The sequence below is a fragment of the Phaseolus vulgaris genome, chromosome 9 (assembly GCF_000499845.2).
Source record: "Phaseolus vulgaris cultivar G19833 chromosome 9, P. vulgaris v2.0, whole genome shotgun sequence".
In the NCBI taxonomy this organism is placed as follows: Eukaryota; Viridiplantae; Streptophyta; class Magnoliopsida; order Fabales; family Fabaceae; genus Phaseolus; species Phaseolus vulgaris.
The window spans coordinates 7,361,860-7,480,344 of NC_023751.2; the positions used below are offsets into that span (position 1 = coordinate 7,361,860).

General features: G+C 30.1%; 8 protein-coding genes and 1 long non-coding RNA gene across 13 annotated transcripts; 2 read left to right on the forward strand and 7 right to left on the reverse strand.

Annotated features, from left to right (window-relative positions):
* The first annotated feature begins 3,851 nt into the window (after window positions 1-3,851).
* On the forward strand, window positions 3,852-6,299 carry LOC137820469 (14-3-3-like protein). Of its 2 annotated transcripts, XM_068624582.1 has the most exons (5): window positions 4,171-4,836; window positions 5,148-5,270; window positions 5,804-5,920; window positions 6,014-6,063; window positions 6,120-6,299. In XM_068624582.1, the coding sequence occupies exons 1-5, from the start codon at window positions 4,351-4,353 to the stop codon at window positions 6,292-6,294; spliced, it is 951 nt and encodes a 316-aa protein (XP_068480683.1). In that variant the 5' UTR covers window positions 4,171-4,350; the 3' UTR covers window positions 6,295-6,299. The 2 variants fall into 2 exon arrangements, with proteins under 2 accessions (XP_068480682.1, XP_068480683.1); XM_068624581.1 differs by having other exon boundaries at window positions 3,852-4,836; window positions 6,014-6,299.
* Window positions 6,300-16,952: 10,653 nt separating this feature from the next.
* Window positions 16,953-18,319, reverse strand: LOC137820472 (uncharacterized). The gene is made up of 3 exons (XR_011082635.1): window positions 18,181-18,319; window positions 17,247-17,368; window positions 16,953-17,086 (listed from the first exon to the last, which is right to left on the reverse strand). It is a non-coding gene; the product is annotated as an uncharacterized lncRNA (long non-coding RNA).
* A 177-nt stretch (window positions 18,320-18,496) lies between these two features.
* On the reverse strand, window positions 18,497-20,169 carry LOC137820471 (VQ motif-containing protein 9). The gene has a single exon (XM_068624583.1). The coding sequence runs from the start codon at window positions 19,757-19,759 to the stop codon at window positions 18,827-18,829; it is 933 nt and encodes a 310-aa protein (XP_068480684.1). The 5' UTR covers window positions 19,760-20,169; the 3' UTR covers window positions 18,497-18,826.
* A 20,430-nt stretch (window positions 20,170-40,599) lies between these two features.
* On the forward strand, window positions 40,600-45,313 carry LOC137820473 (serine--tRNA ligase, chloroplastic/mitochondrial). 2 transcript variants are annotated; one of them, XM_068624584.1, is made up of 10 exons: window positions 40,600-40,902; window positions 40,975-41,123; window positions 42,092-42,185; window positions 42,260-42,408; window positions 42,534-42,626; window positions 43,088-43,267; window positions 43,647-43,813; window positions 44,070-44,204; window positions 44,305-44,398; window positions 44,781-45,313. In XM_068624584.1, exons 1-10 carry the CDS (start codon window positions 40,704-40,706, stop codon window positions 45,057-45,059), a joined length of 1,539 nt encoding a protein of 512 aa, XP_068480685.1. In that variant the 5' UTR covers window positions 40,600-40,703; the 3' UTR covers window positions 45,060-45,313. The 2 variants fall into 2 exon arrangements, with proteins under 2 accessions (XP_068480685.1, XP_068480686.1); XM_068624585.1 differs by having other exon boundaries at window positions 40,629-40,902; window positions 42,085-42,185.
* A 719-nt stretch (window positions 45,314-46,032) lies between these two features.
* On the reverse strand, window positions 46,033-51,097 carry LOC137820474 (O-fucosyltransferase 7-like). Of its 2 annotated transcripts, XM_068624587.1 has the most exons (13): window positions 50,966-51,097; window positions 50,681-50,847; window positions 50,228-50,302; window positions 49,655-49,754; window positions 49,505-49,572; window positions 49,113-49,201; window positions 48,834-49,014; window positions 48,594-48,722; window positions 48,358-48,491; window positions 48,049-48,262; window positions 47,276-47,460; window positions 47,109-47,204; window positions 46,033-46,561 (listed from the first exon to the last, which is right to left on the reverse strand). In XM_068624587.1, exons 1-13 carry the CDS (start codon window positions 50,994-50,996, stop codon window positions 46,402-46,404), a joined length of 1,629 nt encoding a protein of 542 aa, XP_068480688.1. In that variant the 5' UTR covers window positions 50,997-51,097; the 3' UTR covers window positions 46,033-46,401. The 2 variants fall into 2 exon arrangements, with proteins under 2 accessions (XP_068480688.1, XP_068480689.1); XM_068624588.1 differs by lacking the exon at window positions 48,594-48,722.
* Window positions 51,098-73,918: 22,821 nt separating this feature from the next.
* LOC137822694 (uncharacterized) lies at window positions 73,919-74,776 on the reverse strand. Its single transcript, XM_068627639.1, has one exon. The coding sequence runs from the start codon at window positions 74,647-74,649 to the stop codon at window positions 74,107-74,109; it is 543 nt and encodes a 180-aa protein (XP_068483740.1). The 5' UTR covers window positions 74,650-74,776; the 3' UTR covers window positions 73,919-74,106.
* A 2,468-nt stretch (window positions 74,777-77,244) lies between these two features.
* Window positions 77,245-80,662, reverse strand: LOC137822519 (uncharacterized). The gene is made up of 4 exons (XM_068627414.1): window positions 80,523-80,662; window positions 79,029-79,179; window positions 78,014-78,078; window positions 77,245-77,556 (listed from the first exon to the last, which is right to left on the reverse strand). The coding sequence occupies exons 2-4, from the start codon at window positions 79,171-79,173 to the stop codon at window positions 77,488-77,490; spliced, it is 279 nt and encodes a 92-aa protein (XP_068483515.1). The 5' UTR covers window positions 79,174-79,179; window positions 80,523-80,662; the 3' UTR covers window positions 77,245-77,487.
* Window positions 80,663-83,070: 2,408 nt separating this feature from the next.
* Window positions 83,071-93,123, reverse strand: LOC137820475 (uncharacterized). 2 transcript variants are annotated; one of them, XM_068624590.1, is made up of 16 exons: window positions 92,751-93,123; window positions 92,626-92,669; window positions 92,243-92,336; window positions 91,436-91,614; window positions 91,095-91,145; window positions 89,901-89,957; window positions 89,051-89,171; window positions 88,196-88,262; window positions 88,038-88,079; window positions 87,089-87,194; window positions 86,887-86,997; window positions 86,478-86,549; window positions 86,292-86,393; window positions 86,148-86,194; window positions 85,990-86,017; window positions 83,071-83,471 (listed from the first exon to the last, which is right to left on the reverse strand). In XM_068624590.1, exons 2-16 carry the CDS (start codon window positions 92,641-92,643, stop codon window positions 83,328-83,330), a joined length of 1,239 nt encoding a protein of 412 aa, XP_068480691.1. In that variant the 5' UTR covers window positions 92,644-92,669; window positions 92,751-93,123; the 3' UTR covers window positions 83,071-83,327. The 2 variants fall into 2 exon arrangements, with proteins under 2 accessions (XP_068480691.1, XP_068480690.1); XM_068624589.1 differs by having other exon boundaries at window positions 92,881-93,109.
* Window positions 93,124-105,923: 12,800 nt separating this feature from the next.
* Window positions 105,924-106,394, reverse strand: LOC137822180 (uncharacterized). Its single transcript, XM_068627081.1, has one exon. It carries the CDS (start codon window positions 106,392-106,394, stop codon window positions 105,924-105,926), a length of 471 nt encoding a protein of 156 aa, XP_068483182.1.
* Between the last annotated feature and the right edge of the window lie 12,091 nt (window positions 106,395-118,485).

Consider the following 118,485-nt stretch of genomic DNA (forward strand, 5'->3'; position numbering starts at 1 on the left):
AATAGTCTATTTGGTACAGTGGTTTTTAAAAAATTCAATTTGGTCCCTAAATTTTTTAAAATGTATTTAAAATGATCATTCCTGTTAAATATCAACAAACGACGTTAAGTGGTGCTTATGTGGCAGACATGTGTTTACATTACTTTGGTGAATATTGAATTATGGTTTAGGTTATTCAAATTAGGGATTTTGAATTTCTGATTTAGGGTTTCTGATACGAGGATTGCTCCCCTGGTTGGATTCTGTGGTGCACTTCCATGTTTCGATTCCATTCGGAGGTGTGCTCCTCTCATTCGATTTTGTGGTGCGATCGTGAGTTACGATGGTGAGCTGCGTTCCCATGGTCGATTTGGAGGAGCGATTATGTGATGCGGTCCAGATGTGGTGAAGGGGCAGCGATTGCGAATGAGGGGAGCACACCTCCGAATGGAATCGAAGCAGGGAAGCGCATGATAAATGTCTAATTTCAGTAATATTTCATATTAAAATATAAGCACTTAATTTACATATAAAATAATCCCTAATTTATGAATAAGAGTATTTTATTCCCAAATTTGGTGTTAACTGCAGATTTCTAAGGAAGATTGGAGATTTGGATTAAAGATAAATGATTTGAACTAAAAAAATAAAGATAGAAGGTCTCATAATGGAAAAAGATGCAAAGAAAGATTGGGCCTTTTTTTTATGTTTTATCATTTAGCCCATTAGCGTGACACAATAAACAACCTAACCCTAGAAAACTAGGATAAATATAGGGCTAGAGGCTCAACCTTAGTGTGCCAGATTGAGAGGAAAACACCATAGAGTGAATTGTAACCCAATTGGGAATGGAAGGTGCTAGAAGTATGCATGGCTAATTCTACCCTTTGGGATTAGTTGTTTTTATAATTATGCGAGGGATGGATAGTTAGGGGACATTCTTAGGGATTTTATATGTGAGGAATCGATATAAATGCTTTTTAAACGGGCATCAATTTTAATCAAAGAACTTAATATTGACATACTAATAAAAATACTTGAGAGTGAAAAAGATCAAACTAATCCTTATTTTTCCAATTGAAACAACTAATTCTTTGTTTGTTTTCTTATTGATTAGTGCCAACACAATTAATTCAAAACACTCTTTTAATTGTTTTGTTTTTTATATTTAGCGATTATTGTACTAGATAATTTACTGTTCCTTAGGGACAATTATTACTTCTGACAAACACGGTGCACTTGCTGTAACACAGAATCCAACCAGGGGAGCAATCCTCGTATTAGAAACCCTAAATCAGAAATTCGAAATCCCCAATTTGAATAACCTAAACCCTAATTCAGTATTCACTAAAGTAATGTAAGTACCATTCACGTAACTTACACGTGTCTGTCACATAAGCACCACTTAACGCTGTTTGGTGATATTTAACATAAATGACTATTTAGAATACATTTTAAAAAACTTAGGGACCAAATTGAAAAAACCACCGTACCAAATTGACTATTGACTATAAATATAGGGACGAAAAGATAATTAAACCAATTAATTTTTATTTAATGATTTCTAAGAGAGATGTTTAAATAAATCTTATTAAACTATTTATGAATTCAAAATATCAAATTGCCGGCATCATCTCTTAACAAAACATCCAAAGAGAAAAAAAATAAATCAAGTTGAATCTTTAATAGGAAAAAAATACTTAACCGAATAAATTTTTTGATCAACTTAACCTAACCATTCTATTACTACCTTCTTAGGATTACATTTCAGCACAACAATACTTTAATTATCTTCAAACCTTAAAGAAAATTAAGAGAAAAATAGAATTTAGAAATATAAAATTTCTAATAAATATAAAGAATAACATTTATAACTTTTCTATAAATTATCTATTACTTTCTATTTAAACTTTTTATCTCTACTAAAATTTTAACTCTTATCTAGGTTTTTGCTATAAAAAATCAAGATTATCTCTGAATTATATTATACCATAAAAATACTATTTGTATTATTACATCTCTCAGCTGATAACAAAAATTACATCTCTCAAAATATATAATTTTATATATTTATATTTAAAAAAATCCTAATCAAACGTTTAAAACTAATATTATTATAATGTTAAGTTATAAAAAAAAACTAGTAAGTTCTACCAGGTGAAGGATAATTTATAAAAGAAAAAAAATGTTTTGTTGCCTCATTAGCTTTAAGTCGTAACTTGTTCTCAGACCATAATTTTTTTAGGGAAGTTTATCTAATACTTGTTAGAATAATTCTTGAAAGCGACCAACAGTTTTCAAAGGATAACATGCTTGTGGTTTCTAAATATTTTGTAAAGTTCATTATAGTTATAGTGACATTTTCTAAAAAAAAAATTATTATAAAAATTGAGTTGCAAAACGGATAATTGATAGTCATATAACTTAACAACACTATCTCAATGGAAAGTGATTGAAACAAAACATATATATATATATAATATATATATATATATATATAACAACATTAATAATAGTAGTAAAAATAAATAATGGATGGTTTCTTTTCCTCTTTCTTAGAATAGAAATCACGTCTTTTTTTTTTATGTAAACTTATATTATGTTATTGAAATAGATTTTTTACAATATAATTTCGCTCTTGGTATCGATACATGTTTTAGTCTATTGTAAATATTGTGCCCCAAAAAAACATGTTTATTTGTTTTATAATAATATAAGATTTACCGATTATTTTGAAAAATATCTATAATTTTTAAAAAATTTCAAGCATTATTATAAATTAAATATAATATATTTTGTATTGTGGAGTGACAAATGAGTTTTCGATATATTGATTATTTGGTAAAAAAAGACAACTGACAAGTAACTAATCACTCCCTACACAGAATTAGGGATGATTGGACTTTTATGGATTTGACACAAACTTGTAAGAAAATTATAAATAGAAGACGATAGAAAAAAAGGTATTAATTCTATAATTATTGGACATACTCATTGTTGACTTCAGCGTCTAGTATTTTTATAGGTGTTATTACATATTTATAATTTAAAAATAATTTGTAAAGTTTTTAAATTTTATTTTTCATGTTACTCGTTATACTGTCTTAAATTTATTTTACCAATATCGAAATATTACTCGAACAAAATATTAAAGTTCTAAAATATATATAACTATATTATAACTTTAATAATTATTAAAAATAAGGATATTGCAAGTTATTTTGAAGTGAGCGTTGTCCGTGAATTGGGCACTTGATTGAGTTTTTAAGGTGGAGTGATCTACAATAATTGGCTTACTCAAGAAACATGTTTTATTTATGTATCAGAAGTTTTACTGATTGGGCTTTGACATCAAGCTTAAAATATAAGGATCCTTTCTTACTGAACCTCCCTTCAAAAGGTTTATTGGTCAACATCTGTTGGGTGGAAAAGTATAAATAAATAGTTTTAGCAGTTGACTTTTCTGACGGTACTTATGGATTAACTTCTCATTGGGTCCAACAGTTCAAAATCCCTAATAAAGTAAGAAAATCCTATAATATAATTTATTTAATTATTTTTATGATTGATTTGAAAGAGGTTAGTGTAGTGTTTAAAGTAAAGTTATTATATTAACTTCAAAGTAGGGTGACATAATGTTTGATATGGAAAATGTGTTGGAGGTTGGGCAGAGTAGAGCGTAGTGGCTATTGTGACCTACTACTACTTTGTTGATTCTTAATTAAGGAGGACCGAGGAAATAAAAAGAAGAAGAAAAGTTACAGTGAAAAGCACTTTTAAGGGCCTAGTCGAATCCAATATTGAAATGGGCCCATTACCAACTAACCCAGCCCATTCCTTTTCCTTTCCCTATTAGCCATAATTGAATTTTTGAATGGGAAACCTTTTTTGGTTCAATTCATTCAAAGTTGAAACTTTTGAAACCAACGAAAAGGAATATTATTCCCGGTCATAAATTAAATTAAAAGAAGAGAGATTCGTAAATGCCAGAGTGTGAGAGAGAGGGACTCACCAACCTTTCCGCCACACAACAACAGCACAGAGTATCAAAACCCCGTGTCAATGACAGCTGTCTCTTTTTCTTAGTTTGAAATTTAAATTTTAAATTAAAATAACAACAACTTCCAATTTTCAGATATTAAAATTATTTCCAAATAAAAGTTCCTCATCCAACGGTTCATATTCGATCGCCAAAACAACCCACCCACGCTTCTCAAAACGCAATTATCGGACGCCATACCCTCAAAACCACCCTTTCCCTTTCGTCGATCTCCGTCTCCCTCATCGCTTCCTCCCTCTCTCTGTCTCTCTCAGTCTCTCTCTCGCTCTCTAATCCCTAACCAGATCTCGCTCTCTCTCCAGGATTCAACAATGGCGGCCGCTCCCACGCCTCGCGAAGAGAACGTGTACATGGCGAAGCTCGCCGAGCAGGCCGAGCGCTACGAAGAGATGGTGGAGTTCATGGAGAAAGTGTCCGCTGCCGCTGATAACGAGGAACTCACCGTCGAGGAGAGGAACCTCCTCTCCGTAGCCTACAAGAACGTGATCGGAGCGCGTCGCGCCTCGTGGCGTATAATCTCCTCGATCGAGCAGAAGGAGGAGAGCCGCGGCAACGAGGATCACGTCGCCGTCATCCGCGACTACCGATCCAAGATAGAGTCCGAGCTCTCCAACATCTGCGACGGTATTCTTAAGCTCCTTGACTCTCGCCTCATTCCCTCGGCTTCCTCCGGCGATTCCAAGGTCTTCTACCTCAAGATGAAGGGCGATTACCACAGGTACCTTGCCGAGTTCAAGACCGGCGCAGAGCGCAAGGAGGCTGCCGAGAGCACTCTCGCTGCATACAAATCCGCTCAGGTTCGCCTTTTTTTTCCCTACTTTCCATTTCTTATTTTTACGATTTCGTGATTCAGATCTGTTCGACTTATTATCCAGAATTGCGATAGTGAGTTGTAATTTTACTATTTTTTTATCCTGTCTGTGAAATCTGTATGATTGTGGAGCGGTTAGCTAATGTGAATTTGAACTGCTAATTGTCCAACTGCACACGAAATATCCGTGCGTTTATATTCTGTAAAATTGGAATTGAACGATTTTCGTTGTAGTGTTTTTTATTCTATCTTTTCATTTATTGTTTGGAAGTATTAAAGTGTTTCGTTGTTTTGCAGGACATTGCCAATGCCGAACTGCCTCCAACTCATCCAATTAGGCTTGGCCTTGCTCTTAACTTCTCTGTATTTTACTATGAAATCCTTAACTCTCCCGATCGTGCCTGCAACCTTGCAAAACAGGTTAGATTTAGAGAGAGTGAATATTATGGCCTTTGTTTTCATATGTATATCTGTGGTTACTATATTTTGAGCAGACTTTTTTATGTTTTCCGGGGAAAAGGATGGAATTGGGCCCTCTGCAGTTATTATTGTCCATTAATAACTTTATGTCAACTCCAAATTGCATCTCGTTAATGTTGATGCAACAATGATGTTACTTGTTGGATTCTAGCGTCTAAATATGGAACGTTACAGTTGTTGATACCTGTAGCTAGAATGAGTTGTCAAATGTTTATTGGATTTCACAATGAATTTTGGAAGTCTGATAATTGTAGCTAGCATACAACAATCTATCAACATTTGACGACTTAATCTGGGTATTGTATAGAAGGGGCACCTCACCTGAGTATTACCGTGGACTATATTATTTTTAGTCTCTGACTTGAAAGTTTTCTGATACAAGTTGCAAGAGCATAATTTTTAGTATCGAATGCTCTGTTTTGATGGCTTATTTCGTACTCATCAAGAATCTTTTTCCTTTTCATACGCACTAGGCTTTTGATGAAGCGATTGCTGAATTGGATACACTGGGAGAGGAGTCATACAAGGATAGCACTTTGATCATGCAACTGCTTCGTGATAACCTCACCCTTTGGACCTCTGACATGCAGGTATTGATTTTAGTTTGCCACAGCTTGTCCAACACGATCTTTTCGTTTTCTTATCATTAACTTATTGATGATATTGGTTTACTGTGGCTTCAGGACGATGGTGCAGATGAAATTAAAGAAGCAGCACCGAAACAGGATGATCAGTAAAGATGTTTTACTGCTAATTAGAATTGAACTTCTCCTCTATATCTTTTTGAAGGGAGGTGTTTGTCGCTAATATCTTTGGTGCTGGGATTTTAGGCATTCATGTCTGTTATGAATTGTGGATGTACTGGGCCGTTTTAGTTTGTCCTTCCATTTTCAAGTGTTTTTCCAAATTGCCTATTTTATTAAGGACACTTTTAAGTTTTTATTTTATGGAATTGGAATTTTAAGATTCTCTTCTATCTAGTCAACTTGATGTCACCATCTTTTTTATTGTGAGGATTAGCAAGATCTGTGTTCACTTTGAAACCTCTAAATTGGAATTGGTTTTGGTTTTGGTTTTGGTATTGTACGTTTTAAATATTCTGAGGGTTGTACATTTCATTCTGATAAAGCGTGAAGAACTTCTGCTCCTATTTTCTAGGCGTAACACCTTCGGCGTTGAAATCCTGATTGTTGATTTATTTATTTTTAACAATTCTAGCAATGTATTCTATACTATTTAAATATATCTTTTTAAAAGTTTATGAAATATTACAAAAGACGGGTATGAGTATATACGAGTTGTAAATAAATGTAAAGTATTAAATAAATAAGAGTAGTAAATAAGCTTAGTATTAAGTAAATGAGAGTAGTAAATAAACAAGTATTAAGTAAATGAGAAAGGCTCCAAGAGATTATATTTATAGACGTAAGGGTCTATAACGTCTACCAGTTTTAGTCATAAGGAGTGATGTTGATCTTTACGATTCAGTTATAAGAAGTGATGTTGATTTTTACATGATGATTATTTTCTAAATAAGGAGTGATCTCGATCTTTACAGTTATAGAGGATGATTATTTTCTAAATAAGAAATGATGTTAATCTTTACACTTATAGAGGATGATTATTTTCTAGAGAGATACACGGATAACTGCTCCATGTTTATGTTTATAGGACTAGTACACTACTTCTCCAAGTTTGAAAATCTGACTTTAAAGAGGTCGAGCTTGAGCTTTTAGTTATTATATAAATAGTCTTATAGACCAACCATTTATAACTCAATCAATGATAGGAGCAAAGTGTGATAAATACCATAATTGTTGTTAATTTATGATAAATAATAGTTATAATAAAACAAATCTTACATGTATTAATCAAAAGATTTTAAACTTAATGATTAGATATACATTTTCGAGGAGTTGTGTCAATGTAACGGTTGACGTTTCATTTAAAGTTGTGATCAAATAGTACATTGTGTAATTGAATAATTCGTTTATTTTTTTGGATGAAAGGACACGTTGTCTAAAATGTGTACATTGAACTTCGAAAAACTTTTTTGAACTTCTTTTCGCACTTATAGTGGTTTTTTGGAAACAATTTGTTTATTTATGTAAATATTTTTTTCCCTTTTTATTTGACCTTTCACTTTGCTTCTCTGAAATTTATGACGCTTGTGGTGTTGTCCTTTCGTTTGTGTATTATGTTCCACTTTGTCTTCGTGTAGTTCTTTTTTCTCAAGGTACGTCTCAATGTCTTCCTCCTCTTCATCTTTTGATTTTTTTTTTCTTTTAGTAGAGATAGCCCTCTAGTGAATAGGGATGTTGATCCTATAGGTTGAGGCTCTTCGTCGACTCGTTCTCTGTTCAAGGTGATTCCTTGGAAGTTGAGTCTTCTCTAGTGACTTTGGTTGAAATTGCGCCGCCTGCTAGTGTTGTCGTAGCCTTTGTTGTTACTCCACTTGGGTTACCCAAGCATAAAGCTTATACCTTAAACACTATTAAAATCCATGAAACCATTATAGTAAAAAGGAATAGCAAAGGCAAGTTTTCCACAATCTCTAATCCTGAGTACTCTTGGGTACTCGACGAAGTAAACAACTATGTTTCAATTTTTACTTCTAAAGTGAAGGTTGGAGAGTTTATCTCCTCCTTCGATATTTGTTCATATTCTTTGTTCGACTTCGTTTCGGCCAAACATTGTTCTTCATTTGACCGAGTCTTCATGAAACCTCTCCTTAATGAGATGATTTCACTTTTGTATATGAATACTTATTCAAATAACTTGATATTTCTTTCCCCTTATCTGCTCTTGAGTGTTGTATGCTCACAACGATGAATGTGGCTCCTAGCCAACTTCATTTGACATTAGGGCTTTTCTAAAGGCCTTTCAAGTTTTGTGCCATCATCTCCACATCAAACCAGCCACAAACACTTTCATGTGTTTCAACCGGCTAAAGCATGGTGAAGAAGTTTTTCGGATATCTCTCAACAGGGCTCAAATTGGGTCTTTGTTTACCATCTATGACATTGACAAGGCTTGTAAATGGCAAAGGTCTCCTTACTGTTCCTCGGGCAGAGGATCCAATGACCATTTTCATATGTAATGTTTTTGTAAAGTGTTATTTTAATATTTTATTGATTATTCTTGTTTCTTTTTGCAGAGATTATGGGGAAAGAATTTCATTTGAAGAAAATGTTGGCTATGGAGCGGGAGCTTCAAAGGATTCTAAGGTGGACGACTTCACAAAAGATGGTTTGCAAAACCCAAGCAAGAGTCTAAGGGTTGATGTTGCTAAAGTTGATTTTTCGACTTCTAAGAAAACGGAAGTAACGCCCAAGGACGTGTTGGTGCGAGTAACAAATATTGCTGGGAATATTAATCAGGCTCGAGTGGCCACTCAACAAAGTACTCCTTAATCACATCGATAAATATACCTATTTCCTCTTAGTCACATTCTTCAATGTATTAGGGTAATTTTCTACGGAAAGAGGGGTCAAGTGTCTTGGCTTAAACACATCTCGACAACTGCTTCTAGCTCCAAATCATTGTGGCATGTGGGAATGTAAGCAAATGAAGTGTGATTCAGCGAAGGGTTCTTAATCCCTATGATGTTAGGTTGATTAATTTTGTTGCCCTATGAATAACTTGGATGGAGTTGAGGTGATGTTGGTGAGGTGTATGACTGTGGTGCATCATTACAAAGAGATGATTGGAAAAAGCCTAGAGGGGGAAGCTCGGCTGCGAGCGCTCGAGGAAAAAAACAAAAAGTTGTTAAAAAATAAGGTTGAATTGAATTTTGCTTCCAAAACTCAAATGTTAGAGGTTGTACAGAGCGCACTCAAATCAAATCTTTGGAAAAGGAGATCTAGCTTATATAGGCTACTTTAGAAAGCGTAAAGGAGATTTCCAAGAAATCATAAGAGTTGTTTAAAGATAAATTAAAGGAAGCTCAAGTCTGAATAAGCCAATATGAGGTGAGAAGGAAGAGGCCGAAACTTGAATTGTTATTTTATTTTATTCATAAGAAATACAAATTATTTTCTTCTACACCAAATGAAGTCTACATTTTCCTGCCACACTGTCATCTATTCACGTGAACTTTTTTTAGTGGTACTAGTTTACAAATAAAAGTGTTATCACCACTCGTGAATCAAATTAAAGATGGATAGGGACGTGTGTTGTGTTTGGATGTGTTGTATAATATTCATGTTTAGAACAACTAATTAATGAAGAATTACATACTAAGAAAGGTGAGGATGGAAAGAAGGTGCACATGAGAAGAAATGAGAGCAATTGGAATGTGAAGTTAGGGAGCTTACACTTTGCCTTTACATAGAAGGTTAATCACGTTGTGCATAAATATGTATGTGTAGAATAAGTCTCATAACCGATTATGGTTCCTTGCATAATCAGTTATGGAAGTGAGACATTGTGTGACAAAAAATTCAAATATGCATTTTCTTTATTTAGACATGATAATTACATTTTTTTAATTGTAGTGAATATTTTTTACAAAAATACACACATTTATTTATCAAACAAAACTTAATAATATATTAATCTTAACAATTTCAAGATAAGAATATTTGTAAATAAATAAATTATACAATTAAATTTAATTTATTTTTCAGTCACATCAGTCAAATTTGTTGAATTAAGGGGAAGCTAAGTTCAAGAGGGAATGAATTGTACTCAGTAAGATTTTTGCAATAAATGGTTTATAATAATTATGACAGAATTATTTCAATAGATTGTTGACAACAGATTGATCTTATAGAGAAGTACACTAATTAAGAAAATTAATTTGTTTTATTAAAAAATGATTAAATTCTTTAACACACAAATGTTAAAACAAAATCTTGTAAATCATAAACACAGTTCGAAAAGATTTAAATTTGTTTTAAGAAATAAATTTCTGAATAGATTTGACTCCAAGAACACTAAAAGAATCTTTATCTTGGTCCCAAACAAATATAGAATTATAAAACAATAGGTAAGAGAACAAAAACACCTTGACTATGAACCAAGAAATACAACAGACCTCCCAAATCACAGCAGAAATCTTTGACCTCTATCTAGATGATGAGGATTTGACTCCAAGAATACTTAAAGATCTTTCAAAGACTAATTCTTCCAAAAACTTTCTCACTAAGGTTCTCACATATGTAAAAGTGTAAGTTGTATGAGTAACTTACTTTTTTTCTGAAGTAATGCAGTCCCTTTTATAGAGAAATAACATAAACGATTTTTAAACAAAATGGTGCAGTTAAGTAAAATCAACCTCTTAAAAAATCGAAACAATTTGTTGATTTCACTTAAAAACTATAATGCATGTAAAGTGATTTTTCTCAATGAGAATATACTCAAATTGAAAATTTTCTTATTTTACATATTAAAATGTGGTTTTCAGTATATAAAACATATTGCAAAAAACTCTAAAAACATTTCAGTATTTTCAATAAATTGATTTACAAGATAACAGATTAAAAAATTATAACTTTTCAATAAACAAAATTAATCAGTTGAAAAACAATCTAACAAGTTGAAAAACATTCTATTCTTGGATCAATCATCATTCATAAAGGTAGACACATAAGGCAACAAGTCTTTAAACAAGATTTCATCAAACACTGAAGTTGAGATCTTTGAGATGTCTAACAAAATTAACTATAAATTTTTCATATATATATATTCAAATAACCTCATTTTTTTTTCTTTTTTCATACATATTTTTAGATGAATATATTTAAATATTTTATAATTATTTATAATCAAATTTTATTTAATTTTATAAAAAAGTAACAATTTTGTATCTACCATATTGTCTGATAATTTATATGTTTTCAACGGTTTTTGAAATAATATTTTAATTCGTACATTTTCCTGCACAAATAAATAATTTAATTTAATTTTTAATTAATTTCAATGACAAAAATATATTTGTAATCTTATTTTTTTATTTAAAAAATATTTTATTATCAAAACTAATTATATTATTCACAAATTTTTATTATTTTTTTATTTTTTTAAATTCAAATCATCTTTCTTTTCCGTCCCTTCTCTTTAGAATCCAACTTTTTTCTCTCTTCTAAATCTATTCTTCAATCCAAAGAAAGAACTAAATTACAACAAATATTGGCTAAAATCCTTAGGAATTCACTTCTTCCTCTTTTTCCTTTTCACAATTTCCCTCTCCACTTTTCTCTTTTTATAATTTTCCTCTCCAATTCAAACACCTGTTATATTTTTATTCTTCTAATTAAAACACAATACCTCCGATCTGCATTCTGATTTTAGAGTTAAAAATTAACAAATCAATAGAGAAAATTGTTTGAAAGAAATATTTTGTTAATTAGAAAAGTAAAACGGAAAACGTTAGAAAAGGTAAGAAAAAAAGATAACGAAAGGGTAAGATAGTATATTACTTTGCTCCAGGCTATGCCATATTTCATGTGAACAAGAAACATGACTGAAATTGCATTCCTATATTTTTAAAATATTTTTCATTGTTGTTTTCATAACACTTATACTGTTACATTTAAAGATACTTAACATTCCATTATATAAATCATACAATAATAATATTTTAACAAAGTTATCATTTATAAAGTTGGTTTTTCAACAGTTTCGTTCCTATCATTTATACTATTATTATTAATTTGTATTTTCATTGTTTTATGGTTGAAAAAAGGAGAGTGTATAATGGAACTCTATTGATTTCTTGGAAGTTATAAAAGCTACAAATATGAATTATTCAAAATGGTTTGAAAATTTTGAAGCAGTTATTGATGAATTGTTAATTATAAAACATTTAAAAGAAATGTTTTGAAATCAAATATGTGTAAAAAATATATTAACATTGATGACATCTTTTCAGTTCATTTTTAATTAAATGTGTGATGTAAATTTTTAAATATTTGATTTACCCTTTAAATCATTAAATGTTAAACCATTTATTAATTACTTAATTTAAAAATATTTATTTGAATTTGACAATAAGACATACTTATTTTTATTTACAATGAAAAATCAATGTTATACCTAGTTATTTGTAAAATAGTTTTGTTATAATTTTTTTTATTTGGATTGAATGAGAATTAACTTTACTCTTACCTATCTCCATTCTTAATGGAAAATCAGAATTGTGTAATTTTTTTTTTGTATAAATTTCTTTCTTTTATCAAATATTTCTTATTTTTAATTAATTTCTTTATAGTTTACATGTCATAAAAATAAGATATACATGATATCTTTAGCATGTAGATTATTACACGGATTTTATTATATCTTAATTACTTCTAAATAATCAAATACAAGATTACTTGTGTGGTTATTCATATGTAATTTTTTAAATAGTTAAATATTAAATATAAGATAACACGGTTGTACATGTATTTAAACAATTAATATTTTTTATGTATTTTTATCCAAATAACTTTAAATGATGAAATACTAAACATAAAATAATGAGTATATATATATATATATATATATATATATATATAACACAACGTTTTCATATATAAAGATAATGTAAAATAAAATAGTATAAACTATTTAATATAGTTTTTTAAAAATGTTATTTCTAAAATTATGAATTAAATAATAAAATTGTGGTTTATAAAATATGATCTAAAATTGTGGTTTATAACTATTGTAATTGGAACTTTTGAATCACTCTATAGCACACTCCTGATTGTTGTGTTTAAGCTAATTTTGTGACATAGACTTTAAAAAAAATAAAAAACATTAAAATTTATAGTTTAAAATAATAAAAAACAAGACATTTAATTATGAGTATTTTAAATTATATTTAATTAAAGTTATTTTTAATATAGGTAACGATTATTAAAATATGATTTCTTTATCCACATTTATAAATAAAAATTCAAATCAAACCTTCTTTCTAAAATTAAGATACAAATTATTTTTATTATTGTTATTGATAATATTATTAATTGATCTTACCAATCTTATTTTTTTCTTTTGAATTTGTCGACTTCTCAGTTTTTTATCTCGAGTTTAAACTTTTGATTTTATTATTCATTAATTTGGACTTGAGCTTGGATATAAGTCATGAATTCTCACTCAATGGGCTGGATCAACTGGAACTCTCGGTCTATGGTCTCGATATATGCTCTCGGGTAGGTATATGTACCTATAAGGGGCTCCGATGATAAAGTCATAATTGATTTTAATTAATTATTAGATAAAATTTACTATACTTAACTCTTGAGTTGATCACCTATTTATAATACTTTCTTATTGGGTCTTAAACCCAATTAGGTTTTTACTCTTTCTACCTAATATTCATTAAACATACTACTCGGATTTAGACCTATTTAATCGCTTTGCTACAATATTTTACTATTTAATTATTTATTAATTTCTGTTTAATTTTTAGTCTTATTGTCGGCTTTTTAACCTTTCAACCTTTCGGTCATTCGACCTACACAGTATATTATTATTATTATTATTTATTAATAGTATTAACAATAATAATATTAATAATAAAAATATAATAATAATAATAAAATTATCATAATAATAATAATTATAATCATAATATTATTATTATTATTAACCATCCTGATATGATAATAAAAGTTATCTATTCTCTACAACAACATATTACTAATAATAAAAATATAATACAACTACATTCGAGAATACCACAAAAAAAATAACAAACACAACAAGACAACCAAATTGAGCACAATCCAACCCTTATATTTCATATTTAGAATGCATAAATGAAAATCATTACATAGTAAAAACATTACTTAGTTAGTATCATATATCACAAGGTGAAAACAAATGAGATGGTGATTAAGAGAACAAATATATTTTAGCTTAAACTAGGTAGCAAGAGATAAATATTTCCATTATTTTACATAAAAAATAAAAAGACATGGTCACATATCATTTTCAAAAATATTTATTCCAAAAGCAAAATTTGATACTTATTACACATATGATGCTAATTTTTTTTGCCGGTATCATCTTTTAAAGTTTTCAATTTAGCAAAACTTTAATTAATTTTTTTAAAGACTTGTATCACTATTGTTCTTACAAGGCTTGTTTTAATATAACATTTTTCTTGTATTTGTTCACCAAAACTCTTCAGTTACTCGACTTTTCAGTATTTTGGCATATTTCAATTGTGATCACGAATTCATGATGTCATGGGTGAAAGAACTTGCAAAAAGCTCTATGATGATTAAGTTAGTTTCAATTTTAAATATATCATACTCTTGGATATTAGGTTTTATTAGTTTTATTGGACCAGTTTATAGTATTTATATTACTAGGTCCAAGTTTTGTCCTTATTAATTTATCATTAATTAACAAGTAATCTAGGTCAACATTATGAAGGATGTCTTGATCAACATTCGAAAGGTGGTCAAGACAAGATGTTACGTGTTTTTTTTAATCAGCAAAGACAAAATGTTATGTTAAAGTGAATTAATGACTAGAAGACCGAGAATCAATTTAAACATTGAAAACTGGTTGATTCAACTATATGATCATGTCATAGAACTTACACAATAGATGAATATTTCAAAGGTGTGTATTGATTCATTAAAATCAATCATCATTTATATTTATTTACTCTATCAACTAATTTGTTAAAAGAATGTTCTCTTATATCTATTCTTAAGTCCTTCGAGTAACCAAAAAAGCTTTAACCACTACACAAATCTTTTGTCATATTATAATTTTTATTATACTTATTATTATTATTAATATTATTAATAATATAAATATTATTACTATAATTTATATTATTAATATTATTCATAATATAAATATTATTAATATTATTAATAATAATATAAATATTATTACTATAATTTATATTATTAATATTATTCATAATATAACTATTATTAATATTATTAATATCATTTATATTATTAATATTAGTCATAATATAACTATTATTAATATTATAAATATTATTAATTTTCACTTTTTATTATTTTTTAATTAAATTTGAAATAAAGTTTTTTTTAATTAAAATTTTAATACATTACATTCAGATATAATCTTTATGTAACACTTTTTATTATTTTTTTAATTAAACTTAAAATAATGTAACAATTTTTTTTAATTAAATTTTTAAATATCTTGCATACGGATGATATCTGTATGTAATAACTTTTGTTCTTTGAATTAAATTTTAAATATCTTACATATGAATTATATCATGTTATTATCCACGCTTCATGAAAAGTTGCAGAAAAAATTTGTATGTAATGTTTATTTACATACTTAATAGAGTCTGTATGTAAATATTCATATGTAACGTTTCCTTTTCATACCGAATCGATATGTAATTTCAGATTGTTTTTCTATGATAAGTAAGTTTTTAATAATAATCTTCTCTTTTTCAGATATTCTGCATCTCCAACTAATCCTGACAGTAGTATGTTACAAAATTTCTCCTTAGAAATTTGAGACAACTTATGCATACTTACAAAATGATGGTTCCTACTTGTAAGAATATAAAATCTCTGGAGTTACGACTCACTTTACATTATTTCCCACAACAGGTAGGTGTTAGCAAAGGTGTGAGAATACCAATGAAAATAACACACTCCAATTATCGCTCTCACAATAATACTTAAGGAGATTATAGATGTATAAAGTATATTGGTGCAAGAGTAAATTGTAGCAGATTGAATTGTACAGTACCACGAGTTTATTATAAGCTGTATGGTACTCTATAAATACACTTATCTAACCATATTTTAAATTCATAATACAAATAATTTTCCTTTAATACAATATTTCATCTGAAAGAGACTCACCTGATGTATAAAATGGTTGAGTAAAGTATGAACATAACCCTTGTATTCCCAGCACACATACTTTGAAGTAATTAGAATATCAGCTTTTATTAATTTTATATTTATTCTTTTTTGCTATTGTGATTTGTGTTCTTAGTTTTATTAATGGTTTTGTTCTACTGGATTTTAAAAGCTTTTAGCGAAATAAAAATAACTTGATTTAAACTAAAAATATACAAAACCACTAATTTTTTACTTCTAAAGATTTGGAAGGAAATTGACTGATAGTTTTTGAGCAATCTATTCATTTACTTGAAGAATTTTATATTTTCATTAGCTTTTTCTTTCTTTTAACTTCTCCTTTATCCTTATATTTATCCCAAAAGAATGTAAATATTCTAGTATTATTTTAGTATGAAGAGGGACAACAAAATTGACTTCATTTTAGTATTATTTTGAAAAAAATGTTTGAGTTCAAGCATATCATGACCCTTGCATGATGCGTTTTACAACTATGAATGCTTACAACTTAGCTATTTATGGCTACACAAGGCTGAAATGCTACACAAGGCTGACATAGCACAAAGAATTGTCCTCCTTTATAATACGAAGGAAACAAGACCGGTTTGTGGTTTGAACTTTATGTTCCAAAGTATAAATCAATTTATTAAATGAAAAAGATACTATCACTCTTTATTGCTGTAATACTATGATTTGCAAATATTCATTCCCCTGCAAAAAAGGATTCGTCCATCTCCAGCACAGAAGACCCACCATGTGTTTTTATCAGTAAAAGAATCAATCTCTACACAGAAAAAGCTGTGTAAACAAATGTGATGTGTCTCTTGACAAATTGCAAAACAAATAACAACCTTCAGGTACTTGCCGGACTGGAAAAAGAAAATTAGAATTGACTTACTGAGTCCACACTGATTGCATACCATTATTTTCTCTAGTTGTCAACCTCTGTCACCAAAATTCAGTCATTAATCCAACCATGAATGCAGGAATCACACTCTAACACTAACCGAATAGAGATTCCTTGTGCCAAAAGTCATAGTTCAACATTGCGAATCTGAACACAACTGAGAGAAACACTTTCAAAACTAAGGGAATCAATACTTACCATCAATCACTTCAGAAAACTACCAGATAATTAGTGAATTTTGCCAGATTCAGGAAAGCAATGCACTCTAGCTTCTTCTGTCACAGCTGGAAGAAAAAAATTCTGGGACCATGTATATAAGCCTAGTGAAAAAGAAAACAGATCAATTTACTCTCTCTTTCGTTTAAATTAAAAACCCCTTCTTTCTAAGACTTTAGCTATAACTTGTTTCTCAGTTCTTTATCTATTTTCCCCTTCTGTGCGAAAGATTTGAGAAGGGGAGGAAGGATATGAAACATGACTTCCTCTACAAGAAATATTCATGATATAAACTAGATAGTTAATTCCTGATCTTTCAACTTGTTACAAGATAATACCATTTTACTTGCTACCCAAATATAAAACCACTTATTCCATAGAAATTATAGTAGTGCTGAATAATCAAATTCCTTATACTTTTACATAATCTAGTTAAGAATGCTTCAACATGTAACCAAAAAGACTACTTCTTTTAAAGTTTAAAGAACCACGACAATCTTCAATCGAGAAACTTCAATCTAGAATATAAATGATGAGAAAGAATCGCAATCAATCTCGTATGAGGTCTCAAAATGCAAATCAAGAGCACAAAATTGACAAACTTCAATCTAAAATATAAATGATGAAAGAATTAATCTCCTAATCGTATGAGCACAAAATTGTGAAGCATTAGCCAATAATAAAAATACACAGCAGAATAAATACACAGCAGAATGCATTTGAAAACATATTCAAAAGCCTAAGCTAGATTTCAAAAGCTTAAACTAGATTTTATTACATTAAAAAATCGAATGTGATCATTCTAAAGAAGATGAACTAATATAAAGTTGCAGAGTAAAAAAGAAAAATAATCAGATGTAAATGCAGGCAAAATTACTAGCCCGTTTTATAAAAGGTTGAGTAGAATGATTTCAACCTTTGTCTAACTGAATGGAATGTTGCCATTAGCAGAAACATGAACCCTGTGTTACAGAACCAAATTCGTCCACCTAAACCTCAGGAAATGCCTCAAAAGCACTCACTTATAATTCCTTCAAGCTGTCAAATAATTCTTTTAATTCCCCTGATAAGGCCTTGGAAGGCCTCAAAATGGACGTGGTCAACCACAAATTCTCAGGAAAGATAGGGAAGATGGCGATAAAAAGATTTTTGCTACAATCAGAAGAGAAATAAATGACAAAATCTACATGGTAAGGACATATACAATAATTAACCAAAGATAAAAACAATAGTGAAAGCAATAAAGATTTTAATTATATTAAAAAAACAGCATGATAATAATCCTAATAATCCAACTATAATTGTATAACATCTAATTTGCTTTTGCATCCCCCAAAACACCAATGCAAAATTGTCCCTTTTTGATGTCTTTGATATCCCATTTACAGAATAAACTATGCAGCAGCGGACCAGTTAAAGTCCAACAACCACAAATTGAATAAATCCCCATTCCCACCATCTAGCACCAGCACCATGTACAGCTAACACAACAACCACCCACAAAAAAAATCCTAAAAGCTGAGCTAACTCAACATGGCTGTGATCAATCATACCTCACCCTCTCAAGTCCCTTTCCATCGAGGGCTCGGAACAGGCACAGTGGGTGAAAGAGGAAGCGGCGGAAACGCTAACTGTCCCGAAGTTGGGGAAAACAGTAGCCCCGGCGAGAGCAGAGGGTATGACGCCAGCTGCGAATTCAAGCACCCAAACGGCACGGGAGAAGACGGCATCTGAAAGGAAGCTTGCAAAGGAACCATTGCTTGGTGCTGCGATTGTTGCTGTTGTTGCTGTTGCTGCTCTTGCTGAGGGTGAAACTGGGGCGGCAAGGGGGAGAAGCCAGAGAAGTGTTTGGGGTTTGAACCGACAAGATTCTGCAGATCGCGCATGTAGGCGGAGATGGGGGACTCGGCGGCAGCGTGGACGGTGGGGAACGGTGGGAGAGGGGATAACGGTGCGGGGTGTCTAGCGAAGACGGGAAAGTTGTTGAAGGAGACGGCGTTAGAGCTAACGTTGGGGAGTTGAGGGCGGGGGAGGGTGGTGGGATTGAGGAGCGGGGGTGGGCGGTTGGTAATTTGCGGCAAGGGAGGAGGGCGAATCCGCTGGAGGCGCGAGCTTGGAGGCTTGGGCTGTTGAATTGGAGGGGGTGTTGAGATGCGGTCGTGCGCAGGTGAGCCCGTCAGTCTCTGAACCACATCCCTGAATTCGTTCTTGTTGATGTTGTATACCGGTGGCTGATGCTGCAAGTTCTGCTGGGGTTGCGCCTGCGGGTTTTGGTTTTGGTTTTGGTTTGGGTTTTGAGGTTGGGCCTGAGACTGAGGCTGAGGCTGGGGATGATCAAAGGTGGGTTTTTTAATGATGGGTTTGGAGATCTTTTGGGAAAGCTTGTTGAGGTGCCTCAGGTATTGATCCCTGCTGTTGCTGTTGCTGTTGCTACCAGAAGTTGTGTTTATACTAGTATTAGTAGAGTCTGCAGAAGGATGACAGCTTTTATCCATTACAGAACTCTCTCTCTCTCTCTCACACACACACTCTCTCACTCACTCTCACTTTGTTTTTGTGTTTTGAGCAGAGCTGTGTTGGTGAGTTTATTTGTGTGGTGGTAGACTTCCTCTTATCGCAGAAGCCGAGTAGGGACAGAGGAGACTATATACTATACACCACTACACACAACACACAACTTTTTTTTTTCTAGGGCTTCAAACATGTGCTCACTCACTGCTCACAATTCTCCCAACCTCCGCCAAAATAAATAGTCTCTATCTATTTTTTTCACTTCCAATCACTAACCAATGACCAAGACACTTTCAAGCCTCACAAACAAAAAAATAAATATTCAGACAAATTTTAAGAAAATAAAAAACTGTCTCTTTTTTGTGTGTAGGTTCTTTTGTGCCCTCTTTCCCCTTTCGCTGCTTTTTATATGTTTTATAGGGCTTAAAAGAAGAGAACAGACAACAGTAGCAAAAGAAGGGAAGTCATTTTATTAGCAAATGTGTTTTGTTTTTTCTTCTCTTCTTTACTAATTATATTATATTAACTGAATAAATATGATTTTATATTTTAATCTTTTAATCCGTCAGGTCAGGTCCTAATGCTCACGCAAGATGTAAGGGAGATACTGGAAACCTCTTACAACAAATTAAAAATAAAATTGAAACTCATGTTTTTGGACTCACGTGTTTTTAAAAACTAAATTTTGTGCTGGTAACGGCTAAAATAATGGTTAGTTAATGAATTTTAATGGCATATGATTTGGGTGGGACTATTTTTTTTGGAGAATCTAACTGGATATTTATTCAAAATGGTTCATTAATTCAAACCCGTAAATGAAATTTAAGAAAATATTTAAAATAATCTGTTTCATTATGGCACATGATTCATCATAAAAAATATAATTAGAATTACTTTTATAATTGTTTTTAACTATCTGAATTTAATTATTCTAAGTTTAAATTAAAAAATAGAGGGGCATTCACGTGATAAGTTTGAAATGAGTCATCTCACTTAGGGTGGTCAAACCTGTTGTTACCAAATTGGCCATGACACAGAATCTTAAGTCATGTATGTCCAAGGTGAATGATGATGAAGCCATAAATAGAAAAACCACAAAAAAAGTGGTACACAGAACAAAACAAGAGTAGATGAATTTGAAATGTTCTCTTTCAAGACAAGTATTTCAGTCACCAAGGTACTGTACAGCCAATTGTGTGCTCAATCTTTACCTTCAAATACTTTGCATGTAATATAATCAATAAAAACTTATAAAATTAAAATTATCAAAACATTAATTAGCTTCCATTTATACAAAATTAATTTACTGTCTCAATTTAGTATTATTGTTATTATTTTGGAAGAAAATTAATAATAAAATTATTATTTTGAAAAAAATTAATTTTATCATTATTATTATGAAAGAATTTTAACATTATTATTATTATTATGAAAGATAATAAATATTATTATCACCATTATAAAAACATTAAATTATTGTATAAAATTAATAATATTAATTCATTTATCATTTCAAATTATAAAAAAGTTATTAATCAATTAATCTGGTTGATAAAAAATATTTATGATTAAATTTGAATTTTCTTATTTGGTAATATTGTAACTAAGTTAGTCAATAATATTAATTTCAAAGAATATATTTAATTTTTAATATAGCCAAGAATTAAATGAATAAGTATCATTATTTTACTTTTACATCAAATAATATTGAATTTAATGCCAAATTTATTCTTTACTTATTTAGAAGATAACTTTTTTGTTTCCTAATAAATTATTGTTAATTTTTGTTATAATTTAATTATATTTTAATTAATTATCATACTTTCATTATATTAATTTATGCAATGATTAAAAGATAGGGTAATATAGAAAATCATTATCTATTAATATTGATATTTTAAAGTTTAATCTTAAAAAAATAAAACAAATATTATAATGAACATAATAGTTTAAATTTTTATTAAATGTAAAATAATTAATTATTCTTTATTAATATCAACGTGTATGTAATAAAAAAAATATTCAAATTATATTTAAACTAATAAAATTCTACAAGTGAAATAATATATATAGTAAAAAAATATTATAAATAAAAATTATTACAAGAAAAATATAATAAACATTTTAAAAGTAAATAAATCTAAATATATAAGAAGTAAAAATCATCTCTTTATAAAATGTTCGGTTAGGTAATAGCTTAAGAGATCTTACTCATGAATGTGATAGAGACATGTTACATACTAATAAAAAAAATAGTAAAAACTTTGTTTAATAAGATTAAGACATAATTTGAAATAAAATGGAAAGAATTTGTTGAATATTCTCATTTGAAAACATGACATTAATTTACAAATAGAAATAAATAAATAGTTAAAATGTTAATTATTTTATACATTAATTTTATTTTTTTATGATATTTTATAAATATTATTTTATTTAATAGTCATAAAATTATTAGTTTTTGAAAATAATTAATATTTTGATTAGACTACTTTAGATGCATGAGTATTATTGTCTTAATACAATGTAAAAAAAGTAACACCATTATGGTTCAAAATAGTAACCAAGGGGCATATATAAGTGTTACATATTATATGAAGAATAATAATAAAAAATAAAAGGGGATAAAGAATAGTTGATTTGAAGTAATATGTAGTAGAAGTGCATATGGACCGTAGGATTGGTTATTTTTGATGTGGTGGTTGTGAGCATTAGCATTTGAAGCATTTGAAGCATGTAATTAATGGGTTTACTATTTCCAAAAGCTTCTTCAAAACTTCCTATTCTGGTCAAAAGTCCGTTACTGTGTACTGTGCTAGTCAGTGATTCTACGGAACCATTTTCCGAACTTCCAAAGCTCTTTTGACCATATCCCATCATAATTACCCCTAATTCTCTTTTCTCACCACCACTTAGAAGAGAACTCAATAGTTTTTTCTTTATTTTTAAAAATAATAATATAAATAAAGCTGCAAAAAGCTGATATTATCTGTAACATGCTATCATTCGTTCAATACAACTTTTAGGGGGAATCGATGTGTTTATCATCAGCCTAATTTTTTAACTTCATCAAATTCTTAAATTTTACAGTTCTATAGACTTCAATATTTAATTTATGTATATTAAATTATTCATTTTAATATTTATATGTATCATTTTTTACATTTATTAATAAAAAGAAACACATGTTTATTGTTATAGTTGTATCACTTTTATTTTATATTTTGGTAAAAAAAGAGTTAAAAAAATAAAATAGTAAACTATTTTCTTTTATAACTGAGGATATGCTTGATAGTGTACAAAATTGATGAAATTAAAGTAAATTAAAAAAAAGAGAACAGTGTAACAAAATAATCAATAATAGTTATATCTATAATCTTTATGTTCAAATAATGTGCATGCCCATATTTGAGAGATCAATTATATATACACAAGAATAAAAATATAATAATATGTTATGAACAACATAGTTAATAATGAAAAAACATAAAGACCATGTTCTAATGTCATAGAGTAATTATATATAAAAAAAAATTATATTGTAGGTTATAGAAATATAATGCACTACTGCAAATATAATTGATTATTATTAACTATAGTGTTCTTCTATTGGTTTGTACACAAATTACAAAAATAAAAAAATATATATTTAACTAAACAAAACAATATTTGTGTTTCTCATATTTTTGGTCTTTCTTTCCATTTTTTTCTTCAATTGTATGTCATCAAAGAATGCCTACAAAGTGTACAAGAGAACTATATTATTAGTCCATCAAAATTAGTTTTTAAAATAAAATTTTAAAATTGAATCTCTTTGTATAAATTTCTAAATTTAATAGTTTAGTATTATCTTGTTTTCTAAATATATATTATCCTCGTGTATTTTTAAAATATGTTTATTTGCTATTAACTGTCATTTTGTTTAATATAAAATATTGAACTAATTTATTTTTTTAATTTGAATTTTTCATCATTTTAATCATACTATTTTAGATGTTTTATAAACTTAGCATACATATTAAATAAATGAAAAATAATAATAAAACCCTAAACCAACATATTATAAAATTACAAAATATACGATATTCTGAAATAAACGAAAATATAAAAAAAATATATATACCATTTTTAGTCAACAAAAGTTACATAGGAGTCTATTTGTAGCATGACATTTCATTTGTTAACGCAAGTTACCGATGCTGTGGAAATATGACACTTTAATAACATTGTTTTTCAAAAAATAAAAAATAATTATTTTATAAAAATGTTTGAAAGAATTATGCAGAAAAATAAGAAATGTAATGGTCATTTTTAGTAAAAAATATTATGCATAATTTTAGTAAAAAAATTGTGCCACTACTCTTTTTTATTTTTATCAATAAAATTATTTGTTTTGTGAAAAATAAAATAATTTAATTAAAAAAATTACAAGTTATAAAAGTATATAATCTTATAAATAGTTTAAATTTAAATAATTGATTACATTTTGTCCTTTTAATCAAGTATATATAATTAAAAGAATAGTCAATTCAATAAAATTAAATCAAATTCTTTTTTTTTCAAATATAAATGTCATATCTTATAAAATTCATGAAATTTAATCAAATTTTTATTATTATCTTTTCATTCTTTTCTTTTTTTTATAAAAAGTTTTCATCTTAAGTATTACTATGCATTTCCATTCTTTTCCTTTCCTTTATTTTTTTACTTTTATTTTAATCCAAACAAAATATAAATTTCTTACTTCTAAACTTAAGTATTTTATATCTTAAATTCATAAAATATTTTAATAGAAAATGACAATTTAAAAAGTTACAGTGAAATAAGTGGAATGAAGACCAAATTTATGTAATGAAAATAAGAGAGAAAATTAATTAATTAAAAAAATTAACAAACTCATATTTAAAATAAAGAATCAACAAATTACTCAATTTTGTATTTTTATTAAAATATTTTATAATATTCAATATTATGTCCTATATACTTAATTTTATAGTTAATAATAATTAAAATTTAAAGTACTTTTACATATTCTAAGAAGAAGAATAAATATAAATCACTTTTTGGAAACAGTTTTATTGAAATAGTCAAACTATATAGAAAAATATATTAATTTATATCAATAAGACGAATAATTAATTTTGAAAAAGTTTAAAAAAATTGTTTCATTTAAAATATCAGTTTATTTTTATTTTAAAAAAATACTATTATTATGGGATGAATTATAAAAATAAATTGGTATATTTCTGTTAGAAATATTAGAAATATTATAAGAATTTACATAAATGACTACAGTATAGGTAAATATAAAATATTTTTAAAATAATTTCATTGAAATTGTAAGTACTGAAATTAAAATTGTCTATGAAATAAAAGTGATTTAATGAGACAAAGTTTAAATATTTTATCAGATAAGTTAAGAAAATAAAAAATAAAATAATTATTCAAATTTATTTTTTAAATGGTTTTTTTTATCTCTTTTACTATTTAAACTCTTTCTAGTGACATTGGTCAAAAGGAGAACATAACATATCAATTAAATTTGTATTTAAAATAATTTTTTTACTCATTTTTTTTTGGTCACTCATATGTTACATTGTATAAAGATACGTGCTACCATATGTAATTTGATGAGTAAAGGTTAATTTAAGTTAACATAGGATTGTACTTTTAATTTGAAGAGTTAATATGTTTAAGTTTCTTATATTAAATAAAGACTTGTTGGATCTAAACTTCATGATAAATATAATGAATTTTTGTGGGAGAATAATGTAATAATGTTAATGTGTTAGATTGTTGAAGTGGAGTGAAGATATGCATTGGTTTGGTGGAAACAATTAGCAGTTTTAAAATAAATATAAAACTTAAAAATGAAAAACCTTACCAATGTTTGAATTTAATTTTGTTATATGTTATGTATATTTTGAATAGGATGTAAAATGTAGTAAGTTTAAATCAATTTGATCTTTATTAAGTTCAAAAAAAACTATTAGGTCTCAATGCATTTGTCACTTAAGTAATATTTTGATCGCTTAAGCAAAAATGTATCAATGAAGGGGATTCAATTTGAGGTGATTTTCACTCAAACAAAAATATCCTAAATGAAAGATGTTTGGAACAATTCATTTTTACTTAAGCGAGGTTTTAGGTTTACTTTGTTCAAGGGTAATTCTCGCTATAGCGAAGAAAATTATACTCAAACAAAAATCCTAACAAAATAAACAACTTTAAAAGAATGTGATGTTGTAATTAAATAAGTATGATTATTATATATATTTGTATAGAAAATATTGAATGATATGATTAATTGATTTGTTGGATTTTATTAGATGAATGATGTGTAGAAAATGTAGTTGTAAAACATTAATTAATATAATTTAAGGTTGATGATGGTGTTTTTCAATAAAGTAGCATTATACGTTATGTAGTGAATGTATTGAATTTGAATATGTCAATAAAGGAATGATCATGACTCTACTGTTTATCAGGTTCACGTAGTACAAAATAAGAGTTGAAAGAGGTTCATATACATGTGATGTGAACAATAACTTTATCTAGTAAGTCATAGAAATTTACTCTATCACATGAGTAAATAGTATTCCTTAACTTTGATTTAGTGTCGAAAAGAAAAATAGTAGGACGAGAGACTCATTCTAAATTCAATTCACAAAGTAGCTAGTATGATAGGTGTCGAGAGATCTTGTGGGACGTAACAAGTGATACTAATGAACTTTTACATAAAATAAATAAATATTTAAGTTGATTATATATTGATTAAAAAGTAATTGATGTTAATATTAAGAATATGAAATGTGAATAGAATAATATAACTTGTTATTATTTTTTAACTTGAAAGTTATTAACTATTTTTTATGATAATTACACTAATAATGATGAAAGTGAGTAACTTATGCAAAGATAAACTTTTATTTTAAACAATATTTATTATTACATACTTTTATTATCTTATATCTAATATTACAAAATAGAATAGATATGAACAAAATAGTAAACTGAAGACAAAGTATATGAGAATGAATATATCTTCTTTCCTGTTATTCCAATCAAAACAAATGTTATGAATATATACAAGTAATACATTCATCCTAGGTTTAACTAAAGAGGAAACGAATCAATAATTAAATACTAGAATCATAACACATAACACACAAGACAAAATAAATGTTATTCACCTACTCATAATTAGAAAAGACATCCAATTATTCTTCTTTATAAAGAAAAACAACGGATAATTAGAAAAGACACCCTTAATATTAAGATCCTTCTATAACTCTGGTATCCGTATCATTTAATATCTAAATTTTTACGAAGAAAATACCAAATTATTTAAAGTTGGAATATACACATTAAATTAAAAAAACTTAATTCAAACAAATTCTAATTAGATAATCTACAAATGTTTATATGGATGTATATGAAAAATAAACTTTTGAATAATATTATTGTGAATCATCTTGCTAGTAATTGCATAAAGTTGTATTTTATTTGATGTGAAGTATATATCAGTCTTATGAATTAAAACTAAAAAGAATATCCTGTTCATAGTTGTTTATTTTGAGATAAAAATGTTTTTATAAAGTTTTTTGTCTGAATAATCTTTGGTTGGCAGAGACAGAACAGACAGGAGTGTAGTGTTTAATCTTTATGGTATGTGACCCACATCATGGATTGATTTCATTTGAGTAGGCAAATGATTAATAAACTTAGGTTGGGAAAATATCAGTGGGTAACTTTTTCCAGCCTTATGTCATGGTAGTGTTTTTTCATCTTTTATGAACTTGGCTTCTGGAGACTTTTGACTGAGAACAAAAAAGCAAAACTTTTGTATATATTTCTTGTTTGTTTCTGCTTGCTTGTTAGAGGGGTGGAGCATTGGAATCTCAAACATGTCACTGATTAATTAGCTTCTCCTCTCTCTTCCTTTTTATATTCATTCTTATATGTCACTATTTCTTTTGAATGTTTTGACAATGACGTTGGGTTTGCTCGTCGCTTTCAAATAAATGTTTGTTCAAAAACTTCATTTGTTATTCCGTTTCTATTGTTTAGTCTTTTATTATCATGTGAATGGGTTTAGATTTAAAAAGACATTACTAGTTAATTCACAAATATTCAGAGATAATTCCATGTATTGAATTCATAAATATTAGAGATTAGCTCATAATCATATTGGGACATTGATTAACAAAATCTAACCACCAATTTGTAAGAAAAGTTGTACGTTAGAGTAAATTGTCTTTTTTATTGAGTAATAAAATTTCTGGAAGTTTTATTTTTCACTCTATTAAAGAGTTAATAACATAAAAAAATAGTACTACATATAGTAAAAAATATATGAAGAAGTGAAAATAAAGAAATTAAAAAAAGAAAGACGTTATTACTGTTCTATCGAAATTTACAATAGTTTCAATTATCATAATTTTATTAGAGTTTGAATGTGTTAAAAATTGATTCACACTTTACTTTATACTTTATATGCAGAATGATGTAATCATTCAAGATAGACAAATTTTATGAAAACCTATTAAAAAAATACATAATTATTAGATACTTACTATGCAAAACTTCTTATGTTTACTAAAAACCAATTTCAAAAAAGATAATTATATATATTTATATTAAAATAAAATATTAAAAGAAAAAGGTAAATTTCCATCTACTCCATTATGGAGTTCTTCGATCCGCAACATCATATGCTCTCGTGTAACAGATGATCACCACAAATTTTAAAACAAAAACAAAAAAATAGGGTAAGTTAGAGATTTTTAGATTTTTAAAATTACAATCACAAACATATGAATCATCACACTTCATTAATTACAATGTACTAAATAATCAAGTATCTACAAATAACCCGTATTTTGTGTTACTCGTGTCAGAAATTCACTCACATACATACATACATAGACATTTGACTCTATTTTTGAAATATTCGTGTATTATTTTAGATTCAAAGATATGCATGTGTATCATATTATCCTCATTGTGACATCTATGTATAAACATGATGAATTAAGTCACCCCATGTGAACTTCCTTGGCACAACATTATAATATACTTTTATATAATTTCAATATCCCAGTAGGGTGTACAATACCTCATTCTAGACAAATCCATAATTCACACACATCCTAACAATCTCAAGACGATATTTTATTTTCTTAAAATATTATGTTTCGATTATATTTCTACATGGTTCATATTACCCATCAATATATCATTCAATCGCGCAAATTTTTTAGATATTTTTAAAACAATTCAAAAATATAAAAAACAATTCAAAAATATAAAAAAAATCAAACAAACACATAAAATTAATGTTTCGAATACATATAATTAAAATTTACATATAATTTAATTAAAACGATAAGCAACCATCAAACAACCTCTTAAAAACAATTTTTTTAGTTTTAGAGAAAATAATTTTGCTTGAGAGTGAATAGAGCAAAATAATTCGATCAAATTCTCTATTAACACTACAAGAAAATTATGAAATAGAAACCAATTTTAGAGATTAAAAATAATTAGTTGTTATAGTGACTAAATTAGAGACCATTTTAGAGACTAAAAAAATTTTGGTTTCTAAATTAGTTTGTATTATTGTTAAATGGTTTTTAAATTGATATCTAATTAGCAACCAGGTTTTTGCTACCAAATTTAAAATCTAAATAATTGGTAGTTAAAACCTTGGTAGCTAATTATATACCAATTTAGAAACTATTTAAAAATAATAGAAACTAATTTATAAACCAATTTTTTTTTAGTTTCTAAAATGATCTCTAATTTAGTCACTATAGCAACTAATTATTTTTTGTTTCTAAAATTAGTTTATATTTCATGATTTTCTTGTAGTATAAAGTAAGTTCAATCACTACAAGAAAATCACTAAATAGAAACTAATTTTAGAGACTAAAATAGTTAGTTACTATTTAACTAAATTAGAAACTATTTTATAAACTAAAAAATTTATTGGTATCTAAAGTTGTTTATATTATTAAGAAAAATTTATAAAATACTTTTTAAATTGATATTTTATCATTAGATATCAATGTTTTAGCTACTTACTACTTTATAATCTAAATTAATCTCTATTAGTCTTTTAAAGACTAATCTATAATCTAAAATATTAGTAGCTAAAACCTTAATATATAATGAGAAATTAGTTCAAAAGAAACCAAATTAGTTTGTTTGTCACCCTTAATAGTGTCATCTTGAATTAAAAGTGTTTTATAAAATTATTTGTTAAAATCATTAATAAATATAAAAGAATGGAAATCAACCTCTTTAAATGGTTTTCATAATTAAAATTAATTTATTTTTATTAATAAAAATATGATTAAGATATTTATAAATTAGTTTTTTAATTAATTTTGAACTTTTATAATACTTCATTTCTATTATTTTAATCATATTATCTAGTTTCAATTATTATATTTTTTATATTATATATTTTACTATGAAATATTAAAATCTTTTTAATTAGGTTTAAGATAAAGGGTGTCTTTGTTTGTGCTTAGTTTTTTCTTATAAAAGTTCTAATTTAATAAAATAAGCAAATTTATTTTTTAATGTTTCTGATAATTTGATCATTTTAAAATAGATATCTTCTACTTATTTTAATAAGACAATTCTATTTATTTTTAAAAATAAGTGATTATTTTAAAAATTACTTAATTAAAAAACAAACCAGTCCAAAATAATACACTTAACTAAACATCGTATAAAAAGAAATTTCAATATATATGTGTGTGTGTGGTAAAAATTCTAATTAATAAAAAAACTGACTGAAATGTCTTAGAAACATAAAATATTTATAGATTCAAGTCTAAATTCCGCTTAAAATTCAAGAGGATTCATGACATATAACTAAACTACGATCTAAGAATAAATAGTTGTGGTTGTTTAAACTTGGAATATTAATATGCACAAAATTTTACCTTATTTGCAGCAGTTATATATTGCAGGTATTCTTTATTTCTGCCATTTAGTTCTGGTAATGATTGGGTTACTTCCATAAAAAAAATGATATGTTTTTTATTTTTTTGAATTAAATGATACATTGAGTTTAATTGAGTTTAGTTAAAGGGTTAGCAATTATAATATATAATTTAGGATGAGGACATAAACCACAATCTAAAAAGAAGAAAACTAGGGAGATAAGTGGAAAATAAAGTTAGGAGAGTACTGCTGATAGCACACTTCTAAGACGGAAAGAAACCTAAAAGTAAAATCCAAGGATAATTAGTCTTAGAGGTTTTCTATTTGCCAACATGGCACGTGTTAGAGGTTAATTAGTCTTCATAATGCAATAATTATGTATTGACAACGATCTTAGATACTAAATGCAAATTCTTTCTTTCCATCCTAATAAATCTAATATACCTAGTATATATTATAAATATAATCAACATAAGCATGCATAATATTATAAATATAATTAACATATACATTCTTAATAAATTAAAAATATAGTTAATTACAAAATATTGAAACAATTTTTTTTACAAACTATATATATGTACATAAATATTTAAAAATTTCATAATATCTTAATTTGAAATAATCACCTAATATCTAATATTGTAGGTTATCCCACTAACTACAATTATCGCATTCATAATAAATCACAAGCACGGTAAGTTAATATAATCTAATTAAAAAAATTATTCATGTTTCAAATTCATATTTATTATATATCTTTTATACAACCACAATTTTGTCTATCATTCATATTAAATTTACAAAATAATTTACAAATAATAGGTGTTTCAAAAGAGAATTTGTTAGGAAATTCAATAACAATGAGACACAAGTCAAAGTCACATAATAATTGACATTATCTCCAACTCAAAACCTTAAGACAATAAGTTTGTGAATTTTATTTTTCTTATATATTACTCGATTTCGTCATTTATATCAAATGTAAAACTTAGACTCACAATTTAGGTCAATCACCACCTAGCCAATCATATTCAATAAAATCTAACACACAATTATAAATTAAATACCATAATATATTTTTTATCTATACATTTATATAAATCTAGCCACAAAGAAAGTATTAGAATATTTCTAAACATGTATTAACTACAAGGGAATTGTTGTCACTACTCATAATTATTATGATTACATTTTTATGATATTGCATATTCAAGTGTCTTAAAGTGATTAAATGTAAAACTATAATCAATCTCTAAGATAATCTTGAACAAATTTACATTTAACACTATTTTTTTCTTTTCTTGAACATAATAATAATCAATTATTTAAAATAATAATTGAATTGTAAAAAATTATGTAAAAAAACTTAACGATTTTTAAATAATTGCGTAATATAGAAAACTATGAAAACAATAAATATAGAAAACTTTTTTTGCAAATATTATTTGATTGATAATACTCAACGATGATTGTAATGTGTTATGCTTGCTTGAAACCTTGCTTCTACACTATTTTGAATGTTTAAGTCATTGTCTCGTTGTTTATTGATGATCTTAAGAGTGAAAAAAATTGTTTGTTGGAGTGAAAATACAAGTTTCCTCTTTGGGAACATTTGGCATCAGACCTATTTTCGCTGAAGCAAAAAGATGGTAATGTTGAGATGCCCGAAATGATTCAATTTTTGCTCAAGTGAATCATTTTTGCTCAAGTGAAAAATGTTTTGAAAAAATAGCTCAAACAAAAATAATCCAATAGAAAGATAATCAATTCGGGTAAATTTTTGCTCAAACGACCAAATTCTCGCTCAAGTGAAAATCAACCATAATTATTGCACGTTTTTTGTTCTATCAAAGTGAAACTGAAATATTATTGGATAGTTATGTGTTTGTACTTCGAGGTAAGTGATGTAAGATCGAGTAAAGACAGAGTTTGGTGCCCATACACTTTGTTATTGCTTGTGTGTGAGAGACCGAATAGAGCTAAGGATTGATGTCCATAATCTATTAAAATTTGTTAATGAGATGTATGGTATCCGAGGAGGTATAATCTTGCGGTGATTCCAAGTTTCACTAGTGTCCTGATCATGTAGACTAAGGTACTAGATGGTAATGAGTCAATGGAGGGATACTGGAGGCATGCTCTGAGGCTACAATGACTAGGGTAGGCTCAACACTAGTCCTACCGTGTGGGTAGGATGGTAGGATAGTTGGGGTACTGACAAAGTGGTTCACTACAATGTGACTCATGGGTGCTAGTCTCTGAGTTCAAGCATAGTAGTTGTGTCTTTCAAAAGATGTTTTTATTGCATGTTATTTATTATATATGATGTGATGTATATGCATTAAAATGATGTGATTATGTGTACATTATATTTTTAAATTGTTAGTTTATTCTATGTTTGTCAATTGTTTGGCCTGATTGTGTTATGTTACAATGAGCAAATGTTTTGACAACTGAAAGGGATGCTTTATAATTCCAAGGATAAATTAGTAAAGGAAATAGTTTTATAGTACGTATAAATATAAATAGTGTATCTTGTAATACAATCTCATATTAATAAACATTTATTTTATAGTTTATATACTTTTTATATGTTATGCATACTCTTATCTTATCAATGAATATATATAGTGTATTTGTTAGGAAAATCAGAACTAATTCTCCCTCTTTGTTGTAGATATAAAATGGACACTTGCAGAAGCAATAAACAAACCAAAGAAAATAGAACAAAATAAAAATAACACCGATAATTTTTAACATAGAAAAACCTCCTCAGCTTGGAAAGTAAAACTCATGGGACTTAATCCAAAAAAAGTCTCCACTATGAAAGTGAGATTACAATATTTGTTTATTTCACTCTATGGAATACAAAGTCTCTCTAGCATCTCACTAACATTTTTAATCTCACACTATGGGGGATATTTATTCTCTCCTTTTCTTTCTATATTGCTCTTCTCAATTGCTTGCATTTCTCTTCACAAGTTCCCTTTTATATAGATAAGGAGATGAAGACTTTTTCATAAAGAGATAATGGATAATTAATGTTTATCACATTTTCAAGATACCTTGACAATATCATCTACAACTTTCTAGGTTGAACTTCATAGTTTCTAAGAGAGATGTAATTTCAAGATTTTGGAATGATCATCATTGAAAGATTCATTAGTCATGATACTCATTAAATTAACGAGGGATTCCCAACACTATTATGTATGATAATAATTGTATTAATTTTGTATTGTGTAAGATAATAATTGCATTGTTTTTGTGTATGATAATTATCTAGAAATCTCGTTACATCTATTCTTTGAAAAATAAAGTTATATACTCATTTCAAAAAACCATATACATTTTCTTGAAAACCTTTAAAAAAGTTATTATGTAAAAACCTATTACACTTTAACACGAAACCTACATATTACAGGATAATATGAAAGAAAAACATCGGAATGATATCAATTCTAATGTGAAAAAATTCTAAAATATCAAGTACAAAGATTTTTTTTTAGATAAAACATATTAAGATTACCTTGAAGCTATTTAATAATATTTCTCTTCAAAATCTTGGAATAATCTTAAAACTCTTCTTTAAAGTAATAATGTAATTAATTATTTTAAAATTTATTATTAATGTATTTGATTGAAAAAAACTTTGCTTATGTACTTCCACAAATAAAGTTAATAAACTTTTTAAGTAATAACAAATTATATTATTCTCAAGTAAATATGAAAATCTATCATAAACCACTTAATTGATAGTTTCAAATAATAATAAATTATCTTTGCAAGTTAAATACTAAACAATCCTCAAACAACCATTTATATCTTATTATATAACTGAAAGTCAATTATAAAAAAATATAACTAATTATCTCTAAAGTTATGCCAATTCTTAAAGTTGAGCATCTTAAAAAGTAATTAATATAGTCTTATTCAGTTTTAAACTATTTTTCAAAATATATTTAAAATTTTTGAAACAAAATATTAATAAGTTAGTCATGGTAGAGTAACTAGAAATACTTAAACTGTGGACATGATTCATAAACACCCGTGATAAAATCGTTAACACCCAATAATATATGTTATCTCAAAGTAATCCTATATTAAGTTTTCAAGATCAATAATTATTTTAAAAGGAAATTGTTAGTTAAGTTTATAGGAATATAAAGTTATTTTTTTATGCTTAGTCTGATAGAATTTTCGCGTTATTAATAAATACTTTTATGGCACATTTGTTTAAACGTCCATCACGTATACGTTAAAATTTTAAAGTAAAAAAATTGATAAGACGTAGAAGTTATATTTCTCAATTTTGATTTGACGTGAATTTTTCAGAAAAAGAAAATACTGAATCAAACATTCAATTAGTTGAATTATTAAAAATAATAATATAATATTCTGACAATATAAAGAAAATGTATTAAAAAATATGAAGCCTATGCAGTATCAATACCGACAATTCGAGTATTCTATAAAATGTACTTTCTTAGTTATTTAATGTATTTGAGAAAAAAACCACATATTATAGAAACTATTGATAACTTTAAATCGAAATAAATCTACTATTATATTAAAAATGACTTTTTTTTCTTCTATATGCCAGTAAAAAAATAAAATTATTCAATTAAAACTATATTCTTAAAAAAAAATGCAGAAGTTAAAGTTTTTAATTTTATCTTCAAATTAATAAAATACAATAGACCTTACAACAGTTACACATAATATGAATAACCAATTACATGTTAACATTTTAAGTTTAATTATTGATAAGAGTAATACTTATTATGAACAACAGATATGAAGTGCAGTACAACATCGTCTTCATCATTGATTTAACTGCAAAGAGTTATTTAAAAAAATCAAATTAAAAACATTCAAAAGTCTATTTAATGGGTTTCACAAGGTTATTTTTTTCCCACCAACATTAGTATTGCAAAACTCATAGCAGAAAACAAGAAGAATGCAACGTAGTGCATGGTTGTTTTCAGAACTTTAGTTGACACTAATTTATCAATAGACATATATCTTTTCGTTTGAGTGCACTAGTACTAGTGAAACTTCTGAATCAAACAGAGTTTTAGTGTGTAGTCAAATTTTAGTTAAAAAATCAATTTGGATTGAACTTAATTAAAAAATGAATTTATAAACTTAGCTTTCATTTATAAACTTGATTATCCAAATAGGTGAGTTTGTATTGCGTGTTACGTTTTAGAATTGAGGTATGAAATGAAGACGATGGATGATCCGATTTCAGGTTTTGCCAACTTATTCAAGTTGTGATATCACCATCCATCCTATCCTATCCAAAACCTACCATTATCCTATCATAAACTAAATTCATCATGGTGGGCCAATTCCAATGGAAAAAAAAAATGACCCAGTAAATAAATAAATAAATAAATAAATAAAGGAGTCTATTTTACATTTATTTGGCAGAAAAAATTAAAGTCAAAGATAAGCTTTGACCATGGGAGTAATGATAGCAAACAATTATGGCTTCTTCTTCCTGCACCACTACAATTTTCTTCTTGCACCCCACAATTTTCTAAATCCCGAAACTAGCCTTAATCTTTAATTTGAAAAAGGACACCGTGATTACTGGAAATAGGGATTTGGGAATGTGTTACGGATTCATCAATCCAGAATGAGTATTTTTTTTTTCCGATGAGGGGTGTTCCAGAAGCAATTTTTGCATAAATTATTGATTTTCAGATTGCTGAATCTGGAAGCCTAATTCTGTTACGGATTCATGGATCCAGAATATTTTTTTTGAATTACGGATTTCTGAATCCGGAATGCATATTTCTGTTACGGATTGGTAGATCCAGAATGCATTTTTTGAGTGATGGATTTTTGAATGTGAAATGCACATTTTGAATTACGGATTGGTGGATCCGAAATTTTAACAGAAGTGTTAATCCAAAATTTTTTTGGATTTCATAATCCATAATGCAAAAAAATAAATACAGTTTAAGTGCATTTTAGGGTTTTTATAAAATAATAGAGAAATTTTGGTCTTTGCATAACATTGTAGGAGTGCAGGAAGAATAATGTAGGGGTGCAGGAAGAAACTGCCAACAATTATAGGAACCAACCCAAACACACTATCCTGTAGTTGGGGTGTTTGTTCTTGCACACCAACATTCTACTAAATATCCATATTACCTTTAATAGTTTTTGATAATTCCAAAATAAGGATGTTGTGTAAGCAAAAGATATTTCCAAAATAGGAAATCTTCAAAGACAAAAAAATCATTCTGAAATATATTTTTTGGAATACATTTGTTTGACTTTCATAATGATAAATATGAAATTTATAAAATGTTATTCGGAAAGTATGTTCTTGAAACATTCTGAAAAAATTAATCTGGAAATCATTTTTAAAAGAGGTAAAATAGTATTTTCTGGAAATGATGGGGTGTAAGAGAAAAGTTTTGGAGTGCAGTAAGAAATACCTTGTAGTGGGCTTCTCCATCTATTTGTTGACGATTCATGGATTAACATTTCGGATTTTTTGCTTCCTGCACCTCCATGATTACTATCCACTCCTACATTAATAGCAAAAAGACAAAACACTCTCGCACCCTGCACACTTCGCTCCCACCACTATAGCGATTATCTCCTTTGTGTCTTCTTCTTCCCTGCACCTCCATGATTACTATACCTCCATTTTCTAGTGTTCTATTTGACAGAAAAAAAGAGAGAGAATAAAATGTTGGATCTAATGAAAAATTTGTTCCAGAAAACTCATTTCAAACAATATTTCATATATATTTTAGAAAGTTTATTTCAAAATTCATATTCTAAAAATCATCTTATATATTTTAAAATATTTGTTATAAAAACTTATTTTGGAAGCTCGTTCCAAAAGAAGTATTCTATTTAAGTTCTTTCCGGAAATCACTTCATATACTTCAGAAATTGAAAAGTATGTCATACTTTTTGGAATGGAAAGTTTGTTCCAATTTTTGTATGAAATAAATAATTCAGAAGTCACTATTATATATATATGATTCTTTTAAAAAGTATGGAGATATAGGAGGCAAAATCCAACATTTTGTATGCCTATAAAAGTTTATGTCGTGGAGTAATGAGGGTGAGAAATGATAATGAATAATGATAAATTGTGTTTGTTGTATGTTGCATTTATACATTTTTTTATTCATTTGATATTATTTAGTATTTAATGTACTTTTTTTATCACTTCTATTTTTTCATTTTTTAATATATTTGTTTTTTTACAATTTTAATTTTAAATTGCCCAATTAAAAATTATAAAATCAGATCCAAATTTAACAGTTAAATACAGATAAAAATAAACAAGTCAACTACGTCCAAATAATATATTTAAATTGCAGTAGAAGATAATAATATAGGTTGCTAACAGTCTTTGGGCTAATAGAAGTTATAATTTTAAACAATCCAATCGTACCTAACTCAAGGTCAACCTTTTACGTCCCGTACCTCTATAATTACTAACTACACTTCTAAAATGACCATTGTACCTTTCGTAATAGTGACTTTTACATTATCTGTTCTGAAAATCTCTAGAAACAAGTTTTTTAGAATTTCCAGAAAATTTTATAGAACAAAATTTTCAAAACAAGAGTTCTCGAATAAGATTTTTAGAACATATGAAATTCTTTCCATGATAAGTTTTTTAAAATATATGAGATGGTTTCTAAAACAAGTTTTTCAGAGTCCTTTTATATTAGTATGGGATGCAGAAAGCAAAACAAAACCCTCAACATTAAAAAACTATTAAAAAATATAATTTTTTTTGCTTGAATAAAGAAAAATATCAAAATACCCCTAATGAAATGAAAATTATGATTTTTTAAAATGTGCACCCAACCCACACCCAACCCACACCCAACCCACACCCAACCCAGTAGCATTGCACCATTTTTTTTGTGATTACTGCGAGGAGGCAGCGCGCGGAGAAGACTGTGAGACAGCACGCGGAGAAGGATTGAAGCCGACGGAGAAGGATTTAGTCATGGGGGAAGGATTGAAGCTACCGGAGAAAGAGACAAATCGCAGAAAGTGAGTGCAGATACTTGACACGAATAGTATGTGAAAAAGGATAGGAATAGAAGTTCTTTGACAGACTCCTTGTATTCATGCCACAACAAAATGTTTGATTAATGCATGAAAACATTTTTTCCACCATTTCCGTATCCTTAGTAACTGGGTGGAAACAAAACTTGGAGACTAAAATCCAGCAAAGTGATCACAGAAAAAAGGGTGCAATACTGGATTGGATGAGTTGGATGTGGGTTGGATGCACATTTTAGAAAACTCTAATTTTCATTTCATTAAAGATATTTTGGTCTTTTTCTTTATGTATATTGGGTGCAGTCCAAAATGAGACCAACTACAACCTATTAATGCAAAAATATGTTAGCCCATATTAGCAGTAGCAAAAATGGGACATTTTAGAAATGTTGGTTGAGAGATGTGTTTATTTTCACTGAAGTAAACAATTTTCTTTATAATAAAATTAAATCCAGAAAGGTTTTGTGATAAAATCTTTTTTTTTTTTCGTTTTACTTCATTTTATGTTTTTTTTTGGTTACTTCATAATCCCTCCCCAAAAGAGAATGCTGCTTAGCCAATCTCACAACAACACTTTTGAGATGCAGAGAGTGTTTTTTGGACTTATCATATCTGCCCACTTCAACACAGTTTGGGCTTTAAGTTTTTCTTTTAAGATCATTAAAATTTTATAATCCCGTTAGACATCTCATTAACCCCAATAAATTCAACAATATTTATTATATATACTGTAATTTGTTTATGCAAATTTCGGCTTAAATATGATTTAAATAATGTAGAATGGTTGTGTTCTGATTTTGGTTTTATAAGTTTTTGTTTTAATTTTAAATAAAAATACTTTTTAATTCTTATGAACAAATTCAAATTTAATTTGCCTGTAAATGTTTGGTTTAATAATTTTTCTTCTTATAATTATGATGATTATTTTAATTCCATTGAATTGTTTATAATGTTTTCAATTTGGTCTATTCTCTTAAAGAATTAGTTAATATACTTTTTTTTTATCAAATTGATGGTAACAACCTTATTATAATCCCATATAAACAAATGACATATCCATTAATTAAAGTTAATTTATTGACAAGGGTGACGGCATAACAGAACAATAAATATAATGGTGCCCTTATAATAACATTGCCCCAATTATACTAAGTTATTTTTTTAAAAAGTATGAAAAAACTGAAATTCTACAAAGCAATTTATTTTAAAATAGGTAAATAATATTTATGGTAAATGTTGAAGGAAAAATTACATATTATATTTATATTGTTGATTGATCTGCAACCTGACTTTGGTGTGTATGATTCATCCTCTTCCTTTTCCCACCCCCAAAAGCTTTATTTCTTTGAATTTCACCCCACACTCATTCCTAAGTACTTAGATGAAATATTTATTATGTGACAATTTAATATGTTCAAAAACATTCCCAATTCAGTGATTTTTACTATTAATAAATAGTTGGTTTGAATAATCCTCGTCCTAAACAAATAGATGCTTCTTAATTCTTAGTTTAAAAAGACATTTTTCAGATACATGTATGTATAATTAAAAAATAAATAAAGATATTCGTATCCAACATAATAATAGTAATGATATTTTTTTATACTCAAATGGCAAAATCATTTATTTTTCTTTTCACCTAAAAACCTTACAATTTACATATGATTTTTCATTTTCATGTTTTTTCAGGAAAAACTTAAATATAACATTTTTCTATGGTAATTTTTTTTTGCAATTAAACATTTATTTCAGTAACTGTTGTGATGAGAAATTACATTAAGGAGTGGGAATTTAATTTGAACTCAAATACAAATTTAGATTTTGGTTTGTTTTGTTTAGATGAATAGATGAATTGAGGATAAATGGAAAGTTAGGCTCTGCCACAGACTCTGGAAAGCAGAGAAGAAGATGATGACGGGTTTACACGGTTGTTCTTGTTCGAACCATACAACTCTGAAACTCGCTTCAATTCCCACTTTCTCTTCCCCACTTTTCCCTTTTAAAAATCCAACCTTTTCTTTCCACAAATCTCCATTGCCACGCCCCATCAACGCTCTCTCTTCTGCCATCGTTCAAACAACTACCACTAAGGCCCCTCAAGACCAGGGTCAGTGTCAGAGTTTCTTCTCTTTCACTTTACCAGTGGAACTGAATAATAAAATCCAATTTGGTCTTGCAGGTGTGAAGCCTCAATGGAAGGCCACGATAGACTTCAAGTGGATAAAGGACAACAAGGAAGCTGTTGCTGCCAACTTAAGGAACCGTAACTCTGACGCTGATTTGGATCTTGTTCTCCACCTTTATGACAAAATGTTTACTCTTCAGAAGGTTATGTCATGTTACGTTTCTCTTCGATCTTTTTCCTCTTCTTTTAACAACCAATTCTGAATAGATTGAAATATAGTAATATGCAGTCCATACAATGTCTTGTTCTTCATTGATGAATACCTGCTGTTTCTCAGTCACGTAGAGCAAGGATAACGGGTGAATTTGTTGAGCTTATTTCGTGGCTTGTATTTGTTTAAAGTTCTCTTATTATGCTTACACGAGGAATAAACCATGAATTTTGTCCTCCAACTATTACTCTCTTTATTGAGTGGTTCATAAAGGAATAAATTTGTTTAAGTAATCACTTGAAATATTGAATATTTGTTCCTTTAGTTCGTCGTACGTTAAGGGACTAACTTAAGGATTTTTTACTAGTTACATAAAGCCTCTTTGGACAAGTTTGTCCATAAGTACTTTTAGGAGAAAAAACTAATGTATGAGCTAAATTTAGGTTATGGAGAAGTTTGTCTCATTTTTTCCTATCTACTATGAGTGTTTTATATAAAAGTTTGTCCATAAAGGCCCTTAATACGATTTCAAACACTTCCCAAAGTTAGATAGTTTGTTCTACTTTAGACTATATAGACGAGAGTAATAATAGTCTAGGGGTGAAATTGATGGTTCACTCTTAAAAAAACAAGAAGGAAAAATAAATTGAGTTTCTTTTATAAACTAATATCAATTTATGCTCTTAACTTTTATAGCTCTTTCGTCCAACTTCACCAAAAATTGAGGTACATAAGATGGTTTTAGCTCATGAGAGAAATTCAACTCATTTCACCTTCAGAGTTTTTTTTCTCTTACAAATGTTTATAGAGAAGTTTATTCATTTGAAACAAAAAAATTTAAGATTATGTTAAATATAAGCAACCAACCGTAGATTAAATGCTTGAAAGATGGATATTGGTGTAATGTCTTCAGCTCTTTGTTCTCAATGGCTTGGCTAATTTGTTTCTTACAGATAGCAGGAAGTTGAGAGGGTTCGTGGAGAAAGAAATGCAGTTGCTAACAGAATGAAAGGAAAATTAGATCCCTCTGAGCGTCAAAGGTTGATCGAGGAAGGTACTTTTGGTGCTATTTTTCACTCAACTGGCATTTTGGGTAAACTTCTTAAAACTGACGCTTTTTGTATGCAGGGAAGAATTTGAAGGAGGGACTTGCTGCTTTGGAAGACGACCTAGTGGAGCTTAATGATGAGCTTCAGCAGGAAGCACAGTGTATACCAAACATGACACATCCTGATGTTCCTATAGGAGGGGAGGATTGTTCCACCATAAGGAAAATGGTATTTCAGTTATTACAAATTTCTTCCTTTTTTCTTCTGGAAGAAATAAGTTGGTTGTTGATGATGTTCAGGCATTAATTTATTTTCCTCAAAATATTAATTATTGTGAATGTGTAACATTTTAGGTTGGCAGTTCTCCAAATTTCAGCTTTCCGGTCAAGGATCATCTCCAACTGGGGAAGGAGCTTGATCTATTTGATTTTGATGCAGCTGCAGAGGTATACTTAGATTAATTTAAGGCATTAAAGCATCATTTATTTGGCGCTTGGCAAAGTCCGGTGTCATTTTGAGTTGTATGGTTATATGTGAAATGCTGCACTATGAACATGAAATGGTATTGGAATATATTAAATTAGTAGCACCTCTTATTATTTTCCAGGAAATGAATGCATGCGTTGAGGTAGCAGATTCTCTTATGTGAATGTAGCCAAGAATGGTTTTGTATATGACCTGAAATTGACGAGGTCTTGAACTTTTCTAAAGTTAAATGCTTCATCTCTATCACTGTTCTTGTATACAATATTAAGACCTCATTTTAAGTTCTAACTTTGATGGTAATTTATTCCTTACTTTTTATTTTAATCTTGATGAAGTTTAGATCATCAGAAGAAGAACTAGGATATAAGTTGCAGTTGACTTCAGTTTGTCTTGGATGTATATCTAACATGATGCTTCACAGGTCAGTGGGTCAAAGTTCTACTACCTGAAAAATGAAGCAGTTTTGTTAGAGATGGCTCTTCTAAATTGGACACTCTCTGAAGTGATGAAGAGAGGCTTTACTCCATTAACAACCCCTGAAATTGTGCGATCCTCTGTTGTTGAAAAATGCGGATTCCAACCGCGTGCAAATAATACCCAGGTTTGTGAGTGTGTATCTCTTAGCAATGCTCTCTTTCTCAACATCTGCTATTAAACTGTTCTTGAGCTTCATGATCATGGATATAAGAGTCAGCTCCTGACAAGCATTTTTTCCAACCATCTTGACAGACTATTGTACCTCTGTTAAAAGAATGTGTTCATTTAGTCCTTCCGTCTCCATCTTGTTTTATATTTTACTAGAGTTAAGGACTGCAAAGGTCGTACAATGATAATCACAACACGGCTTCCAACCTAGTCTCATGATGCAAGATATTGGCATAATCATTTAATTTTTCCTAAAATTTCCTTCTGTTTCCTGTTTTTAATTAGATGATTGAAGTTCATAGCGTCTGTTGACGTTCTTGCCAATCATTGAACAGATTTATTCCATCGATAACAGTGACCAATGCCTCATCGGCACTGCAGAGATTCCTGTTGGTGGCCTTCATATGGATTCTATACTCTCTGACTCATTCTTACCTTTAAAATATGTGGCATTTTCTCATTGCTTCCGTACCGAGGCTGGTGCTGCTGGCACTGCAACAAGGTTCGAACATTTTCGTTTCCTAGCTATTGATTTGAGCATGAATTTGAACCCCCTTAATAATTATCAATATTTTTTAAAATATAAGGGAATATAAACCATTGAATACTTTCTTTTGTTGCATGTATTAGATTGAACTTTACTAAGTTTATTTAACCAGTTGAAATTCCTATTCTGAATGTCTTATAGTGCACACTAATGTCAATGTCTTTAAATATTTGGTTTTCTACCTTTTCTGATCATAATTGCTACTGAGCAGGGGTCTTTATCGAGTTCACCAGTTCAGCAAGGTTGAGATGTTTATTTTCTGCCGCCCCGAAGAGAGTGAACATTACCACCAAGAGCTGATTAAAATCGAAGAAGACCTCTTCTCATCCCTAGGATTGCACTTTAAGTGAGTGCAACTACTTTTCACTTTTCATTATTACACTCTTTCTCATTGTTTAACATGATTCCATTATTGTATTTATTCTAATAACTAAGCTTCTATGCAGAACTTTGGATATGGCCTCTGCAGATTTAGGTGCACCTGCTTATCGGAAATTTGATGTGGAGGCATGGATGCCTGGTTTAGAACGATTTGGTGAGGTACTGTAACAGCTCTTTCCTTTTCGATCTTGCAATACACATCTCTACACTTTTTATGGCCCTTGGGCTGAGATTCTTGCTTGAATTGAGTGCAGTGCCTGGAAGCATGGCTAATCAAATTAAAAAGTTCAAGAAAATATTAAAATAATTTCAGCACAGACCTTATTATAAATATAATATATATCTGGAGTTTTTAATTTGTTTTAACTGTTGATATGATCTCTGTCACCTGTAGATACTGTTATTGTTGCTTGCAGTAAGAGAATACTGCATTTTGTTTTCTTACATATTTGTTAGCAATGATTAGCGACTTCATCATATTCCCTAATACAAAAATCATGTGGTTTTCAATATAACTTGTTAAGCCTTCTTATTGTGATAGATCTCAAGCGCCTCAAATTGCACAGATTATCAGAGTCGTCGTTTGGGAATAAGGTATCGTCCTGTATCAGAAGCACAGGTGACAAGTGCCAAAAAATCTAAAGGCAATCTTGCTCCACCACAGTTTGTTCACACATTAAATGCAACAGCTTGTGCAGTACCACGGATGATTATATGTTTGCTTGAGAATTACCAACAAGAAGATGGATCTGTCCTTATCCCTGAGCCCTTGAGGCCTTTCATGGGTGGACTTAGTGTCATCGCCAGAAAATCATTATAATTGATCACAGTATTTGTTTCCATTTGGAGGATGTTGTTGCGGCAGAGTATTCTATGGTGGTAGATGAGTTGAAGCAATTTTCACGAGGATGATATTTTTACAAATGATCTATTTTTTATCCTTACAAACTAGAGATTTTGTACTTATTTCCCTTTTTCTTTTGGAATGTAGCCATACAAATTTGATAATCAAACGTCTATCTATAATATTTTTAGTAAGAATGATAATGGGAGGGACATTATTGTTTGGTGATATTTTGCTATGGCCTGCACTTAAAAATAGTGAGTTGCCATGGTAAAGAAAGAACGCAGCGATGGCATGCCAAAAGAATCCAAAGTAGAAAAAAAATCACTACTCAATTTGTAAAAGAAAAAAGAGGATTGAGAGTAAGTTTGGAGATACAAATATCTTCCGTTGTTAAAATTATATAATTGAATATAAATGAGCTAAGATAATTGACGGACCATATCGATAACCCATTGTCAACAAAACAATAATGTATTGAGAACTTTTAAATATAATAAAACAATTTAAATCAATTAAAAGTTAACTAGATTAAAAAATTTACGTCTGCGAATCCATTTTATTTGACATCTAAAACTATGAAGGACGGTGTATAGGCATTTTCACGATAAGAATATTTCCAAGTTGAGGCATGTCAAACACAAATGAAAATATAGAAAGTTAAAAGAAATATATATTATTATGGGTTAAAAGAAATTCCGCAAACTTATAGAGCAAACTCATTTATTTTCCACATGTTAAACGGGCCAATTGTATAGGACCTAACTTTCTGTATTCAATAAATCTTTCATCAATCAATTAATTTCGTAATGCAGATTTTAATATATAATTTTTACAGCTCTAAATTTAAAAGGAGATAATTTAAAATTTTCATAAAAAATAGAATTTTTTTTTCAAATATATATATCGCGTTTCCAAGCAAGGAATGGTCTGAGCATCGAACATAAGATGGAAAAAAAATTGCTTCAATTCAGGACTAACAATACGGAAGTATCAATTATGTTGGATTAATTAAAAATTTGAATTCCAATAATGAATTTCACAAAAAAGAAATATTTGCAGTGCGTGATTTGAGTCCCTGGCCAAATCTAAAATGCTTTACATAATCAAGTAATGCTCACTGAATGAATCAAAGAATCATGGCTTCCAAAAGACCCAATCACACTCAAGAATCTAACGTTCTCTTCTTCACCTTTGTATATCAAATCCTCCATCTTTCTTCTTTTTTTCCCCCTCCCCACCTCCTTTTCTTTTCTACTCTATTTTTTTGTTAACAATATATACACTATGCCATCCATTAACGGAAAAATATTTTGCTTTATCTGGCCAACCTATACTGAGAAGCGTTTATAGAGAGTGATTCTGTCCGACATAAACAACCAGGTAAAGGGTTTGCATAAAATGTTTCTTCTGAGCGAAACCTGTCCAAGCCCTTTGTTCCAGAAATGGGTCCTTTCCTCTTTTTGAAGAAGCCAAGCCTGCTCAACTCATGATAAACACCAAGTCATAACCAAATGTCCTTTTTTATCACCATTTTATCAAAATTCATAACACCTCATATTTTGATCAAATGCAATGAAGTGAAGGCAACAAACAAACAAATCGACACTATATTCTGTCAAGCTAATGACCACAACTATCCTTGGTACAAACCTGCTGCTGGCATTGGTGTTTGGCCAATATTAGTTGACCAATACAGCTTGAGGCAGATACAAATTACAGTTAACCTAGGCTGTGAAGCTAGTAAGGAATCAGTTCATTCAACAAAAATGAAAAACCATGATCACTAAGAGCATAAATAAGCAGATACTGAATAATACTTATAGTAAATGTATGTTAAAAAATAATAGTGCTGCCTATCATAGTGTAAAAATGATGGGAGATGTAGAAATGTCAATTTCAAGATCACTCAAGGAATTTCAAACTATCTAACTGGAAGAAAAAAAACCAGAAGCATAAATTAATACCTGTCTAACAATCATGAACTTGCTTAAGAAATACATTAATGCATCTCCTATCACTTACCGTTTTTTGTGGAGATCGATAATTTTATTAGAGAATGTTTTCCCCTCGGTCATTGATCCATTTTCCAGTTTATCAAACAAACGAACAAGCGCTTTCCTGATAACAGAAGTTGGGTCATGCAAAACACCTTTGTAATGATGTACAACTTTTGAGAGAGAGTCTCTCACCTGTCAGGACATATTGTTCTTCCTCTCATGAGAACACGGCGATGGCCTTCAACAGCCTTTGCCATGTTTCCAGGGAAAGAGTGAACAAACACATTACTTTCAACTGATACAATATAGTCCAGAGCAGCCATTTGAGACCCATGACTAGAAAAGGGTTGAAGCTCCTCAATGGATGCCAGCTTTTCCTGAAATTAGTTATAGGTAGGGTATCAAAATGATATAAATGCATTACCATTACTACTATTACTCATAATTTAGACATCCTGCCTTAAACTCAGTACTTGTCATAGGTAGAAAAGTATGGCTGCACCTAAATGATTTAACAAAATAAAACTTTGATAGAAAATATGGTTGCACTTAAATGATTTAACTAAAACAAGAGCTGGACCAAAGCAAAATGTGATTAATTAATAGAGAATCTGGCGTGTGATGTAAAGCTCATCATGCATTAAAATAATAGAGGCAGCTTGTCTCTGTTTTCATTTAGCATAGGTTTTTTTGTTATCAATCACATAACCCTTTGGACATAGCTTTGTTTTCATTTTAGTGGGATGAGATAATGTAGACCTTTCCTATCAAAACCTCATTTTATTGTTTATTTGTTACTCGATGAGAAAATATATTAACTATTTACTAAATGAAAATGTTAGGCCAATCTTGAAGAGAGTTTGAAAATACTAAGACTTTATCAAACTTCATTAACTAAAATCTGTTCATAAAATGCTTTGTCAAACTTTGCCAACATAAAGCAACAATATATTGTAATTTCCTACCTTGCTCATTAACAGTGGATAGCGGGATCGCAGGTCAGTCATATGGAACTCAGCCCCATATATCTCCCCAGCAGCAATATATATTGGAGTCTTTGATGGGTATCCAAGAGCAGTAAGAAATATTCCAACCTCCTTTGGAGTTAAGGGACAAAACCCTTTGGACCTCTCTTCTATGGGATTTATGTATTTTCTTTTCCAATAAGTAGTGTTCTCTCTACAAATTTGGAGCACGACGATAAATTATCGAAACATCAGATGTCAGGTAAAGACAAAAAATTTTAACTAATCATTTTGAAGCATCATCAATACCTGATAAGCCGTAGCTCTTCAGACTCAACTGCAGATAATTCATGTGTGCACCCACTAAATGCAAGCATGTCCTTCTCATAACGTAAATGCAATGCAATATAGGGGCCAAATGACCTCATCCTCTCCACCAATATCTAAAAGGATCCAAAAGGAATTTGAAAATGAAAAAGAAAATTCTAAAATAGAGGACAGAGTATGAGAAAGCAATAATAAGATTTAAATATCAAATTATATACTTTTCCCATTTTTTCAATACGTGGAGAGAAACGAAGAGCTTCATAACAAGCACGGCAGCGAAGCTTCTGAATATCTGGAGGTAGATTGTTATTTGCTAACCGAGAATCAGATTTGGAAGCTCGAATTATCTTTAGAGGATTTTAAAAATAAGATGGGCATACCGTGTTAGAAATTAAAGTAAATATATGGATAAAAACATAGCTGAGAACACACCAATAGATTTCAATAAGATTACATACTTTGAATTTTTTCCACAAGGCAGCAATCTCATTCTCATAGTAATCCATACCAGACCAGCTTTTGAATTGCATGACGATTTTAGTTGCATTAACCAGTTCCTTGGGAAGCTTCTTAATGATCTTTATATCATTAGCTAGAGAACTAATAAACCACTCATCATCAAAGATATCAGAGAAATTGCTGCAGATCAAATAAAAGACTATAAAATAAATTATGTAAAATCCAAAATAGAGAACTATAATAGAAAGATAAAAACACAAACGGAGTTCAAAACTTACCTATTATCATGCCAAAATGACTTTTTATCAAGTTCTGGAATCACTAGAGTAGCATTTATGATACGAGCTATAGCTACCATATCACATATCTGTAGTAGAGGAAACAAACTTTCAGATTCTAGCAATACAATGATAAAGAACACCCAAAAGAGACAAATGTACTAGTTTATGTTCTCTAAATTCAAGCTTTTGCAGTCAATTATCCACTTTAGCAAATTACTGTCTTGAAGTGAAGTGGAAGTAAAACTTCTCAGCAACTAATCTCGTAGAGAACTTTCAAACATCCAACAACAATCAAATAAGAAGATGAAAATTCAACGTGGAATAAGCTGAGTGGCTGACACTAAAACTAAGTTTCATAAGAGATTTATTTAGAGAGAGAGAACTCATACCCCAGTACGCATTTGGTTTAGCCCCCCATTTGTATGAACTGAAAGGTAACCACGTGACCTTGTAGGAGCTGGATAAACAGTCAACACTTGAATTAAGGACTGAAAAACAAATCACACTCGCAAATTGCTACAAATGTGAAAGTTGCTTACTTGTGTAGTTAGGAGTAGGCTTCGTGCAGGGTATAATCCCGTGATATGGTGGAGGCTTCCACAAATTCTCGTAGTCTGATTCCTTTCTTGAATCCTTCAACTACAAAACCAAAGGAGTGAAAACAAAGAAAAAGTGCATGCATAATTGATTTGCAGAATTTAAAATATATCTGACACCCCCAACATAGCTGACAAGCACTAAAGCTAAACAGGGCAAGTCATTTCACCGTACAACTTGATGAGATCAATAAATATTAGCGCTTAGCAGTGAATGAACCAAAAGAACTGCAATTAACAGAGAAGAAAGTCCCCTACTGGCATGAAAATAATTTATTTTTATAAAATTCTGCATTAGGATGGTTTTCCAACAATTAGCACCTTAATAAATAATAAGCAAATGAAAATAGTACATTTATGATTGATCTCTCACTTATAATACATAACTTTTTGAAAAAAAAATATACAGTATTACTACCCAGTGGATTTCATTTCATAGTCACATTCAGAGCATCCACAAAACAGAGAGATCAGCAAATAAATTCTTAAAGAATATAATGATTGAAAATACAAAACCTTGGGAACAGAGAGTGGAGTCTTGAATAGATAGGGCGGAACGAGTTCACGAGTCCAGCTTTGCGGGTCATAAAACTGTCAAATTTATAATTCGACAAAAAAAAAAGATAGAAACAAGAAAAATGGAACTTTAATCAGTAAACCATATAGAGTGAGAACTGAAACACCAAAATCTTCAAAAAATGAAAAACCCGAAAGCCAAACTCCCACACTTTCCGCATTTGTAGGCGCTAATGGCAATCTAGTTAAGTCAACAATTACTGAAAACCGATTCTTTTCAAAGAGAGCCGCGTAAAATATATTCATTGTGATTGAATTAATAGAAAACAGAATCTGTTAGAGGCGAAAAACAGTTAGAGAAGATGAAAGAATTATGCAGAGCCCTAAAAAGGTTTTTTTTTTTTTTTTTTTCTGGGAAAAAAAAGAACAGAAAAACAGGGAGAAGAGGCAGACCGAGGGGATCTTGTCACTGAAGTTGTGATGAGTGGGAGAAGGAGAAACGTGAACGTGAACAAAGAAGAAAGAAGTGACAACTATGGAGAATATTGACGCGGCGAGAAACCTTCTGAGCATGCCCAGTGGAACCGTTCGACGCTTCTGCTGCATTGGTCCTCTACATTCTACACTCTCCCAGGAAAAGCGGAAACACGTTATTAGTATTGAATCAGTGAATGAATATAATAAAAGGTAGAAGAAACAGAAGGTTGTGACAGTTATGTTAAGAAGAATAAGATGAACCTCGGAGTGTGGTGTTCTTCGTCTTCTTCATGGTTTGGTTTGCACTGAGAAATAAAAAAGCGGTGCTCTGTTGCTGTTCCGTTTTAGCTTTTTTTCTCAACGTCTTGCCACCTCGCACTCCTCGCTTTTCCCTATTTCTCCTTCTTTATATCATCTAATTATTATTATTATTATTATTATTATTAAAATATTTTTTGTTTTAAAAATATTAGATAGTCTGTGAAAATTAAAATTGTTCGTGCTTCATGGTGGTTTCAGTTACAGATATCCTTCGCCACCACGGGATGAAAACACTCAAATCTAAAGTCGTGGGAAATCAATTTTGTATTTCTGAAAATGTTTCAGTCATTCTATGATATAATATGTATTTCTTTATATTGGTATTTTTTATATGCTTACTTTTATTTTATAATTATTTTTTAAAATTAATTAATGAAAACAATAAATAAAGAATATTAACTACAACAGAAGAAAGGCTTTTTATTACTGCCAAAAACATACCACCTAAGTTTTCTATATTAATAGTATTCTAGTTCATATATTCATTTTGTTACAATATTTTAGTATTTTTTTGTTTTTTTACATCCCCATGATAAATATTTGTCTTTATGACATGAAATTTATGATAAATAAATATTTATAATTAAAATAAAATTCATAATAAATAAATCACTTCAAATATTAAAAACTATTTAAATTATTTATCCCAAGTTTTAAATATAATTTAAATATTAAAAATATCTATTTATCATGAATTTTAATTATTATATCATTTATAGATTACAAAATATCCATCTATCGTGAATTTTATTTTAAAGAATAAATAGTTATTCTATGCAATATGCAAATTAAAATAATACTAATACATAAATATATTTTATGAGCTACATAAATTTCTAAAAATAAAATAAAAAATATATTGATTAAGAATGACCAATGAAAGGTAGATTATTTAATTTTTAATTATTCCAAGATTTCTAATTGATAATATCCAAAACTTGAACCAATTACATGTTTACCAAAAACATATATAAAAAGGTTGAAGTTTTTCTTAAATAAATTTTAGATTTAATTTGTGTATGTGGAATGAATAGTATGGTTGTAGCCGTTAGTTAAGTTATAGAGAAAAATGAATGTAACGAATAGGCGTTATTAGTTTTAATATATTTTGGTAGGTTACTAGTTTAAATCTAAAAACGAGGTTTAAACTTTAAATATTACAACTCACTAATCAGTAGGTATGATACATATTTGCTTATTCTTTAAATATCTTAAGCACTTTTTGTCGTACAATCCATCCTATTCGTTTGGAACTCACCATAATTACTCACTCACTTTGTCAGTAAAAATTTCTATATGCACTCCAAGAGAAACAAAATAAAAGTAAAATACTATTTAACACAAATGTATATTTACTGTGTGAAATTAAAATGCTTCATTAAGTAAAAATGACTGACTTGTTATAACTAACTATAATAATAATTTGTTTAACCTATAAGTTATATTAGAATTTAAATTTATCATAAATAAATATTTTAAACATATATTAGTGCAGTATTTATATTTATGTTTATGCATTTAAGTTTTTATTTTTACTATTATTACGTGTATATTTATATTATTTAAATAAAATATAAATTTATGTTTATTTATATGCATATAAATTTATGTGTATTTATATTCATATAGACACATAAAACATGAGAGAGAATCATGTTAAAATGGTAATCCATATATAGATATATGTGTAAAAATAAACAGTTTTTTTTTCTTTGAATAGTATTAAATTTAACAAAAGAATAAAATTAAGCAAATATTTGTCTTCTTCCTTGAATGCATCAAAATACTATTATATTAACTAAAGTCAATTCAAAACTTAAGAGCTTAATATAGAATAAATTAATTTTGAGATGAAAAAATAATAAATATAATTGAGATTAAACTATTTTTTTTTTAAATAATATATATATACGTGGGAGAGAAGAAAATTTAAAATATATTATTGTAATTTTTTTAGAAATTATACTGATATCTTTTAACTAGATTATATTTTTTTCAAAATTTACTCTTAGGTAAAAAATTCCTTTCACATAGATCATATTTACAAAAAAATAGGTTAATGTAAAATTATTTTATATGTCATTCAAAATTGATAAAAAAATAAATATATATATATATATATAAAATAGAGAGAGAACTAATATTCAATTATTTGATATCTCATCTATCATCAAAATTAATCTAATATTTTTTAAAATATACTAAAATATAATTATTTGTTATTTTATTATTGTTACTAATTTTAATAAAAGTTAACATGAATAATTATGGTAATACGAACATATAATTTAATAGTTAAAGTTATTGATTATGTAATATTCAACATAATTTAGTTTCTCCTATATTTTATATTATATTATATATATATATATATATATATGTGTGATTATAAAGGAAAAATACAGATAATATATATATATATATATATATATATTTGGTTTTTCAATGTTTAGAGATTTTTATTTTTAATCTCTAAAAAGATGTTTGATTAATCTTAATTTCTAAACTTTCATTTATTGATATCTTTAGTTGCTGCTGTAGTTAAGTGATGATGTAAAAGTTATGTGGATTGTATTGTATTAATTGTCACACAACTTGTCAGGTGAAATATTAGTTTCAAACTACATGTAGTTTTGTTTTTTCTATTTTTGTCTTTTTTTTAAACAAATAATTTAGTCCCTCAGTATTTTGTTGACTGGTTTTAGTCCTTCATCAATATTTTTATCAATCATCGTCTATGTAAAAAATAAAAAAACACAAAATATTAAATTGTTTTTTAAACACATTTATAAAAAAATTATAAATATCGTCTGATGAGAAATATTTTAATGATAATATTATTAGGTTATAGCTCTTGCGTCTAATATATCACAACAGATGTAATTTGAAAACTCAACTGGCTTGAATAAGATGTTTTTAATACATATCTTCAGAATAACTCTCATCCTCAAGTTAGTATTGAGAATAATAAAATGTAATGTAAAGGAGACTGAAAAGACAAAAATACATACAACATTTTATATTGATTCATCTATTGCAACATATTACATCAAATTCTCAATCAACAGATTGAGTCCCACTAAACAGACTAATGTTGCAAAGTACACTTTGAGTATTTTTTGGCCTTGAAGCTATTTTTGGCTAATCCATTGAGTATTGTTTGGTTTACAGTCACTCATGACTAATCTTTTGAATATTCTTTTCACAAGTCACTTTGGTTTAACGAGTATTCTTTTCCAAGCCACTCTTGCTTCATCCAAGTATTATTTCTCAAGCTACTTCTTGTTCAACAAAGTATTCTTTTTTAAGTAACTTTTAACTCGACTAGTATTATTTCTCAAACCACTCCTAGATTAACTAGTATTCTTTCCCAACAACCACTCATGACTGAGATGTAAACTTTATGTGAATGTGTGATTGTCAAATCACGAGTCTTACTCTCTAATAGGGATTGTGTCTTTCAACAAATAAAAGATAAAGTACTTTATCCAAAAAATATATTCATTGAGAAATCATTTATGGGTGTTAGGTAGTTTCCACTCTTTTGAAAGCCCTTCATACGTCTAACAAGCTTCATATGGATGTTTCATTAAATACACTGTATGCAACTTTAATTAACCTTCTTATGTACGCGACATGCTTGATCACTCACAATACTCATCTCCCTAGGTAGCATAACTTTTTGCATTCATATGGTAAAAGTGCACACCGACAGATGTCTGATCCAAAGTTGAGATGTTCCTTATGTCAGGAAGTTGTTGAAGAAAAACATAATTACCACAAATATAAAATAAGCATAAGCAAACACAATAAACTAGTGTAAAAAATAAATCATATAAAATTATGTCAAATTGTTCAACAACTATATAGAGCATGGATGAACATAATTTTATTCCCACTTATTAACTTTAATAATAAATTATTGGAATGTAATAATAAATAAATTCACTGTTTTAATTAAGATTCATATATTTAGGTTTATTTGAGCCTTAATTATTATTTTTGATAATTTTGTATGTTTAACCCAAGTTGCTTCTTTTGAATCAAAACAAGAAACAAAATATGGCATAAAAAATTAGAGAATTAAATATGCAAGTATCTCACAAAAGAAATTGAATATAAATTTCTACAATGATATTCTCTCAAAATCCTGCAATTAAAATTCCTCTGCAAAATCCTTCAAAAGTAAAGAAAATATACTTTAAAGATATTATTCAATAAAATATTCTCCAATATCTCTCACAACAGTGTTGAAATCAATTACAATTAATGCACAAAATTCTCATGTAGTATATGCATTGAATAAAGTGGGTATTGATTAACCTAATAGACACATTCTTTACTGGTGAGTTGTTTTAAGTTGAATCAAATTGACGCATGTTCAATGTTTAGCTTTGTTTGAGGATTGAGAAATGAATAATCTTTAGAGAACCTATGAGAAATTCATTGGTGGAAGAACTTGGGAGTCAACTTGCATTCTTTACTATTTGAAATCATCATTTATATTTTCTTGCTTAACAATCACAACCCTTTTTGCTATACTGTAATTTCTAATTCTCATTGCTTGTAGATAAGTTTTCAATTTTGTTCACTAGACTCATTCTTGGATTCGTTGGAAGACGACTTGGGGTCATTTGACCACTTCTACACTATCATTTAGCTGACGTTAGGTAGTCTATCATTGCGTTAGACGAACCATGTTGTAATCTATTTAATTTGACTGCTAAATGATAACTATCAAACATCACAAAATGCTAAACATATTACTTACCTCACAGAAGGCACCAAGAAACCAATCAAAATAATTTTAAGACTCGATAGTTTCTAAAAGATTGAATTGAGTTCGAACATTTGAGACCAAGTACATATCATATGTTTTACAAAAAACTTGGTTATCGAATTATCCCATAATCTGACCCATCGAACATCCACATATATTAAAGTCTTCTTCTCACATTCATCAAATCTTAATGAATCTTCAACTCTGAATAAATAGTAAGAACATTCATCGATTTTTACCACCTGATACATTTATCTATATGATTTAGGTAATTAGTAATGTTTGGACATCTCATCTCTAAAATATTCCTAACTTAGTACTTATACTATATTCTTACAAATATCATCTATTCTATTTTCAAATATATGTACATCATAAACATTATATTGAGATATAGATAATTAAACATTTAAGAATCAACATTATGCATATGCTTATTTTTCATATATAATTATATCACTTAAAGTATTAAAATAATATATCACATGAAACATCATTTGACCAAGGTTTTCTTGCTTAAGGTCTCGTTTGCTTTTGGACGAGGAAAATAGCATGTTTAATGTGTCAAAGGAAAATACTAAAAGATAAAAAAATTACAAAATCCGAGAATGTTGATTGATTAAAAATTTTATTGGCAAATTTGGAGAGAATTGCAAAGAAAATACTGTGTATATATAATTAATTATTTAGATTTTCCTTTATTATAAATTTAAATTATTATTATATTTATTTAAAATAGGATTATAATTCAAACATATAAAGTATAATTAAAATTATAAAAATATATTTTTATAAAATAATATAATTAATCATATTATCTATAGTAAATTATAAATATAAATAAAAATAAATATATTTTTTAATAATAAAAAATAAAGATAAAAATAATAATATTATTTAATTTATAAATAAATCAATCCAAGTATGTTTTAATAATTTATAAATTTAAAAATAAATTTATAAATTTATATTTTTATCAATTAAAAAAAATATAATTTCAATTATTACAAAGTGGACTTTAAGCCTAACTCAACCCCATAAAACCAGCTCATAAGGTTGAGGTTTGCACCCACTATATACAATGAAAGGTTTTAATCTCTAGTCGATGTGGGATCTCCAACATCAATCACATTCATCTCACCATTCACAAACTTTTATAAACTTTCCCACACTTTCTACTCTATTTACTTTAATCCAAAAAAACTTCACTTTCTTCACACTTTCTTTTCAAATCATCTCGAATCCAAACAAAACCTAAGTTATTTTCTTAAATAAAACATTATTTGTTCTTTGGAGTTATCTTGCTCAAACAATGAGTGTTTATTTGAACAAGGTACTTATTTATTGAAATAAGATACTTTCTCATTAACAAGATTCAACTGCTTGACCAAGTAGTTCTAAAGACAATTTTATTTTTAATCTTTATATTGTTTGAATAAAATATGTAACAAATTTAAAATGAAAAAAAAAACATATTACTTCACTTCACGTCAAATATCATTATTCTATTCATTTAATTCATTCAGAACAAAAACTCATTTTTACTCGTCAAAATAGAAATTCATTAATATCACTCAAAATTTACATTAAGGAAGTATAAATAACACATAACAATTTATAAATAATTATTTAAAATTTGCTAAAGTATTTGGACAACAAATATTTGAAGTTATCAAAATCACCAACAACTCAAAATTTATATGTACATCTCCTCAAATCAAAACTTTATACACATAATTTTTGTAAAAATATAAGGAACTAAAAACTAAATTTACCAAAGAAAAAAGTACACGTGATTGTGTCACGTTAGATTCTTAGTCCACACAATAAGTCGTATGAAAAATCCTTTCATTAATTATCAATGACAAGACTAATAATTAACAAATGAAATTTTAGAAACAAAAATGGATGAAACATTTATTTATAAATTAAAGATATGAAATTTCTAAAAGTTGGTATACTCAAATCATAATTTGTACAAAACCCAAAAATAATTGGATAACTCCTCTTAGTTAATGATATAACTTACATTAGTTACAAAGCATTCGATAACTTTTATATAAAATATATATTTTTTAATCTAACAAATTAATTATAATTATATACGTGCAGAGTTATAAAAAACGAACCTGATCATACATTTTAAAACAAATATATATTTTAAAATTATTTTAAATCCAGTTATGTTATTTTAAAAACATTCAATTTTTAATATTATAGTTTAAAATAAAAAATATTAAAGTAATATATCTATCTAACTACGGTAATAAACGAAACCTTGAAAAACATTAGTATTCATAAAAATTTGAAGATTGCAGTTGAAATTGGATCTAATAAAAATCAACGAGCCTTATTATAACTAGTAAAGAATTTAAGTTATAGACCTGGTGGTAGGTATTAGTGTATGAGAATGTGTTTTCTGCATATGTTTTGATGTGGAACTGAAATTGTTGCATCAATTGCAAAAGTATTAACTAGGTTAGTAGCATTTTGGTGGATAATCAAATGATGGATCAACACGAGTTGGAATTGGAGAACAGTGTGAAAGTAATGCGCACGATGAATAGATGGAATATCATTATCCTGCGGAATACAATACTTCATCATCATGGCAACCTTGGAATTCAAAAATCACCTTCAACCTCTCAAATTTACCTTCGCCATATTTTTTTTTAAAGATCAGATAATTAAAATATTTTATAATATATAAATGAATTTAATCTTATAAATCAATTTTATAAATATACTATGCATAGCAATTGAAAAAAAATATAATTAAGAGAGAAAAGCTTATTAAAGTGATTCATTTTTTTTTTACACAATTTAAGGATTGACAAGATTTATGAAAACTTTGTACCTATAATATAATAATGAAAGTTAATGTATTTGTACTTTAAAAAATATATATTATAAATACACAAAAATGCTTTTTGTGTATATTAAATAATTATAAAATCGATATTTTTATTTGCATGGAAAATTATATTTGAATAAATTTTAATCAAATTATAATATGAAAATAGAAGTTTTTACCTTAACTGTGTGCCAATTTTTTTTTTTAAATGACATTAGAATTAAAAAAAGTTACGAGAAAATGATTACCAGAAACGATTTGGGCAAGGCAAGAACCTAATTCATCTTTTCTTCCATGTGCTACTGACACAAAAGTGTTTTAAAAAAATAAGAACGTGATATAAAATAGTTCATTGGTAGTTTCAGAATCAATTAATGAGAAAACCTTTAGAATAAATTATATTTTAATAAAGTCGAAACTTTATTCTTTGGAGCATATCTCATTTGCTGTTGCACCAGCCATTCAACCTAGTTAGTTTTCACCAAGTACATTTGTTGTCCCTTTATTCTATTTGATAAGTCCAAAATAAAAAATAAAAATAGAGGGAAAATAGAAAGAACAAAAATAGAATTAAATTTAAGATGAAGTTTGTATTGTATGTTTGGTGGAATTAAGAAAAAAAAAGAAAACAATTTCTTCCTATTAGTTTGATTATTTTGAAAATAGGTAACTTTTTTAAAAGAAATGACAAATTATTCTCAATTGAATTAAGTGTAAAAAAGTTTTTTTTTTTTCCAATTAGATACGATAAAAAAACGTGGACATCAAAGAGAGGGTTCTTACATTTTTTTAAAACTTTTGTAGGATGTGTACTAAATCATTATGATACCATTAAAGAATTGAATTTTAAATTTAATTTAATTTTTAAAGTTATTCATAAATAAGGTTTATCCCATTACATATTATAAAATACTACATATAATTTAAATTAGGAAACAACTGAAAAATAATTAAATAACTATAATAATTCACTAGATTTCTTCAGCTAAAGTGTCATTTAACAAAAATTGAGAATTGACAAAATGTCGTCACAAAAGGTTGTTCCAGCTAAACTGTCCCATTTTGAAAAAAGAGAATTGATAACTTATCTTAGTTAAATATAAAATAATATAACACTGATAAAATAAATTACCAAGCGATTAATTCTAACTGATAAACTGTCCCTTTGTTGAAAGAGAAACTTGACAAGTTGTTCGTTAAAGTAAACTTATTTTACATAATAATAGTAACTATTAGAATTTAATGGTAAATTAAATGAAAAAAATAGTACATTATTCACTAAATATCCAAATAATGTTTTTTATAAGATAAAGTATAAGCTCAAACAACAGACATGGTGATAAAACAAATAAATTAAAAAGAAAGAAGCATATAAAAATGGAAAAAGATTACTGAATCTTTTCGTTTTATTTCTATCATATATTTTATTTTTCATTTGAATTATTATTATTATTATTGCTTTTTTGCTCCTTTTCCATGATATTTTTCATCTCAAACAAACTCAAGTATGTTGACATTGTGTTAGAATAAACTTTTTATGAGTGTAAATAAAACTTTTCTGAAGCTTAATTCATTTTCTTTTCTTATAAATGGCATCACCGGTGCTAAAGTCTTCATATTATCTCAATTAAATTCCGTGGAAAAAAAATTGTCTTTACACCCACGTAACCCATTCCATTATAAAACCCTAATATGACTACTACTTACACATCCTTTTTTAATAATGCAACTCCTTTTTTAGAAACTACAGTTTGGAGACTCTTTCTTCCTACACCTCCATACCTTCTTCTGCCACCCCATACTAAATGTAAAAATACCGTTTTCTCCTTTTTTGTGCCACCTCCATATATAATCCAGAAGCTGTTTTTGAATCCGGAAGCGTTCTTGAGATTTATAAAATCCAGAACTCTTTTTTGCATTTAAAATAAGCCTATGGATTATGTAATCCGGATATATTCCAGATTACATAATCTGGAAGTCAATCTCATATTTAGAAAAGACTTCCAAATTATGTAATCCGGAAGCTAATCACTCCTCTGAAAAAAAGGCTTCCAGATTACATAATCCGGAAGCTAATTTTATGTATAGAAAAGACTTCCGGATTATGTAATCCAGAAGCTAATCACAAAAGGCTTCCGGATTACATAATCCAGAAGCTAATTCTGGATCTAGAAAAAGACTTCCGGATTATGTAATCCATAATATTAATAAAGGGTATTTTTGAAATATAAAAAATATATGGGGTTAGCACAAGAAGGTATGGAGGTGCAGGAAGAAGCAGCCCAGTTTGGAGCCTATCTCAAGCATACATTTCCGCTTCAAGTTAAAGGAGGTTCATGATTTGGGCTCGTTCTTTTGCACCCCTATAATTGTTGTCTGCACCTCTATGGGCGTGTATGAAATGTTCAAAGTATCTCTCCATGTAGTTTCGTTAGGAAGAGGGATTTAAATAGTTTTTAAATTGTATAATTGGGTAGCTAAAAATTTGGGTGTTGTGTTTTAGATTGTATAATTTGAAATTATTAATTTTTAATATTTTTAAAATTTTGGATTAATATATTTTTAGATTATATAATTTAGATAATTTTTTTTTTCACTTTTGAATTGGTTAATTCATAATTTTTTTTTTCATTTTTGAATTAGTCCACTTGGAACTATTATTTTTTCACTGGAGTGGAAAATAATTCTGAATTGGCCTTTATTTCTAGATTGATCAATTTAGAATTTATTTTTTCACTCATAGTTAGCCAATTCGAAATTATTTTTTTCATAGTAAATATGGAAGTAAAGGGCAAATTCAAAAGTAATTTTTACATTTTCAAATTGGCCAATCCAAAACTTTATTTTTTTATTGGGGTGTGTGGTGACATACTGGGATGCCAAAGGTCCTAATATATGGGATTAATATCCCTCATTTCATTAAAAGAAAGCTTTTATATATCACGGCTAATCTATTATGAATTTAATATTATTCATATATTTAATTAAAAATAAATATAAATTATTAAAAAAATGTTGTATTATTTTTTTATAAATACGAGCACATAAGTCTGAACATTGAAAATAAATTTTTTTAAATTTTTTTTGATAAATAAATCGAAAATAATAAAAATAAATCATAAAAATTAAAATTAATGAATAAATTAAAAAAAGTAACTATATAAAAAATAATTAATTAATAAAAACAATTATTTAAAAGAGTGAGGGAATTTGCAGCAAGGGAATATAAAAAAACCTTCTAAAAGTGTCAATCCAAAAGTAAGGGAGTGTCGGGTTAAACTCTTTTTATATTAATATTCATAAGTTTATGTGCCTTTTATTAATTTTATTTTTTTATTTTTAAATTATACATTTTTTTTTATTTTTATCTATATTTAATTTAATTTTCAATCCTATTTATTTATTTATATTTATGTAATTTAATTGATCTTTGATTAGACATTCATCATATTTATTATGTAATTTAATTTAATTTATTTCGAGTTACGCTCTAATGCTATTTATTTATTTATATTATGTCATTTAATTTATCTTTAGTTACACATTCATTCAATTTATTTATTTTAATTTATTCTCGCTAACCCTATTTATTAGTTTATATTTTTGTTATTTTACTTTTCTATAATATACTGAGTCATATCTAATTATTTAAAGTTTTTGTTTTGATTCTTATTTTATTGTATATTATTTAAAATATAATATTTTTATAATTTAAGAAAATGTAAAGTAATAATAAAGTAAAAGTAATTATTGTTTTGAGCTGGGATAAAAAAATGTTATATATATGCTTTATTATTATTTTTTTACTTTTTGCGTATATGTTTGAATGATGTGTATGTATTATTGGTTAAGATAAATATGATGTATCTTAATATTCATATGTTATGTGATTCTTAAAAGTTTCAAATGGTATGTTAGTTGAAAAAGAGTTACAAAATTCATTATATTGAATGGAGACCATACTAATGTATGAATCTTTGTGTTTGGGAAGTCACACTTTGATACACTACATTCTAAGAAAGTTTTCACCGAGTAAGTGAATATCTAAATAACTTAGAATAACGCCCTGGGTTATGATATCCATAGGTCAATCTGATACCTATTCAACTTCACAAATGTTAGCTAATGATATATATCTTTTTGTGGGTTGATAAATAATCAATATTCTTAAGAAAATAATTATAATTGTACCAATGTTTTTAATGAGAAATACTTGACTACCTAATCACTTTCCAAGTAACTTTTGATGTTCATAGTGGATCATTAAAGTGGAATATGGATCCATATATTTGATAAAGTGAGATTGAGTCTTACAATTATAGGCCAACTCATGGCCCTTATTGCATGTATTGTATGTCAAGTTTATTAAGATCAATATTTAAGGCTTACAAAGACCTAATTATTTTTCATGGTTTCTTTCATATGTACCTGTTGTATGTAGAAGCAAAACCTACTCAATAAGAGAGTTGTTGATGTGAGCTGATTTTAGGATTGCACATTTTATGGTTTGCACTCTGTTTATGAGTTTTTTTATTTAAGAAAAATATGATGAGAAACCTAGAGAAGATTTGCCACTGGACACAAACTTAACCAAGTGGTTAAGTAAGTATGAAGGTTCTCTTCTAGAGAGCAAAGAGAAAACACAATTATATGGTGTTGATGATGATGGAGGGCGGAACATAAGAAGCAAAAAGATAATAAGAGTAATAAATACCGAATGGAAAAAAGAGAAAACAAGAAATATGAAATGAAGATGGGGCGTAAGGAATGAAAAATAAAATGATGAAGAAATGAAAAAAACTTATGGAATAAGGATGGTGGTCACACTACTTGGAGTGGTGGAAGACTCCAAGAAGACTGGTGAATAGTCATCACTTGAGGTGCACTACACTCAAGATAAGACCCAAGAACAATTTAGGAGAAAAAACTCATTAATCACTTAAGCAGAGTTTCTCTTCTATATTAAAATTCAAGTGTAAAAATATAAGAGGCAAGACACCTTTTATATAAGAGTGAGTGACTTGGGGAGCAAGAGTGAGAGGGGTAGGGACATTATTTGTGAGAAACCTTTTAGAAGGTAGGTCAAAGAAACATAAACCTAGGTGCACATGAAAAATGAGTCTCACACAAAGCCATATTATTAAGCACACTCTAGCTTATTTTTCTATTTGGACCCCAAAAAGAGCCAAAATTATTTACATAAACTTGTCTTGTAAAAAGACCAGAAAAAGAATATTTGATGCTTTGGTTTATGCCCAGTTCTTCTTCTACTGAGGTCCTTCTTTTGGTGGGGCCTGGTTTTGTATGCTGAGATGACTAATCTAATTCTGAAGTGTTTGTTGTGTCCTTAGTCATCTGCTTGTCGGGGTGGTTTGTATTAATTGTTTAGGAAATTTTTGGGAGATTTTCTCTAGAATGTTAACTCATGAAGAATTTAGTTTTAATATCCTTATTTATATATATATATATATATATATAATTTTCTATTTGATGTAAAACTCTTATTATTGTATAAAACTTATATGATTTTGTAATATATTATGAATAATCATAAATATGTCAAATATTAATATAAAGGTTATGTTATGATTAATCTTCTCTTTAAGAAAATATTATTACCAAAAAAAATTACTCCAAAATTTTAATTAAATAATTATTATTTATATAATAATTAGGGTGTTACATCATTTCCTCCATCAAAAAATGGGCTAGAGGTGCCTGACGTCTTGTTTGGTGCTTGCGACCCCTTTATTGGAAGTCACAACAACAAGGGAGACAACAACGTTGTTTATGAAGAGTTCAATTTTAGTGATAATTTTCTTCCCAATGACGAGTATTGTTGACACAAAATAATTAAGATGATAGAAGTCATCTGGATTGTGTAATCCATAAGCTTTTTTGGATTGTGCAATAAAAAAAATTATCTTCTAAATTACAAATCAAAAAACAAAGTGAGAATTTTTATATTTATGAGATGCAACACATGGAGGGTGTGTAAAGACCAAAATATCTCTAAGGTACCGTTTGCTTCTGGGGGTGGTACTGTTTGCGACGACGGAAGTCCAAGTACCACCCCGTTTGCTTCCAGTGTTGTATGCGAGTGAGGGAGGGAGTGCAGGTAAAGTGGAGGGGATATTGGATCTTCTCCAAAATGAAGAGAAAGGAGAGAGTGCACATCAAGTGTCACGTCAGACGTAAAAAGTTACCCTTCTATCCTTGCTTTTCTCTTTTCTCCTCCATGCCACCACAAATCGGTGGCCTCCATCCTATTGTGCTTTTGTTCAGGTTTTTTAATTTTTTTTATATTTATTTTAATGTTATAGTAATTTAAAAAGGAAGAAAAAGTTTAGAGAAAAAATTTGAATTTCTAATAATAAATGTAGATAATTATTAGTTTTTAAAAATTAAATTGGTTTAAAAAAATAGTTTTTTATTTCTAAATAATATTTTTACAGAATGGAAATAAAAATTTATAATGTTTAGTTAATTTTTTTTAGATTTCACATAAATTATTAATGTTATCATTAAAAACATTAAAAAAATGTTGTAGTCATTTTTTTTATAATATTTAATTGTTTATAAGAAAAAAATTTATTTATTTAAACTGAATATTTTTACAACTGCAAATAGATTTTTGTAATGTGTAGGGTTTTTATAAATTAATATTATAAATTACAAAATCAAAATAAATGTTTTAGTAAGTTAAGAAAGCATATAAGAAATTTTAATTTATAGTAATAAATGTAGATAATTATTATGTTTTAAAATGAATATGTTTACAGAATGGAATTAAAAATGAATATGTTTACAGAATGGAGTTAAAAATTTGTAGGGTTTTTTTATATCAATGTTATAATTAAAAACTTTATAAAAAATGTTGTATTAATTAAAAAAACAGTCAAACTTTTGAGAAGAAATCTGATTTTTTAGTAATAAATGTAGAAAGTAATTATTTTTTAAAAATTGAATTGTTTATAAAAAATAGAAATTTTTATTTAAAAAATTTATTTTGACAGAATGGAATTCAAAATTTATAATGTTTAGGGTTTTAATTTTTGTAAATTTAACATAATTTATTAATGTTAAAATTAAAAAAAAAATATTGTAGTAATTTGTATAATTTCAAATTAATATGTATTTATCACTCTACATCAAATGTAATGACTTTATATATTTTTGCAACTAATTAATGTTTATGACATCTTTTCTTAAATTATATTAATGTTATTATTAATAGTAATCAAAATCATAATTAATAACAATTATATATTTATATATTTTTAACATAAAATTTATTAAATAATAATTAATAATATTAAAATTATCTACAAACAAAAATTTAACTAATACAAATTTTTTCAATTAATAAAATTAAAAATGAAGAAATCATATTTCATTTCTATATTCTATTTTTCAATTCATTTCAATTTTATATTATTTTTTAAGTTATAATTGAAACGTATAATTATTTTAATTATCAAAATTATGTACAAAATTAATAATCATATTTTATTATTATATATAAAGTAATGTAATCGAAATTAAATAAAGGTTGTGGGTGAGTGAAAAGTTGAGGGTGTGGGGGAGTGGAAGTGTGAAGAAAGTGTGGAAAAAATTGAGGATGTTTGGATTGGGATATGTTAGAGTGGATGTGTAAAGAAAGTTTATTGGAAATTGTGAATGATGTGATAGTTGTGAAAGTATTTTAATATATTTTGAATAGTGTAAATTGTAAGATTACAAATTTACCCTTGTATATAAATAAATAGGAAAATGAAATATTAATGTTAAATTTTGTTTGTAGATAATTTTAATATTATTAATGATTATTTAATAAATTTTATGTTATATAAATATATAATTGTTATTAATTATGATTTTGATTACTATTAATAATAACATTAATATAATTTAAGAAAAGATATTATGAACATTAATTAGTTGTAAAAATATATAAAGTCATTGCATTTGATGTAGAGAGAGATAAATACATGTTAATTTGAAATTATGCAAATTATTACAATATTTTTTATAATTTTTTTAATTTTAACATTAATAAATTATGTTAAATCTACAAAAATTAAAATCCTAAACATTATAAATTTTGAATTCCATTATGTCAAAATAAATTTTTTAAATAAAAGTTTCTATTTTTTATAAACAATTAATTTTTTAAAAAATAATTACTTTCTACATGTATTATTAAAAAATCAGATTTCTTCTCAAAAGTTTGACTGGTTTTTTTAATTAATACAACATTTTTTATAAAGTTTTTAATTATAACATTAACAATTTATGTCTGATATAAAAAAACCCTACAAATTTTTAATTCCATTATGTAAACATATTATTTTTAATTTCATTATGTAAACATATTCATTTTAAAACATAATAATTATCTACATTTATTACTATAAACTGAAATTTCTTATCTAAACTTTTTCTGCTCTTAACTTACTAAAACATTTATTTTGATTTTGTAATTTATAATATTAATTTATAAAAAACCTACACATTACAAATTTCTATTTCCAGTTGTAAAAATATTCAATTTAAATAAATAATTTTTTTTCTTATAAATAATTAAATGTTATAAAAAAATGACTACAACATTTTTTTAATGTTTTTAATGATAACATTAATAATTTATGTCAAATCTAAAAAAAAATTAACTAAACATTATAAATTTTTATTTCCATTCTGTAAAAATATTATATAGAAATAAAAAGCTATTTTTTTAAAACAATTTAATTTTTAAAAACTAATAACTATCTACATTTATTATTAGAAATTTAAATTTTTTCTCTAAACTTTTTCTGCCTTTTTAAATTACTATAACATTAAAATAAATAAATAAATAATTAAAAAACTTAAATAAAATGGAGGCCCTGTGATTTATGTGGCATGCAGGAGAAAAGAGAAAAGAATGGTAGAAAAGCAATTTTATACATCTGATGTAGCACTTGCTATGCAATCCCCCCTTTCTCTTCATTTTGGAGAAGATGCAAGATCCCCTACACTTTCCCTGCAGTCTCTCCCTCACCCGCACACATAACTGGAAGCAAACGGGGTGGTACTGTGACTTCCGTCGTCACAAACAGTACCACCCCTAGAAGCAAACGGCTTTGTGTGGATTAAGGCTTCGTTTGGATCCAGAGGTGCCACTGTTGTCGACGACGGAAGTCACAACAACACCCCGTTTGGATCCATGCATGGTTGCGGGTGAGTGTGGAAGGAAGGAGAAAGTTGAGTGAATTCTCCTTCTGTGCAAAGATGAAGAGAAAGTTGCACTGTAGAGTGGGAGTGCCAAGTCATCCGAAGGAAGTTACAAAGTTGCCCTTACTTTTGCTGGAATCAAGAGGAACAGTGGCCCTGCATGCATGCCACATGAAGCCATGAGATTCCTGATTTGGCTCGGGAATCGTTTTACTCTGTGTGAATCTGTGTGAAACTGTGAAAGGAGAGTGAATGCAGTGGGTGAGGTAGGTGGGCGTGAAGCTGGCTATATTAAGAGCATGGAGGTGGTTCCTCCATTCACAGAAAACCAAAGAAACCGAGCCATCAGAGAGTGCATTGTAGTGTGGTTGGAGAGATTCCTATAAGCCATCATAGTTTGTGTTAGGATACCTTGTTCATCTCACGTCCTGGGGTTGATCTGTGTGATTCATCTGGGTTCGTCTAGGTTCGTTTGAGGTGAGAGCTTTTTTTGGAATGGTGCATAACGATTATGTCTCAATTAGAACCAGTCAGATAATCGATTATGGTGCAGATAATCGATTTTTCAAAGTTAGTAATCGATTATCTGGAGTGTTGAAAAATGGCCATAATCGATTATTGAGTGCCATAATCGATTATGCTGGATTTTTGCCTACCAACATAATCGATTATCCATGGATAATCGATTATCCTATGTGTATAACTGAGAGCATAATCGATTATGTTCTAAATTTTTTTGGAATTCTGTGTTTCTTAATTTTTTTTATGTGATTTTCAGGCATTGTTCTTCATCCTATCAGTCATCCTAAATTGTGGTGTTCTTGCTTATCTTCAGGTTTTTAATTTTTTTTATGTAAAGTTTTTTTTTTTATTTCTGTTTTATATTTATGTTTGGATGATTATGGTTTTGTAATATAATTTCTTTAGAATTTAGTTTAGTTAATTATGTTAAGGAGTTAGTAAATTAATGTTGGTTGTAATATAATTTGTTTGTACTTTAGTTTAGTTAATTATGTTAAGGAGTTAGTAAATTAATGTTATTATTTGATTTATTGTTTTAATTTTTGTAGATAGTTATAATTTTTGTAAGATTTAAAAAAAATATTTATTTGTATGAAATGAATGAATGGAAACAAAAATTTAGTTAAATATTGTTTATAAGAGAATATATTTATTTATTTAAAATGATTGGACAAAAATTATTAATATTATCATTAAAAGTATTAAAAAAATTGTTTTAGTTATTTTTTTATAAGATTTAATTGTTTATAAGAATAAAATTAATGTTTTTAAAATGAATATTTTTACAATTTGAAATAGGAATTTGTAATTAGTAGGTTTTTTAAAAAGTAATTGATATTTTTAGAAGTTGTATTTTTAATTCATATTTTAATAATAAATGTACAAATTTATTATTTATTTAAAAATGAATTGTTTATAAAAAAGATTTACAAAATTTAATTTAGACAGAATAAAATTCAAAATTTTAAAAATATTTTTATAGGATTTTCATTTTTGTAGATTTAACATAATTTATTAATATTATAATTAAATAAATAAATAAAAATGTTGTAGTAATTAAAAAAAAAACAGTCAAAGTGTTGAGTAAAAATATGATTTTGACTTAATTTGTTTTAATTTGTATTTCACATTAATTATTGGTGTTAGAATTAAATGTTATAAAAAAAATGTTATAGTAATTTAAAAAGTCAGAAAAACATTACATAAGAAATATGAATTTTTAATAATAATTTTAGATACTTCTTAGTGTTTCAAAATTAAATTGTTTATAAGAAATAATATTTTTACAGAATGTTGTAGTGATTAAAGAATAAAATTAATGATTAAGGTACAATGAATATTTTTACAATTTGAAATAAGAATTTGTAACTCGTAGGTTTTTTAAAAAGTAATTGATATTTTAGAAGTTGTATTTTTAATTGATATTTTAATAATAAATTTACAAAGTTATTATTTATTTAAAAATGAATTGTTCACAAAGAAGATTTACCAAATTTAATTTAAACAGAATGTAATATTTTGGTTTTTGAACTTGCATTTATTGCTTTATGATATTATGTTAACTTTTGTTTAGTTATTTATTGTAGTAATTGCATTATAGATGACATCATCATCCCACAAACGTAACAGAACCCGTAAGGGTAAATCTCCAGCAGAAGATGTTGACGTTCCTCCTCCACCAACGAGGATTCCAGAATACTTCAGTACCAGACATCAAATGGTGGTTTTTGAAAAGAACTTTCACGCAAGAGCAGTATTACCACCAAAAGTGATGCATACTCCATTTTTTGCTGGGTTGAATTCCAAAATCTTCTGAATTGGCAAGGTTTACAACCTTTTTCCTTGGAATTAATCTTCCGTATTATGAGGATTTGGTAAGAGTATTTTATACAAATGCAAAATTCACACCTGCTGGTCACCTTGCCATTGAGATTTGCGGAAAAATGATACACATTAAAGAAATAGATTGGATGACCATTGCTCATCTATGACGGTCTTAAGTTAACCCCTCGGACGATACCTGAGGAACTGAATTTTGATCGAGGTCTAGCATTATCGTCCATGATTCGTGAAGATGTTGAAGGTCAAAATCTGAAAAATGTCGGTAGTCTGAAAATGAATGACCGACTGTACACATGGGTGCATATCTTGTGCCCTCGAGGAAGCAACTATGCACAACTGCTGAATGAAGATATTTTCATGATGTGGTTAATCAAGAATAATGTACGCATTAATTGGCCTCATTACATAATGCAACCCATCATCAAATGTCGGGATAACAAGATGCCTCTCCCATATGCAAATTTGATAACGAGAATCTTGCAGGTGTATGGCTTTGACTTGTCCAATGAACAAGCAATAATGCTAGGCTGGAATCATTACTTTAGCAAAAAAAGTATGACAAAATTAAATATATTCCAGGTCAATGGCATATGGCAACTTGGTAGACCCCAACATGCAAACGAAGAAGATGATGAAGAGGATGAATTGCCAGTACAAGATGTGGAAGGTGGTCAACCTGAGGAGGAAAACCCCACTCAAAGGGAATTTTTTCCGGCATACAAAACATGAATACCCGAATGGACAGAATGGAGGTTACTTTGGCTGACATTCGACGTCATCAAGGTCATTGAGTGTGTTATTATTATGTTATTGTCATTGTTATTTTTATTTCTAAGTTTCATGTTGAACATTGATGAATTGTGTTTGTTATTTTTGACGTTGACATTGTTATTGTTAAGGTTTTATGCTACTTTTCATGCTACTTATTTACATAATCATATTGTTTTTAATGCAACTTTTTTACCATCTTATTACTTCGACATCATTGGTTAAGTGTCATTAATGTCTGCGTATCACAACACGTCGTCATCTAATTGTACTGGTTGTAGTGTGCAAAAACGTGGTACTTTTATCCATGCTACTGGGAGCACAAGTGCCTTCGTTGATCCTATTTGTGATTGTGGACAATTTGCTGTTTTGAGAATAGCGACAACACACAAAAAATGCTTGAAATTTTTTTTGCGGTTGTCCCAACTACAAGGTAAAATTTATTCAATTAGGTTTCAAACAAACTTAAGAATGTTATTTTAAACTTCATTGTTCAATTTTATTGTTTTCTTCAAAACAGATTAGAAGTGGCATGGTTCTAGGCTGTAATTTTTTCAAATGGTGCATTGAAGACGTTGCCGATGAAAAAGATGAAATTATTATCATACAACGGAATAAGATATGTCTTCTAGAAAACCGTTTGAAGGTCTCCACAAGAAGGATTCAAATGTTATTACTGGGAATGTCTTTTCTTTTTCTAATTAACATTATTATGTTCTTCATGTAATGACTTTATATTATATATTTTGACACCTACTTAATATTCATGTTATATTCTAAATTTCTATTTTCTTTTTAAAATATATTCATTTTGCTATTCATAATAATGAAAATTATTATTAAAATTAATTTTATATATTTGTATATATATAACATAACATAATTTATAAAATCATTTATAATATTAAAATTATGTAAATAAATTAACTTAAATCAAAAATAATTCTTAATTAATAAAATGTTAAATAATATAATTATACTTTAATTTTAAATTATAATTAACTAAAATATGAAATAAGATTAATCATTATTTATTCTTTTTTTATATACAAGGGTAAAATTGTAATCTCACAAACTTTACTATTCAAAATAATTTATAATATTCTTACAACTATCACATCACTCACAATTTTCAATAAACTTTCTTCATATATCCACTCTAACATATCCCAATCCAAACAACTTCAACTTTTTTCATACTTTCTTCACACTTCCACTCTCACTCACCCTCAACTTTCCACTCCCCCACACCCTCTAATCCAAACACACCTTAAATCACTTAGAAGTATTGAGACTAAGTAAATAAGAAATATAAGTTAAAAAATATAATTTCTGTTAATGAATTAATAGTTACTTCTAATAAGCATGTCCTAAAAAAATTAGGTGTTCTCACCTCAACTTCATATAACTACGATAAAACATCACATTTAAAATATAATCTGAATTAAAGAGTTTGAAGTTGATTTTACTTTAAAAGAAAATATATATTTATAATGTTATTGACATATACTTCTAACCTATACGTAACTATTGCACTACAGAGTCATAGGTGTACTAACAATTCATACATCAATCATTAAATAAATCTTAATAACCAATTAAGAATATTCAGTGAGAATTGGATTCGTATTTCATGAAAAACCTTATCATAGATGGAAATTTTTTTAAGTCTCTCTATTTAAAAAAAATTGAGCTGGTATGAGTTATGTTACTCGATCTCGGTGACCGATCAACTGGTTGAAGACACATTTAATATAGCTACAATAAATAATAGTTAAGACAGTTGTAAGAACTTCTCGAGAATCTGGGACATGTTCCACCAAATACAGGTAACGTCCCGAGAAATCAAGAAACCTCCCTAAAAATGAGATAGATACGATTCACGATTCATTATAACAAATAACTCATGATTAATCACTATAAATAAACCCTCTACATAGGTATAAGATACGTTTTTAATCCGTTCTTACTATACACTATGTATACTGAGTACCTACTTATCGTCAGAGTACATTTTGCAGGTCAACCCCGACTGAGTATTAGCAGATCAAAGGAGACTTAGAGTGAGGAGAAAAAATGCGACTGACCAACCGACACGTTAGTAACTGTATAACGAGTTTCATGTACTATGTAGCCCACTTTGTCAATACCGGCATAGAGAGATACAACCTTAGAGTCTCAACTAAAATAAAAGTTCTTAGAAAAATCAATGAATGATAATAATTCGAAGATAATTCAAAATTTCAAATAATTGATTACCAAAAATTTATTTAAAGGAAGCTCTTAAATTGTCCCAAATTTTTTTTTTTACTATAAAAAAGGAGTGTTTCTCTTTACTTATTAATCAAGGATTTGAAAATAAAAATAAAATTAGTTAGTATTATCTTAATTTTATGCATAAAAACACTATATATATGATATTTTAACACAGTGATTTATATTCATTTTATACCTAAATAAATTATTATTTTATTTTAAAAAATAGTTATGAAAGGTTAGAAGTTTTATATTAGATAAAGATATTTCATTTCCCTTCCTTAATATAGGTGTGGATGATAATATTTTAAAATGTTTTGAATCCCTTAATTAAGTAATAGTTTGGACATTTACTGATATCTTTTTGTTATAATTAAAATTTGTGAAGTGGTGTGGGGGCATTATTTATCCTCCTAAAATGATGAGATGACAGCCCCAAAGCCATGGATCCATATTGCCAAGTCATGCCAGCAATTCATGTCTCTCTTAGCAGAGCAAACTCAACTCAATAAATAATTAACTATGCTTCTCCCATCTATAGCCCCACTTTCATAGAATCAGATCTAAAACGAATATTAATCTCTTCTACCATACTTATTCCTCTACAATTTAATGTACGTACTATTACGTACTTCTCTTTACGCATATTCATACATTTACCAGCCTTTAATTATCCCCTCTCTGTTTGTTAATCCATATCCAAAAAGTGTTCATTACACAACCCTATCATGCAATACAAGGAGTCTGAAAAGATGACTAATTAATATTCAACAAATAATCCACTCAAATTGTAGGGTGGGATTAAAAAAGAAAGAATCACTATGAATACATGATCATGAATGGCTATGCCAGTGTTTCTATAAGAGAAGTAGTATGAACCAGCTTAGTGCCTTTGATCTCCTCCATTCTCTTGTTTTTGGGATGAAGCAACTTGAACCAGAAGCCACTTTTCTTGCCATTCTTCTTACTAGGATCATCACCTTCGTCTCTTGTTCTTCTTATTCTCCTGGTGGAAAGAACGCTCATTGACTTGCTTTTGAGGAATCCAGCGTGCTTGGCGGTGAAGAGAAAGAGGGAGGCGGTCTTTGGTTGATTGGAGAAAGGAAAAGGAAGGGCTGTGGGAGAGGCACAGGAAGAGGGAGAAGAGGAATAGGAGGAGAGAGAAGAAGAAACGGAAGATGAAGGAGATGAAGAAATAGGGTTTGTTTTACGCGAAGAAGAAGAAGAAGGTGAGGGTAAGGAAAGTTGAAAAAGCTTGTCTCTCAAACAAAGAGAACATACGCCAGGTGATTGGCGGTGTTTGGGGTGCTTCTTGCAACGAGCATGGGGCATGAACCTCCCAATCATGTCCTTGTCTTTTGGGGGTGGTCTTGGAAGGGTGGCCATTTTTGAAGTCTTTTAAGAAGTGAGGAGAAGTGGTGGATATATAGAGAATGAGATGGAGGAAGGAGGAAGGAGAAAGGAGAAAGTTGGGAGGGTGAGGGTGTGTTTCACTTTCCGTGATAGTTCATGGGTGTTTCCTCAAAATGCTCCTTTTGACGATATTTTCATGCAAGTTGAAGAATATTAATTGGAATTTGGCTAGGTTAAAATGGACGACCCTGATTGATGCATGTGGGTTAAGACGGTGGTTTTGATCAGTCCTGATTCTGTGGAAAAGGCCAAACCTCTTTTTTGGGGCGGCTTGGAAAATCAAACCAACCTTGTTGCTGTTGACCACGGTAAACCATTCAACTCAACTCCCCCTTTTTCTATTGCTATTTTCCAACCATGCAAATTACTCTCTTATTTTCTCCACTCCCCTAGTTTTCATTAAATGCATTTTAGTGTTATTATTATTTTTAACATAACATATCTTCATTCAAAAATATATTTATTAATTTCTTCGATAATGCCTACAGAAATCTTTTATCACAAAAATATAGACACAATTTTTTTCTTATTTATTGTAGTTGCATATTGTATCTTCGAAGATGAAGGAACATGTTTAGTCAGATGTAAATACCAGAATAAATTTTAATCAATAATTCAATCTTATAAAAAAAATTTATAATATATTATGAAATTTTTTTATATTTTGTGGAATCTCAATATTTCTTCTCACATCAAAGTTGTATATTAAAAATATCCGATTATGATTCAATAAGAAATAATCTAATAATAAATTTCCGCTAGTATAGATTTTAAATAATATATTAAAAAATTAACTTTTAATTTAAATCAATCTTATAAAATTATTAATAAAATAAGATTTAACACTCACTTATATATTATATATATATATATTTTTTTTTTTTTTAATGTATCTGAAATCTGTAACACGACCTAGTGTATCTAGTTCCCTTCGACTACAGGTTATTTGGAATATTAGACATATTAGTTTGTGTGATGTAGGTAACGAATATCTGATATATATTCTCTGTTCATACCTTACATTCAAAACACGTAACGAAGACCAGTGCCTAAATTAGTACAAACTCAGACTAATTGGTATACACAGTTTTTATAAGTCTTTATATAAGCTTAGAGAATGGATGAATTTTAAATATTTGAGAATTTATTATCTGAGTTGGTAGGAGCAGAGTAGCATGTGAGGTGTGTGTGGTTTGGTTGGAATATTTGTGAGTACAGAAGCAGTAGTACGTTGCCATGCCTTGACTTAGGCTTCAGTACAGACAATGCACTGCGTGTCTTTCATTCTTAACTTCTGAGTTGTTTGCGTGTCTTTCATTCTTAACTTCTGAGTTGTTTGTGACAGCTGTACTTTCCTTCCCTTTCCTTTCGTCAATGAATCAATCGGATTCACTGATTCAGCCATTCTGTCATTCATTTTATTCTTCTTTGGAAGATGCAGTTTCATGGTAAGTGTGTTCCTATGGCAGAGGCCTTTCCTTTCGTCTGTTTTCTTTACAAACAAATCTAAATATAATACATGATTTCATTGTTAATAATAATATTTTGACGGCGTTAAATAAAATAAAACATTTTTTAAATTTGTTAAGTTAAAAAATATTTTACCGTAACTTATATTTACAAATTTTCAATTAATGCAACATTATTTAATGTTTTATTTGTGTTGTGTGCATCAAAATTGGCATAACACAATGTTAGTAATACATTATTTACCATACATGCTCTCTTATTATCTAAAATTGATTGAAAATCACAAATTTGGCGAATCACATCTCTTAAATTTATACTCTTCGTCTTAATATTGTGTAGTTTTAATATATTCCAGCTAATTGAATGGAATGTCATATTACGCTGTTGCAATTACGAATGACTCCATCAAACACGAAGCAAAGGATTATATAAATAGATTAAATATTAAAGTCATTGAGGATGGATCTCCCTTCAGCCTCACTTCTCATCTTACTTTCATAATATCAAGTGTATGTTTGCAACAAAAAACAGCACATTATAAACATGAACCCTTTGCCAAAACTAGTAGAAATGACAATGGATCGAATTCCTTTCAACAGAAGTAACAAAATGTTCAGTTATTTAGGTTGGTGCAGAAAGACTTACTAAAAGATCATTTTTCGAGATGATTTAGAAAAAAACGACAATTACTCAAAAATCAAATTTACAGATTTCAAGCAGCTTATTTAACCTGTTCAGAATTTCCCATTTCCTTTTCCATTGCATGACACTAATTCGCTAGAGTTTTGGAAACAGTGTGATAAGGTAGTTTTTAATCAATGATTTGGAACCACACAAAAAAGTGTCAAAGCTGTTACTTCATTGTTTGGAAAATTTCAAGGGAAGTTGCTTTTCAAGATTACACAGTCAATGGCAATCTATAAAGCATGATAAATGCATAGCATACATTATCACTTAAAACATGTATGCAAATAATAATAGAGTGGCTTGAATCCCCTTTGATAATCTCTTTTCATTAATGAAAAGAATCCCCAGACAAAGGTTTAAGGTCTTTCCAGTTTTAAAAATTCGACCCCATTAACTCCATACATCCAAACATAAACAAAAATAATAGACATGAAATTTATTGATAATTTTGATAGTCCAAATCATTCATCGCATTACATATATGAATGATATTGATATGTTAATATCCAATCAAGATATCAAATATTTTTGCCGGGCAATAACTCAAGATGTTGCAGTTCAAAAGAAGCGAGAACAAACAACAAAACGAAGGGCATGTCCTCTTCATGAAAAAAATATCTGCAGTTACAAAGTATCTTATACTACTCAATTTGGTTATTTAGCCGTTTGGGAAGCTTCAGAAGTATTGACTTCAATAGGACACTGAGATACATATGGTTTGAGCTGAAAAAAAACATGGGACTATATGAATCAACTATGCATGAAAAATCTAAATTCATAGCAGTGTTAGCATTGCAGAAATTGTTGACCTATAGTCATTCACGAAGAGAAATAATATTCTTCATAATAGCTTACGGTCATTTCTATGAAAATCAAGTCATTTTCTTTTGACCCATCTCTAATGCTCGAGTAGTGCAGGGATGATGAGGGTAAGAACAATGTCCATGGAATTAAAGGCAAGTACTAATAAGATAAAAGCACCATGGTTTTGGCCATTGTGTAAGGGAGAAAAAGAAAAGTTCAAATAAAAATAACCGTAACTGACCCAAACTATGCTAATAAAACTCAATGAGTTGAATAAAGAATTTATCCAGGTAAATATCAGCATAGTATGTTGAAGAAAAACAGGTGAACAAAAGACAAAGATAGCGAAGAGATTAAATGAGTGGAAGATGCAAACCTTGAAATCAGTCAAATCAGGAACTACATAATTTGGCAATTTTTCTTGTATCAATACATACCCACCTGCAACACGATGGAGACTTACATTTTATTTGACAGTAAAAAAAATCATGCATTAATATAATATGTATGTAGATTCTATTACAATACCCAAAAATTATAAATATTACAGTAACGAATTAAGAGATTTTTATGAAGCCACGTTTACTAACTACAGACATCCAGGACAAGAGAAACAATCCAATAAGGACACCACAACTTTTTAGAGTTGGTCATAGAAATGCAAGTAATTTCAGCCCACCAAACCAAAAGGACTGTGAGCACTCTTTTAATGTTAAAGTAAAAACAAAAGAGTAACTTCCATACCAAAAAGTCCTGGTTAATAAAAAGGCAGAGTATAGTGAGACTCGACTTGACTATGACTTACGAAGTCCCAAGAATTTTTACTGGAACTGGAAAGGGAACAAGTTTTACGAGAAAACATGAGACTTAGACCTTAAATACGTATTTACAACAATTAAGAAGGTCCAGTTCAAAAGTTCCAGAACTCGACAAAATCTCAGTACCAAAAGCTTTAGAACTGTAGTTGCAGGTGAAACAATTCAGCAAGTGTAACCAGAAAATCTCTTCAATGCAGATCAAGCCCTTTCCCAGGGGCTTTCAACATGTTCACTGTCTACTTCCAACAAAAATAGTAATATTAATAGTAGCCAGTAACTACCACTACCAAATGAATAAATACAACCCATCTGTATCTCAAAAACAAAAACATGACATGTGATCGAGCAGTCAGCATGGCAAAAAAACAAAGTAATCAAAAGTCAGACTAGTAGCAAGAACAGAACCTTGATCCATTAGGTGAGGTTGATTACATGGATCAAACAATGTCATCTGACTTGGTGAATCAAAGTAAACCAGTACAACAAGAAAAGTGTATTATAGTCAAGCAAAGCCTTAAGTATTCCTTAAGCAAACAAACTGATTAAACCTCAACGTAAATTGAAGAAACAAACCTTTGCGGGTGTGGAAACCAGTAGGCTTGCAATTCTTGCCCTTGTAATAACCACGAGGAGCACGTTTTGATGATAGAATGTCAAGTGAAGATGTTCGCTTCCTTCGAAATGCCCTTCCTATTCCTAAAATGAGCCCTAGAGGCATCTTTTACTACAAGTGACAAACCCGTAATCACGAACGGCATATATAAAACACCAATAATATTAATAAATTATCAAATACAGAAAAAATCTGCAAAACGCAACATTGCACACTAGCAATTGATGAAGGCAAAATAGAAAGACAGCTGATGGCTAATAAGAGAATTCAAGGAAAGGGATTTAAGAGAGGGTGGGGTTGTGGAAATGAAAAATAAGGAAAAGGAACTCATCTTTACTAACCCCTGTTTGTGGACCAAACCCACATTTGATCATATAACTATCATTTGGATCTATTTTATTATTTTTTTGGGTAAAGTTGTGCATGCACTGGTAACCTATTTGATCAGAATATTGTTTTCAGAATATCGTAATATTCATTTTGAACCTATTTTTCCCAGCTTTTCTTTTCCGCATGGTATATTCTCTTGATTGAATAGAGCTAGTTAGATGGTCAACCATCATAGAACATATTTTCAAAGAAGCATAGAAAATGTACCACGCAACATAGTTCTGAATATGATTTGACAATTACAAGCTAACCAATTGTTCTAATTCTAAATTCATACAAACTGAAAATATGGAGCAATTGGAAATATCATTAAGAAAAATAAGTAGTGAAACATAAACCAAGCTTATGCGTATCATCTCAAACTCGAATGCAATACTATATATGACAAGTCCAAAAAGAAAACAACAGGAAATCTTCAATTTCTATAATGATACAATCCTATCAAGAGTTCTATCTCTTTTGTAAAAGTAGAAATGCCTGAGATAAAGAAAAATATATATTTTAACATATCAACATTAGCTCCCAATCAGTAAGCCTCAAATGGGTTGTTACTACAATACAGAAAAGGTAAAGTCAGTCAGTTGAGTCCAGATTCAACAGATATATTTTACAATCAACAGGTTATCCTTTGGTCCCTTGCTTTCTTCTCCATTTTCACTATTATACTGAAATTCCAAGATCTAATTAAGACATCTTTTTTCTAGTGTCAATTTATTTGTCAGCAAAGAACATCAAATAATGGAAGACCCTCCCCAGAGGGACCACACGTGCATGAGAGTTCTAAGGAATTATGATGTAGTAACAGCTTCACAAGCTTCAAAAATACATTTTTGAGTGAGTGTAAGGCAGATCAAAGTCATTGCGTCATGCCCTAACAAATAGACTTTAGCTTTCACGGTGAGACCCAACAAATTATCTCCTCGTACCCGACCCCAAAGTTCGATTTTGTATACAAATTAAATAACCCCAAATGCTTCCCACCGAACAATACTGAACAAAAAATGCAGAGAGAACCAAATAAAAAACGTGCAAATTCAATGGGACATGAGCGTGGAGAAGTGTACCTGGAAGTCGCAGAGATACGGCTACACGCTATATGAGGAATAACAGAGGAAGCAGAGAAAGAAGAGAATGGCAGCACGGTGAGGGTTTAGGGTAGAAGGACAAAAATACAAAAATATAAATCTAACAATAATAAAAAATATAACCATAGAAAACATATTTCTTATAAAGATAATCATTTAACAGAATAAAAAATACTTTCAAGAGTAGTCCTTAGCTAGTGAGTTTGGGTTTGAGAAAAACTTTTCTATGTTTAGAATTATAATTTAATAATTGAAACATTTTGTTGATTTAGGGAATTATTTGTCATATATAATGAGTTAATGTGGTATTTTAATTAAAGTAATATTTTTTAAAATTTGAAAAGGTTCCATTTCCACTTCTTCCATAAATTTTTTACATGAATCATAGAAAAAAAAGTATAAAAAAATATAATTTCTTGAAAATGATATTTTTTATAAAGTAAATCAAATATGAAAATAAACTTGTTTTAGTTTCATATCTTTCACAAACTAAAAATTTATTGGTACTTAATATTCTTTAATGCTTTATTTGGATTAAGGAGATAATTTGAGGGAGTAGATTTGAGAGTAAAGTAAGATAAAATAAGTCTGTTTGGATTAAAGTAAATAAAATAGAAAGTAAAGAGAAAGTTTATGAAAATCGGTGAATGATGTGATAAAAAATTATATTTTTATTATTTTAATTATCTTATTATTAATATTTTATTATAATATAAATATAAATATTAATTAATAATATAAAAATATAATATATATTAAATATATAATATATTTAATAATTTAAAATAAATAAATTAGAGTTAAAATAAAATTTAAATTAAAAAAATATTATAAAACCTTAATAAATAAAAAAAGTAATATTTCAAAATAAAAGTATATTCAAATTTTTTTGTTTTATTTTATTTATTATTTTTATATTTTTATTCTATTATAAATTTAATTATTATATATTTTAAATATTTATTATTTTTAAAATAAAAGATAATACTTGTTACATTTTATTTAATAATAAATTATTAAAAATGCAACTTTCCTAGCACTTAGAAGGGAAATCTTGAAGAAATAATTTTACTCATTTAGGACTTTCTTTGCTTGATAAGTTTTTGTCGTAAAAAACAAACACTGCGTAAAAGTAACCTAAATATAATCTAAAAACTAAATTTAAAAAAATTAAAAATAATTTTTATATTAAAAAATATTATACCACTTTAAATAATTAGTTAAAAATCTAAACTTTAGATTTCATGATAGTTATAGTAAGAAAATTATTAAATGAGTTATTATCAAATTTTGTACAGACAAACATATTTTGAATATATGTATGAGTTAGTATATGTACTAGAATGTTAAAATATTTTATGTTAATTCATAATTGATAAAAATATATAATATTATGATATAATACAATTCACACTTAAAAATTATTTGTTAAAAAAAAAAACACTGATTAAAATTCACTTTAGTAGTTTACCGACAAGATATAAAATTTAGATGAATAAAAAAATCAATTTCGTGTTATAATAAAAAATAAAAAACATATTTAATTTTTGAATAATTATAATTTTTTAATAAGAATAACTTTATATTTTACAATTAATGTTCTTAAGACAATAGTTAATAAGATATCATATAGTTTTATTAAAGTGGATTAAATAAAAAACATGAAGTTAAAAATAATTATTATTCAAAGAAAAGTTATTAGAATGAACACATTATGTGTGAATTATATCAACTAATTTAAAAATATGATCAGGTTAAAGTGGTTCTAACATAGTGTTCATAAACACAGTATATGAAGGTAATATTCTAGAGGAGGAAATTCATGTATCTTAATTAAAGGAATACTATTTGCTTTTTTTTTTTCAATAATATGCTCTTTTAGGTTAGAAGCTACACACATATATTTTTTAATTCTTGCTAAGAATTGTATAGGTAACCTAAAATATCAGAGTTATGATGATGCCTACTACTTTTGCATCAAATGAAATTCATTGATCAAAATTCCAAATAAATTCTTTCATCATTTAAGTAGTCGTTAAGATATAGTAAAAAGGACAAAATACCTAATTGTCAAATTAAAATAAAAATAAAGAACTAAATAACTTAAAACAAAGTTAATAATATTTGTTCACGTTAATTTTCATAATTAGAGTACCCATTTCTCTAGAAGTGTCGAAATGTACGAGTGAAGATGGTAATCCTGAAGTTTAATTGAATACATTTTTAATCAACCTTTATCTGATAAAAAAAACTATCACAAGCTTCACATATTCAATCCCTTCTGAGTTCGGTTAAACTCAAAATTGATGGAGCAATAGCATGAAAAAATTGTATATATTATACTAAGGACATTTGAAACCTCACTAAGAACTCTTTTAAACTGTAACTTACAAAAATAGTTCATAAACTCTTATTTAGGGTTTTGAATTTATTTCGGTAAGTTGATGAAGAACTTTATCGAAGTATTATTGCGCAAACTTGTGGATGTAAAAGAGTTATATTTAAGCTTCGCTTCACGGGATTGTACTTTGGAAACAAAAACAATACATGAATCAATATTTTGTAGTAACCCATCCATCGTTTTACATTCTATAGAATACAAGTGGAATCTTCATATGCCTGATAAATAAGAACCTAAAGGAACCTAGTATAAATTATAATCCTAACCTCTCATTCTTTTACTGAAGCGGCATAAGCAGAATACAAAATTTATGCCGCAAGAAATCTTAGTACACTACAGTGTATCTCTTCAATGTAACTTTTGATTCTATTCGACTGTGTTTTTTACCTGGCTAAACTAACTTCTTCGGGCATGCTTTTAGAATCATATTCTTCGCATGATGAAAATGGAGCACAACAGGAGGAAATGTCGATTCCAGCCACCTCCATAGCATCGCATACCCATTCAGGAACATCACCTTTGGGAAACTGCAGATGTTCAAGTATTGGATTGAAAAAAAATAATGTCAACAGAAATATTTTAAAGGTTTCAATTTCAAAATAAAATAAAACTAAACAATAATAATGGCAAGAAAATCAAAATCTATCATATTCTTTTAACAAAATGATATCCTGTGTTTACTTTTCAATAGTATTGCTCAAGTATTAAACTGAAGGGTATGGATAGAAGTAGTCCTGAAAGGCCAAGTCTGGACAAGAACTTCTATATAACTAAGATATGTACCATTTTGGAAAGACTCCTTCTGACTTTCAGGGTGCAATAACCTGAGCTTGGCTAAAAAGCTTACCCCTTGCAATGATAGAACACGAAGATCAATAGTTATCTATTCTATGATTAACTATGACTATGGTCTACTACAAAATACTAAGATTACTAAACCAGAGTTAACTATAAACTTTTCTTCTTCTTTTTCATTTTCAGAATATCTTACTTATATATGAAGATTTAGGTTAACATAGTTTGTTGAGTCAGTATGGTATTGGGTCTATCCTAACATTACTATTTGCCCCAAAAAACACTTTGTCCTCAAAGTGTAGTCTTAAGTGCAAATGGGCCGCAGGAACTGGGTCGCGGGTGCAGTAGGAACTGGGCCGCGGGTGCAGTAGGAACTGGGCTGCGGGTGCAGTAGGAACTTGTTGCATTGCTTTCTTTCCTTTTTTTTTGTCCAATCAGGTTTGTATGCTATTGGACCGCTGGCCTGTGCGTGCTAGAAGGAGGTGTGGCATGAAAACAGGGGTATGCCTTGTAAGTGGCTGCAAGAGTGAAGGTGGACTGAGTCTGACAATTTGAAAATTAGGGTTAGATAAAGGAAAAACAAGATCGCTTGGAAAATAGATTTAGGAGAGGAGACGGCGTTTGGGAATAGGGAGAGCGTCGCTGTTGTTTCTTTTTTTTTTGGAAGAAATAATCCTTGGTGTTTTAAAGGGGATGAAGGAGAGGGATGCAAAAATTGGAGTCGATGTGGGCGGTGTAGTTGCAGGCGACATTGGGAGGCACGATGGTGGCGGCTAGGGGGCTGATAGTTGAACGGAGTGGAGCCCAGTGTGTGTAGAGGTTGGCGGCACTGGGCTACGCGACAGTTGGGGCGCGGGCGCTATTGTGGCTTGTGTACTTGTGCGCGCAGAGGATGACGGAACTGGGCGGTGCAACAGTTGGGGCGCGGGCGCTGTTGCAGCAGTGGGCGACACGGCGGTTGAGGCGCAGGCGGTGTAGGATTTCTTCAATAGCCGAAACACACTCTTGTGTGGAGTTTAATATTTCTTTTAGGTCTTTTGGGTTTTGGGAGACATGGTAAGAGTAACGAAAGCACTAATTATAGAACACCAAAATCAATAGCTACATATTCTATGATTAACTATGACTATGGTCTACCGAATACTAAGATTACTAAACTAGGGCTAACTATAAACTTTTCTACTTCTTTTTCATTTTTAGAATATCTCACTTATATATATATGTGAGATTTAGGTTAACATAGTTTGTTGGACCAGTATGTTGTGGCACCCCGCAACCCAGTTTCCTGCTGCACCCCACTGTCCAATTGCACTTAAGACTACACTTTGAGGACAAAGTGTTTTATGAAGCGAATAGTAATATTAAGATAGACCCAATACTATACTGGCCCAACAAACTATGTTAACCTAAATGTCACATATATATAAGTGACATTCTGAAAATAGAGAAAAAAAAAAGTTTATAGTAACCCTAGTTTAGTAATCTTAGTATTATGTAGACCATAGTCATAGTTAATGATAGAATAGGTAGCTATTGTACTTACTATTCTATCATGCAAGGTCAAAGGTTTAATCTTTGCCTTTACCTAGGTAGCTCTAACACTATACAATCAATTGTCAGTTTAATGAGCAAAGTATTGTGTGAAAAGAATTGCAAAGGGAAAGGGTAAAATGGTTCCCAATTAATTCAACTTACTTTTAGGTATAAGAAGAAAGTACAAGGAAAAAAATAGGTAAAAAGTATATGCATGACATTGTGAGATTTTTATAGTGTCATTTAATCACTCATTGTCATGTATGGTTAGTTTGTGAACTTTTATAATAAATTCTTTAAAAACCATACCAACAATATTTTTTAATGGTTGATAGTGTAAATATATAGCTTTTAAACTCATTGTTTTTTCATTTTTCTTTAGAAAATTATTTAATCAAAATTTGTAACAGTGGAGAGTGGTTGTGCGTACACCCGCTCCTTTACCAGAAGGAGGATAAAGCACAAATTTCATAGAGATGCCCGTCTTCTTTCGTTGCCATCCCCCCATACAACGGAAAACTAGATATGGGTTGACAACCTCTGATGAAATCACCCCACCTTCCGTTTCTGATATTTTTTCCTTTTAAGCTTTAACAAGTATTTGAGGGCAGAATTAACAGATCTATAACTAGCAAAATGGGGAGGGGGTGTTAAGAAGACTTTCTTAAACGAACAAAATTCAATGTATCAAGGTCGAAGTGATTTTCTCTAGCATACCATTTTGTGTAGAAAGTCGCATACAAACCTAAAAAAAAAAAAAGAAAAAGACGGTTATTGACACATATAAAGAAGGGAGGAAATTGTTGAATGGAAGAAATCGATTTAAGATCATATGTGAGGTAAAATGAGAAAAGAGAAATTGAATATGAACATACTCTGGGAACCTTCCTTCAACTATTGAAGAGTGTAGATTCCTACTGAGCTGCAAATTTTGGAGATGCAATGACTTTAATCATACACATTAACACAATATAGTTAATAGTTATTATAGTCCATTTATGAGATGAAATTCCTTGTACCTGCAGCATGTAGTATAAATTATGATACGACAAAAGTTGAGATCCCATTGCATCTTTTGTCACAAGGCAATGGATGTAAGCCCTGGTATAGTTCTTGCAAACCTGTGACAGAAGAAATAAACTAAAACATGTGCTGGTTTCTGCAAAAAGATTTTTCAGATAAAAAGTTGACCTCCTAAAACATACCATACAAGGGCAAGTAGGATCAATTGGACGGGTGTCATCAGCCATTGCTTTGTGTTTTAATTTCAATACTCCCTGCAAAATTACAGGAAAAAAGTAAGTTAGAAAATATATTGACACATAAATGAGTAGAATTTATAGATTTTTTTTTAAACTAGTATTACTGCAAATATATTAAAACCAGTGCAATAAAAAATAGAATCACTAGAGCCCAATACGGAGACAGCATCATTATCTGTTTAAGTTCAGTTTTTTCAATGTTGATGTATATACAAAATAAATGCAATTTTCTTACCAGTGTCTTAGTCCTTGTACAATTATTAAGAATAGTTGGATACATGTATAAGACTGTTGTGTGTGTGAAGAAAGAATGTCATAAATTATCAATAAAAAAGGATAAAAAAATGGCCACCTCAGGAATGAGAGCAGTGCCAAAGCGTGCTGTTCGAGTGGGATACACGCAGTCATACATGTCAGCACCCAAAGCACTACAAACAACAATATCAAGAGGATAACCAACTCCCTGAAAGTTCATGCAAAATGTGATGACATTACGCATTTACACTGATTATTTTTAAAACAAAATATCGGCTCATATGACAAGTCATTCTGACCATAACATATCGTGGTTTATGCTCTGGCAAAGCAGCAGTGCACTGAGCAACAACTCGCCAAAATGAATTTTTATCTTCACCGCCTGAAAGACCACCAATAGCATAGCTGTGACAAAAGAAAATTATATTTAACCCCACATAACTATTAAAAAAACTATTATCAATTCTCAAGACTCTTCTGTGTGCAGGTGGTCATATATAAAAGCAACTTGTGTCCATATGAAAATTATGTTCTTTGCTGGGAAAAAACCAAGCGAAAGTAAAAGTATCCAAACATTACCATGTAAAAAATACATGTTTTCCAGTGCTGATTGCAAGGGATAGTCCGTAAGGTTCATTCTAATTTGCGTAAATTCATAAAAGAAAACCTTTATGGTTCAAAATGTCTCGTATACTAGAACAAAGTCTTCAATATGAATTATGTTTTCTAGTATCCACGGATGCCACTAAATTTGCGACACAATCACAAAAAAAAAACAGGGCTTTTCCTCACTAGATGAAGTTGAATACACTGATCTTAATATTTTTAATGATTTTGATTTGAGTTTTCTTGGCTTTCCTGTACCTCAATTTCCCCCCATAAATCATCAATCTCGACACTAGCAATTAAGTTCAATGAATTAAAAAAACAGATCAGGCAAAGGTCCCCCCTTCCTCCAAAAAAATGAAACATGGACTAGATCAAAGGGGAGAAAACTAACAAGTTAAATGTATTTAACAATGTAAAATTATTTTTAAGCCTAGAACTTGTCATGATGCACATTCGATTTATGAATAATTTGTTTGACCAAGTTCAGTTTAGGAAGGCAACTGTACGCAAAAGCCAAGTTAAATCAAATCGGTCAGTAGGTCCAGTACACTAGTCTTTTTCTTTAAACACAACCAAAAAATATATAAAGTATTAGAAAAACCATAAACAATTTACATGTTGACAAGAATTTACACCTACCCAGGCAAATTGCGCTCCACCAAACCTTTGGCACAGATATCCCTGATTACAGAATACCATAATTTATAAGTAATATACAACTTACACATTGGTAAAATAGGAATCACATATAATGAAGAACAAATAGCAAGAATGTTATGTTTTGTGCTGGAATTCACCTCAATATAGGATCTAAACCACCTTGCACAATACCAAATAAGTTTTGATCATGAGGTCTCTTGTGAGCTGTTCAATAAGGAAACATGCATCGTTATTTAGCATGCAAAGTAGGCAGTGCTAGAAATCTATATGAAAGGAATTAAAAACATGGCCTGTTTTTTCTATTCAACATTCATGCTAAAATAACTATCAAACCTTTTACAAACTGACAATGTGATACATCATTGACTATAATTTTTTACATGGCAGATGCCAAGAGAAAAACATAAATCACTTTCATCCTCTCTTCTATAACAAAGTATCTAATGTGCTAGTGATTGAATAAAAAAAACTCAAGAATGACAAACTATATAAACTTTCCCTTCCAGTGTCGTTGTCTTTTACAGTTCTATTGTCTGTCGAGCAATAGAATATACAACAGAAATGTGTACTAAATAATATTAAGAAAATATATTACTGCAATAAGGCTAGGTTTTTCATTATGAAGAAATAGCAGTCCAATAACTAAGTGATATACAACTCAAACAGGCACTACAAAAGAAATGGAAAACAAAAATTTAGATGCTTGTTCCATTTCAAAGATGTGCTAGAATGTAAAGGTTATTTCAGTGATTTTTACGTAAAGGAAAAATGGATTGACTGAGATGTTTAATGGTTGCAAAAACGTGAAAGTCTGAATTTAAAATGATTTCAGTTGCACTCATGCTTCACAATAAGGGAATAAATAATTGAAAATCGGAGGATTACTTTCTTCTTTTGCATCAGTAAGAATTAGAATAGTTAGGCCAGAGTTTGTCAGGCATCACGATTCAATTCTCCTTTTTTGTGACTCTCTAATCCACTTCATTATTTACCTGCTATACATCTGTCTATCCATCTAAGTGTTCGATACATAGCTTCCTCAACTCGTGGACCAGTAATGGTGGTCTTTACAACATCATCTAGAGCCATAATGATATCTGCTCCAATTCTATTCTGCATAATTAATGACAAAAACATGAAAGCCCATAAAACAAGAGAGCATCACATCTTTCACAATGCTCTACAGGTAAAAACTGTCACAACAACAAATGAATGTCTTAAACGAATGAATTAAGAAAATACGAAATAACGAAACATAGAGGGAGAGGAGAAGGGATAGAACTGTTCAAGTGAAATTGGCCGATTGTACAATACTAGAGTTATGTACAATGTCTATATATCTCTATTAAGAGAACAAGTGGGGACTTTTCCATGTACAGAAAGAAATAAATATCTTAAGAAAACAAACAAATTTTTTTAATGATTAACAATGAGTAGTCACGTTCTATTGTTAGTAAACTGCAGAGTCTTACAGGCTGTCTTGAATTGTGATTTGTAATATCTTTCTATAAATGAATCACGAGAAAGTTGAATGAAGAGTAGAGAAGAACAGCAAAATATGCACAAGGGAGAAATGGGAAAGAAAGACAAAAGACAAGACCTTTATATAAGGTCTAAATTTCAAATGTTAATGAAAGTTCTAAAGAAATATCAACCCTCCCTGAATTTTGAAATACCGTAGAAATGACTAATTTAAAACAACGAAATATTTTATTTAAAAGCAAAATCACATTATGCAGACTACCATGATTTCCTATACATTTTAAGCACAACATACTAATTCAAGAAAAAAGAAAGCACCCAGGCAAAATTAAAAGAATAACATGGAGAAAGACATTTTACTTGGATTTCAATTGATTCCTCAGGTGTAAGAAGCATTGGCTTTCCATCAACAGGTGACTGCATCAAGAGAATAAACTTTTGTTGCAATAATACAAATAATAATAGACGGCCATATTACAAAAATTCCATAAACCATTACTGAATGTAAATTCTTTTATTGAAAAAATAATTAAATAAATGCCATCAATTGATTGTAAAATGACAACCACTATTCCATTAATTGCAAAATGCAAGGGAAAAACACTTCAATATTATCCTATCATTCCTCCAAGGGATGTAAATGGGGGGTGAATGTGAGTGTGGGTGTTTCCCCTGTATCTATCCCTAGTTACATTAACAGGTATTCAGACTGGCAATGGAGGCCATTATCAATGGATAACTACATGTATACCTGAATTTAAAAAACATAAAAGGGTTAGCATCACTTAAGGTTATGTGCTCGTACAATAACAAATCACTATGAAATATTAAAAATCTTAATCATGACATGTATGTAACTTTTTATAAACAAATAAATTTTGTAAAAATATGGCACCCCTGTGAGGGTATTATATACCCATACCCACTTGTCCTGCACCTTAATCAGACAATAGAAGTATCCATCATGACCTCTTCGATAAATATTCTATCAAAACTCACTCAGACGTCCAGCCAATCAAAATGAGAAAAGCCAACCATTGCACTGTTTTAAAAAATTGTTTGATCATTGAACCAGGGATCAGAATGGTTCATGGGTCAACATGCATATTAATGTGTGAGAGTGTATTAGTAAACCAGAAGAATGAGACTAAATAAGTAAATATATAATGATAATCATTTCTTTTCTTTTAATTTTCCTAGATTATTTAACAATTTTGGACTATAAAACCTGAAATCAATATGGAATATTTGAAAAATTGAAAACTCAGTCCATGTTTGATCCAGTTAAGCCCAATTTTCAGTGTGACAGAGAACTAGGCAATTTTTTAGAATCTAAACTAGTCCAACTCTCCAGTTTTAGACAGTTTAATCAGTTTTCACTGTTTTGCGGGTTAGAAATGATATAGGTGGTTTAGGGTTTAATCAAATGGTATGCAGTCAAATTTAGCAGTTAGGAAGACATAGTTACAAACAAGATTTCAGAACACTGATCACGAGTGAAGCAAAACACACTTTTGAAATATTGTCTATATCTTCAAAAGGAAAAAAAAATACCTGAAATGTCACACCTTTTTCCGTGATATCAGCAAGATGCAACAGCGAAACCTAACACATCAGCGAAACAAAAATGAATTCACTTAACATGGATCCTGAACATTATTATCAATCAACAAATGTATAATATTAGTCCAATCACATAACTTATTTTTGCTGTTAAGCCTAGTCTCACCGTCCATTTCTTCATTTGTAAGGTTACGCAATAAATGACATAATATATTACCCTAAATTATTCAGGATGAAAGATAATAGCACGGTTGCAAGAATGCTAGAAATCAAAACAGTACATGCAATGTTAATGAATGCTAGAACCAAATATACATAAGGTCATGAACTACCATTTGAAAGCCACCAGAATCTGTAAGCAGACCTCGTTGCCAATTCATAAATTTATGAAGGCCGCCAACTTCATCAAGAAGCTCAGAAGTAGGTCGAAGGGCCAAGTGATAAGTATTTCCAAGTATTATTTGACAACCTATATCCTCAAGCTGGCTATTTGTCAATCCCTTTATTGTTCCTGGTCAATCAAAAATCCCATCTATAAGACAAAATTGCAGCATCTCAAGTAAACCACAACCAGTATGCACCAAATTCCTTACAAACCAAGACAATCACATCAAACAATGCAAATACCATTATTTAATAGTGTTTACCATGGACAAGCAATAATCAAAGCCCATAGGAAAATAATTCACTTCAAAATAAGAAACATAAATTCAGTATTTTGCTACAGTTAAACCGGAAACAATTTGGGGGCAACTAAAATATGATTTTGATCTTTCATCTAAATTTTTGTTCCAGTTTGGTCCCCTAAATTTAAAAGGTTCACTTTGATCCCTTAAAATGTTTTTAATAGATCAGATTGTTCCTTCCAAAGTTACGTGTGACCAAATTAACGCAGTAGACTAACAGAAGAAACATTTTGGTCTAACAAGAACACTGGACTGAGTGAAACTTTTTAAAATTGAACTAAGCAGACCAAACTGAATCAAAAAATATTTTAGCCATTTGGGAACTCATTTAAAAAATGGACCCTGTTTTCTCAGTGCAAGCAAAGTTTTAAGGAGCAGAACATAAAGCACTAGAAAAATTGCATTTATCGCATTGCAGCTACCAAACAGGAAGAATCAAGTTTGAACTTCGACCTTGCGTGCCCACGGGCATAAACAAAGGAGTTTGGCACACATGATGAGGGAGTGTCAACCGAGCAGCGCGAGCACGGTTGAATCTGCCAAGAACCTGAGAAAGAAAAGCAGGTTAGATCACCAAGAATATCTGAATCACAGTTTAAAACATCATGCACTGGCAGGCACATCAAACACGTGAACAGAGATTATCAGTCATGGTATATAGCTACAACATGTTCTTGAATCCATCAAGGCACTGTTCATTCAAACATTCAAAATGAACCAAAAAAAGACTCAAAGCGGGATTAACAAAATTCAATTTGATTCAACAACAAAGACAAAATCTTGATAGACTAAAAAGTGAGACAATGTGTGTGTGAGTAGATGTAGCGTTGGTGAACCTCAAAAGCAAGCGCCATCGCGTTTGTGACGGTTGTAGTATATCCTGACAGAGAAAGAGGATAAGATTAAGGAAACAAAAAAAAAAGTGAGCGTTGTCGATGAGAGGGAATGAGAAATAGCTTACAGGTAGGGAGAGAGAGAGAGAAGAAGAGGAAGGTGACGAAGAAGATGCGGCGAATGAAGGAGTAAAGCAGCCAAGGAAAGTTAGGGTAAGGTTAATGTGAAAGAAAGGTAAGAAAGGTGTGAGTGCATACCTTGGCGGCTGCGAGAGCGAGATTTGAGCGGTGGCTGCATATTTGTAGTGTTTGTTTTTAGTTTTGGTTTGAAACACAAACACCAAGTGATGGGAGCCTCAAGGCTCATCCCTCCAAACATGCTAACGGACCCCGCTTTGACCAAACACCGCCTTCGGACTCTCCTTTCCTACTTTTTGATAAATGTAGTTTGTACCTCTGTCTCGGCCTAGGGCGTCCCAATAGTGTACGGGAAGGGAACTTTACTAGGATAATTTTACCTACAATATAACCCTATGTGTCTCAAACCTAAGCTCATCACTCTAACAGAGACAAGTCCAAAAGGAAGTTTATAAATAATAAAATATATGACAATTTTTTTATTTTTATATAAATAATATGTTTTAAATAAATTTATTATATAAGTAAGATTTTTATATTTCTCTATAACTCATTATAAATTTTTAAAAGACCTTGTCCATAATTTGGCCATAATTATAGGGTTTAAGATTATGAGAAATAATTGTTTAATAAAATAAAATAATTTTGAATTTTGTATTGATAAAACATGATACACTTTAACTGGTAGTTGTAAATGTCTCTTGACATACTACTTGTAAATTTTAAAGGTTCAGTGGAGTTTTATGGTTTTGAAAAAATATGATATACAATTTTATTGGCAGACAATGTGAATAATTTTTTTTAAACACAAAATATGGGGTGTAGTCTATATTTCTAAACACAAACTCAACACCATTTTTTTTTGTATGAAAGAGATAAGTTCTTTTATTTTATGTCTTGTTGAGAAAATAACACTGTTGATCTTTTCTTCGTGTTTATAAAAAACACTTTGATAATAGTGAAAAGTCAACAAGAATTAGTTGGTAAGTGAACTTATATTATAATATATTACGTTTTATATTCTTTGACAGTTTTAGATTTTGGGTCAGCTTTTTAAAACCCATCATTCTCTCATGTATATATTTACTTATTTTATTTTCTGATGCACATAATAATATATAATAAGCTTTTGTTTTCTTCCTTCTCTTTTTGTTTACTTTTTAATGCATGTGTTGCGTCTCATGATCAGAAAATGAAGAAAAAAGGCCCGCTTTGATTTACTGTCTTCAATCTTTTATATTTTTTCTTCTTTTCGTTATACTTTTCTTTTCTTGGTATCTTATTTTCTTGTTTTTCGTTCCTTCTTTCATGGAATTATTACCTATGAAGTCCAAACACGGATACAAGTACGAATACGACACGAATACGAAAATACGGTTAAATTAAAAATTATAGGACACAGGACACGGCTATGTATAAATTAAAATATAGTAATATATTTTGTTATATGAAAAAAATCAAGAAAAACATTTATAAAATTGGTATAAAAAAAGATGTATTTATGTAAACCATAATGTTTAACTTTTACATTTATTCATCCTCATTAAAAAATACAATTTATAATTCTGGTTCATTAAGAGATAAGCTAGCAATATCGAGAATTTCATTGTCATCCAATGAAAAGTCATATCCTGCTATATCCCATAATTTAGTTTCCTTTTCTTTGTAATGTGAGGAATTCCTTGAGAGAAGACGAAGATTACTATGGACAAATACTAGATCATCTGCCATTTTAGGTGTCATCTTATTTCTTTTTAAAAAATGTATAAAGGAGTAGGTACTCCAATTCCTCTCACAACAAGAAGAAGAACATGGTTGTCCAAGTAGTTTAAGAGCTATCTTCTGAAGTGTTGGTGCATGAACTCCATGAACAATCCACCATGATTTTGCATCTCTAATGTGTTTAGCAATAAAATCTTTGTCCTTTATTTCACCAGACCCATCTATTGACTTCAAAACATTGGTCAACTCTCAGTGATAACCATAAAATTTATAAGTGATCTTCTTTGAGGATCACTCCACCCATCACTAACAATGGTTACACCTTTCTGATTCCATGAGTTTCTTATAGGTTGCAGAAGGTTTTCTATGTGTCTTCTTTCCTTTGAAAGTAAAGGACCTCTCAGTTTATTATATGTTGGCAGTACATACCCACTAAGATTAGAAGTATTAGCTGCAAAAGAAAAGGCACTCCTATAATAAGGACTTCTTGCTAAATGAAATGGTAGTCCTGAAGAATAAAACATCCTCGCAACTTCACAATCAAGAGTATCCCTTGCTTGAATATTGAAAGCAGCTTGTAAAGAACCTTTCAGTTTTGGGTTAAGATCATTGTTGTTGGTCTGCTTTCCTTCATCAGATACATGTGGCAAAGGAACCTTCTTTTTTGAATATTCTATTTTCAATGATGCTTCATTGTCTAATTTCTTGAACTAAGCCAGTTTTGACGGGGTCACATTCGCACAAATTCTAACTTCTCCCCCTTAATTCTTAACAAATGAGCTCTTACTCGAGTGTAAGATCCATTGAATGAAAAATCACACAAGCTACACTTGATCATATTATTTCCACCACCAGGAGTTTTCCTTAACTTTGAAACATATCTCCACAAAGGTTTTGTTTCATCTTCTTGTTCCGTAGTTTGATTGGATATATTCATCTTAATTTCCTATAACAAAATAAATTAAATATAAAAGATTTACTTACATATAAAAATCAAATAAATTCATTTAATAGAAATCAAATTATAAATATAAAAAATAAAATATGTAAGAAATTAAAGATGAATTATAATATTTTTTTTTAAAAAAAAAAATATTCAATTATAATGTTATTTATTTAAGGTTATTTTATATTTTGTTTTAATATAATTATTAAAAAATAAATTATCTTCAATATTTAATATTTTTAGGTTAAAACTTTAATTTACCTTTATAAAATATATTTTTTTTAATAAAAATTTAAGTGAATATTTAAAATATAAAAAAATTATTTTCATGTTAGTAATTTAAAAAATAAAATAAAATATTTAAATTATATAAGAATACATAATATTATATAATTATATTTAAATTATTTGAAAATATTAAAAATTAAATAAAATAAATCAATTCAAAATTACTGTATCTTTATTCAGAATTACAATGATATATTTATATAATAAATTATATTTAAATTATTTGAAAATATTAAAACTTAAATTCAAAATTACTGTATTTTTATTCAGATCTACAATGCTGATTAAAATAATGAATAAAAAATAATCCTAATAAATATAATTATATATAAATTATTTGAAAATATTAAAAATTTAATAACAAAAATTAAATTTAAATTAACATTGTATTGTATGTAAATTATATGAAAGAGTATACCTTTATCTGTAACAATGGTAGTAGGTATGCATTTTAATGGAAAAGAAAAAAAATTTAAAAATTTTAACATTGGAACCCGAAAGGATTTATAATGGACAATTGAGCAGTGTAAAAGTGATATTATAATATTAAAATTAAGGATTCTACCAAGTTGTCTTTTTTCTTCCTTTTCTTTCTTTCTTCTTCTTCTTCCTTTCTTCTTCCTTTCTTCTTCTGGAATGCTCACCACTTTACGCCTTTTACTTAAGTTCACCAATGCTCTGTTACTGGTTCTAACTCATATTTATAGAGTTTATTTTTTTAAGGAAAAAATATATTATTTATTCTTAATTTCCTTTTTTATTTCTGGATTTTCTTAAGATTTTTATATATATTTTTATTTAAATGATTTGTTTATGATTTTATTTGAGATTTTAGTTAAGACTTTATGTGAAATAAAAGTTTTATTTGAGATTTTAGTTAAGATTTTTTATGAAATAAGGGTTTACAGAGTGGACCGCATCCCTCCGGCGTGTCCAAGGAGTGGATCGCGTTTCCTCCGATGTGTCCTGGAAGAAGGCCGTATCTGGCCCATACTGCTGCGTCCGACACCGTGTCGTGCACGCACCCGCCGCGTATCCACATTGACGGCGTATCGAAAGCGCAAACGGCTCGATTTTGGCCGTATCCAAGCTTCACAGATCATCACACCTGCTTAGTCTCCCCATTCAAACGATAATCCTTGAATGTTTATTGTTGTCGTAATTAGTTAGATGGATTGAATTATCATTTATGGTGGAAGACTATGAAGTAGGTTTATGACATTTGTTACTGGAGATTTCAGAACCATTGCACAATAATGATAACGATTTTTATGAAGTCAGGGAATGTTTGAAAAAAAAACTCATTTACCACATTAAATACACATGTTTGACTATTAAAATGCAATAATATTTTTTAAATTAAAACGGGTCTAAAACGATAGTTGTGAGTGGAATCGTCGTTTTATACCAAAAAGATTGAGTCTAAAACAATGATTATGGATGAAATCACTGTTTTAGACTAAAGCGATTGGGTCTAAGACGTTGATTAATGTAAAACTGTCGTTTATTCTACTGTGCTTGGCTCTAACATGACAGTTTTACCTAAGAATCGTCATTTTAAACCCCTTAAATTACCCTACTTCGAAGCGCATCACTTACGTTTTTGTTCTTTCGTTTTGTCTTTTCGCGAACTTATGCTTTTACGCTCTCTAGTTCTTCATCTCCACTGTGACATTGCGATATTCTCCATTCTAAGTTCTTCCTTCACATTCACACATTGCGACATTCTCCATTGCTTATTTTGCTCTTTCTCTTATTGGTTGTTCATATTCCATTCATTTCATTGTTGAAGGTTTTCATTGTCTTCGTTTTGGCTCTTCTCTTTGTTGCCACCACTACGCCCTTTTCATTGTTTTGTTGTTGTCGCCGCCACCGCTACCCTTCACCACCGATTCTACCCTTCACTGCAGGATTTTTTTTAGTATTATTAATTTATATATTTTAGTATTTATTATTAATTTATATTAGGTTAATTGTTAGGTTATAATAGAATTATTAATTTGTTACATTGTAATTAGAGTCATATTATTTAGTATTTATAATTAATTTAATTATTTTTAATTATATTTTGTAATTAGATTATAAATAATTTATTGAATTTTAATTGATATTCTTTATTATATATAATTGCATGTATGATTATTTTTTAATTTTATATTGCATGTATGTATATTTATAATTATTGGATACATGTTGTTATTGAGTTTGTGGTGTTCGACCCTCGACAATTGTTTCCTGTATGAGAGACCCTTAGTTTTCTATTTGAGATTTAATACATGTATTTGTCTATTACTTATCCAATTGTCATTTTTTTTAAACATTTTATAAAAAGCAGAGAAGGTTGTAGTGACAATAATTGTATTAAGTCTTGAATTTTCCAGTGGACAGTTTGAAAAGAACAATCATTTTTTATTAGTTCAATAATACATAACTTGTAATTGACATCTACTAACGTATGTTACTTAACTGTGTATGTTACTTAAACATCTACTAACACAATTTTTTGTATTAACCATGGCATGACATGGATATAGCATACTCAGAGGTCAACCTAGTGCAAGTTATCAAAAGCTAACATGCTTGAGCCTAAAGGTTTGTAATTTTTGTCTTCCTCTTTTCATTGTTTATCAATATTAACTTTTAATTTATATTGAATTATAGTGTAATAGACAACGGGGAGGCTATGAGTGTGGCTATTACATTATGCAATGAATGGTTATCATTGCAAGATTAGGCATTCAAAAAGATTGGGAGCAAGTAATAATATTTAAATTATTCTTTATATTTCTTTAAAATATATGTATCTTAACACTAATGTGAACCTTATTTTGTAATGCAGTTCTTTACACATGAGCAACCACTGCCTTTGGTCGCCATAAATTATGTGAGACATGTTTGAGCCACATATTTTCTTAATTTCTATAACTTTAGGATAACTAATCAATAGTATAAGAATTAGATAGATAGGAATATGTATTAGTGTTTGTAATACATTTTATCAATATACGTAATTTGCTTCTTTAAATGAATGTGTATGAATTTATGTATTTGACTGGTTGGGTTTAAATGAATAGGTTAATTAAGATGGGAGAACACATAAAACAGAATGAGCTAAAAAAAATGTCCACAATAGACGATGGTTTTACCGTCTATACCTCAACCATGTGCACTGTTTAGGGAAGTGTATAAATGATAGTTATGGTCATAATCATCGTCTATACCTCGACCATGTGCACTTTAAGATAGTGTCAGGGAAGGTTATAAACGACAGTTATGACCATAATTGTCGCCTATGTGTGATTTATACACGGTGGTTTTAGAGCCGCGATTTATGCCTCAATAGAATATACTACGTGTTCATAGACAACGATTTCGAAACCGCTGTCTAATTGCTAAAAAAACCGTTGTCTTTGACCTTTTATGCACCAATGGTTGCAACATTATGGTCATTTCTAAGATCACGTGAATACTAACTTCGCATATAGCTTAAAGCATCATGTATATTGATAACACGAAAGAACTCAAGTATATTTTTTTCATCTCATCTCAAATTGAGCCACAATGTTATGTAGAAGCTATACAATTGCCAAAGTGGGTAAAGGCCATCGAAAGAAAGGTTAAAGCTCTTGAAACCAATGATACGTGGAAAATTGTTGATATTCCTACAGGTAATACACCATTGGTTGTAAGTGGATTTATAAAATCAAACGAAAAGCTAATAGAAATGTTGAAAGATACAAGGCATGCCTCATTGCGAAGGGTTACACTCAGTGTGAGGAAAAATACTATTTTGATATGCATTCACTTTTGGCAAGACTCACGAAAATTTGTATGATTCTTGTTATTGTTGCTATCAAAGAATGGTATCTCGAATAAGACATTGATAACATTTTTCTGCATGGAGACTTGTGTGAAGAAGTGTACATACTTTTACTACTCGGGATCACTCAATGTAAGCATAATCAAGTATGTAAATTAACCAAATCTTTGTATGGACTAAAACAAACAAGTAGGGAATTATATAAAAAACTAATTTTTTTTTTACACACTAGCAATTTCGTTCAATCCAAAGTTAATAACTCTCTTTTCATAAGAAATGGTAAAAAAAAATATGATTCTTATTGTATACATATGTTATATTATATTAACAGACAATTGTATGAGTGAAATCACATAAGTTAAAGGTACACATGTGTGTGAGAGGAAGTATGCTCTTGACATACTTACCAATAGAAGTGTATTTTGTAAACTCATCTTCAAGTTTGGAGTATTATGTATACATACTTCAGCTTAAGAGAGGGTATTGCATTTCATTTGTATTGGATCATTTTATCTTTGGATCAGCCTTCTTAGGCCCATCATTCATTCATGTATGTGTTCACGTATGTTTTTTTTTTCTCATGCACGTAATAATACACATGCTTCTTCTACTTGCATCCCTATATTTTTCTTCCTGCACCCCATAATTTTAAATTTCCCGAAACTGGCATTGACCTTTTATTTGAAAAAGTGCACGTGGTGGAGTTTGTTTGGCATTGTTCATCTTCTTCGTTCATCTCAGGCATTGGTGGAGGGTCATTTTAGTTTTGTTGAGCAAGGTGGAGGAGTGGGTTACATTGTCGAAGTGTTGCTTGGGTTCTAAAGGTAAGAATTAATTTTTTTAGGAGCATTGGTGGTTATGGAATTTTTGTGGTTACCAAAAACCGGGATTCAGGAGTGTGCTACGGGTTCATCAATCCGGAAGTGAATCATTTTGTTTTCTGGATGAGGGGGTTTTCCAAAAGCAAAGTTTTCATAAGTTGTTGATTTCTGGATTGCTGAATCTGGAAGCCTAATTTCTGTTACGGATTCCAGAATTATTTTTTTGAATTATGGATTGTTGGGTCCGAAATTAATTGTTTGACTTATGGATTCATGGATATGGAGTGCAATGATTTAGCTTCGTTTTTTTAATTTGTAGAAGTATGGACAATAGTGAAGAATTTGAACAAGAACTTTATGATGGGTTGATGTGTGGGACGGTCTACATGATGATGATATTGAGAAGTCATTATCTAACAAAGCAATAGACAACATATCGACGAAATATGAATGTACATGTGTTTACTACAAATGAGTTAAAGTTAAGTTTGTAAAGTATGTTTAAGTTGTTTGTTATTTGGTAAATGAAATAATTTGTTATGATAACTTTTGTAGATATTTCGTACTCAGGGTGAGTTCTTGATGTGCATTAGAAAAGTTGTGTTTCACTTTGGTTTTGTTATTGTGATATTGAGATTGGATACCTATGAATTGTAGAAACAAAAATCTGAAGAACAAATGGAAGTACAAATCTGAAAACCAAAAAATTTACTTACCTTCAAGGAACCGTCAAACACCAAGTTTCCAAGATCATCCTAAACCACCAACAGAAATGCGAGATGGAAAGGCACCACTAAGAGGAATGGAGTCCTGGAGTGCGATTGTGCAATTTGTGGGAAGATGAAAATAATAGTTTTAGGATTTTTAAGAATGGAGTCCATTAAGTGCATTTTAGGATTTTTTTAAAACATAATAAGGACAATTTTATCTTCCCATAACATTAGAGGAGTGCAAGAAGAAGAAGAAAAATGTAAGGATGCAGAAAGAAACTACCTAATGTCTAACACATAATAAGCTTTTTTTTCCTTCTCTCACTCTTTGTTTTCCTTCACTACGTATGTTACGTCTCATGGTCAGACAATAAAAAAACAAATCAATATAATAGTAGCTAGCATATATCAAATCAATCTATTTTTTTTTAGTTTTCTCTTTTATTTATCATTTCTTATCCCATTCTTTATGTGATACCATTATTCTAATTGATATAAATAAAATTAATATAGAAGAATAAAATATAGAAAAAAATAACATAAATCAAAGCTTTAAAGTATAGTTTAATATATTTTTTATGTTTTACTTTTTGAGTAGTGCATTTAAACGAATCAAAATGACTTTTTTTTAGTTTAATAAAAAATGGATTGGCTTGAATCTATTTTATTTTTTTATTAAAGATCTTAACTACTTACGTTATTGATTTTGTAGATATCTTTATTAATTTTGAAATCAACTTCTCAAGAGAAAGACATATATATTGAAACTATCATTTACAAATTAATGAAAGACCATGTAAGAAATTTTGGAGGTACAAATAACCATAGTATATGATTTGTTAGGATTGTAAGCTTAATTAATTTTAATTTATAATATATAAGTGATAACATTCATCACTTTATAAGTCGGTTTTACGATGTTGAATTAGGATGAAACTTCTTTTAACAATCATGGCGAGATTTGTTAGACTTATTGTGTCATCTATTGTTGAGTCGTTGTTGGACCATCTACAAATATTTAGTATTGTTCCAGACAAAAGTATAGGTGACCTCTGACCTAGAACATTCAAAGTGGTCAAGGATAAGTGTACCATTTACCAATATGTATTAGATGATTTTCTTGTTGGTGCTCCTTTTTGTATATATTGGCAAACTCCGACATATCTTTTCTGATTCTGCCTTCATTGAACCATTAAGACTGATTAAGACTAGTTAATACAAGATTGTTAACATACGCCAAGTAACGTCTTCTGATATTCAAGATCGGGTAATGATCCACTTATATATGACCGGGTCCAGACCCATCATCCTACATGCCCCCAACCTGAGACACAAACTATTAAAACTATTTGTGGTAGTACCTTAAGCCTTTTTTTCTTCCCCCTGACCCTCTACTCTTTATAGGGGTGTGTTCTCACATTTATTACCTCCCTGTTACACATCACATCACCTGCCCCTTGCTCTTCCCAATACCCACATGTTGCGTTTTTACTGAACGGTCTTCAAAATGGCGGTTTTGCATTACCCACGTCTCTTATTCTTCCCGGTTCCCTTATCATTCACTAAAGACTTCTTTTCTTCTACACTCTAGATTTCTTTCTTACGTTCAAAACCCATTCCTCACTCACACTCTTCCTCTGCATTCGTCCCTTATACCTCACTTTCTTCTTTTGCATTCAACCTTTATACCTTGCTTCCTTCTTCTGCATTTGACACCCATCTCTTCTTTTGTATCAATTCCAACCCCCAGGGACGCCTTTGAACATCCCGTAGCCTTGGTTGTGCATTATCGCTACTTGTCATTTGTATACATTGCATATATTATGTGTGACTTGTTCATGGATTATTATTCTATGCATCCTTGGTCAAAACTTGACATTATCCGTGAAGTTTTTGTTTTTACTTTTGTGAAAAGAATTCAAAAACTTAGTCACGCTCAGTCCTTGAGTCGTACTAGCTTTGAGAAAGATGTTATTGTAATACCTTGCAGACCAGAAGAACTTGTATGTAAAGATTGTGTGAATGAAACATCTTTTTGCTTTTTATATGAAACCTTGTTTACCAAACTCGGCATTCGATTTCCATTAAATCCTTTTCAAAAAAGAAATTCTTCTAACTATGAACGTCGTCCCTGCCCAGTTGCATCCAAACAATTGGGCCTTTGTTCGAGCCTTTTACATTCTGTGTGGGCAACTGGACCTTGTTCTGAGCTTCAACATGTTTTTATTTTATTTCTTTGAATATAAAATCTCCAAACCCACGTCATGGGCCTCTGTTAGTGGCATTAAGGGTCGAGCAATTTTATCTCTATTTCAATCATCATATAAATCCTTTAAAGGTAAATTCGTGAAAATCCAAAAATCCAAACATAACCCTACTCTTCTAGAAGGATTTTCCCTTTATTGATCATCCCACCCTCAATGTCAACCTACTCGTTCTCATGAAGACATTGATAGTAGTGAATTAGATGACTGCAAAAAAACTTGATGACCTAGGCATAATCTTTAAAACTTCGATCCTTCTAAAGCTCAAGTACCGACCTAATGACCTAAAAGTCTACATTGGTACTTACCTTGACCATTTTCTCCTTGTTTTCCTTATGCTTCACTACCAACTTACAAAATTATTTGTTTTCAGATAATTCCATGCTTATAACCAAAGTTGAGATGGCTCTTCGGACTAGAGGAGTCGTTCTCAAGCCTAACGCCAAACTTGCATCAACTGCAACCATGGTGGTTGGAAAGAAACGTTCCTCTAAACATCGCCAACAAGCCGATCCTATTAATTTAGAGGATAATTCCTCTTACCACCAAGGTTTGTTTGAAGCCAAATCCTATAAAAAAGATGACAAAGCTTTTTTGCTTGCCGACCATCCCTTGTCTTGGCCCAAACCAATAACCCTCTTTGATTGCATGACCCAGAAGTTAGTGAAACGATATTCTGAAGAGGCTCACAAGGTTGCCCAAGAGCTGGCTAAAGTTAATAAAATGACAAAAGAGCTAAAAATTGCTCGATCTGAGATGTCCTCATATGAGGACAAGCTGGCAGAAATGGCTAGGGACAGGGATGATGCTCTAGGTAAATTGCAACGAACAATTGAAGATACTTCGGTGCTTGATCCTTTTAAGAATGTCATCAACGGAAAAATTGTTGATTAATAATGAGGGTCAACTAAGACCCTTTTTGTCTTTTGAAAAACTCTACATGTCTTTGTCATCCTTATGATTATTGTTTGTAACCAAAATTTTTTACTCTTCATGTCATGGTTTCTATAATTATTCTGATGTTAACCAGATAAAAATGTTGCCTGAGATTTGTACTTATCATACTCACCCTCCGAATATACTACGTAATGTTTTGCATAAACAACTTCTAAATAACAATTGTACAAAAAAATTATACCAATGTTAATCGCGACACCCTTTTTTTACTAAATCAAATAAAAGGTTGCTTAAAATTCATACTTATTATACTCGTCCTCTGCATATACGTAAAAATATGATACATTAAATTCTAAATCACACTTGTATCAAATTTTATACCTTGTATTGCTGGCCGATGTCATTCTTATGAACCTTCATGCCCTTTCATCAACACAACCTTTTATGTGTTCCCTTATACCTGTTTGTCGCTAAAAGCTTACTTGTTTCTTCATTGCTGCGACAAAAAGAAAATGATAAGGAGTCGAGCCTCTAGCTCGACACCATGGAGGGTGAACACCACTCCATGGTTTGTATTGGACCAAGGCTCCACTCAGCACCATGGAGGGTAAGAACCCTTGCATGATTTTTTTATTGGACCGACATCTAACTCGACATCATGGAGGGTGAACACCAATCCATGGTTTTTAATGGACCGAGGCTCCGCAAGGCATCATGAAGTTCCATGGTCCTTTTATTGGATCGAACATCTAGATCGACACCATGGAGGGTGAACACCAATCCATGATTTTTAATGGACCAAGGCTCCGCTCGGTACTATGGAGGGTAAGAACTCTTCCATGGTTTTTTTAATGGACCGATGATCTAGCTCGACACCATGGAGGGTAATAACCCTTTCATGGTTTTTTTATTGAGCATTTAGCTCGACACCATGGAGGGTGATTACCAGTCCATGGTTTTTATTGGACTGAGGCACCATGGATCGATTTTTCGCTCGACACCATGGAGGGTAAAAACCCTTTCATGGTTTTTTATTGGACCGAACATCTAGCTCAACACCATGGAGGGTGAACATCAGTCCATGGTTTTTATTGGACCGAGGCACCATGGAGGGTGAACACCAGTCCTTGTTTTTAATGGACCAAGACTCCGCTCGGCAACATGGAGGGTAAGAATCCTTCCATAGTTTTTTTATTGGACCAAGCATCTAGCTCGACACCATGGAGGTTGAATACCAATCGATGGTTTGTATTGGACCGAGGCTCCGCTCGACACCATGGAGGGTAAGAACCCTTCCATGGTGTTTTTATTGGACCGAGGATCAGGCTTGGCACCATGGAGGGTAAGAACCCTTCCATGGTTTTTTATTGGATCGAGCATCTAGCTCGACACCATGGAGGGTGAACACCAGTCCATAGTTTTTAATGGACCTTGCCTAACAAGATACGTGAAATAACAATACTTCTCATTTATTGTGTTAAAAAGACGCAATTATATATAGATCGATTTCTGAGCATAATATGAAAATAAAGATAAAATTCCAACACATGACTAACTATAATAGAATTGTAAATTGGTCACATTCCATGTTCGTGGAATGCCTCCTCCATCCAATGTTTTCGTACGGTATGCTCCTATTCCCAATACTTCATGTACTCTGTAGGCCCGATCCATGTTGTTGCTAACATGCTATCCCTATTTATTTCTCCTACCTTTCTTAAGACAATATCTCATTCCCTGAAATCCCTCGCGTGTACCTTGCTCAAATGTATTGTCTCTATTATTGTTTTGAGTTGCTCCCCAAATTTTTTCCTTGTTTCTTAGTTCATCAATGGTATCTAGCTGAAAAAGTCTTCCTTTTTTCGACCCTTTTTCTAAATAGTCGTCCACCCTTCTAGATATCATTTCTATCTCAATGGGTAACACAACATCCCCACCATAAACCAACCCAAAAGGTGTCTCCTTTGTTGTTGATTGCACCATTGTATGATACGACCAAACTACTTCAGGCAAAATCTCCACCCATCTGGCTTTGGCCGCTCCCAGCTTTTTCTTCAAACCCTGTAGGATAACCTTGTTTGCCGCCTCGACTTGCCCATTGAATTGAGGATGCTCCACTGACAAGAATATCTGACAAATTCCCATTTCTTCACACATAAGCCTCATCTTCCAACTAGCAAAATGCGTTCCATTGTCTGATATCAACTCTTTGGGTACACTAAATCTACATACTATTGACTTCTACACAAATTTTGTAATTTTTTTTGCTATAAAAGTTGTTAGAGGTTCACTTTCTACCCATTTCGTGAAATATTCAATGGCCACTATAATGAACTTGAATTGTCTCACCGATATTGGGAAAGGTCCAACTATAATAAATCTGATATTGATCGTTTTGACCTCACTTCCTTCCCCAAAGGTCGTCCGAGCCTCGAGGTAGCCCCACACTTGTAATGGGTCGCCTGAGAAGCCAACTAATACCCCTTCCTACAACTCAAGCTCCTTTATCTTGGTTTTTCTTGGTTTCTTACTTCCTTGTTTTTTGTTCCTTTAATCATCACACCTGCTCAGTCTTCCCATTCAAACGAGAATCCTTGAATGTTTCTCGTTGTCGCAATTAGTTAGATGGATTGAATTATCATTTATGGTGGAAGACTATGAAGTAGGTTTATGACATTTGTTACTGGAGATTTTTTTGAAGTCAGGGAATGTTTGAAAAAAAAAACTCATTTACCACATTAAATATACATGTTAAAATGTAATAATATTTTTTAAATTAAAACGGCTCTAAAACGATAGTTGTGAGTGGAACCATCATTTTAGATCAAAAAGATTGAGTCTAAAACGGTGATTATGGATGAAATCACCGTTTTAGACCAAAGCGATTGGGTCTAAGACGTTGATTAATGTAAAACTCCCGATATCTCACGATATATCCCAATATCTCACGATATATCCCAATATCTTGCAATATCTCCCTATATCTCACAATATCTCGCGATATATCTGGATATCTCGTGATATCTCCCGATATCTCGTGATATCTCCCGATATCTCGTGATATCTCCCGATATCTCGTGATATCTCCCGATATCTCGTGATATCTCCCGATATCTCGTGATATCTCCCGATATCTCGTGATATCTCCCGATATCTCGTGATATCTCCCGATATCTCGTGATATCTCCCGATATCTCGTGATATCTCCCGATATCTCGTGATATCTCCCGATATCTCGTGATATCTCCCGATATCTCCCAATATATCGCAATATCTCTGGTTATCTCACGATATCTCCTGATATATCTTAATATCTCGCGATATCTCTGGTTATCTCACGATATCTCCTGATATATCTTAATATCTCGCGATATCTCCGGATATCTCGTGATATCTTCGGATATCTCTCGATATCTCCAGATATCTGGCGATATTTCCCGATATCTCTAGATATCTTGCTATATTTCTGGATATCTCGTGATATCTCCCAATATCTCACGATATCTCCCGGTGTCTCGCAATATTTCCAAATATCTCCCGCTATCTTCGGGTATCTCGCGATACCTCCGAATATCTCGCGATATTTCTGGATATCTCAGGATATCTCCTTATATCTCACGATATCTCCTGATATCTCAAGATATCTCCTGATATCTCACGATATCTCCTGATATCTCACGATATCTCCTGATATCTCGCGATATCTTGTCATATCTCGCGATATCTCTTGGCATCTCGTGATATCTCTCGGTATCTCCAGATATCTCGCGATATCTCGCGTTATGTCCCGATATCTTGCGTTATGTCCCGATATCTCGCGTTATCTCTCGATATCTCCCAATACCTCAGGAGATATCCAGAGATATCGCGAGATATTCGAAGTTATCGCGAGATATCCGGAGATATCGATATCTTGTGATTTCTCCATATATCACTTTATATCTCGCGATATGTCCTGATATCTCGCGATAGCTCCTCATATCTCGCAATATCTCTTGATATCTTTGGATATCTTGCGATATCTCGTGATTTTTCCGGATATCTCGCGATATCTCCGGATATCTCGCGATATCTCCGGATATCTCGCGATATCTCCGGATATCTCGCGATATCTCCGGTTATCTCGCGATATCTCTGGATATCTCGCGATATCTCTGGATATCTCGCGATATCTTTCGATATCTCCCGATATCTCCCAGTATTTCGCGATATCTCTCGGTATCTCCCAATATCTAGCGATATCTCACGATATCTCGCGATATCTCCCTTTATCTCGCGATATCTCCGGATATCTCCCTATATCTCGCGATATATCGCGATATCTCTAGTTATCTCGCGATATCTCCAGATATCTTGCGATATCTCTGGATATCTTGCGATATTTATGGATATCTCGTGATATCTCCCAGTGTCTCGCGATATTTCCAAATATCTCCCGCTATCTCTAGGTATCTCGCGATACCTCCGGATATCTCGCGATATTTCTGGATATCTCCTGATATCTCGCGATGTCTCCTGATATCTCGCGATATTTCGCGATATCTTACGATATCTTTGGATATCTCCCGATATCTCCGAATATCTCCGGATATCACGCTATATCTCTAGATATCTTGCGATATCTCCCGATATCTTCTGATATCTCTCAATATCTTTCGATATCTCGCGATATCTCCCAATATCTCGCGATATCTCTCGATATCTCCCGATATCTCCGGTTATCTTGCGATATCTTTGGATATCTCGCGATATCTTCGGATATCTCGCGATATCTTCGGATATCTCGCGATATCTTCGGATATCTCACGATATCTTGAGATATCTCGCGATATCTTCGGATATCTCGCGATATCTTCGGATGTCTCGCGATATCTTCAGATGTCTCACGATATCTCGTGATATCTCGCGATATCTCGTGATATCTCGCGATATCTCCGGATATCTCTAGATATCTTCTGATATCTCGTAAAATCTCCGGATATCTCTGGATATCTAGCGATATCTTTGGATATCTCCCGATATCTCGCGTTATCTTGTGATATATGTCAATATCTCGCGATATCTCCCGAGATCTCGCGATATCTCCCGATTTCTTACGATTTCTCGGGTTTTCTCACTATATCTCGCGATATCTCCCGATATTTCGCAATATCTCCCAATATCTCGCGATATCTCCTGATATCTTTCGTTATCTCGCGATATCTCCTTATATCTTTTGTTATCTCGCGATTTCTCCCGATATCTCACGATTTCTCCCGGTATCTTCTGATATCTTGGGATATCTCTCGATATCTCCTAATATCTCGCGATATCTGGTCATATCTCATCATATCAAGCGATATCTCATCATATAACGCGATATCTGGTCATATCTCGTGATATCTCGCTATATCTGGTCATATCTCGCGATATCTCATTAGGGTTGGCCCGCTAACCCGCAAGAAAAAAAAATGATATTGTTTTAATGTGTGCAGATGACGGGGAAGATTATAATTATGAAAAAATGGATGAATGTTATTCTAAGGCGACATCCAATGTTATTGAAATGGAAGAATGTCAATAATGTTTATGTTTAATGTTTTTGAATTAATGTTTATGTTTATGTTTAATGTTTTGGAAGTGGAAGAATAGTGATATTTGATATTTATCTTAATGCTTAATTTTTTGATGTTTGACTATGTTTGAAAAGGAAGAAAAAAAATGGGTTTGATAGTAACAAATATATAGGTTTAATTTGACAATTTTTTAAGAACAAAATGTAAAAAAAAAAATATTTAATTTAAAAAAACCCGCGGGCCAGCTCTTATGCGGGGCGGGTTGGGAATTCTAACCCGCAATAACTTTGCGGGGCGGGCTGGCCCGCTTTGCCATCCCTATATCTCATCATATGACGCGATATCTCCCGAAATCTCGCTATAACTCCCGATATCTTTTGATATTTCTCGATATTTGGTCATATCTCGTGATATCTCGTTATATCTTGTGATATCTTGTCATATCTCTCGAAATCTCGCTATATCTCCCGATATCTTTTGATATTTCTCGATATTTCCTGATATCTGGCGATATTTTCCGATATCTCCCGATATCTAGCGATATCTTCCGATATGTCTCGATATCTCGCGGTATCTCATCATCTCTGGCGATATCTCGCGATATCTCGTGATTTATAGTGATATGTAGTTATATCTCGTGATATATAGTGATATCTCGCGATATATTGTGATATCTCTTGATATCTCGTCATATCAAGCGATATCTGGTCATATCCAACGATATTTGGTCATATCTCGCGATATCTCGTCATATGTCGCTATATCTCCGGATATCTCGCGATATCTCCCAATATCTCTCATTATCTCTCGATATCTTCCAATAACTCGTCTTATCTTTCACTATCTCATGATATGTCGTCATATCTCGCAATATCTCGTCATATCTCGCGATATCAAGCGATATCTCGCAATATGTCTTGGTATCTAGCAATATCTCGTCATATCTCGCAATATCTCATTATATCTCGTCATATCTCGCGATATCTCATAATATGTCGTCATATCTTGCGATATCTCACAATATCTCGTCATATCTCACTATATCTCACGATATGTCGTCATATCTCGCGATATGTCGTCATATCTCGCGATATGTTGTCATAAGTCGTGATATCTCGTCTTATCTCGCGATATCTCGTCATATCTCGCGATAACTCGTCATATCTCGTGATATTTCGCGATTTGTCGTCATATCTCGCGATAGGTCATCATATCTTGTGATATGTCGTCATATCTCGCGATATGTCGTCATATCTTGCGATAACTTGCGTTATGTCATCATATCTCGCGATATCTCATCATATCTCGCGATATCTCATCATATCTCGCGATATCTCGTCATATCTCGTCATATCTCGCAATATCTTGTAATATCTTGCGATAACTTGCGTTATGTCATCATATCTAGCGATATCTCATCATATCTCGCGATATCTCATCATATCTCGCGATATCTCGTCATATCTCGTCATATCTCGCAATATCTTGTAATATCTCGCGATATCTCGCCATATGTTGTCATTTCTCGTATATGTTGTCATATCTTGCGATATCTCGTTATATCTCGCGAAATCTCGCGATATCTTGTCATATCTTGCGATATCTAGTGATATCTCGTCATATCTCACGATATCTCGACATATCTTGCAAAATCCCGCGATATCCCGCAATATCTTGCGTTATCCCGTGTTATCCCGCGATATCTTATTATATATGTATGTTATATTTTATATTTTATTAACAGACAATTGTGTGAGTGAAATCATATAAGTTAAAGGTACACATGTGTGTGATAGGAAGTATGCTCTTGACATACTTACCAATAGAGGAATGCTAAATGCCAAGCCAGTTGCTACTCCCATGGTTAAGAATAATAAGAACATGTTTGATCAAGACGTTGAAGTGGAAGACTATTATACTTAGTAATCACAAAACTCGAAATATGTTTTGCAAGGCAATTTCTTAATCAGTTTGTTCAAGTTCCCACAAAGTATCAACATCAAGCTACACATCGTGTTCTTGGATACATCAAGTTTTCACCATTGCAAGGAATTTTCTAAATGAACGTTTAGTGATTTTGACTGGCCTCTTATTCAATCATGTGATGTTCAACTCGTAGTTTCATCATTTATCTCAGAGACTGATTGGAATATTGGAAAACCAAAAAGCACAACATTGAATCACTTTCCTCCTGTGAAGTTCAGTGTTGCACCTTAATTTCCATTATTTGTGAAATATAATGATTGGTTTATTTTCTTGAAGTTTTTCACGTTCCTCCCTACAACATTGTCTGTATTGCGATAAACAGTTTGCATGTTACATAGCCCAAAAAGATAACTTCCATTAATAGACTAAACACATAAACAAATTATTATGTGGTTTGAGAGAAACTTTAGCAACATCTATTTCATCTTCTTTTCATTTGGATATCTAAGCAACCAACTGATCTCTTCACAAAAGCTTTGGATTAAGGTGTATTTTGTAAACTCACCTTCAAGTTTGGAGTATATGTATACATACTTCAGCTTAAGAGAGGGTATTGCATTTCATTTGTATTGGATCGTTTTATCTTTGGGTTTGCCTTCTTGGGCCCATCATTCATTCATGTATCTGTTCACGTATGTTTTTTTTTCTCATGCACGTAATAATACAGATGCTTCTTCTTGCATCCTTATATTTTTCTTCCTGCACCCTCATAATTTTAAAATTCCCAAAAACTGGTCTTGACCTTTTATTTGAAAAAGGGCACGTGGTGGAGTTTGTTTGACACTGTTCATCTTCTTCATTCATCTCAGGCGTTGGTGGAGGGTCATTTTAGTTGTGCGGAGCAAGGTGGAGGAGTGGGTTACATTGTCGAAGTGTTGCTTGGTTATGGAGTTTTTGTGGTTACCAAAAATTGGGATTCAGGAGTGTGCTACGGATTCATCAATCCGGAAGTGAATCATTTTGTTTTCTGGATAAGGGGGTGTTCCAGAAGCAAAGTTTTCATAAGTTGTTGCTTTCTGGATTGCTGAATCTGGAAGCCTAATTTCTGTTACGGATTGGTGGATCCATAATGATTTTTTTGAATTACGGATATCTGAATTCAAAATGCATATTTTGAATTACGGATTGGTGGATCAAAAATGATTTTTTTGAATTATGGATTGTTGGGTCCGAAATGAATTGTTTGACTTATGGATTCATGGATTTGTAATGCAATGATTTAGTTTCATTTTTTTTTTAATTTGTAGAAGTATTGACAATAGTGAAGAATTTGAACATGAACGATATGATGGTGTTGATGTGTGGGACGGTCTACATGATGATGATATTGAGAAGTCATTGTCTAACAAAACAATAGACAACATATCAACGAAATATGAATGTACAGATGTGTTTACTACAAATGAAGTAAAGTTAAGTTTGTAAAATATGTTTAAGTTGTTTGTTATTTGGTAAATGAAATAATTTGTTATGATAACTTTTGTAGATATTTCGTATTTGGGGTGAGCTCTTGATGTGGATTAGAAAAGTTGTGTTTCACTTTGGTTTTGTTATTGTGATATTGAGATCAGATACCTATGAACTGCAGAAACAAAAATCCAAAGAAAAAATGGAAGTACATATCTGAAAACCAAAAAATTTACTTACCTTCAGGGAACTGTCAAGCACCAAGTTGTCAAGATCATCCTAAACCACCAACAAAAATGCGAGATAGAAAAGCACCACTGAGAGAGAAATGGAGTCTTAGAATGCGACTGTGCAATTTGTGAAAAGATGAAAAGAATAATTTTAGGATTTTTAGGAATGAGTCCATTAAGTACATTTTAAGTTTTTTAAATAATAAAGACAATTTTATCTTTACATAACATTATAACATTATAACATTATAACATTATAACATTATAACATTATAGGAGTTCAGTATGCAAAATATAAAGATGCAGGAAAAAAACTGCATAATATCTAATATAAAATAAACTCCGTTTTTTTTCCTTCTCTCACTCTTTGTTTTCCTTTGTTATATATGTTACGTCTCATGGTCAGACAATAAAAAAGAAATCACAATAAAAAAGAAATCAATATAATAGTACCATATATCAAATCAATCTATTTTTTTTTAGTTTTTTCTTTTATCTATCATTTCTTATCCCATTCTTTATGTCACACTTTTATTCTAATTGATATAAATAAAACTAATATAAAAGAAATCAATATAATAGTACCATATATCAAATCAATCTTTTTTTTTTGAGTTTTTTCTTTTATCTATCATTTCTTATCCCATTCTTTATGTCACACTTTTATTCTAATTGATATAAATAAAATTAATATAGAAGAATAAAATATAGAAAACAACAACATAAATCAAAGCTTTAAAGTATAGTTTAATATATTTTTTGATGTTTTACTTTTTGAGCAGTGCATTTAAACGAATCAATATATATTTTTAGTTTAATGAAAAATGGATCAATTTTTTTTATTAAAGATCTTAACTACTTACGTTATTGATTTTGTAGATATCTTTATTAATTTTGAAATCAACTTCTCAAGAGAAAGAAGATATATATCGAAAACATCATTTACAAATTAATGAAAGACCATATAAGAAATTTTGGAGTTACAAGAATGGATAATAGATTTGCTTTAATTGACTTGCTAAATTTAAAAAAAAAAGTAAAAGTGAGCAAAATATATAAAAAATAGTAAATTACCCCACCTAATAAGAATAAATACAAAACATTTAAACACAAATAACCATTGTATATACCACCTACAAAGCTATATAGATATTTTATGTCAAAATTACAATAAATCATTAAAATATTTTATTTTAAATAATGTAGAAATATTTTTAACTTTGAATTCAACTCAGCTGATTTGTTAGGATTGTAAGCTTAATTAATCTTAATTTATAGTATATAAGTGATAGCATTCATCACTTTACAAGTTGGTTTTACAATATTGAATTAGGATGAAACTTCTTTTAATAATCATGACGAGATTTGTTAGGCCTATTGTGTTATCTATTGTTGAGTCGTTGTTGGACCGCCTACAAATATTTAGTATTGTTCAAGACAAGAGTATAGAAGACCTCTGACCTAGAACATTCAAAGTGGTCAAGGATAAGTGTACCCTTTACCAATATGTATTAGATGATATTCTTGTTGGTGCTTCTTTTTCTATATATTGGCAAACTCCGACATATCCTTTCTGATTTTGCCTTCATTGAACCATTAAGACCGATTAAGACTAGTTAATACAAGATTGTTAACGTACACCAAATAACTTCTTCTGATATTAAAGATCGGGTAATGATCCACTTATTATATGATCCATTTTTTTCCTTATTTCTTAGTTCATCAATGGTATCAAGCTGAAAAAGCCTTCCTTTTTTCAATCCTTTTTCTAAAAAGTCGTCCACCCTTCTAGATATCATTTCTATCTCAATGGGTAACACAACATCCCCACTATAAACCAACCCAAAAGGTGTTTCCTTTGTTGTTGACTGCACCATTGTATGATACGACCAAACTACTTCAGGCAAAATCTCCACCCATTTGGCGTTGGCCGATCCCATGTTCTTCTTCAAACCCTGTAGGATAACCTTGTTTGCCGCCTCGACTTGCCCATTGGATTGAGGATGCTCCACTGACGAGAATATCTGACAAATTCCCATTTCTTCACACATGAGCCTCATCTTCCAACTAGCAAACTGCGTTCCATTGTCTGATATCAACTCTTTGGGTGCACCAAATCTACATACTATGACTTCCACACGAATTTTGTAATTTTTTTCTGCTGTAATAGATGTTAGAGGTCCACCTTTTACTCATTTCGTGAAATATTCAATGACCACTATAATGAACTTGAATTGTCTCACTGATATTGGGAAAGGTCCCAAGATGTTAATTCCCCACCTGAAGAAAGGCCATGGTGCGACCAATGAGTACTGCAGGAAATTTTATTTCATTTGAATGTCTCTGACACTTATCACACTTCTTAACATATTCTAAGCAGTCATTCCTTAATTTGGGTCATAGAAAACAACTCTTAATATCTTTACAGTTAATGATCTCCCCTCGATGTGGTTACCACACAACCCTTCATGAACGTCCTGCACTATCCTCACCTTTTCAAGCTCGTCCACACATTTTAACAATGACATTGAAAATCCCTCTCTATACAAGATGCCCTGAATTAGGTTGTATTTGTTTGCATTCTTCCTCAAAACACCTTTTGCTTCCATGTCTGTTGGCTCTTCTCCCTCCTTAAACCACTTCAAATACATATACATCCAACTGTGTCGATTATGAATCTCCATCGTCTCTCTTATGATTACACTCGGTGTTGCCAAATTCTCCTGTATGACCGACTTTTGATTGGTCGATCTTTTGGTGCTTTCCAATTTAGACAATAAATCTGCTCGGGCATTCTAATCTCGTGGAACGTGCACTAAACCAAACTTTTCAAAGTTTGTCGCCATTGGCTGCACCTTCTCTAAATACTTAGCCATGTGTGGACCCCTTGCTTGAAAATTTCCTGCCACCTGTTCCGTTACCAACTGTGACTCGCTGCTGACCACCAGCCTCCTAACTCCCATGTCAGTCGCCAATTTCATTCCAGCCAACAAAGCCTCATATCTACTTGATTGTTACTTTCCCGAAACGCAAACTTTAAAAACTGCTCCACCAAAACATCATTTGGTCCGTGCAAAATAATTCCTGCTCCACTGCCTTGAACATTTGATGCACCATGTACCGATAAAATCCATCCCCTCAAGCTACTTATCATAAAATTCTTCAAGTACCTAAGGTCGGACTACACTGCTGCCTTCAAACAAAATCCCATACTCCGATAATCTAATTGCCCACTTCATCATCCTTCCCGCTAAATCCACCTCTTGTAAGACCTGTTTAATTGGCAAATTTGTCATCACAATAATATGAAAATTCTGGAAATACTACCCCAATCTTCTTGTCATGACTACAATGACTAGGACTTCTTTTTCTATCTTCTGATACCTTACTTTTCCCCCCTGGAGAGCTGACTTACAAAGTTGATCGACCTATGCTCCTTCTCCTTTTCCTGTGTTAGCATCGTACTTATCGCTTTTTTCGTCACGCATAAATATAGATACACATGCAATCCAGCTGTAGGCTTGATTAGGATCGGTGGTGACGCAAGGATGTCCTTTACTTTCCGAAAAGCTTCCTCGCACTTCTCTGTCCATGTGAATCGGTCGTTCCCCAATTAGCATCGAAAAAAAGAGACCGATCTTTCACTTGCCGTTGGAATGAATCGTGATAACGATGTCATTCTTCCTGCCAACTGTTGTACCTCCTTAATCGACATCGGACTTCGCATGCTAAGAATTGCCTCACATTTCTCCGGATTCATCTCAATTTCTCTTTGAGTCAACATAAATCCCAAGAACTTTTCTGCCTTTACACTAAACACACATTTCTTTGGATTCAACTTTAGCTTATACCTATCTAATGTTTGAAAAAGCTTCCTCAGATCTTGCACATGGTTGCTAACCACCATATCGTCTACATAGGCCTCTACATTCCTTCCAATCATTCCCTCAAAAATCCGATCCATCAATCGTTGGTACATCGACCCCGCATTTTTCAATCCGAAAGGCATCACTATGTAACAAAAATTTGACAAACTTCCCCTAAAAGTCGTCTTATCTATATCTTTGGGATGCATCCGAATTTGGTTATATATGGAATACGCATGCATGAAACTTAGTAACTCGCAACTAGAAACCCCGTCCAGTAACATGTCAATGTTACGTAATGGGTAGGCATCTTTAGGACATGCCTTGTTCAGGTCCGTGAAGTCTGTGCTCATCCGCTATTTGTCATTGCTCGTTTGGAACAATACCACATTGGTTTACCAATAAGGATATTGTATTTTCCGAACATAACCCACAATCCTAAGCTTTTCCACCTCTTGATCCACTATTTGTCGTTTTTCTTCTCCCAACTTCTGCCTTTTTTGTGCTATAGGTTTCATATTTGGAGTTATAAAGAAATAATGACACATGAAATTTGGATCTATCCTTGGCATATCCTGCACCGACCATGCAAAAACCCCTAAATTTTCTTTCAAACATTCTATCAACTCCTTTTCCTGTTTAGCTTCCATGTGGCTACCAACCTTCACCATCCTACCTTCCCTTAATACTATAGTTTTGATCTCCTCCACCGACTGGGGTCTTTCTCCCTCATAATCTACCCTTGGATCAAACTCCACCTCACTGCAACCTTATTCCCCCCTTTCTACATGCCAACATCTTTTCTTATATTTTAAACTACCCTCATAACACTTCCTCGCTGACCTCTGTTTTACCCTTATTACTTCTACATCACCCACCTCAGTGGGGTATTTTATCTTCATATGAACTGACGACACCACTGCTCTTAATTTATTTATGGTTGGTCTTCCGAATAAAATATTATACAATGAAGGAGTGTTGACAACCATCTACCTGATATTGATCGTCTTTACCTCACTTCCTTCCCCAAAGGTCGTCCGAGTCTCGAGGTAGCCCCGCACTTGTATTGGGTCGCCTTAGAATCCAACTAATACCCCTTCATGCGACTCAAGCTCCTCTATCGATCCTCCCATGGCCACAAAAGCATCCCAAAAAAGCACATTTGCTGAGGAACCTTGATCAACCAACACCCTGTGAATACGCCGACTCTTCA

What these genes read in the sequence shown, in the direction of transcription:
- LOC137822180 (XM_068627081.1), bottom strand. Translation starts at nt 106,394, where the DNA reads ATGAGGCTTATGTGTGAAGAAATGGGAATTTGTCAGATATTCTTGTCA.
- LOC137820471 (XM_068624583.1), bottom strand. Translation starts at nt 19,759, where the DNA reads ATGGATAAAAGCTGTCATCCTTCTGCAGACTCTACTAATACTAGTATA.
- LOC137820474 (XM_068624587.1), bottom strand. Translation starts at nt 50,996, where the DNA reads ATGAAGAAGACGAAGAACACCACACTCCGAG. An exon ending in ATCCACTGTTAATGAGCAAG is followed by an intron (nt 47,461 to 48,048) that starts GTAGGAAATTAC and finishes AACTAATTTCAG; the next exon opens with GAAAAGCTGGCATCCATTGA. An exon ending in AGAACAATATGTCCTGACAG is followed by an intron (nt 47,205 to 47,275) that starts GTGAGAGACTCT and finishes TTCTGTTATCAG; the next exon opens with GAAAGCGCTTGTTCGTTTGT.
- LOC137822694 (XM_068627639.1), bottom strand. Translation starts at nt 74,649, where the DNA reads ATGGCCACCCTTCCAAGACCACCCCCAAAAGACAAGGACATGATTGGG.
- LOC137820469 (XM_068624582.1), top strand. Translation starts at nt 4,351, where the DNA reads ATGGCGGCCGCTCCCACGCCTCGCGAAGAGAACGTGTACATGGCGAAG. An exon ending in TTTGGACCTCTGACATGCAG is followed by an intron (nt 5,921 to 6,013) that starts GTATTGATTTTA and finishes CTGTGGCTTCAG; the next exon opens with GACGATGGTGCAGATGAAAT. An exon ending in GCACCGAAACAGGATGATCA is followed by an intron (nt 6,064 to 6,119) that starts GTAAAGATGTTT and finishes ATCTTTTTGAAG; the next exon opens with GGAGGTGTTTGTCGCTAATA.
- LOC137820473 (XM_068624584.1), top strand. Translation starts at nt 40,704, where the DNA reads ATGATGACGGGTTTACACGGTTGTTCTTGTTCGAACCATACAACTCTG. An exon ending in TAAGGCCCCTCAAGACCAGG is followed by an intron (nt 40,903 to 40,974) that starts GTCAGTGTCAGA and finishes TTGGTCTTGCAG; the next exon opens with GTGTGAAGCCTCAATGGAAG. An exon ending in TCCCTAGGATTGCACTTTAA is followed by an intron (nt 44,205 to 44,304) that starts GTGAGTGCAACT and finishes GCTTCTATGCAG; the next exon opens with AACTTTGGATATGGCCTCTG.
- LOC137820475 (XM_068624589.1), bottom strand. Translation starts at nt 93,001, where the DNA reads ATGTTTGGAGGGATGAGCCTTGAGGCTCCCATCACTTGGTGTTTGTGT. An exon ending in GCACTGCTCTCATTCCTGAG is followed by an intron (nt 86,550 to 86,886) that starts GTGGCCATTTTT and finishes GTAATTTTGCAG; the next exon opens with GGAGTATTGAAATTAAAACA. An exon ending in GTTGAAGGAAGGTTCCCAGA is followed by an intron (nt 86,018 to 86,147) that starts GTATGTTCATAT and finishes TTTTTTTTTTAG; the next exon opens with GTTTGTATGCGACTTTCTAC.
- LOC137822519 (XM_068627414.1), bottom strand. Translation starts at nt 79,173, where the DNA reads ATGCCTCTAGGGCTCATTTTAGGAATAGGAAGGGCATTTCGAAGGAAG. An exon ending in TGGTTTCCACACCCGCAAAG is followed by an intron (nt 78,079 to 79,028) that starts GTTTGTTTCTTC and finishes ATCGTGTTGCAG; the next exon opens with GTGGGTATGTATTGATACAA. An exon ending in CTGATTTGACTGATTTCAAG is followed by an intron (nt 77,557 to 78,013) that starts GTTTGCATCTTC and finishes GTTTTTTTTCAG; the next exon opens with CTCAAACCATATGTATCTCA.